Source organism: Mangifera indica, chromosome 9, assembly GCF_011075055.1.
Source record: "Mangifera indica cultivar Alphonso chromosome 9, CATAS_Mindica_2.1, whole genome shotgun sequence".
NCBI lineage: Eukaryota > Viridiplantae > Streptophyta > Magnoliopsida > Sapindales > Anacardiaceae > Mangifera > Mangifera indica.
Window position 1 is genome coordinate 14,227,488 of NC_058145.1, and position 141,273 is coordinate 14,368,760.

A 141,273-nucleotide genomic window follows, 5' to 3' on the forward strand; every position below is an offset into this window, starting at 1 on the left:
TTAAATTTGATAGTAATATTCCATAATAAAATAAAGGCCAAAGGACTATTTCTCACCCAAAGTATGTTTTTTTCTCAAGTTTCTCCCTCTTAATTTTGAAAATATCATTTATCTAGTCATTGACAGTTAAAATTAACTGAGTTCATTAGTAATATCATTTCCCTCCTTCATAAACCCTAAAAACTAACAATTTTCCCTTCAACCAAACTTTTCAAAAACAACATTTTCCCCTTTAGGGTTTCCAAACTTTTAGATTAAGTTTTTCGATGAAGAAGAGCTTATCCGATTATCTCTAGGCAACATACCCACCCTCCGACACATCCTCCTTCTGGCAACACTCCTTCCGACTTAGTGAGAGTCGTCTTCATTAGAGAACGAAGACGAGTCATCTTCGTTCTTCGATGAAGACGACCCCCACCAACTAGGAAGGAGTGTTACTGAAAGGAGGACATGCTGGAGGGTGGGTATATTGCCTGGAGATCACTGGAGAAGCTCTTCTTTGTCGGAAAACTTTATCTAAAAGTTTGGAAACCTTAGGAAGGGAAACACTATTTTTGAAAACTTGTGTTGAAAGAAAATTATTAATTTTTAGGGTTTATGGAGGAAAATGAATTCAAATTTAAATTTATTTTTAATATTATAAATAAAATAATGATTTTATTCTTGAAATTATTAATTTTAACTATTTATAAATAGGTAAATAGAATTTTTAAAATCAAATAATGAGAACTTAGAGAAAAAACATACTTTGGATAGGAAATGGTCTTTGGCCTAAAATAAATTTCAAAGCAGGGTGCCTATTCCATGGGCAATAATTTTATGTGTAGATGAGTCAAAACCGAATTGATCCATTTAGATGTAGTCATCTAATTTATGTGCAAGATAAACAACTGCAAAATAATAATATTTCTAGAAATAATTAAAAAAAAAAGATTAATAATATTCCTTCAATGGCTAGCTAAGTATAGCTATATTCTACACATTATTTTATATTTATTTAGTCTTCTAATATTATTTTATATATCAAATCAACTTTATATAGGTGAAGGGTCAACTCACGTACCAATAAAATAAGTGACTTGACCTTGCCTAAATAAAAAATGAAAGAATTTTTTAAAGATTCGAACATGGCCTATGACTGCATCGATAAAGCATTTTTTGAAATGATAATTAATATAATTTAAAAAACAAGGCAAAATGAGAACTATACCACTAAGAGAAAATTGATTTTAACTAAAAAATAATAAAAATATAAATATTCGATTATTATGAATATTATTGTTATAATTTTAATGATCAATTATTTATATTTTTATTAAAATTAAATAAATTTATATTTTTAAAAATAAATTTTTCAAAATTTTCACTAAAAACTTACAAATATATTATTATTATAGGTCTATGAAGTGTATAAAATATTATAATAACACCCTTATTAGATTAGACTATAAACGATAATATGTATTATTTTCATATTTTATTGATGAAATATTCGTTGTTATTATTATTTATAATAACATCTTTTGATATTAATATTAATGAGGAGATTTTTTCGGTTATTAATGCTTTTAAGGGAGAAAATTATAATGACAGACAATAATAAAATTTTGCTAGTGATTAAAACTTTTTTTAACTATCGTTTTTTCCTTTATTAAAAACTCTTTTTTTTTTTAAGTGTATAATACTCAAGTTTTAACCAATTATGCACCTTTCATCTCCCTAAGTATCCTTCTCTAAATCTTCTTTCCAAATATATTTCTAATGGTCAAATAATAAATAAAAATCAAGAAAATGAAATGGAAAAATTAAGATAAGGGATAAAGAATAGAAGGGCCTAGAAGCATTTTGGATTAGCTATCTTGGGAATTTTCTTTGTAATATATTGTTCCATGTAAGATCAAATTCTCCAATGAAGTGTCATTGTTTCGTAGACTGTATATTTATTTTTATATATAGTTGTTAACTATTTGCTTTCAGAAAGCAGTTTGGAATGAATATTTTCATCATCCTCTTAGTCACTCCATTTGTCTCGCTCAAGTATCTTTGTTTTTAATATGAATGAAAGATACCCAGCTGTGGAATCTTCTTTCACCCCTCAAAACTTTATGATATACATCAAATTCTCCTGATGGGATTATTTATAAGTTAATTGCTAGGAAAATGGGCACCAATGATTCATGGGATGAACACTTTGTGACTTGTGAGGCCTATTTTTTTGACATTTCAGCGGCTAATAAAACAACAAATCCTCTATCACTAATATCGTTTTATGCGGCTGAATTCATTCCCCCCGCCGTAATAACTGTTCATGCATTTTATGTGGTCAAAGTTGTAGTATTAAAGTCCACATATTCTGAAACTAATATCAATTCATTTGCAAATAGATTATTGAATATCAAAGAGTAAGGGAATTAGACAAACTTAATGCTGCATAGTTAGATGTAGAATCCATCTGAATTAGATAAATTATCATTATGGTGAACTAGTATTTTTTTTTTTCTATATACCCTCCATATAACGATATTTTGATGAATGATTTATTGTATGTGCATGAGTAAAAATAACCTAACCTTTTTTTATAGTAATTTATTAGGGTTTTTTATCATAAGTTTAATATATATTTATATCATCATAAGTAAAATGTATAGGGTATTCAACAAAGTTGATAATGCGCGATATGCCCACAAAACATAATTCATTATACTATACATTTACGTGGGTTTTATTAAATTAAAATAATACCAATATTTTCTTACCTTTGCGATATTTTCTAATTAGAAAAAAACCCTTTTTAAGTCCATTTATGGGCATGATCCTTGCGGCAACTAACAAGTCAATATCAATCTAGCCCATATCTTGTAGAACAAACCTCAAGCAAGATGTTTCTTCTTCCATGAACTACAAAACAAGAAACACCAATTTAGCCACCCTATGATCATGTGGAATTAAACAAATGTTTTTTATTGTTAGGGAATTATCTTTGAGATATTAATTAAAATATCACTTTTTTTTGTCTTTTATACATATATAATTATTTTTTTTTTTACTATACAAGTATAAACACTTTTTAATTTGATTTTACTTTAGAAAGAGAAGACTCTAAGATTTGGAATTGGCTGTAGGGGTTAGTCGGCTAATCACTCGGCCATAGTCGACTGACCAACCCCTTACTAACTTTCCTATCATCAAAATAGTTGAAAATTTTTATATTTTCATTTTATTTTATTTTATATATCAACCTTGACTGAATGAATAAGTAAGTTTTATATCTTAGTTAGGTAAGTTTATATTTGACTTGATGAATACAAAATTAAAAAATATTTTATATTTTACTTTATATATGTAAAATAATATATATATATAATAAAAAAATTATTTTGATTAATATCTCGCTATCTTCTCTAAAATCGATTATAACAATTGAAATGTAATAATTTTGATATCACATCAGGTTGACCATAATATCTATTGTGTCATTAATCATCGTTAAGTGTTGTTAACATAGTGGCTAATCACGAATCAAAAACAGAAGAGCCTATGATATAGAGAGGGTAGATGAGGTTTTTTATGTTTTTGAGTGGTATTGCTTTATAGGCAGACAAAGGGGCACCCGGGTTTCTCTTTGGTCTTTCCTCGGTTTGAGGCAAAGCTAGAAATCAACTTGGTTTTATGGCTCTCTTCTATCTCTCACTAGCTAGCAAAAATCTTTCTTGTAAATCTCCCAAAATCGCTTTGAAGTCATCAACATCGCGACCTTTTGGTTCAAAACTATGTATGAATGATGGACGTATTGGCATTTTCTTCATTTGTTTCCACATGCATTATTCTTAGTTATAATTTTATCATTATATAATATTTTTTATGGAAACGTTTAAATATAAAATCAAAATTTTGATTTATTTTTATTTAATTATTAAATAAAATTTTTCATTAAAAAAACATATATTTATTTATTTAATTACGGTGGATGGATGGATGGATTCTCTTTCAGGGTTTGTGTGATGATGGAGTTTTTGGCCGCCCAATCATGTTGGTCTCTTGAAAGTGATTCCTTTTCTTCCTCCTTAAGCCACATCTTTCACCCTCCCTATCAGGATTAATTACTTCATTTTTTGCCTTACCTAATTCCCAATCAATCTTGTTTTTAGAAAGCTATATTCCCTTTTTCCTTTGAGTTAAACTATGGTGAAATACTATCATATCAACTTCTCTGAGCTTTCTTTTTATTACATTCATTATCCTTACAAGTTCTTAAGCATTTCTTGATATATATAAACTAAAAAATAGCTTTCAAAAACTTCATAACAGATAACTTAGCTTTTATATCAAACAGTATATTCTATATTTTCAAAGATGTTATTTTCTATTTATTTAAATATACAATTATTTGATCTAAAAGTTATCAAAATTAGTTAAATATTATAATCTTTAGAAAGAAAATTTGGGTTTAAACTTCCGCCACAATTGTAAAACACTGATTTATGTTGTATGATGAGTTTGAACTTGGGTTTCCCCGTAACCATCTATATATATATATACATTACAAGCAATTGTTCCTAAAACTTACTTACTTTTAAGATAGGATTTAATCAATTAGTTGAATATGTTGTGGCAGAGGTAATTAAGGACACAATCTTCTCCACATTTGCTTTTTGGGTTTGATTTAAATTAATGCTAAACTTCCAAGATGATATACATCAAATTTCCAATGAATAGTGATAATTTATTTATTTAGCATTCACATTAAAATTTATTTTGCTTTTGTATGTGGGACAATTGATTTTCTCATAGCTTTTCTTATTAAAAGAGATATTTTTTGTTTTTTAAAGAAAAAAGGTAAATCCCCGTATGAGATTTGTTTTCTTACGTTAAGATAAGGTTGAATTAGAATCAATTTCATTCAAGTTTGAATATAAGTTAAATTCGAATGAATTTGAAATCAGTTCAGTTCAATCCAATTTAAGCATGAACTTAAGCCCAAGTTAAATATATTCAAGTTGGAGTTTGGGGGATGTTTGACTTATCAGACTCACGAACTTAAAAAAATTCAATACGAATTGATTAAAACGATCATATTTTGATTAATACATATCAAAATGATTTTATTTTAATTATTTTTTATTTAATTATAATACAAAATCGAGCTCAAAACTCAGCTCAATTTGATAATATAAACAAACTCGAGTTCGAATCCCTTTAAATGAATCAAATTTAAGTTTAAACAATTTAAATCAAACCCTACTATAAAAAGGATTCCCTGTTGTTGAAATTGTATTTCATGCATTTCTTTTTTAGGGTTGAACTTCATTTCAAAAGCCCAATAATATAAATTAGAATATTATTATCTAGGGTTGAGTATGACAATCTACCTAAGCGGTGAATTGAGTGGGGCTGTTAAAACAGAGTGTTGAGAAAAAAAACAGAGTGCTAGAGTAAAATTAATTGTATAATAAGTAAAGTTTATACTGACAAAGGTATTTTTTTTATGGTGGGTTATGGGGGGACCCAATGAACATGGTTCCACAGCCTCTTTTCCCTCTACAAATACCCGTCACATTCTCAACTAACATTGCCATCAACTCTTTCATCATCTAAATCCTCTCTAAGTCTCTTCACTTGCAACCAGCACCCAGCAGCACTGCTCTCTGTTGGATGCTGTTGCATTTCTTCAGGTATATATAAATTTTTATTCATAAATCATTCATCACATGCACCCCTTTGTCTCTTTCCCTTTTTGTAACTTGTTTTTTGTTCTATACTCCTTAATTGTTAATATATTTTTTTGTCTACTTTGTGCAGCTGATATATTTCTGTTCCATCTCTAGTTTTGGGAGATGTTTCGCTTATCTTCAACCTTGAAGATCGAGGAAGAAGCTATGGTGGCAAAGACTCAAGGTATTGGATCTATTCTTGGGTCTGATTCTGAAAAAAGTAAATCTTGTTCACTGAGAAGAACGCTTTCGGCTGATATGTCAAACAAGAAATGGCCTACACAACATGGGTTCTCAGCCATGAAAAAGATTGCTTCTTCTAAGGAGTTCTCAATCCCATCAGAAGGACAAGAGGAGAATAAAGAGGTTGATGAAAAGCCTGGCGAATTCGACATATGGAGTTCAATCATATTGCAAAAAGCTCAAGATGCCAACAAATCACTTCCTCCTCCTTATGTTCATCCTCTTGTGAAAAGATCAGCCAGTTCTTTGAGCGAAAAGAGCCTTCAAATTTGCACCGAGAGTCTTGGATCAGAAACCGGCTCTGATGGGTTCTCTTCTTACCCATCGTCGGAGACTGGTGACACCGACGACGACAAAGAGATGGACCAAGAAGAAGCTCTTCAACAAACGCAACCACAACAGCAGCAAGAGGAAGAGAGAATGACAGAGAGTATTTATGTTGAAGCAGAGATAGATACAGTTCCCAAATACAAATACCAAAAATCACCCCAACGATCATTTCCTCCTCCAATTTCTTCTCTTTCTTGTCACGATGGAGCATCCATTCGTATGCAGTCTCGTCGCGACAATGGTAGATTGGTTCTTGAAGCTGTTTCTGTTTCTTCCGCTAACAACTTCCGTGCTCAACGACATGATGGCCGCCTTGTGCTCACTTTTGTCAACGCCACTGAAATGGAAGATGAAGAAGAAGAGGAAGAGAAGTTTGAAGAAGAGGAGGAGGAGGAGGAGCATGAGGAGACAGAGGAAGAACTCAGAGGGGGAGAAATGGAGATTGAATTTGTGATGGACCGTGAAGCGCCAAAATTGTCAAACAAGATGCTTAATCTGCATAGGTTGACACTGGTGATGAATAATAAGCAAATGGGTCTGGCAAAAAGAAACCCACCCTGGCCGAACAAGTTCAATGAAGTGGTCAAATTTGATGAGGAGAACGACATGAAGCCATCAATTCTAGCACAATCACTGCCCTCGCGGGCAACGGTGGCTCGCCTGATCCCAAAACCAGCGGCGGCGGTAACAGTAGGGGCAGCTTCCGGAGCCACATTCAATGCTTATGAGTACTACTGGAAGCCCAAGCCCTTGGCTGGACCTGCGTTAGTTTCCAAACAAATGATGAATCAACAAATTCAGCAAAACGGCAAGATTATTGTCTCCAGGAATAAAAATTCAGTGGAAAATGAACAGCAACAAATTCTCCTCTGGAGTGGGAAAAAGGGAGATTATTTGGTTCCTTTGACAAAGGCCTGCAAGGAACCTAGAAGATCTCTTTTGTTCTGGGAACCTAACTGCATTGCAACTTCCTGAATCCAAGTCCAAATCCATATTTCTCTCTATTTTCCTCACGAGTCTGTATGAACAAATAAAACAACCAGGAAGGAATGCACTGTGATTTAGAAGATCGAAGAGAAAGAGAGATATCTTGACTTAACAGTGTTCTATATATGATAAATATAACATAATATTTATATATAATTTTCTTTGACTTCTTGTTTGATACTTTTCTCTTTTAAATTTTTACTTTTGCAAATGTTAGCCAATAGATTTTGGGTATGAGTCATGTCTGGCCTAACTTGTAAAATATTTGGGGGACATCGTGATCAAATCCTGATATGGGTTGTTCTCTGCTTACATTAGGGTTATGACTTCTGAGTATCTCAGATATTTCTCTCATATAATAATAGAAGTATAGAGATGTACGTAAAACTGGGATAACAGTTTATAATTAAATTATTTATTTTTATTCATAAATTACTTAATTAAATATCATTATATTAATAAATTTATATAATATTATTCATAATAAAATTATATTATATATTTTTAAATACAGGATGATATATATATAAAAATAATTATATAATTAGATATTTTAAAAAATATAAAATAATTTTAATTATAAAATAATATATTATATATATACTCATTTATATTATTTATATATTAAAAATATATATATATAAAATATTTTATGCCGTCTTGTTAACAATCATTCTTCCGTAGAAAAGATAGTATTGTATATTGAATTAAAAAAATATATATTGAATATACCAATAACAAGACTTCTTTTTTAAAAATTTGATTTACAATTTTATAGTACATAATTATAAATAAGATAATTAATTAAATTAATCACTTTTTATGAAATAAATCAAATAACCCACAACCTTATAATGATATGGATTTAACCAATTACTTAATCAAATATAACATTGTCTCTAAGCTTACCCTTTCAGTAAATCCATAAAACAATAAACCCTAATCCTATGGAAAAAAAAAAAACTCTTAGGGAGCGTTTGGTTTGGGTAATGTTTGATTACTAAAATAGAAAGATTACCTTAAAGATAGATTACTTATAAGATTACTGGGTATAAATGATTACTATGTTTGATAAAATTTGATAGGTATAAATAATTATTGTGTTTGGTTAAAGGTAATAAAAGATTACTAGTAAATTATTTTACTTAAATGCCCTTGAATATAATTATTTTTAAATATTTTTTATATTATTTGTCATATTAATTAAAAATAAATTTATTTTTATCTCAAAAAATTAATAAATAATAATTTTTCTATAATAAACTCAAGATTACCGCAGTAATCTTTAAATACCTAAGGTGAAGGTGGTAATCAGATTACCACCTATATTACCTGCCACGTCAGCATTAGTAATAGAAGATTACTGTAATCTTTTATTACTGACAAACCAAACAAGGAAATAAAAGATAGATTACCAAGGTAATAATAAATTCTCCCAACCAAACGCACCCTTAAAGTTATTTCAGTCCAACAAGCACATAATTGTTATGTGGAAGAGACGCTTGACAATGACTTCCCTCCAATAATTATGAAATTTTAAAATTTTTTTATTTGACTTAATTGGTGAATTGCGTCGAACTGACATGTGGATTGAATCCCAAGGTCTCAGTACGGCTAGCAAAAGAATCATGTTTCCTATCAGTCATGCCAATTTCAACGTAGCATGGCCCGATTTGATAGACATATTTGTTAAAAGATGTTTTTATATTTTTAGCCTAATATAAAGTTAAAATGGTTTGAAAAAATAATTGTCATAGCACAAATATGTGAACTTCGTTTGGTTAGTTTCTATTTTTCATTTGAATGAGTTCTCTTTTGCATTTTAGCATCTTAAAACCCAACCCAAGCCCCTTGGCTTGGTTTAGATTGGGTCAGGGGTTTTAGGTTAGGGCTACTTTGAATTTTATCAAACCATAAGGGGGTATTGAGAATTTCCAAAGTTGCCGCCGTTTGTTACTCAAAAGTGGCTAGGTCCCACAGATGATAGCTCATAGTTTTTCACTACATATATATATATATATATATATATATATATATATATATATCCCGGGAAACTGAAGGCGGTGGGGAGTTCAAATGCTTAATTAGGGTTTTCGTTAATTTGATCGAAAGTTTGATTCTTGAATAAGAAAGAAGGCGATGGGGAAGAATGAGAAGACGGGGCTTGGGAGAGCCCCAGGGAAGCAGCATAACCAAATGATTCAACAATCTAAAGAGAAGGGAAAGTACTACAGGAACCAGAATAAGAAGGTTCTGGAGTCCGTTACCGATATCAGCGATGTCGACGCCATCATTCAAAACAACGAGGAGGCACAGGCCTACCCTGTTCCTATTGAGCCTATCAATGTGTGAGTCTTTATTAATTATATATTTAATTCACAAGACTGCGATTAATTTGATATGAATGAATAAACTTATGAATTATGAATGTATCAGGGATGCGGGGTCTATTACTGGTAGAAGCGAGATGATGACGGCGGAGGAGAGAAAGGAAGAGGAGGCTTTACATGCCAGTAGTTTGCGAGTGCCACGTAGGCCTCCGTGGAATTCGGGAATGTCTGCAGAAGAGGTTGATGATAATGAAAGACAAGCTTTTTTGGTTCGGCGGCGAAGTCCTGCGAGGTTATCTATTTGCTAACTAGTTCTATATGTTAATTAATCTATGCTTTGTAGTTACCTACTTTATGTTTATTGGAATTGCATTTGCTTCAGGTTGGAGGAAAATGAGAAACTTGTTACTCCATTTGAGAAAAACCTTGATATATGGAGACAACTTTGGCGGGTGCTTGAGCGTAGTGATTTGGTAAAACTCAGTCATTTATCATTGCTTTATGTGAATATTTTATATTACCATTGCAAAGTGATTTCTTCTCTACTTTACATGTGCTGGAATGTTCTTGTTCTAGAGTTGAATGTTTGGGTATTGAAATATGGTAGTATCATTTTGGACTGAGTTTCTCCTATTGGGTTAGTGAAAAGATGTAAAGGAGACATTTTATGTCTATGGATGGAAAACTTCAGGTCAGCCCTTGATAGTTGTCATTGAAGGCTTTGACCAGATAGAGAGAAAATATGAAGGCTTATTTATAGTCTAGGGAAAGATAATAATTGAAAATCTTGTAACCATTCTAAATTTCTAATATATAAAATGTTCCACTCACCTGATTTTGTTTCTAAAAAATTACTGCCTTTCAAGATTAATGCCTTACTAATAATAAGGGGGATTAATTGTTTTTGGTTGATATTAATAGATTTTAGTCATTAGGACTTGTTAATCTGCTCCGATTTCAGAACAACTAGGTAAAGGTCCATTATATAACCAGTGGATCTGGTCTTTCAGTATAGTGTTGTGGTAACTATTCTGTATATAGTTCATTTAATTTTACTACATATGAGGGATAAGGATGATCACTTTTTAGGGTTGGTATCTGGGTGATCACTTGTATCTATGTAGTTATGATGCATTTTAGTTACGCATTTTTGTCTTAAATCTTTAAGTGCTCTTGAAGTTTCTTTGTTTGCTGCGTATCCTTATACACAAACTCATGAATTTTTTCTGTTATGCTGCCTGATTCATATTGTGATATTCTGATTACAGTTTGTCCTTTTCAGCTTGTGATGGTTGTTGACACAAGAGACCCGCTGTTTTACCACTGCCCTGATCTTGAGGTAATGCATACCTTCTTTTGTTAATCTAATATCACTATTTTAGGAGTAGCTTTAAGCATGCCCTTGAAATTTGTTCTCTTAGGCTTCATTTTTTCTCCAGTAAAATTGTCTTTATTGATCTCTCTCATCAAGCATATTTTCTGAAGTTAAGCCTGTAGAGGTGGCTTCCTGTATGTGCAGTGGCTTAGTTTTGTTATAAGGTAAGGTAAAAAAAATTTTGTTTTTGCTGAGTGACTAGTATTTTATTTTGGTTAAAAAGTGATTTCACTTTCATTGCACTGTGAATTATATACAATCAATTGAAGTAATGAGATTCAAACTACGTTATGGAGGTTGCATGCCTACTGTTACAGCAATGTGACTATTCAGGCTATGCAACATGTATAAAGTAATAGAACTGATCCATACTAGAACTTCTTTCAAAAGATTTGTATGTCTCAATCTCTCATTGAGTTGATAAACTCTCATCGTGCTGCTTCCACCAAATTTTATAGATTATGATTTCATTGATGGCTGGTCAATGTTATGATACCAATTATTTCCTTAAGTTTGTCCTTACTCAACTAGTTTTATATTCTCCAACCTGAGGCTGTATTTTATATAATTCAATTTCATTTATCATATAAATACATTAATTATGAAGATTAAACTGGACTCTATTATTTTGAGGATCATTATTTCCACATTTGCTCGAGGCCATACTTGCTTATGTTCATTCTCAAGTTATAACAAATTTCCCTTGGTTTTTTAATCTGACTAGGAAGTAATTAGTGTTATATTATTTTATTTGATTTAGGATTTGTTAACTTCCTTCTCCTATTTTTTTTAACCTGCTGTCCTACAACGAATCTTGAAACTTAAGGTCTCCTATGCTAGATCATAGAGAAATAGAGTAACTGTAGTTTTCTTCTCTTTTCTTCTTTCAAGTAGTTTGGTATTTTGGAACTTCTACACAACCTTGTAGATGTTGCATAGAACCCTATTGGAAAATTAAAGTAAATCTCCGGTTTTTCTTACAGTGGAGGGTTTGAATGAATGATGTAATTGATTTTTTTTCTTAAACAGCAGTACAATATTTACTGATATGATTTGACATTTATTTGTTGTAATGCAGGTATATGCACGAGAGATTGATGCATATAAGAGGACATTGCTTCTGGTGAACAAGGCAGACCTTTTACCATTTTCTGTAAGGTTAGTGTCACAACTTTAAACTCTAATGGTGCCATTCAATTCTCATATTTTGCAACCTGTTAAAGTTTTCATCACTTGGCTTTCTATTCAGGGAAAAGTAGGCAAAGTATTTTCAAGATCATGCAATACTCTATGTATTCTGGTCAGCTAAAGCTGCTTCTGCAGCTCTGGAGGGAAAAACACTCAGTTTCCCATGGAGGGCACAGGATACCAACCAAAAGGCGGATGACAGTACAAAAATATATGGTAGGGAAGAGCTTTTGGCCCATTTGCAGTCTGAAGCTGAAGAGATAGTCAAAATGAGAAGGAATTCAGGGTGCAGTAGTAGGGGAACATCTAATGCTTAATCTCTCAGTGGAAATTCAGCGACAAAGAATGCAGTTGTGGGATTTGTTGGGTATCCTAATGTTGGGAAAAGCTCAACAATCAATGCTTTGGTAGGCCAAAAACGGACAGGTGTCACTTCTACCCCTGGGAAAACAAAGCATTTCCAAACATTGATAATTTCTGATGAGCTGATCTTATGTGACTGCCCAGGATTGGTATTCCCTTCATTCTCAAGCTCAAGATATGATATGATTGCATAAGGGGTGCTGCCAATTGATCGGATGACTGAGCACAGAAAGGCTGTCCAGGTTGTGGCCAACCGAGTCCCAAGGCATTTAATTGAAAAAGTGTACAGAATAAATTTACCAAAGCCCAAGCCATATGAACCACAGTCTTGGCCTCCCCTGGCAGCAGAACTTTTGAGGACTTATTGTGCTTCTCGTGGGCGTGTTGCATCAAGTGGACCGCCCAATGAAACAAGGGCAGCTCGCCAAATATTGAAGGATATTCTTCATGGGAAGTTGCCCCACTATCAACTGCCTTCTGGAACATCTGGTGAGAAAAATGATATGCAAGATACTCAAGAATGCAGCTTGTCTGAGATACGGAGTTAGATGAATCTTATATTGAAGATTCTCAAGCAAATGACAGCGACAATGAAAGTGCACTTGTTCTTGAGCATTTTCTGGGAGATCTTAACTCATTTGACTTGGCAAATGGGATTGCCGCAAAGAAGGCTGTTGTTAAGAAGTCCAATGCATCCCATAAACACCACAACAAGCCTCAAAGGAAAAAAGATTGGTAATGGAGGGTTGGAAATGATATAAGATGGATTAAATAAGCTATTATATTACCTTGAATTTATGAATTTTCCCTTTGTTTTTCTCACCAGACGTTCCAGGAGGTGAATTTTATTGGTTGAGTTGTAGGCTACCGATTATCCAATATTATGAATTATGATTCTCATGAGTTCCAACTCTTTTTATTATTTTTATTATTATATTACATTGAATTTATTAATTTTCCCTTTGTTTTTCTCCTCAAATGTTTTTATTCCAAGTTTTTAAAATATCTGTCTGCAATATAAATCAATAAACAATGGGTTATTAAATATGTGATTATAATCCACAATTTGATTATTCATATAAGTTATCCTAAACATATCATAAATGATTATGTAGTCCAATGATCTAATAATATGGATTAAGTAAGCTATACTATAGTGGCACTAAATGAAACTTTCTGGCTCGTAAATTAAGAAGGCCAGCAGACTTATTCCCACCCAAGCTGTAGTGTAATTTTAAAAAGTATTCACTTGTCCTATTAGTGTTTGAGAAAAAATTGTTATTTAAAAATTTTATTCGAAGAAAGAATAATTTATATTTATTTTTTTATCTTATTTTAAAAAATTAATAATTTCTTTTGTAGTTTAATTTTAAACAGTTATTTTTTCACTCCAATTATATAAGATTTTTATAGTTTTATATTTTAGAGTTAACAATTGTTTTTGAAAGTTTAAAATATATTATACTTATACTCTAAAAATTTATTCTCTCCTTATAGTAATTGTTCTTTCTGGTGATTTATTCCGATGTATTGTCAATCTCACAATCAACATTTTTTCTCCCTTCTTAGTGGTTTTCGGTGTAAAAATCATAAAAAATTTGATCAAAATAATTAGATTTTATTACATGGATCTTTTCAATAGATTGGTTGGACAATGTCGCACGAACGTAGATTTGGAATAAAAAAATTTTTTTTTGGGAGAAAGTTGAAAGAGTTGGTTTTCGCTATAGTAGAGCTATTCAATATAATTTCTCGATGATCTTACTTTGGAATATAAATCTTTGTATATCGGTGATTATCATTTTTTCTGGTCCCATGGTAAAGAATTTTTTTAACTAACTTGAACTTGACATGATAGTTTTCCACTCACAAAAAATTTATAAAATTATGCTTTTTTTATTAAGGCCAAAGGACTATTTTCCACCTAAGATTTAGCTTAATTTTAAAAATATATTAATGATATTTCAAAATTTTAAACATTCATCTGTAAAATAAATTTCATTAGAATTTTTTGTTTAAGGTAAAGATAAAATTGTTATTTTACCAATAAATTTTAAAATTCTAAAAATGTATTCATTTTTTCTCTTAATTTGAAAAATTAACAATTTTTTTTGGGATTAAATTTTAAAAAATTTACTTTTTTTTTCCCTATTTCTAGGTTTTATTTCTGGTGGTTTAAGGAATTTGGCCACTGATCTTCTCCAATGAAGGATGACCTTTTGTCATCTTTTGTTGCGTTGTTTATATGAGGAAGGATGATGATTTGTTATCTTTCGTCACGTCTTATAGATCTAGATGATGTTTCGTCGATTTTCGTGGTGGTGGGTGGTTGTTCTTTGTGGTTGGATCTGGAAGGTGGGTGGAAAGCATTGGTTGTCACCTATAATGGTAATGGTCGGAGAAGGGAAACAAATCTTATGGGTGAAATATTAACTTTTCAAACTTTGGGTGAAAGTAAAGTTGTTAATTTTTAAAACATGAGGGGGAAAAATGATATTAACTTTTAGGGGCTTAAAGTTTAACGATAAAATAACAAATTTATCTTTATCTATACTTGAAAATTCTAACAGAAGTTAGTGTATATGTCGTGCATATATTTTTAAACACCCCCCCCCCCCCCCCCCCCCAAAAAAATATATTAATTTCTTAAGTTTTCTCCTGTTAACTTTAAAAATCTCATTTACCCATTCATGACCGTTTTAATTTGTTAATTTTAAGGACAAAGTCATCATTGTATATGTAATATTAAAAATAAACTTAAATTTGATTTCATTTCCCCCCTCCCTAAACCCTAACAACTAACAAATTTTTTCAAACTCAAGTTTTCAAAAATTGCATTTTTCCCATAGGGTTTTCAAACTTTCAGATCCAATTTGTTTGATGACGATCAACGATCTCCAGACATTGTCTCTTTCTCTTCGGTGCATCGTCTTTTCAATTGTGCTCCTTTCGACGTCGTGAGACACTTGGTCTCTTACGGTGTCAAAGGAGTACGATTGGAAGGAGGATGCGATAATGTTTGGAGATCATCAATAGTTATTGAAAAAATTGGATCTGAAAGTTTGGAAATCTTAAGGAGAAAATATAGTTTTTGAAAATTTTGGTTAGGAGAAAATTATTAGTTATTAGAGTTTGGGGGGGAAGGATGATATAACTAATAGATTCAATTATTTTTAATCTTTTATAGGTGGATATATGAGATTTTTAAAATTAATGAGAAAAACTTAAAAAATCAACATATTTTGGGTGGGAATAAGTCTTTTGGCCCTTTAAGGGGGCGTTTGGTTTGGGTAATGTTTGATTACTAAAATAGAAAGATTACCTTGAAGATAGATTACTTAGAAGATTACTGGGTATAAATGATTACTATGTTTGATAAAATTTGATAGGTATAAATAATTATTGTGTTTGGTTAAAGGTAATAAAAGATTACTAGTAAATTATTTTATTTAAATGCCCTTGAATATAATTATTTTTAAATATTTTTTATATTATTTGTCATATTAATTAAAAATAAATTTATTTTTATCTCAAAAAATTAATAAATAATAATTTTTCTATAATAAACTCAAGATTACCCCAGTAATCTTTAAATATCTAAGATAAAGGTGGTAATCAGATTACCACCTATATTACCTGTCACGTCAGCATTGGTAATAGAAGATTATTATAATATTTTATTACTGACAAACCAAATAAAGGAATAAAAGATAGATTACCAAGGTAATCTATCTTACTGCCAACCAAACGCACCCTAAGAATAGACTAAAACTTGATTGGACATAGCCCTTTGGCCTTTAATTAATTATGATAATTTCTTTGCATACATTATGGATGTGTCATACATGTACCAACAAATACGTATCTCTCACGTCACTTGTCCATGTGGCCTTGTCTACCATCACCCACCTTACATTTCACCATTTAAGCTACCTATTTATTTCTTAAAATAAGACTTCTAATTATGATAATTTGGTTGTGCGGTACATGGACTTTTAATGTTTTCAAAGGGAAAATTCATATGTCCCACCAATTTTTTCTCCAAAGATCCTTTCCCACCCTCAAGCTTTTAAAAGAACACTTTCCCACCTCTTTCTAGGTTTCGTTAGTAAAATTTATTATTTTTTCAGATAGACATATTAAAGATATCTTGTTACTTTCAATATTTATTAAAAATAAATAATACTTTATCTTTTAAATTTTATTAAATGTATTTTTATATATATGTTTATATTAATTTCAAGATTAATAATTATAAAAAAAAAAATCACCAACGGTAATTATTGTTGATGATAGTTAAAATGAGATTAAAATGGTACGATTTTATTTGAAAATAATTGAAATAATATAATTTTAGTTAGATTGCATGTCTTAAGGTGATTCTGATTAAATAAGATTTTAATTATTTTTTTAAAGATACAAATAAATATTTAAATTGATAAAGAAAAATATATTTAACTTGTAAGTAAATAATATTAATTTTATAATTTTTTATGTTTTAAAAATCAACGAAAATCCATATCTTAAACGGGGTTTCTTAAAAAAGATATTAATATTTTGTAATAATTTATTAATAAGACACCAATTTCGTAAAAATTATAATAAATAAATCTCAAACCCAAAGTAAAGCCAGCTCTCACCCCATATGTATTTGTCAGGCCGGATCGTCCTTTTCCCACGCGCTTCTCCACTGCACTCCCCCACGCTTAATAAAAACGTAAGTACACTATTTATTATCACTTCATTAAAATCAGTGTTATGATTTTATTATAAATTCATGTAATAAATGTAAAAAAATGTTGCTATCTTTGTAGTTAATGTTTCTTCATCAATTTCCTATCATTTAACTAAATTTCTGAAAAAAAATTCCTTAAATAATTTACCTGCATTTTGTATTGCCTTTTCCTAATTATTAAATATTTTAATCCTGAAAAATTAATTAATTTAACCTTTTTGAAATCATGTTGTACGATTTCAAATTATTTTCTTAAATATATTATATGAATATAGTAAAAATCCCATTTTATACTCGTTTTACTCTTATTTTTAACCTAAAAAAGTTAAATAAATATTGTTTATAAACATTTTTATGAGATAATTTATAAACACTGTTTATGAATAGATATGATTCTATTCACCAACGTTGTTCATAGTACTGTTTATAGGGTTGGTTGGTAGGTGTGGGGTGGACACGTAAGGAAGTTATCATTCATAAATATTGATTACAAGATTGGTTAATAAACGATAAATGGGTGGACACAATACTGTTCATAGATATTGTAAGGTTGATTGGTAAACTTAAGATATGCGAGTGAATATGGTATTGTTAATAAGTATTGTTCATAGACACACTTTAAATTATTGTTTTAAGGGTTAATGATGAAGGTAAAATGAATACGAAATTAGGGTGTTGATTGTATTCGTATAATACATAAAAATGGATTAAAATTGTTTAACGTTATTAAAAAATGTTAAATTTATTAATTTTTCCTTGATAATTAGGATATGAAAACTGCAAAATTTATTTTTCTATAAGGATAATTAAATTTATGAAAAAGATGTATTTGCTATAGGTTTTGAATAAGCCGTTTGTTTTTTAAAACAAAAAATTATAACAAATTATGTGAAAAATGCCTTTCAAGCAACGAGTTAAAATTATTTTTCATTGAATAAAATATTTAAAACCAAGATAAAATAAAAAATATTTAAAAAAAACATTTTCATCACTTTATATAGTTAAATCTTTCAACATACCCTTCCTAAAAATAAAAAAATAAAATCCAAAATTGCCTATTTGGATTGAACTGTGTTCACTAATTGAACCGCCTGAAAACAAGCAAAATAGCCTCAACTGGATATTACAACCACGCGACATACGCAGCGCGTGTTCCTCTCGTACTGTCCACCTTATTTCTTCTGGCAATGCCTAATATTCCTTACAAATAGGAACCGGTGATCACCGTTAATATCTGAAGTCACACCCGGTTTCCCAGGTTCTCTTTTTCCCCTTCTCAGCCGTCACTGACCCAGTCCGTACACAACATTTACCGGTTGCTCACGGTAATAAAATTAAAATTGAATAATTATTTACTCGGACATTTATTTATTTTATTCATTAAATATTTAATAATTAAGATAAATTAATTCAAAACACTGTTAATTTATGATGTTTTTTAATTTTCTCCTTGTATTTTTGTTAAGGCTTTGAAATCATATCCGTTCCGTTTTCTTTTCTTTTCTTTTCTATTCTTCGACTGTCTCCGCTTATAGAATTGAAATAGAAAGTGTGAGAAAATTTTGTTGACGAATAGAATGAACAAAACCTAAATCAACTTATTTTTATGTAATTTTTTTTTTTTTAAATTTCACGGAAATCAATCGAATTTGAGATTACAGGATCCGAGCTTAGGGTTTACGGTTTTCAATTGTGAATTTATTGGTTGAAACGGAATTTGAGAAGAAATGTTGATAAGAGATGTGGAATTGTGTTGATTCTAGCTCCGATCTCGAAGCTAGGGTTAAGGTCATTGGAGTAAAGCAATGGATGTGGATTCAAATATGGTGCCGGATGCCGATCACGATCCGTCCTTACAGAAGCAGAATACGGTGACGTCTCCGGCACCGATGGAGAGGGAGCAAATAGCCGAGCAGCCTCCTGGATCTCCGACTGCTTCGGCTGCGGCTCCACCGTCACAGCAACAGCAACAGCAGCAGAGTCCGGTGGTGGGGCCGAAGTGCGCTCCTACTTACTCGGCGGTGAATGCGATTATAGAGAAGAAGGAGGATGGGCCGGGCCCGAGGTGCGGCCACACGTTAACGGCCGTTACTGCAGTTGGAGAGGAGGGTACGCCTAATTATATTGGGCCTAGGCTGATATTGTTTGGTGGTGCGACCGCACTTGAGGGCAACTCTGTGGCTTCTGGAACACCTTCTTCTGCCGGAAGCGCTGGCATTAGTAGGTTTTCTTTATTCATTAATTATTTTTGTTGCATTACAAAGATACATGCTGCTTAAAATTTTAATTTTATGGGAGGTTAACTGACTTGAGGATTGAGAATATAAGAATTGTTGCTGGAAATTAGGTATCATGTTAAGTGCCGGCTTATGTTGTTGCCCTAGTAGTTTAGGATACATCTTTTACCAAGTAATGGGAGGTTCTGAGGTTAAATGAGAATCTCTTCTTTTACCAAAGCCAATATAAGCTTGGAAGCAATTTTTGTGGAATTAAGTAATGCCAGCTGCAACTTTTGGTTAATATGTGAGAAATCTTAATTTTGTTGAAGCCAAAATGGTTGAAACTGGATGACTAGGTTGTTTTGGTTTATAGGCTCTGCATAGTTTCTGAACAAGTTGTAGTCTGAGTGACACAAAAACAGCAGCTTTTTTATTCCTTTCAAATATGATCATTGTTTATCGCATGATTAAACTGAGTTTTTTTATGTAGATTTTTTCCAACTAAAATCCGCTGTGGTTTTGTTGTTTCACTTAATGTAATTGTCTGGGCAAAAGAAACGAAAATCAGCAATCTAAGTGGCATATCAAGTGTGCTTGGGTTGAAGGCAAAATAATTTAAGTTGTCGTATTTGCTTATATTCTTTTTATCATATACTGTTAATAAAAATCCATTTGTAAATGGATTGAAGGGTTCAAGTAATTTAAGTCTAATTTTTGTTAATTAGGTTACACTGGCATACTTACCAAGAAAAAGGGTTACTTTGGCATGATTTGGTTACATGGTATAATTGGACTATGATGCTTGGTTCTGTTTTTTCCTGACTAATTCGAGTTGTTTATTTTTTCTTCCGTTACTATTTGGGATGCTTTTGGCTGAACTCACTGTTTTTTTTTGGAATTTGAATCATAGTTTCTGAAGTCAGATCAAATGACACATGGTTGTGTCTTAATGTCTTTAGTTTCTTTAGATGATACCAAAAAAAAAAGGGAAATGATCTATGTGCCTATGTAACCTTTTTATACTGAATTTATATATCGATGTGCATGTTTTGGTGATAAAATGTCTTTCATTTATGTTGTGTGTATCCATAGATCTTGTTTTATAAAATGGTTTCTAAATAACTAAAACACAGAACCTGACTTGAATTTTGTGGTTTCATAATTCTTATTTCTAAAATGTGTTTTCTACTTTATTTTTATGTTTGTAAAACAAAAATTGAATTGCATAGTGTTATTAGATTTCTTTTAAATGATTTGGCGTTAGTGTTATTGCGGAAGTCTTTATAATCCTGATTATGAGTCAGGTTCTGTGTTTTAGTTATTCAGTTTTTGTTTGTGGTGCAAATGCTAGTATCTTGGACTGCTAGTGGTGTTGCATCTATTGTAGAAGAACTGGTTTAATAAGAATATACCATCTTCTTTCCACTACTTATCTACACTTAGAAATGGCATAAGCTGAAGAATAATTATGATTTATAATTCATCTCTTAAAATTTTCTTGAAACTAATATGTTTGACTTGAATTGCAGGACTAGCAGGTGCCACAGCTGATGTGCATTGCTATGATTTTTCAACAAATAAATGGTCTAGGTAAGTCTGGGAGGAAGGATTTATTATCCTGCTAGCCCATGGCTTTTTTTTTAAACTACCTGTATTTTTCTGCCCTGTGTTGATGTTTTTGTGTTCATTAAAGATTCATGCTTATAATAACTGTTATTTTTCAGGATCACTCCTTTTGGAGAACCACCCACGCCAAGGGCTGCACACGTGGCAACAGCTGTGGGGACTATGGTAGTTATTCAGGTAGAGTACATTGCATTTTCTGAGAAGCTTGCTGTTTCACCCTCCCTCCCCCCAACCCCACGCACACCAAATAAGAAAAAGACAAAACATTAAAATTTTTACTGGAATTGTCCATTTCAATGCAGGGTGGCATTGGTCCAGCTGGTTTGTCTGCTGAGGATCTCCATGTTCTTGACCTCACACAGCAACGGCCTCGATGGCATAGGTTAAACTTTTGAAGGATGTTCTTGCTTTTTTTTTAAAAATTTTTTTGGAAATTTATATTTATTAAAATGGATGTGAATGTTTTGTAGAGTTGTTGTTCAAGGCCCTGGACCTGGGCCACGCTATGGACATGTGATGGCATTAGTGGGTCAACGGTATCTCATGGCAATTGGTGGGAATGATGGTAAGTCACTTCACCGTCTAGTCTCTATGTCGTGTGTGCATTATGTTGACGTAAAAAAGAAAAAAGACAATAAATGGAGAAAAATGCATCATAATATTTGGTAGAAATTTTGGTTGTTTCGAGTTATAAATGTCTAAAATCATTGTGAATTATGAAAAATGTTTGCTCTTTGCTTTTCAGGAAAGCGACCTTTGGCTGATGTATGGGCCCTAGATACAGCTGCAAAGCCTTATGAATGGCGTAAGTTGGAACCTGAGGGCGAGGGTCCACCTCCATGCATGTAAATTTTTTCTCCTCTTGCATGAATGCTAAGTGATACCTTCACCAATCTTTCTTATTATTTACATATTGAATTCAAAGCATTCAGAGCAGTACGTTTTATTTATCAAATATGGACCATAACTGGCAGTTGCTTAAATGATTTATGTCATAAATTGTTTGGTTGCATTTGAGTGGTTTGGATTTTGTTTCTCGCTTAAACCTAGAACTGACCCAAGATATATTCAAGTTGTTTTCCTGTCTGATCTTTTATGTTGGAATAGGTATGCAACTGCAAGTGCTCGTTCTGATGGCCTTCTTCTGCTTTGTGGAGGGAGGGATGCCAGCAGTGTGGTGAGTATGCACAAACTTGCTTTTAGTTTTGATGTTCTTTCTCTGTAGACTTGCTTTCTACTTTTTGAGAATGTTATGACAAATTATTTCCTTCATGGTGGACATAAAACTTATTTTGGTATTTTCCACACCTTGTATTAGTTAAGGTTTTGTTTGGAAGATAATCTTTCTTTGAAGGTTTAGATTTGAGGATGGCTGGGGATATAAATTATATTTGCAAGACAATACTGGTAGTTATAAAATTTTAATTGAAAAAAACTGTGACTGTGTTGTAATTATGAGTAAAGACATGTTTAGCTTTTTGATAGCCAGCTGCTAGTGCCCGCTTATAATTTTGAACTTCCTTGTTTTACCCTCCTTGTATAGCTTTCTTTTTGCTGATGTTCAAACTTTTCAATGGTTCTTTATTTTCCTGGATGTGGGGCTGGGCGGTTACATTATTTGAGAGTTGATGTTTCAATGACGTAATGTGTATGTATTCCTTGGGTGTTGATTTTTGGGTTAAGGGAGCTGAAGGCTCTCATATTTTGATCTCATGTTAATTTTGGAAAGAGAAAATAGTTAAGTGAACATAGTTTCTTCTTTTGAATTTTCACATATATGAACAGTTTCAGTTGGTTTGGTTAGTTTTCTCATTGTGAATGTTGTCTCATATATATGAAAATTCAAGCTGTGTACAGTATGTAAGAATATTAGTTTCTCGTCATGCATTCTGGTTTTTTCCCCTATCATTAGTGTCTAATATAAAAAAGTTTGTTGCATTCCCTGCTTGTGTTCGCGCTTGTGTTTTCATAAGCTGATTGTGAAAATTCTTGTTTACATTTAATGCAACATTTATTCTGTTGTGTGATCCAAACTCTTGTATTTGCAGCCTTTGGCAAGTGCATATGGACTTGCTAAGCATAGAGATGGTCGTTGGGAATGGGCTATTGCTCCTGGTGTCTCACCATCTCCAAGATACCAACATGCAGCAGTGGGTTATCTTTTTCCCTTAATTTTCCTTAATTCTATGGCCTCTCTTCTTTTCTTTTATTTGTTTTGTGGCAAAAGGTCAATCAGTGAATACTTACCATGCTTCTAGGTCTTTGTTAATGCACGGCTTCATGTGTCTGGAGGGGCACTTGGTGGAGGACGCATGGTAGAAGATTCATCAAGTGTTGCAGGTATTTGAATTTGGTTTTTGGAATCTTTGACCTCTACTTTTTTGGTAAATTGTGATGCATGACCTTGTATTTCGTGGTTTGATGAGATCTTTTTACTTGTATATGTTGAACATGTGTTTCCAGAGATAGAAGGCATGTAAATGGTTGAGATAGTTCTATATGTCATTTATGACCTCTTTCTCTGTCACTTCTGATGCATATATGTTCATGTTAGAAATATTGTGCATATATACTGCATGTATATGCGTATATCTGTGTCAATTTAATGTTTTATTTATTATTTTCTGAAATTTTAAGTATATCGCTTTAGCTTCTTCTTGGTGTAGTTTGAGGCTAAAGGTTGTTACAATTTAGAATTTCGGGTTAAAGGGTCTGTTAAAAAATACCAGGTAACAGATGGATGAATGCATGGTTTGTGGCAGTTATGGTAAATTAAAACGTACCAGGTTGCAGGGCCTGCAATTGTAGTTTCTAATGTCTTAGGCTTTGTTAGGGTTCAATTATTGATGGTGTTAAGTGTTGAGTTTGTAAATATCTATTGTGGAATATGGGAAGAACGATGTCAAAGTGAAATATTGTGGAGGAATAAGAAAATCCAGTTCACATCTAGGCTGCTTAATTGTTGCACATGGTATTTATAGTTGAATGATACAATCCTTAATAGGTAAACACTATGGGAAGTTTCTCTTACTATTTGTTTTCATTTATTGAAGGAGTTTGCATACATATCTTCTAGATTTTGAATAATTGTACTTGAGTAGGACTTGGAAGATATTGTACTTGCAAAATACTTTGCAGTATATAATTAAGCTAGTTATTGATTGGTTTTCTTGGAAATTATAATTTGATGGTTCTAGATGTTCCTTTCTTTTTCCTTCCTGCTCTTTTTTTTCCCTCTGTGACAAATCCCCGAAATTTTTGTGACATTATACCTTACGTAGGTATTTCTAGTGTATTTCAACCCTTGGCTTCTTGGTTAGAAGCAAGGTTCTTATCAACTTGTTCTAACCTTTTGTGTCTTTTTTCTGGTAAGTATGTTGCAGCAATCATGTTTTTAGTTTGAGCAAAAGTAACAGATTATCTCATCGTCACTTGCCTTCTCTGAGAAGTTAAATCTTGTTTTTGTTTTTGTTTGTTTTATTGTTGCTGTTAGTGTAAGATGGATTTATCTTTTCTTTTAGGAAAGAAAAAAAAAAAATTTTTTTTAGTCTTTTTATCATTGTTAATCTTTTTTTTTCTTTTCTGGAAGTTTGAAATTGTTTTTGTTTGCAATCTATTGGTTATATTTCTACTGCTGTGTCAAAGTAAATGACTCTTTAATGTTTAAGAGGAAAAGAATCAGTCACAGCTGCGGATGCACATGACCAGAACTGTTTATTGTTATTGCTGATTTTTTTAAAATTTTTTTATCCTGGGTGTTTTTTATGCCAGGGGAATGTATATTCTGTCAGGAGCTGTGCATTTATAGAAATCTTACTGGTCCCTTGTGTTTTCCTTTCTATAGTCTTGGATACTGCAGCTGGAGTTTGGTGTGATACAAAATCTGTCGTTACTAGTCCTAGGACAGGCCGATACAGTGCTGATGCAGCCGGTGGAGATGCTGCAGTTGAGCTGACAAGGCGTTGCAGGCATGCTGCTGCTGCAGTTGGTGACTTGATATTTATTTATGGAGGTTTACGTGGGGGTAAGATATACATTTGACTTGATAATTTGCTGTCATTCTTTCCAATGTATCCTATATCTAATACAAACCTAGCATTACATCTGTCTTCATACTTTTGCCTGATAAGGGATCTTATATGTTTTTGCCAAAATTAGCAGCATATTCCACTGCACAATCTTGCACTGCCAATAGAAATTTTTTGGAGAAAATAGATGATACTGGTTTCTTTACCTGAATTAATTGGAGGCCTTTTTTATTTGACATATAACTAGCATTGACATAATATATCTTCAAGCTTTGTGTATTCTATGTTTGTGCTGAATTAGTTCAAGATGGGATGTGCCACCAGTTAAGAAATATGCACTTTCCAGAAATAGGATTCCCCAGTTGATGAAAAGTTATGTTGATTTCATTTCAAAGAATTCAGTTGGCATATGTTGATGGTGGCACCTATAAGAGGATTTGTTGATGGTATCTGTAAGAGGATTTCAAAAGATGCAGAATCAGATTGAAACTTTTATGGAACATATGTGGTGTTGAGAAAATAATCAATGAATTTTGTGAAATTTTTGGGGAACTTGGTAAAAGGGAAAAAGACTTGGCAGTGAATGACTACCTTATATTTGAAGAGAGATGATAAAAGCTTGATGTTGTCTTTGTAGCTTGCATGTTAGAATGTATCAACATGCCCCTTTAGTCACTGTTATTTTTCTCGATTTTTTATGTTTTAAAAATGTCAAGGCATGATCTTGCAAGCTGACAATTTATACTATGGCATCATAGTATTGATCTGTATGCTTATGTTTCAGGGGTGTTGCTTGATGACCTACTTGTTGCGGAAGATCTGGCAGCTGCCGAGACGACTTCTGCAGCTTCACATGCCGCTGCTGCTGCTGCATCAAATGTGCAAGCAGGGCGACTTGGAAGGTATGGATTTGCTGATGAAAGAGCAAGACAAGCAATGCCTGAAGCAGCTCCTGATGGTGCAGTTGTGCTGGGAAATCCAGTTGCTCCTCCTATTAATGGTGACATGTATACTGATATAAGCACTGAAAATGCCTTGCTCCAAGGTTCTAGGTGAGCTAGCTTTGGTGCATGTCATGATTGCTATGGTTGGGTCTCATTCAAAAGAGTCGCTTACGTTGAATTCTTGTGCAGGAGATTAAGCAAGGGTGTTGAGTCGTTAGTTCAAGCATCAGCTGCAGAAGCTGAGGCTATCAGTGCTACATTGGCTGCTGTCAAGGCACGGCAAGTTAATGGAGAAGTTGAATTACCAGACAGAGATCGTGGTGCAGAGGCTACCCCTAGTGGGAAACAGATGATTAAACCTGATTCTGTTGGGTCAAATAGCATTGCTCCAGCTGGAGTCCGGCTGCATCATAGAGCAGTAAGGACAAGATTTTGATGGCTGAGTCAAAAGTTATTGTGATCCTATATTAGCTTGAAGGTGCTTATTTCACGGCTTCAAGTCTGATGTGTTCTTTCACGCTGTATTAGGTTGTTGTCGCTGCAGAGACTGGTGGAGCATTAGGTGGTATGGTCCGACAGCTTTCTATTGACCAGTTTGAAAATGAGGGGAGGAGGGTCAGCTATGGGACCCCTGAAAGTGCAACGGCAGCGAGGAAGCTATTAGATCGCCAGATGTCCATCAATAGTGTCCCAAAGAAGGTAAAATTGATGAGTAAAGTTTGTGGATCCCACCCATGAAGCTTTACAACTTGGCAGTGAACCCCATCCAATTAGTCAATCACCATAGATAGAATTGATTGACTATTTTATTTTTAATTCTACTTAAATAAGAATGGAAAGGTAAAAAGGCTTTTTCACCATTAGAGTAACTAAACAACCATGCATACGCAGACACAGATTCGCAAATTTTGATGAGAGTTCACTTGTAATCTGTTATACCTATTATAGACATTAACATTTGTACTTCACCATGGTCTCTTTTCTAAACATTAATAACCCTGGGTATTTCCTCCTGAAGTGAATTAATGATTTGAATCACTAACCTCAGTCTACGAAACAACTAAAAATAAAGCTCTGAAGGGCCTTTCCTCCAGAAGTGATATAATGATTTGAATCCCCAACTCCAGTCTATGCAACAACTAAAAATCAATTTCTGAAGTTCACGTCTCTGAATTCTACTTGGTCTTAACTCTGGGTTATTAGTATTATTATTTATTTCCTTCTTTTTTGGAAGTTTATGTTACTTTTGGTGGCTTTTGGGGGCATTCATGGACGATAGTAGCATTCTGTGTATTGGTGACAATCTTTGTCATCCTTTTTAACTTTAGCTGTTGGGCTACAGAGTTTCCTGTTGTGTGAAATTTGCAAATTGTGCTGTGTGTAAAGTTTTAACATGTTTTGATGTATGGTCATGGGACCTACATAAAGATCATCATGTGTAAATATTCTTGCTCCAAAAATTTATTCCCATGTTATTTGCATAACACTTTTATAGGTATCAACCAACTTAGAATATCATTTATGATTTTAGATGATTTAAAAATGTTCCATGTTTTTTTTTTTTTGTGTGTTGCATGACCTTGTCATTTATGTTGGATTACAGTTGTGCAGTGTCACATTCATCTACCTTCAAATGTTGGGACAGAGTAGCTCTGGGCTTGCTCATGTCTCATATTTTTTATGTACTTTAGGTGAAAAGTTATATCTAAAATCCTCTATTGCACAAAAAATCCACTATTTTCAATGTTTTTGCATAAGGTGTGGGCATATGGAAGTTCCCTTCAGCCCTCATGAGGTAATCGACACATTTCCATGGTTCGTCTATGGGACAGCTTGTGTGTGAGTATTAATCTGTGGGGATGATCAGTGAATTTTTCAAGCCCATGTCTGTACTTTGTGTGTCGCATAGGTATTTGAGCAATTTGAAGTTTTCAATTAGTTTATGTTAGACCCACACTAATGATTGAAAAGCCCTCAAAAGGGGTAGTTTGAGTGGCAAAAGTGGGGATTACCCAAGTAAGAGAGCATGGGTTCAAAATCCATTGGTGACATATCAAAATTAAACTCTAGACTTAATTGATGCAGTGGTCGTTCGGTTGGTCATTGGACTAAAGGTTTCACCTACTTGTTATGATCAAACTCTTAACCAAAAAAAAAAAGATTGAAAAAATTAAAATTATTTTAAGCCTAGCTTGTGTGGATGTCAGATTGCTTCCTTAACTTTCGTTTTCATGACTTGTCATTGCCTATGTTGAGTCCCTGTCCTTAATTTTAGTTACTTATATAATAAATTATGCCTTTTTTCCTTTTATCCAGGTCATAGCACATCTTTTAAAGCCTCGAGGCTGGAAGCCCCCTGTCCGACGACAATTTTTCTTAGACTGCAATGAAATAGCAGATCTTTGTGATAGTGCTGAGCGAATATTTTCTAGTGAACCAAGTGTCTTACAACTTAAGGCTCCTATCAAAATATTTGGTGATCTGCATGGGCAGTTTGGAGACCTCATGCGCCTTTTTGATGAGTATGGTGCACCTTCAACAGCTGGTGACATTGCGTAAGCAATTTTATGATTTATTTTTCCTTCTTATTATGCACACTATGTGGTTCCAAATTTAAGTTGAATTTTTTTCTCAAAGTTTGATAATTCTTTTACTTAGTCGGACCTACGTAAACTGAGGATTCTGTTGTATTTACTAATATTGCAAAAGTCCTTTGAGGAACCTGTAGGGTACTTTTAACTTTGTATTACAATAAAAGTGCTGTTTAGTCATGACTGTTCAGTTTTTCTTTATTTTTGATAAGAATGATTATTTCTAAGTGTTTAGTTTGCTCTAATGTCAGACTTTGATTTTTGGATTGATAAACTATTGCCTTTGGAGTGATTACCCATGCTTGCGTTTTTGTGAACTGAAGTGACGTAGTAGTTATGAATGAACAATGGATTAACTTTGACTTACAAATGAATCGGCATTATGTGGTTGACGAGGTGGTTGTGTTTTCCTTAGTAAGGTTAATTTCAGGATTACAATGACTTGGTGGTGATGAAGGTGCATTTGTTAGTATGTAATAATGGTGGTTTTGGTGGTGGAAATGATAGTGGCAATGTTAATTGCAGGTGCTGATGTAGGTAACATCGATAATGACACCTAGTGTTGGCTTGGGCATGTAGATGGGAAAGTTGTGATGTGGTGTTTGAGAGTGGTCACAATTGCTTCTCTTCCATCAAATGTTAGTATAGTTACACAATTTGTGACAATATGTTAGGAGCTACGGTTTTTGGGGACACGTGTCCTAATTTTAGAGGGTAGGGTTTACTATATAAAGGGTAGTTAGGGTTGTAAAAGGGAGAAAGGAAGAAAATTAGGGTTCAGGTAGTTTTGGCTGCGGGTAGCCGTGTCGGAATTGTGAGGTCACGACTAATTGAATTGTCAGTTTATCCACTTATGGTAAATATTGAACCCTCTTTATCAATAAAATTCCTTCATTTTAGTTGCTTTTGGGTGAGTTTACTTTTTTGATTGATTGAATATTGGATTGGTTTCTAACATTTTGGTATCAAAGCGGTGAGATTTGGGGTTTCTGGTGCAATTTTGTCATGGAAGAATGCGAATTGCCACAGGAAAAGCTGAATCAATGGTGAAGTAGGTTTTGGATCTACCGGTGTTTGAAGCTCTTTTTTTAGTAGCTATGTTAAACTTCTATGGTATTGCAAACTTTTTTGAGGTAGTTTTAATGAACAGGTGGTCTGCTACCAAAGAAAAGAAAAATCCAATTTTCACGCCTTAAAGACAAGGTGATTCTCAAAGGGGCAAGTGATGTTAGGAGCTAGGGCTTTTGGGACACACATCCCAATTTTAGAGGGCAGGCTTTCGTACATTAAGGGTAGTTAGGGCTGTAAAACGAAGGAAGAAATTTAAGGTTTAGGCAGCTTTGGCTATGGGCAGTATTTTAGGCTGATTCGAGAGGTTTTGGCGCCTTGAATAACCAGAATTGGGAGGCTCCGACTCTTCGGATTGCTGGTTTATCCACGTATTGTAAATATTGAACCCCTTTTATCAATAAAATAGCCATTTCCTTCATTTCAGTTTCTGTTTGAGTGTGATTACTGTTGGTTAATTGGATATCAGCTGGGATCTTAAGACATTACAATTGAGGTTTAGAAGCTTGATGCTTTATTTGTATAAATCTATATAACTGTAAAAACAGGGGAAGTGAGATTCAAAACTTGTTCTTTTGTAAGTTACAATTTATTTGCCATTTGATTCTGATCAGATGGTCTCGTGATTTTTATAATTGTCTTTTTCCATTGTTGTGAGTTGAAATCACTAAGGAGTTGAAGTACAGCTTTATAATTTCATCTTTTTTGAGCCACTATTTAGTCTGTATAATGATCCTTATTTTAGATGGCTTGTGGTAGTTTTATTTTGTTCGTTTGCCAATGATACTGGTGCAATAGAGTACAGAGAAATTTATTTTTTCTTTATCCGTAATATTTGTTTTATTTTGTGAAGTTTTACCCATGTTTCTCGAGCAAACATTCTGCTGAAAGGTGTACATAAAGTTAATGTGCTTGGAAGCATGGCTTTGAGACTAATATATGAGCTTCTTAGAATTGGAGGTTTTTTATTTTTGTTTATTTTGGCAGGATAGGAGGCTTATTAATAATTAATATGTTATATCCGCCCTCCTCCATCCTTCCATTCTTCCACTTACGTATGCATGCATTCTATCGTACTCATTCTGTCTCTATCATTCTTTTATTTTGATTAAGTGGGTAGGTTTTGTCCCCTTACAAGCATAGATGGTTGGTTTATTTGCAGTTGCAAGATTACAGCTTTATGCATTGAAATACATACTGATTGCTACATTTTACATTCAACTTTAGCCTGGGAAATTCCATGACACTTAATTTCATAAAATAACTGCAGATACATTGATTATCTCTTCTTGGGAGATTATGTTGATCGTGGCCAGCACAGCCTTGAGACCATCACTCTACTGCTTGCTCTGAAGGTACCATTCGTTGGCTTTTCTGTTTTTCTGTATCATCAATCTTTCAAACTGAACTTTTTCTTGGAGATGGACTTATTATTGTATCATTATGTCAATTTTGCAGGTTGAATATCCCAACAATGTGCATCTAATTCGTGGGAACCATGAAGCTGCAGACATTAATGCCCTCTTTGGTTTCAGGATTGAGTGCATTGAGCGCATGGTATCTTAGTCTATGTTTCTGAAAGTGTCTGTTTTACTTCAGTGTTAACTGTTTTCTCTGGCAATCTAATACATTATCAAACAGGGTGAGAGAGATGGAATTTGGGCTTGGCATAGGATAAATCGTTTGTTCAATTGGCTTCCTTTGGCTGCTCTAATTGAAAAGAAAATAATCTGTATGCATGGTGGTATTGGTCGGTCAATAAATCATGTGGAACAGATTGAAAATCTTCAACGTCCAATTACCATGGAAGCTGGCTCAATTGTGCTTATGGATCTATTGTGGTCAGTGCATGTCTACACTGTTTCACTTTTATGCTTTCAATTATGTTCCGAGTTTTCAAGGACAGTGCAATATGTTTTTCCCTCAGGTCCGATCCGACTGAAAATGACAGTGTGGAAGGACTGAGACCAAATGCTAGGGGTCCAGGTTTAGTTACATTTGGGGTGAGTTTCTTTACATTTCTTCAATTTTTGTATTGGTATAATGTTTTTCACAAGTACTTCAATATTTACTCATAAGTTCAGGTGCTACGATATAATTTTGAAGGACTTTTTCGTGAAATATATGGCTGAAAATTTCAAACGTTTAATTGTCACAGATGCATTGAGATTGTAGAAATTAATTTCTTTTGATACATGTCATTCCCTGCACTGAGAATTCTTTTTATAGATGCACTAGAATTTGGAGATTTATCTATGAAATTTAGAATGTTTTAAAAGATACAGCCCCATGCCCAAAGCTATTTCCTCACTTTTCGGTGGTCTGAATTTGCTGATTGTAATTTCCAAATCCAGGATTTTAGTTTCAAGCTGCACAATCATCATTTAGCCTTGTAATTCACTCTGCCCTTGCGAACTACACCATGCCTTTGAAGGATTCAGTCTTAAATAAGCATTGAACACTCAGCAGTCAACCAAAGCAGTGGGGAATCCACTTATTCAATCTTTTACTATTCCTTTACTTCAATTGTAAACATAAATTTTTAGGGCCATTCATCCAATAGAATTTACTGGTTGGGTTACCCTTTAATCCTTTTTTTTTTTACAATGAAATCAAATTACTTATTCATTTCTTGAGCTTGCTGATCCTGAATGCAGATCTATCAGTTTAGATAGTGTCAAACCTGCATTGTGAGAATACAAGTCTTTTGTCCAAATCTTGATAGTTTTTTCATTCTATTGATAAAATTATGACATGAAACAGATTAGATCTGTGATTGCATCTGTGTGTATTTGAAGTCATATTATAACTAGGTTAAACAAACTCAATCATGCGTGAAACATGTTAAAATTAAAATTCTACTTATAGGCTGTTGTCCATGGTGTCAATTTGGTTAATGGTTTCTCGGAAATTTTGCACCTGATGTCTTTATTTTAGATTTGCGATTTGTGCTCATGTTAGAAAGCTTGCTTTGCAGCCTGATCGAGTTATGGAATTTTGCAATAACAATGATCTTCAATTGATTGTACGTGCACATGAATGTGTGATGGATGGCTTTGAGCGGTTTGCCCAAGGACATTTAATTACACTTTTCTCAGCTACCAATTACTGTGGTATGTAGCCTTTCTCTTTCCATGATTGGTACAGTTTCTGAGTACCACGGATGTTTAAGATTTTTCACTTTTATTGAATCTATAGGTACAGCAAATAATGCTGGGGCAATCTTAGTTTTGGGTAGAGATCTTGTGGTGGTTCCAAAACTCATTCATCCTCTACCACCAGCAATTTCATCCCCTGAAGCATCACCAGAACGCCATATAGAAGATACATGGATGCAGGTGCAACTAATTAAAAGAACCATCTGCACTGAATAGTGAGATCTTTCTTTGTGATTTTTGTATAACGTTCCCAGTGTTTACATTGTTTATTGATTTCTTGCAATTAGGAGCTTAATGCTAACAGACCTCCGACACCGACTCGAGGCCGTCCTCAAGTAGCAAACGATCGGGGCTCTCTTGCTTGGATATAGTAATCTGTCTTCACAATTGCTTTGTATTCTCTCATTTTAGGCTCATGCTAGCACCTGGAGTATCCGGTGTTCTGTATAGAGCATGGTGCCATATACAGGAAATCTCAAACGTGTAATCCATATTCTGAAGAAATTCGAGGGCTTTCTGAAATTTTGGTTTTGGCCACAATTAATAGGGCCTTGAGACGATGAAGATTACTTAAGAGGACCAGGTGACAGGCAGCAGGCAGGCTTACGTTGGTTAATACACAAGTTGCAGTTTGGACCGTCCACCGTTTGTGAATTGAGCGACAGACAGGTAGAAGTGAGTCATTGTTGTTTCTTCTATGGGCTGGTGGTAGTGCTGGGTATTTTTCTGATTAGTTTATATATTTTTTATTCCTCGTTTTAGGTCTAATATATATATTTTTTTCTCTATCAAGAGGGCTTGAGGCCCTTATATGTGATGGTGAGAGATATAGTGCTAAAGTCTTTGTGGGCATCCTTGTATCATAGAGGTGTTGCTTCCTGTAGTTGTCAATTAATGTAACGATTGTGTGAAGATATAAGCATTTTGGTCTGACAATAATTTTGAAGTTTTGCTTATAAAATGTGTCTTTTTTATTACGTGCGCTTTAATTTCATTTATTGTTCAACGCCCAACCTAATTGACATCACTGAATGAGCTAACCATTTAATGACTTTGAATCTGGAATTATGGTAGAGAACTGTTTTCCAGGTGCAGAAACTCCACGGGATATCCATTCTCAATGATCAAAGCTTCAACAATGACCTAATAACCTGTAATTCCACGGTACCTGGAAAGGTGCTAGATTTGACTGTTATTGCTGAAAAGTAAAATTTGTGATGAATGGGTCACTTTAACGGTGGTTTAGTTTGATGGTTAGAAGCCAATGTACGTTGTTATGGTATTAGTTTTTGTAATTATAATTTCATAGTGTAATAATATGAATGTTAAAAGTATTGTCTCGATGCTTCAATGTGACCATTTTATTATAGGATCAAAGGTAGCGTCACATGAGTAATAATATACCATAAATCTAGACAAATCCATTTGTTAAAGAAAATAGGTGATTATGTGCTCTTATTTCAGTAGGAGATGAGTTTTATATGTGAAAGACATTGAGGAGGTCTCAGGGAACGATTATAATTACCAAGAGGTTCTCATTCCATACTTTATACTAAAGGTTTTAACTTGTATAGTGTCATGAATTGACGTGTTGGTGACATCGGTGGTCATTTTATACAGTTTGTATAACTTGTTATTATAGAAGGAGTTTGAGCTTAGAACAATTGTTGTAGGTCTCTAGATTGTGATTAGGGTTTTAAAATCATTTTACCTTATTACATAGATAAATGGAACATAGTATAATACCCTTCTCCAAAAATACTGCTCTTCAGAAAGAAGTAATATTTTACTTGACTAATTAAGCATAAAACACATTGAACTATGCAAAAAATAAAACGCTTCATAAAACTACCAAAATGTCATTATAAAGACAACTAATAGAAGCATAAAAAAATATCTTAACATATAGTCACATAAAACCCAAATAAAAATATGAAAAAGTCACATAAATGCCCTCATGTTCATCCACTAGTTACTTGCCACCCCGCGATTCCTAATTCTACCTGTTACTTGCAAAAAGATTAAAGAAATGATTGAGTGATAATCACTTAGTAAATAAGAGAAATTATATCATACATATTATCTTTTATTCATTTCTATACAATAATTTATATTTCACCTAAATTTGGTCATTTGGAGTACACTTTCGGACTTTAAACTTTGATGACTTGGAATTCTTTATTTACCTTTTATACACACATCTATTGAATTGCAATTTACATAATTTGTACCCCATTACTGGTATGTGTAGAAAGAATCTCATGAGTGTCCTCTTGTAACAACCCCTGAGAAAACATATTGGTAAAAACTAATGGGGATTTTTCATGAACGTTCATTCATTCTTTCATTGTTACAAAATCATTCATCCTCTATGAATAGACTTTCATTCTTTACTTAGCATCAATGTCTTCATCCCTTCCTTCACTATCATTCATGTTCTTATTAGCATGCACGACCACTTATGTCCTTGAATGATTATTCACTTTTATGTCATGAATGACTCTTTTATCTCATATTCACGACTGTACCTAACCTTAGGGATATATTCATTTTTTCATTTATATGAATAATTGTGCATTTTTCCATATAAGTGATTATCACATCTTATTTTACGAGCACGAATGAACAATTAAACATATTCTTTATACGATCATTTACTTGTGTAATTAAACCCTAATTTACATCGATATATGACCCTTTTTACCCTTATAACAGTCATTCTTACATTTTTTAAACTAAAATTTAACAATAAATCAACCATATAATAGTACACAAGAACTCTAGAAAATAGATTGATTTTTCCACCTCGATTTAATTATATTTCTTGATTGATTTCATGTTTTTAGTGTGAGACTTCGTGAATGTATATGTGTGATAGCTCGAGTTGGAGTTAGAGATTGATAAAATTGAGGGTTTTTGTTGAAAGTTATGATAAAATATTGGAAATAATTAAGTTGGTTTGGCTTTACTGATTTAGAATTTGGCTTATTGGTTAATTTTGTGTGTGTGTGTATATATATATATATATCTTAAAAATTTTATTTTAATTAATTTCCATTAATTAGTGTGGTGAAGATTCCAAATAAATTGAACAATGCAGCCAGCCCAACGATATTGGAATTGTAATGTCCATCTACAGACAATATGTTACAAAGAAATGTAATTAATTTACATGCCCCCTTGTTAGCCTTGCATAATAGCTTCGATAACTTCACCATAACAAGCCGAAAGAAACACATTTCACAATGGCCCACTAAGAAATCAGAACACAACCGGCCAGGTTTAAATTTCTGCGTAATGAATGTTGCTGGCATTGCCGTCTCACCTTCTTATAAGTATTGTGAACTTTGCCATGCAAATCAAGGCAATTTAAGCGACAAGAAGACGAAGCTAACAATATTACTAAAATGTCATCATAAAAACAACTAAGAGAAGCATACAAAAAAGTCTAAACATATAATCACATAAAACCCAAATAAAAGCATGACAAATTAACATAAATGCCCTTATGCTTGTTCACTAGTTGGCTTGCTGTTTCGTGGTCGCTAATTCTACTTATTATTTGTGAAAGAAAAAAGAAAATAATTAAGTGATAATCACTTAGTAAATAAGAGAAATTATATCATATTATCTCTTATTCATTTCTATATAATAATCTATATTTCACCTGAATTTGGTCATATGGAGTATATCTTCGGACTTTAAACTTTGATGACATTACTTATAATCAATAAACTAGGAAACACTGTCAATCCCAGAATTTTGATGGCATTACAAGACGTAGAACTTGTCTTGCTCAATTAGAAAACACCTTTTTAAATTTGTACATTGTGATGACTTTTTATATATAATACATGTAAAAATTGTGGCAAAAGCATTTATCTTTTACAATATATTTTTTTAAAGACATTTTTTCTATGTCAATTAGACTAGATTGAAACAAAGATTAGGCAAGCCATATGAATAACATAACTAAATAGCCCCCTTTTTATACACAAATCTATTGAACTACAATTAACACAATTTGTACCCCACTACAAGTGTATGTTGGAAGAATTTTATAAACTCTCAGGAAAATATATCGGTAAAACCTAATGGGGATCATTCTCAAATGTTCATTCATTCTTTTACTGTTAAAAATTGTTCATCATTTATGAATCGACATTCATTCCTTACTCAACATCAATGTCTTCATATCTTCACAATCGTTTATGTCTTTGAATAGTCATTCACTTTTATATCATAAATGACTCTCTTATTTTATATTCATGATTGTACCTAATCTTAGAGGTATATTTACCTTTTTACTTACATAAATAATCATGCACTTCTATAGAAAGACGATCATCACGTCTTATTTAACGAGTCACGAATGATTACCTATGTCTTTTGTATAAACATTCATGTAAAATCGACATCTTTGTCTTAATTGATAAATAATCATGCATGCCCTTTGTACGATCATTCACTCGTATAACAAAACCCTAATTTATATTTATGTATGATTGTTTTTATCCATAGAATGACCATTCTTATGTGTCTGGAATGAAAATTTAACAATAAATCAACTGTATTATAGTGCACAAGACCTCTAGAAAAAAGACTGATCTTTCTACCTCGATTTAATGTAATTTTTAATTGATTTCATGATTTGGAATTAGACTTTGAGAAGGTATATATGAGAGTAGGAGTTACAGATTGATAAAATTTAGGGTTTTTGTTTAGAGTTCTGATAGAATGTTCAATATGAGGTAGATTAAATTATAAATAATTTAGTTTGGCTTTATTGATTTAGGATTAGGGTTGGTGGTTAATTTTGTATATATATCCCTTAAAAAATTTATATTAATTAATTTCCATTAATTTGTGTGGTGAAGATTCCAAGTAAATTGAACAATGCAGCCAGCCCAACAATAATGGAATTATAATGTCCATCTGTAGATAATTTGTTACATAACCCCTTGTTTGTCTGGTGAGGCTTGTATAATAGCATCGATAACTTCACCAAACACAACCGGCCAGTTTAAATGTCTGCTTAATGAATGTAGCTGGCATTGCCGTCTCACCTTCTTATAAATACTGTGAACTTTGCCATTTAAATCAAGGCAATTTAAGCTACAAGAAGATGAAGCTAACAATATTTGGAAAGCTGCTCCTTTTTTTCTTCCTGTTGGCATCTCTTAACTTGATTGAAGCCAGTGAAGTTGACAACCTTCAAAGGCTGATTAAGTCTAAAAGATGGAGAAACTCTTTCCGGGCAAATTCTCCAGTGACATCAAGTGTGAAACAAGAGTATAGTCCTGTCTATGTTGGGAGTCAGGATGGTTCAATGGAACTTGATAAGATTACGGCATTGCCTGGCCAACCTAATGGTATCAACCTTAACCAGTACGCAGGTTATGTGACTGTTGATCCTCAAGCCGGAAGAGCATTGTTCTACTATTTTGTTGAGTCTCCTCAAAATTCTTCAACCAATCCTTTGGTTTTGTGGCTCAATGGAGGTAATTATATCATAAGCATCATATTTAACATATTATATCCTTTGCAAAAAGGGGAAGATATACATAACACACGACGACATGATTTTTTTTGTTATTAAAACTTTTTAATTATAAAAAATAGGCTTTTAACAACTAATTTTTTTCTTATTTAAGTTTTGTTTAGTGAGTGTTATGTTAATATTTTACACATTTCTAAGACCAACAATGATGAACTTACAAATTTTTTATAAAAAATTTGAAAAATTTATTGTTAAAAATATAAATTTATTTAATTTTAATGTGAATATAAATAGTTGGATGTCACAATCATGAAAATAGTATTTATAACTATCGAATATGTACCTGTTCTTATTTTTTCTCTCTCTAATGTCAGTTTTTTTTTTTGTAGTGTATCTTAAAATTTTGCTATCTTCTGTAATGGAAATTAATCGAATCAAACTGTCTGATATTTTCAGGACCTGGATGTTCCTCACTTGGGATTGGGGCAATGACTGAATTAGGACCTTTCAGAGTTAACAGCAACGGCAACACACTGTTTCAAAACGGCTATGCATGGAACAATGGTGAGCCAATCTATCGTTCATTCATCATATATATTAACTTTTTCACTTTATTTGTCTTCAACAACCATGAGACTTATTTAGGGTTTCCAAAATACTGTCAGTGGCAAACGTAATCTTCCTGGAATCTCCAGCTGGGGTTGGCTTTTCATATTCAAATACTTCTTCAGACTACGACCACACAGGTGATAACACAACTGCAGCCGATGCCTTTACTTTTCTTGTAAACTGGCTGGAGAGGTTCCCTCAATATAAAACCAGGGATTTTTACATCACTGGGGAGAGCTACGCCGGTCACTACGTCCCTCAGCTTGCTGAAAATATTCTGTTCCATAATATGTTCTCAAACCAAAGTTCCCAACAAATAAATCTAAAAGGAATTGCGGTACGTATGGTTTTAATATTTATATTTGGTAAGACCTGATTGTTCGTGGTATTGGATTGTGTTCGTATTATAAGTCTTTAACTCCAACTCCATTTGAATTAGAATCTTAATTATAAAATTTTTTAACCCCAAACTAACATTTTAATGTTTAGATTAATTTAAGATAATCTAAATTGATATAAAATTATTTATTATTTTCAATCTTTTTTAACGTTTTAATTCGTTCATCAAATTACTCTAACCTATTGTTAATAAAATACATAATATAATATTTTGTTTTATTTATAAATGATTTAAAAATTACATAGTATGACTGTTAAAATATGCTAATAATCTTATTAATCATATTGCATTTTTAATACCAATAACAAAATAAATTATTTAAATAAAAATAATATGAGTAATTATATTTATATAAAAATATAATTATATGTAATTTATAAGGATTTCAATTGTTGTTGACATTTTTTTTTAATATTTTTTATAATTAATCTATGACAAATTATATTAAAGTAATATTTGTTTAAACATTTAAGTTAAGTTATTTTAAGTTACTTTTGTGTCAACTCCTAATTTAATTTCAAATCATGTTAAGTTAACTCGAAATAAATTTCTTGTAAAGCAAACTCAATCTCATCTGATATTTTTCATATTCTATTAAGTTAATATATCGTATTAAAAATAATTATTTCTATTTTTGGACACTTCAGGTCGTTAAGCGATCAATTGTGAATAACTTGTTGCATGGTGATAACTATTTCAGATTGGCAATGGAGTGATTAACGAGATTACAGATGAAATGGGGAGCGTTGATTATATCTGGACTCACGCTTTAATATCAGACGAATCATACAAAGGCATATACAAATATTGTGACTTCGTGAACCAAAATTTTTCGGGAAAGTGTGAGGACTTTTTGGATATGGCAGGAGAGGAGATAGGAGATATAGATGGCTACAACATTTATGCCCCACTTTGTGAAGTTACTATCCAGGACAACAACTCAACTGGTTCAGTAAGTTTATAAATTGCCTCAAATGCTACGCACATTTTCTTTTTATAGGAAAATATATTTGTTTAGAAAGACTAACCACTACTTTTCCGGGTTACATCAAGCAGTTGAAGGATTTTGATCCTTGCTCAGACCATTACGTGGAGTTTTACCTGAATATTCCAGAGGTTCAAGCCGCTCTTCATGCAAATCATACAAAATGGCAGGCTTGCAGGTATTCACGTACAAGGATTATGCCCATCAATTCAATATAGGCAATCAATTACTAAATATTTGTTAGATATCTTACTTAATGAGTCGTTCTTGATTATTTGCATAACAAAACAACGCATATAAATAAAAAATGATTAAATAATATAATTATTTATTTTTTCTCTTATTTTAAAATTCTTTAATCAAAGACTATAAGTTCAATTTATATAAATAAATTTGTATAATTTATATGTATACGTAATATTATTTTTAATTGTCAGACTAACCAAATATATACTATCGGTTTGTTGCTGTGCAGTGATGTAATTACCAATTGGGTCGACTCGCCCTCTACGGTCCTACCCGCCATCAAGGATCTCATGACTTTTGGTGTACGAGTGTGGATATACAGGCAAGTTACTCGTATAATAAAAGATGAATGAATGACTTGATTTATTTGAAAATTCATTTAATTATAGTAAAATACTTTTTATATGTAGGAGGAATTTAATTATAATTCTTTAAATAAAAATAGTGTAAATTAAATATTAATAGTGTAAAAATACTGTATTCAATATGAAAAATTAAAATTATTATACTTCTCGGTTACATGTCTTTATTAATAATTTGATGTTAATTTTGCAGTGGCGATGTAGACGCTGTTGTGCCAGTTACATCGACTAGGTATTCAATAGCGGCCCTCAACCTCACCGTCAAGACTCCTTGGTATCCATGGTACACCAATGGAGAGGTAATGCGAAAAAAATAAAAATTTATATATAAAATTAATATTTGTTTTAACATTTTTACCACCACAATAGAAGTATAAATAAATTTGTATAATTTATTTATATTTATAATATTATTCACATTTATAAGATGATATAATTCCGATGACAATTACAGGTGGGAGGATATGCAGAGGCATATGAAGGATTGACATTTGTGACAGTGAGAGGAGCTGGACATATGGTTCCAAGCTACCAACCAGGGCGAGCACTCACCATGATTTCATCATTCCTTCGAGGAGTTCTCCCTCCTTCAAAATGATTGAATCGTCCCCTCTTCCAAAGCCACAAGGATCAAATCAATGCTAATAAAAAAAATCAATAATATATATGCTTTTTGTAATAAATTTTTTTTACTTAAACTGGATCAGGTTGAACCGATCACATCAAATACGTGAAATCGTAAGTGTAATAACCAATCTCACAACCATTTTATCCGATCTTTAATTAAGAGAATAAAGTTTCCCTACTATCCAATTATAATATATATATTTCTAAGTTATAATATTATATTTTGGAATTGTCTTTGGTGTATTCTACATTTTGAAAGCACTCTGTGGTATGTATAACTTCATTTAATAGCAAGGGAAGCTAATTATAATTGTTACAGTCGCAGAAAACTGAACTTTGTTATACACATTTAATAACGGACACTGATGGTGGAAAAAGATACGAATGTAGAAGTTTAATCATATTATTTTTGAGAAGGACAAAATAGTGTTTTACAATTTATTTTAAGAGAAGATATTAAATTTAGGTTATTAATGGTATGAAATTATCATGGTCTACATGGGCATGAGTTATATTTCATTAATGAAAAGCTACCAATTGACCCCCAAAAAAAAAAAAAGTTATTTAATTAAAATAATCATTTTGGTAGGTTTATAATAATAATAAAATTACATGTTTATAAAATTAATACCATATAATATATTATTATATGATTAGATAACTTTAAAGTAAAAATAAAATAACGCTCAATTACATTATGACACATTTTTTATATATCTATTTTATATATTTAAAATATATATATGTAATATTGCTCTATAAAAAAAAATAAAATGACCTTCCACTTGGGATTCATTTAGTTCGGATTGCATTTGCAAGGGATTGAAAGAATTTTGATCAATCTTAGGCTACATTGGGCATTTTGGAATGAAATTCAATTTTTAGAGTTTTAAGTTAAATGTCCAAGAACATTTAATATATTAATATGAAAAATGATTGTTGAGTTATGCAAATTGGGAGTGCTCGAACTAGATTTTGAATAATTTAGATGCAAAAGAATGCGTGCTTTAAGGATGAGAATCGCCGTTTAATGTGAAAATAGAGTTTAGGAGAATGAGAAAGTGAACAATTGCACAAAGGTGATGAGGTCTTCAATAACCCTAGTTAATAAATACGGAAATAGGAAAAAACTATACAAGAATTATACAGATATGATATAATAAATAATAACAAATATGTTTATAAAAAAAATCATAAAATTTAGATACAAAAAAACTACGAAATGTATGTATAAAGATTTAATACGATACATTATCAATAATATGTTTTTTAAAATACGATAATATCAATTATAATTTTAATACTTTTCATAGATCTTCTGATTAACAATATAAATATAAAATATCTGATTGACTATTAAACCTAATATAACAAAATATAATTATCACAAAAAAATATAGGGAGAAGTTTGCGATTTTAATAACAAAAAATTGGATTTTTTTGTTTTACATCATTATAATATTGTAATAATTAATTGAAAATATAAGATATTTTTTTGTATTTTAAAAAAATCATAAAAATATAAAATATAAAAAAAAACAACAAAAATATGAATTTAATAAAAAAATATAAAATATGTTTTGAATTTAAAAATTCGAAATAACATATTTAAAATACAAATTTAACAAATATACAAATAACTCATATTTTTATTAACCATCTTTATAACTATTGTTCCTAGGAAATGAACGACTGTATGGCCGTATTGATATAGGATTAGCGTTGAAGCCTCGAAGGTTAATTTTGTATGCATTCCTTAAAATTTTTATTTTGATTATTTTACATTAATTAGTGTGGTGAAGATTCCAAGTAAATTGAACGATACAGCTAGCCCAACAATGTTGGAATTATATGGTCCAACTATCGACAATATGTTACAAAGAAATATCATTAATTTTCGCCCTTGTTTGACTTTGTGCAATGGCATCGACATGGTTAAGAAATTAGTCTATTAAGAAACATATTTCACAATAGTCTATTAAGAAATTAGAACACAATCGGCCTGGTTAAATTTCTGCGCAATGAATGTAGCTGACATTGCCGTCTCACCTCCTTATAAATAGTGAACTTACGCCATGCAGAATAAGGCAATTTCAGCAACAAGAAGATGAAGCTAACACTATTTGGAAAGCTGCTCCTTTGTTTCTGCCTGCTGGCATCTCTTAACCTGATTGAAGCCAGTCAAGTTGATAACCTTCGAAGGCTGATTAAGTCTAGAAGATGGAGAAACTCTTTTCGGGCAAATTCTCCTGAGAAACCAAGTGTGACACAAGAGTATAGTCCTGTTTATGTTGGGGGTCAGGATAGTTCAATGGAACTTGACAAGATTACTTCATTGCCTGGCCAACCTAATGGCATCAACTTTAACCAGTACTCAGGTTATGTGACTGTTGATCCTCAAGCCGGAAGAGCTTTGTTTTACTATTTTGTTGAGTCACCTCAAAATTCTTCAACCAATCCTTTGGTTTTGTGGCTCAATGGAGGTAATTATATCATAATCATCATATTTTAAATATTGTTTCCTCTCGTTTTATTTTCTCTTAGCTTCTGGAAGGGAAGCTGATAGAATCATACCACATCTTATATTTGCAGTCTAGGTTTTATTTTGCATACATAAAATAAAATAAATCAATTAATTAATCTTAATTCAAGGATTTATACATAGATTATAAACTAATGAATTAAAAATCTTTAAATTTATAAGAATACCTATAACACCATATAATCGGAGACCGTAGATTTTCCGAAATTATATATGTTTGAATGATTAGTCTTTTTCTCTGAAAACATCTATAAACGATAGCTTTCAATGAGAATATATAACAGGTTAACGGATCCTATCGAAAGTTTAATAAACCTTAAGATCCATATTAATATTATCTACCTATATTATAAACTTTAAATGTATTGAATTTAAGGTTTATTTTTATTAACTTCTGTGGAATATTAATTATCCAGTTTCAAAATCATTAATCGTCAGGAAATTTTCTATCATACAGGACCTGGATGTTCCTCACTTGGGATTGGGGCTATGACTGAATTAGGACCCTTCAGAGTTAACAGCAATGGCAAAACACTATTTCAAAACGGCTATGCATGGAACAATGGTGAGCAAATCTATCTTTCATTCATTCATATATATTTAACTTTTCACTTTATTTATCTTCGACAACCATGAGACTTATCTAAGGTTTCCAAAAAACTGTCAGTGGCAAACGTAATCTTCTTGGAATCTCCAGCTGGGGTTGGCTTTTCATATTCGAATACCTCTTCAGACTATGACCACACTGGTGATAACACTACTGCAGCCGACGCCTATACATTTCTTGTAAACTGGCTGGATAGGTTCCCTCAATATAAAACCAGGGATTTTTTCATCACTGGGGAAAGCTACGCCGGCCACTACGTTCCTCAGCTTGCTTACACGATTCTGCAACACAATATGAACTCAAACCAAACCATAAATCTAAAAGGAATTGCTGTATGTTTGGTTTTAATATTTCTATTTGGTCACTTCTAGTCCTTAAATCGATCATTTGTGAATAACTTGTTGAATCGCGACAACTATTTCAGATTGGCAATGGAGTTATTAACTATATTACAGATGAAAAGGGGGGTTTTGATTATGTATGGACTCACGCTTTAATCTCAGACGAATCATACAAAGGCATATACAAATATTGTGACTTAGAGAGCGGAAACTTTTCAGATAAATGTGAGGATTATTTGGATATGGCATGGACTGAGATGGGTGATATAGATGATTACAATATTTATGCCCCTCTTTGCTGGGATGTCCAAATTTACACTGCCCAAGACAACAATTCAATTGGTTCAGTAAGTTTTATAAATTACCTTATATGCTATGCACATATTCATTTTACATGAAAACATATTTGTTTAGAAAGAAATTAAAACGCTAACCTCTACTTTTCTCAAGCAGGTGAAGAATTTTGATCCCTGCTCAGACTTTTATGTGGAGTCTTACCTGAATATTCCAGAGGTTCAAAACGCTCTTCATGCAAACCATACAAAATGGCAGGGTTGCAGGTACTCACTTAAAAGAATTTTTCACGTCAATTCAACATAAGCAATCCGTTAGTAAATATCTGTTAGATCTAAGTTAAGGAATCGTTCTTGATTATTTGCAACACTAACCATATTTATACTATGGCTTTATCACTGTGCAGTGATGTAATTAGCGGATGGGTCGATTCGCCCCTTACTGTTCTACCAATCATCCAGAATATCATAGCCAGCGGTGTACGAGTGTGGATATACAGGCAAGTACAAGTAATAAACTGAATAAATCAAATACATATGAAGCACAAGATGAATGAAGCCAGTTAAAATAAAAAGATAACTGAACGACTTAATTAATATGGTTCAAATTTTCCTTCACGATTCTTGGTTTACATCTTAATTTGTTAATAATTTGATGTTATAAATGCAGTGGCGACGTAGACTCTGTTGTGCCAGTTACATCGACTAGGTATTCGATAGCGGTTCTCAACCTTAATGTCACGACTCCTTGGTATGCATGGTACACCAATGGGGAGGTAATATAAAAAAAGTGTCTACATATATATATATATAGAAAATCAATATTTGTTTTAACATTTTTACCATCACAATGGAAGTAGTTTGAATTTAGAGTTAAGGGTTTAAGGTTTACAGTAACATATATATGATGAAATTATGATGATAATTACAGGTGGGAGGATATGCGGAGGCATATGACGGATTAACATTTGTGACAGTGAGAGGAGCTGGACATATGGTTCCAAGCTACCAACCAGAGCGCGCACTCACCATGTTTTCATCATTCCTTCGAGGAGTTCTCCCTCCTTCAAAATGATTGAATCATCCCCTCTTTCTAAGTTGCAAGAGTGAAGTCTATGCTAATAAAAATTTCAACTAAAATAAAATTCAATAACATATCTCTTTTTTTTTTTTGTACCAAGGAAACTTTATTTGAATCGAACTGTCTTTTTAACGTTAAATCGATTATACCAAGTATGTGAAACCATGGATCTAATAATCGATTCTGTAATCACTGCATTCAATAACATTTTGGTTTGTACCTTTTTTAAATATCAATCTATATATGATATGATATCATATCTTTTAGATTTATTTCTCTTTAATCTTTAATTTAAAAAATAAAATTTCACTACTGAATTTATTTTAAGAGAAGATATGAAATTCAGGTTATTAATGAAAAATATGAAATTATGATGGTCTACATGAGCATGAGTTATATTTCATTAAGGAAAAGTTCAACCAATTGCAAAGAAAAACTACCAATTGAAAAAAAAGAAAAAAAACAAGTTATTTAATTAAAATAAACGTTTTGGTAGGCTTATAAGAAAATAAAAATGACCTTCCTTCTTGGGATTCATTGTTCGGATTGCATTTGCAAGGGATTGAAAGAATTTTGATCAATCCTAGGCCACATGGGCATTTTAGAATGAAATTCAAATATTAGAGTTTTTAAGTCTAATGTCAAATAACATTTAGTATATTACTCTAACATTTTAATTGGGGTGTAACATCAAAAGGTATGTTTTGAGAGTATTTTGGTTATTTAATTTTTATATGCAATGGTTTAAGTTGTAAAAATTATATAAAGTATTCAATTAAGGGGTGGAATGATCATTCATAAAAATGTAACACCTATTCCAGAATTAGAGTATCATTCAAAGGGATGAAATATTATCTATGAAGTCGAGATTAGCTATTTTGATAAAACATTTGTTCTAGTCAGAGGAACGTCCATTCCAAAGTATAAGTTATCAGATAAACGTGATTTCAAAATAGAATGACACATGATTTAAGTGAGATAATTACTTGAAGTACCTATTCCTAAGTATAGAATGCCCAATCCAGATGATTATTTTTGAAATTCTATATAAAAGAGTCACATTTTTTAGTGGAAGGTTTACGTTGTCATCCATTTTCAGATCAAAGAGAGTGAAAGTGTGATGTTGTTCAATTCTAAAGGCTCTAAAAATTAAATATTTTATATTTATTACGGAAAAAAGGTAAATAGAATCCCTCATTTTAGTTTATTTATGAAAGTATGATTTAAAAGATATACAAATAAATGTTATATGGTTTTGGAATTTTGAAACATGTAATTGATGAATGTTTCATATCTGATAATTGAAAATTTGGCTTGGATATTGAAGGTAAATATGAGACTATGTATAAGTTAGGAATTAGAATCTATGATCTTGAGAATGCCAAATCATGTGTTACAAAATCCATAAAATGGCATGCAAGTATTATGATGGGCTGATTAAATGACCTATAGGTAAATTAATATGAAGAGTGATTCTTGAGTTCACAAATTGGGAGTGCTTGAACTAGCTATGGAATATCCCAGACGCAAAAGAATGTATGTTGTAAGGATGAGAATAGTCATTTTATGTGAAAATAAAATTCAGAAGAATGAGGAAGTGAATGGTCGTTCGAAGATCGATGATGGACACCTATTTTATAATATTGTTTATAGAAAATAAACGAGTATTAATGAGTAGTGAATAATTATTATAAAGGAAAAAACACTCGTTCTGTTATAAAACAATGAACAGTTATTCTAAGTTCATGAACAACTATTCTACAAGTTATTTTGTAAGTTTATAGAACTTTAATGAGCTTTAAACTGTGTGAACTAAGACATAAGTTATAAGAAATAGTCTTTAGTTGTGTGAACTAAGACACATATTATGAGAATGAGTAATATATTGTGTGATCTATGACTCAAGTTATGAATATCTATACCATATGTTACGTGATATATAGCAAACCATACATTGTGTGATCTATGATGAAAATTATAGACAAGTATGTCATATACTGTGTGATCCATGACATGAGATATCAAATAAAAAACCATATATTATATGACCTTTGACTTAAGAAGATAAAAAGTGAAAACGTAAGCATGAAAACATAACTTAGCCAACTATGGGCTTACTTGTGCGCATTAACACATATTCTCGTCTTAGAGTGAGCATAAAGTATATATGAGGCATGATTTTATAGTTGTATACAAAGGATTTGCTTCCACGATGACACTTTACATAAACACATTTTCTCATGAATTGTTTTCACTATGGCTATTGTAAAGGGTACCTGTGAGATGTTTTATACATCAACTAATTATATAGTGATATATTATTATTGATATCTAATTTGTTACTTATTTTATATACATATAATTTTATTATTTATATTTATTTTAATTAATCTATGGTTATTTTTTTCTTTTGAATGTTAACGTAAGAGCATAAAAGTAATTAAACTCATTATTTTAGTATTTAAACTCCAAAAACCAAAATTTGAACGTAATTTATTAATAGAGCCTGAGAGAAGGAGTAAAAATGTTATTTTTGAAGTTTAAGGGTGCACCTATTACTTAGGCAAAAAAAGGGTGGGAGATGTGTTCAGCCTATATGCTTAAGGCAACTAGGCAAGTGGAAGAATACAATAATGAAATGGGGAGTTCGGTGGATTTTCGATAGTCGTGGGTGTCACTTTAATTTGTAGAAAGCTATGGCCAGTTTCTTTTCTTGTAGATAGCATTTTTTATTTTACTATCCAAACTAAATAGTATTTTTTATTCCAACGATCTTGAAAATCAAGTTTAAGCGAAGGGCAAAGCAAATGGAAAAACCAACACCTGACGGAGAAGAAGCCAGCGGCAGCTCCAACTGGAGTGAGGCTGTGGAAGACCTGGTCGCAATAGGAGACACAGAAGCCGCCATTTCTCTCCTCGAAACCACCGTTTCGAAACTTGAAAACCAAGAATCGGCCAACGAGTCAATCAATATTCAGTTAGCTTCTGCTCTTGCTAACTTGGCCAATCTCTATTCCTCTAAAGGTTTCTCTCTTAAATCCGATCAGCTTGTCTCCCGTGCTTTTCAAATTCGGTAAGCCGTTCTTTTTTTAAAACCTTTTTAGCTATCTGTTGTCCGGATTGTTGAAATTTATGTTTTTTTTTTTTTTAAATTCCTTCAGTGATGCAAAAATTGTAAAAAAGGACTTAAAGGAGTCTTGGGAGGAGTCTGCTCATAATAGGCCTCCAAATGATGGTAGTTTTTACCTTCATTTTTATTCGCTTGAACTAATAAATCGTACATTTGGAATTAACTCGGATGCTTTTTTTAGGAAATTTTGAGAAATCAGCAGAAGAAAATTTGCCTCAAGATGAGTCTGCAGAAGATGGTGAGTTTCATTCCATATTGTTTCAGTTTTTGTTTGAATAAATTGCTTGCCTTGTTATTTAATTGGGAACTACATCGGGTTATTGATATTGATTTTGTTTAGTTGGTCATGGCTTTATAGTTTTTATAATATGGAGTTGTTTGGAATTAATATGAAGATGATTATGAATTAGAATGTGGTGTAAATAACTACAGATTGGGAAGCTATTGCTGATCGTGCACCAAATGAATTACTCTCCTCCCAATTCTTACCTGAAGTATCAAATCTTTCATTGGAAGATACGAAAGTTCAAGCCCCTAAACGTCGTGGAAGGGGAACATTCTCATATAAAAAGAATGAACTTTATAGTGATCAACAACATCATAAAACATTTGTTGAAGACACAGAGGATGAAGGTGTGAGCCTTACTTCTGAAAGGAATCCAGATTTAAAACATTGTAAGTCATGTTTTTCCATGGTTTAATTCAATTGATTGTGCTTGTTAATACGTGTTTATATTCCTAACATCTAGTCATGGTCATTTTGGATCTCGGTGTGGGATGCTAACGGTATATAAGATTGATATGTTATCTATATTCATATGAGCTGAAGCTTTATGCAATTTCTCTTTCACAAGACAATGAATTAATTTCAGGAGATTTATCATCTAATTTTTCTCAATTTCTTTAATAAGTTTTGGAAAATGCTCTTTTCATAGTTGCTATGATCAGGAGTTTCAAATACTGGATGAATGAATCTTCAGATATTTTTTATATAATTCATAAATTATAAATATGTTTTAAAAACTTGGAGATAATATTGCAGCAGAAATCCTGAAAGAACTTTCATACTAGTATCTTGAGGATAATTTTTTATCAATCCAAGAGTAAATAGTTATTAATGTTAAATGACCTATCTTGTGAGTGTTTCAACTATTTTATCTTTTGTATATAAATGGTATTATAATCTATGGTGCCAGACTATTAGGAAAATATAATGCTTAGAAATATAGAGTTTTTGATATTGAAATGTGCCTATGATCAGTAGCATTTGATTTTCCTTATTGTCTCTTATTTAGCTTTGGTGTCACAGCTTCTTTTTCTTTGCTTTTGAGCTATAGGTATCCTTGAAAATTTCCACCTTGTCTTTGGAAATCTCTTTTAAGGCTTAAGTAGTGTGCATATCGTCATTTAGGCAGTTGCCTTTTTTCTCCTTTCAACCGAGGATAGATTTTCCCTTGTGTGATTTTTGCTAAAGGGGGGAGTGGCTTCATTATATATGGTTTTTTTCTATATCCTTTGCATCCCATGGGCATACCATGTAATAATATTCTCTTCCAAAAATTTTGTGGGGGCATTGCGCCAACTAACATCATGATCTGATTCAGGCATACTTTCCCAGATATTGTATAGGTTGTAAACATCTGTGCCTTGTTTGGTATGCAGAATTGGTTTTCATTGAGCTATGAATTTGATTATAAATAGTACTGTCTCATATTTGGTAAAATGTGATTAAATTAGCTAATAGTATTGCAAATAAAAACTGTTTTGTTTGATGTTTTTATCAGTTAAAATTTCTGTGGTTTATCCAATAAATTTAAGAATATTCATTTGCTTATTTTTCTTCATTAACAAAAAGGTAAGGCAAATTACTTCTATTTTTCTTATATCATTTTGTAGCCAAACATGTCCTACAATACAATCTCGTTTACCCAAAAATAGGAATATACCATATATAGTACAAATATATTCAATCTCATATCTAATCAAATCCTGCATACCAAACAGGATTGATAGAGATAACAAATCCCATTTACATGGGACTGTATGGTGGTAAACAAGAGGATATATATTATAGCTCCATACAATGCTCAATTTCATGAATAATCCCATCAACTAATCTTCAAGACTGGAGTAACTGATGCTCTACTGTTAATGTGGAATTTGGATAATGCTTTCTTTTTTACTAATCTAAAGATGGTTTATTTTGATTTCAGCCAAATATGGTACTCGCCATGTTCTTGTTCTGGCTGACTTTTCACCTAGTATCAGGACAACAGATCTAGAAAAGCTTTTGGAGGAATTCAGAGACCACGGATTTGTTATTCGCTGGGTCAATGATACAGTTGCTCTTGCAGTGTTTCGTACACCATCAGTAGGTAATTAAATTTTAACTGGCTCCTTTAGTTTTTTTAATCTCTGGCTAGCTTTGGTAGAAAGAATTAATAAGCAAATGTTTTGTTTTTTGGATTTGCTTTGACTTTCAGAGGACCGCATTGCAGTCTGTTTCTTTAATTTAGAGAACCAGAGGCTTAGTATTAAGAATTTAGTTAAATTTTGGATGCCTGATGCTGTCACTTTTATTTCAGAAAATGTCAGAGATGACAAATGTATGGTTTGAAGGTACTAGATTTTTAAAAGTATAACAATTGTGCCATGTGATTATAGCATTTTCATTAAGGATTGATGCTCTTCCAATAATATCCTTCTTTTTCAAGTGTGTATAAATTTTCTTTGAGATTAATCAGCTGAGGCATCTAATTCTTTTTCTGACTTCAAATAGGATGACGAGAATATTGAGAGTGACTGGTCTTATAATTGTGATTTTTCTTGTCTGCAGCAATGTCTTGTGATTCATGCAACAGTAAATTTTTTTGTTGTACTGGTGTGCTAGTGCCTTGCTTACATACAATCCTTTTTATTTACTTTTGCAAGAGTTGTGATTTATAGTTGCATCATTGTTGTTTATTGTAAGGTTTTATGTTCTGTTCAAATTGGAAGCGTAGCCCATTAATAATCTGAATGCTGCAGCACTTGAGGCAAGGAATCACATTAAATGTCCATTTACTGTACGTATACTTGATGAGGATGACATCCTTTTGGGCTCAATTTCAACTAAAGGTAAATTTTATAGGCTTCTTCTGTCTTCTGAATTCTTGAAACTCAGGTACAAGCTTTGTTTGGAGTATAGACCTGAATAAACTGTCAATTCTTCCACCAAATGTGACACAACTCATATGAAAAATGGTAGTATTAAGATAAGCTACATGGATATCAAATATAGCTAGGTTCCCTGTTGATGTGATATAACTATTAAATTTTAAGTGAAGCACTTACGGAGTGTAAGAAACTATACAGAATATTGTTCCCACTAAACATATTTTGTATATCCACTTAAAGTGCCATAGCTTTAAATTGAACAAATTGATTTTTTTTTCATCATTGCTTGTTCAACCATTTTGTCATTATTTCTAACGAATATTATTTCACTAAGTGGAAACTATTGGGATTTAGCAGTCGATCTTTATGTGGCACTAGATTTCTTGAGTCATTTCTTTTCTTTTGCAGTCTACTGGTCTTCCGACTTAGGCCATTGGTCTTCTATTAAAATCTTGTTTGAGGCATTGCTGTACTATAATTTTTCCCAATTCAGTTTGTTATTCACTGTTCATACCCTTATATTCATGGTAAATAAAATGCAAATCTATCAGCCTCTACTGGTAGTCTAAACTGCACCACCATTATCTTCAATTTAGGCTTCTACTTATTCCTCTTTGCTCAACTTCATTGGCCTGAAATAGAGTTTTCATATGTTTTGACTTTTACTTTGCTCAACTCTATATAAAGCTGGATGACCCTTCTATATGATGGTATCAAAAACATAATGTCCATATCCATTCGTCTGACACTTACACAAGTCTGAAGCTCGGGGCCCTTCCTCTAGAATTTGTTCATTTCCAAATTTCTGCTACTGGTGCTCTATATACATAAGCATCTAGCTTCCGTAAAGTCAGTGACCAAAAATTGTATATTTGCATTTTCTTAGGACTCTGGATTTGGACCAAGATGTCAACTCACTTGCTTCGTTTCCTGAGTGATTAGAAAAGTTTGGCCATTCCCTTGATTCCGAAATAATAATTTTTACAAACTATACCGTATATGTGATTTTCAGGTGCCCCCAAAGTTGTGGCTGCTTTTGGGTTTTTGGTCCATAAATCTTGTAAGCTGAGGCATATCCCTCCTCTTGAGAAAATAGTTGGCTGTATTCAAGCTTTTCTGATGTCTCTTTACAGAACAGTAGTAGTACCGTCTGCCACCACAATTAAATAAAATTATGATTTATATATTTGCATTCATGTAATTAATTTATTACTTATTTCTTGTTAGCAAAATCAATTGAATGAACTATACACCCTAAAAGAAAAGGTCTCTTGTTTTATTTGTTTCAAAATTTATCAATCTTGTATTGTTCATTTTCAGATCTGGAACCTCCTCGTCAAAGGCCTCAAACATCAGCAAGAACCGCCCAGAGGTTAATTGCTCAGGGAATGGGATTGAAGTTGCCTTCCAGTTTTGGGTCTAGAGAACTGAAAAGCCAGGAAGAAGCCAGACATAATCGAATACAGATGAGGCAAAAATTGAGAGATGATGCCTGGGGTCCTGATGAAGTAAACTAGGTTTTATATTCCATTGCATACTATACTTATATTTTTTTACTGATTCTTCACTGATCCACAAGTTTTCCTCTAGTATGAAAGAGCGAATCTTGAAAGAGTGGGAAACTTTTGTTATATGATGGTAGGCTCTGTAAACTGCAATGGTGATGCCGCTGCAGTTTCTGTTGCTAGCTGTAATTAACATCTATATGGTGGTTCATAAATATTGCAAAACTTGTGAAAGCTGCGGTCTATGCTACAGTGTTGTTTTAGTAGTGTAATTTGCTACATAAATAATTTCACCTAGTGTAATTAACATTTACATGGTGGCAATCCTCAAATGCATCATCTTAACCTTCGATTCATTTACAAAAAAAGTTTCTAATGTTTTCCAAATATCGGTAGCAGTAACATGAAGAAATGGATGCTCGGCCATTATTCTTCATCTGCAAGAATTGTTTGCCACTTATGCAAGGAGAGAGAGACATGAGGTGTCCAAGTCCTTATTCAAGGGCAAAACACATGTCTTATATACCAACGTTTAATGTGAATTTAATACAAGAAGTACATCAAAGTACATGTCTTATATATTTTATAATCTATGATACAATTGAATTTATTAGAAATAATGAATTGTGCGAATTTATTACCTAGGATTTAACCACATAATTGTCTCTTTTTTTAAAGTAATTATATGTCTACGAATCCGAAATTCTAGTAGCCATCGTTAGGGAGGGATTCTCATTTCCTGAAATCGCTGGAGTCGGCTCGTTAACAGTAACGCAAACATAAGGACAATCAACCTTTGCCGGAGGTTTTACATCGTCTTGTTGTCGTATCTGTGATTTTTCCGGTGACAAAGTGGCATCAATACTTTTAAAATTAGCCATTGATGCTAGCTCGTAAACAGACTGAGCTATTTTTTCTGTGCAAGCAACCACATCAATTAGTAATGAAGCCACAGTGGCCACTGGTACGGCTGCTGCGAGGTCAGTGTCGCCCCATACATTTGACTTGAATAAAGAGCTTAGGCTTTTGGCAGCGGACTTTGAGTTTTTGAGGTGGATACTAGTAGCTGCGGAGGGTTGACCCATTGTTTTGATTGCCAATGCCAGTTCCTTCAGTGCCTTGCCAGATTCCAAGCTCATTTCTCTGTATACTTCTTCAATTTTATGTCTCATTTCTGATGATGTCTGCAATAAACTAACAATATGACAGGACTGTAGAGAATTTCCTGACGTGAGGTAACTGTAAGGTAATTTTATAGTTCAATAATAGATAAAATTAAATAACCAACAAAAATAAATCTAAAATACTTCGTATTAGAGTTTTTGGTTATTAAAGTTTTAATGGGATACTTTAATAATTTTTTCTTAACTAGATCAATACTTTAGTGTTAAAAGAATTTTTTTATTGAAAATCGTTACAAGAGAGATTTTGGGAATTGAAAATGAGTTTCAAGTAATTTTTAAAGGTTCGACGAATTCAGAAGCATGACTTATGCAAATCTTTTTACTTCCCTAACTTGGATTTTGTATTTAGATTAAATTTATATATTTAGTTTAGATTGATCAAAATTTAGTTTGACGAGTACGAGTCAAGACTGTGAAATGCATGTATTTTTTCTGAGATACAGAAGGTAAAATAGTACTTGAATTTCAGTGTTGAGGTAGCCATTTAGAGCATCAATTCGATAGGCACACTGGCGGGTGAGAGTTCCGATTTTGAGGTACAGATTCCATGGATGGCGAAACTGAAACTGACCATGTCCCGGTTCCCATTTCGCATGGTTAGCCTGCCAATGATAAGAAAAACGGACTCTTTAGACTATTAGAGAAAGACACGGGGAGAAAGCATTTTACTTACCAGTGATTCTTCAGTACTCTTTGAAGTGAGAACACTTTTATATTGCTGCAAAAATGACCTGTCATCTTCAGTCTCTCCTTCCTTTGGTGTTTTAAAGAATTCATTTCCAAATTCTGAGAAAGCACCTTTTTATTATAAAAAAGAAAGATTATGTATATAATGTTTGCAGTGTGTCAAGTGTATTATACCTTGTAGGAAATTTCCAAGTTTTTCTATGTTGGCAGCAATGAGATTGTGGAGGTCTAGGCCGGCCCAGACAGGGCAAATTAAAATGCAGATGATGACACAGACAGAGCCACCTATCAGGACGGTCGAAAGCCTCCTGCTTGCTATCTTTATTATATCATCGTCTCGAAAGCCCGATGCTGATATCATCGAGAATGTCAATATAAATATTACCAGCGCATAGTCATATTTCGCCTTGATCTTGGGGAAGAACCGTATAAATGTTGATGCTGCGGCTGAAGACAAAGAAGCCATTAGAAGTAGTTATGCTTTAGGTATATATGTTTGATGTTTTATGTACCTTGCAGGAAGACAAAGAAGCCAAGCATTATAGGCTCGGCTATTTCTCCAGATAAACAAGCTATTTGATGAGCTACAACGCTTAGTGCCCCACCAATTAATGTTGCAAATCCCCTGTTCAGACCTTTTCCAAGAGTGGCTCCTGAAAATTATGTGTGGAAAAAAACTGAGTCTAGTTGCTTTTGTCTTCTTATTTTTAACTTGTAAAGAGATGAAAAAATCTGAAACTTACCCACAGAGTATTCAAATACAAAAACCACAGTCATTAAAGCCCAGGCTGCAGAGACGCCAAAATCATTATACAGTGGGAGTAAGTAGAAAAGCAGTGAGACAACGTTGAGTGCAAGTCCTACTTTAAGTGAATGAGCAACTCTTCTTGGGTCATCTTTCCCCAGCTTTATTATCTGGCTAGCAAGTTCAGCCACCTTGGGCTTCAATTTCTCCGGCAAGCTTTTCAACGGCAGCCAAGCACGAGCAAAAAACCCTGTTTTCTCAAGGCTTGTAGACTCCATTTCCAACGCCTAGATTAGAGGCAAATTTGCATGAACTGTGAACTAGACCTTGAAAGAGGAAGAAAAGAGAGAAATAATGGATGGCAGGTGATGCTTTTCGTGGTGCTATACCGACCTCTTTATATAGGAAGAAAGCGCATCTTATGGGGGTCTCCATGGAGTTGGTCGAGTAGCAAAATGGGCTCACACAGGTTCAAATTCCTTCCTGACAGTATTTCATTCACTGTAGACAGAATTCTACCTAATTTGTTCGATTAGTTTCGTACCTTAATAAACATTCCGATTCGGATGAGATTCCTCACTAAAAATAAAATCCCATAAAAAACTTTGAATCATTAAAAAATTATAATTTCAAATGTGTCATTGTGGTAGAGTTCTATTCTAAGTTCCGAACAAGAACAAAGTAAATTTCGTAACTGAGACACTGACTGGGTTGAATGAAAGCGCAACGTAGAGAACTCTTCACCTTTAAACTTCGTGGAAATATGTACCTGCAGATTTTAATATTATGACAAATGCACCTACTTAGACTTAATCAGAATAACATATAATAAACAAACCAATGGCGAAGCCAAGAAGTCTAATAAGAGAGGAAAATGTTAAATAAAAAAACTAATAAAAATTTTGGCAAAATGATATTATATTATGAAGTCAAAATTTATTGACAATAGTTAAATCCAGTATATATTACAATTATTTTTTTTTAATGTTTTCATGTTTTAAAAGTGCTGTATGGCGATTTCCTTTTCCGTACTACGAAATATGACAATTATAATTTAGCAATACAAAACTAAAACAAGGGATGGAAAAAATATTAAAGAAATGGCGATAACAGTGAAAAAAATGGAAGTTTTGCGCACCAAACTTGACGGTGATGGTTTGTGATGCAGGGGATAGTAGAATTAATGGACATTCTACAAGATAGGAACAGAAGTTCTAAATCATAATGAAGTCATTCCTGAGATTGGAACCGACGTTCAAATCATCGTAAAGGTCATTTTCTGTTAGAGTGGGTTGATCATAGGTCGTGTTTAGGATGTTTAATCAATAGTTATAACACAAAAAACTAAACAAGATTGTTTCTTATTATTGAGTAAAATGATTGGTATATAAATGTATAAATTAAATTTTAACATAAATCAATTGATTTTATATAATATGAATTTTAATCTTTACATTTATAAACACAATATATAGTTTCAATATGGTACCAAAGGACGGGTCAAACGATAGGTTTAACAGTCTAAGTATTATTGGATACAAGTGACAACACACCTAACCAAAAACTAGTTGAGCCAAAAAGCAGGTCTAACACCCTAGATAGTTATACTTAAGCGAGAGTGTTAGAGACTCAAATAAAAAAAAGAATCACACATCTAATAAACTTGAGTAAAATGAGTGATATATAAGTGCGTAGATTGGACCTTAACACAAGCTAATTGGTTTTGTATAATATGAGTTTCAATCTTTACACTTGTAAGTGTAATATATATTTCTGACACCTATTAGAATGGGTCGATCATAGGTCGTGTTTAAGTTATTTCTATCAAAATGGGCCAATGCACAAATAATTGAAAGACACATAAATCTATACAATATCGTTCAATTATTTTGATCAAATTTTGAGTGATTTTCATGTCAGAAAATTATCAGGGAGGTAGACGCACAAAAGGTCAATCGATAGTTGAAACTAATTAGTCATCAAAAAATGTGACTGGAAAAAATCAACCCTAGAGGAAAAAATACAAATTTTTAAATTTTGGATAAAAAATTATTAGTTTTTTAAACTAAAAGAAAAAATAAGAAAAAATTTTAATTTTAAAAAAATATTTTATTAAATAATAATTTTACCTTTAATTTTAATAAAAAAACTTTAATTAAATAGATAAATTTTTAAAATCTTATAAATAAAAGTTTAAAAATATACCAAACCACGTGGGAATAATTTTTCGGCATTTTCGAAATAGAAGTCACTTGAGTGACATTATTTCAATTTATATTATAGTATAGAATAAGAATTACAAAACAAAGACATTTATGTATATGTAAATAGTAAAATAATAAAATATTATTTTTAATTTTAATTATTTAATTATATAATAATATTTAATTATTTATATATAAAATTATACACTTGACACTATTTAATTCTTAACACCAAACCGAATAGCCTATCAAATTATGATTTAACCGGGGCTTATTTAAATTAAAAGAATTATAGGCCTAACAAAAACTATGTTTAAACCCAAGACGAATTGGCCCAACTAAACTTAAAAGAAATTGGGTTAATGCCAACATTTATATGCTTGAAATTGTTACATGGGCTAGTGCCTAATGTCTCCAAAAAAGTTATACATACATAATGATAAATAATAAACAAACAACAATTGCCCATATTCAACCATGCACGCGATTCTACATTCCCAAGGGAAACATTTCAATTCCATTGAATTTGACATGCCATAAATGCAACCAATTACTTCAGCAGTTATAATAATGCAACCATAATTTTAAATGGATGCCCTTGATAGGGGTTGAATCTCCTATGTGTTCCTATTATGACTTAAAGTTATTGATTTCATCATGTTTTGAATATTTCAGGAGAGCAATTTTAGCTCTTGATTAGTTTGTGCGGGAATGGTTTAGTTTTTCTTTAATGCATCTTTCAACTCCATTATGTGCATCTTATGACTGGAATATATCTAACAAACAGCAATATACTCACAAAACCAACAATGATACACACTTACACTTAAGCATGCCATTATGTTTGCCCAAATCCCTATCACATCCACCAACATTGGGTTGTGACAACTCACCTCCACTCAAAAATGGTGCATACACTTTCAGACGAAGATGACGCATCTTTATCTTAGATGAAAGCTATTCGTCTTTGTCTTTGACGAAAATAGCCAAAGATTGAAGGGAGAGTGATAGGGAGGGAGAGAGAAGACGACCGATGATTGGAGACTACGAATGGTCATCAGAGAGAAGAGGGAAAAAACTCTAGGGGGAAATGATCATTTTTCAAATTTTGGGTGAAGAGAAAATTGTAAGATTTTTAAATCTGAAAAGAAAAATGTGATAAACTTTAATTTTTTAAATATTTTTAGTAAATAACGATTTTATCTCTAATCTTAACTGAGATTTTTAATAGAAATTGACCAACAAGTGGATGTTTGAGTTTTTAAAAATTGACAAATGAGACTTTAAAATTACATCAAACCTTGGGTGTGAACAAGTCTTTTGGCCAATTGTAAAAACGGGTTATTCCTGCCACCAATCCTTTTTCTTGAGAAAAAAAAGGCAATTATTAGAATTTTCTACTAAAGAGTTTGATTAGTAATAGTCTAATTTTAGCAAAGAGAACTTCTTTTAGTGAGATAATTTAATTTGAAAAGCTTTCCTTGACAACTTTTCAAATTCCTTTAAAGAATCAATTTGTAATAGTTAGTATTAACCTAATCCTTCCTGAAAGTAAATGACCAAACAATTCTGGTACTATTATGCATGGTGGATTTTTCCACCCCCGCATTTTTTACTTTGGCTAAAAGAGATGGGAAGACATTAAATGTCTTAGAAACTTAGCTTGGAAAAAACTATTTTTACTGGCTGGAGGGGCGGCAATTCTCCTATAAATACCCCCCCTCTCTTCATGTAATACACACACATTTCTTGCTTTTTCTTGATTCTTTCTTACTTCTACCGTGGCTTTACCTTAATAAAATCATAACTTTTTTTTGGCAATTCAATCATTTTCCCATTTATTTCATTATATTTATAACAGGTACTACGTTAAGAACTAATTTATTATTTTATAAGCAATAGCCATAGGAACATGTACCAAGTGATAAGTTAGATAATGGAGTAGGAACTTCGAATAATTAAAAATAAAAAATGTTGTAAGGATAATTTATTATTTATTATTTTTAAGTGATAAATTAAAAATAAAAAATGTTATAAGGATAATTTATGTTGTGGATGGAAAATGAAAGACGTGGTGTTATAGAAATTTCTATATTTAAGTTTTTAAACAAAACAAATAAATAGATTTAGTAAGTTGGATTTCATGGAATTAGCAAAAATAAATCATTAATCACATAAACTCAATATTATTATGGGTTTAATAAATAAATCAATTGATATATACTTTAGGTATAAAATGATGATTCTTTTGTAAGTGTTTTATTATTATATAAAAAATAAATATTAATAATTTTACATATATTATTGCATTCACATGAAACCAATATTCTTTTTATTCACAAATTAAAAAAAAAAAACTCAATCATAATTTATATGGGTAAATCACGGGTCTACCCCATACCCGTAAGGTTGTGCATGAGTTTTCATATTATTTATCCGTATAACTCAATTTATTTTTAATTTGCACCTATTTTATTCACATCCACATTGCATAATTTGTTTATGGGTGTCTCGTTCATTTGTTAGACCTAACTTTAATTTAGGTGCCATATCTATAAATTTCTAGTTTAAAAAATACACCATTAAACACAATTTTTTTTAAAAAAATTGGTATTATTGTATTATAATTATCATTAATCTTGGATATCGAAGTTATTAATATATCTTAGATAATTAAAAAAAAAGGTCAAAGTACTTATCCTCACCCAATGATTATTGCATTCTCAAATTAATACCTTTTAAATATTAAAAATTTAAACATTTATTAAGAGTTTTTAAAATTAACAAAATTAGTTAAATTTTAAAATTAAAATACTCTCAATTTTTTTATAAATTTAAAAATTAATAATTTATTTATAATTAAATTTTAAAAGGTTACTTTTTTTAAAAAAAAATTTCTTTTTTTTCTCTTTTATAACATCGTCTTCCTTCAGCTGCTCTCTTCTTCCCCTTTTCCAACGTCATCCCCTCACAAAGTCTGACAAAGACATTTAATCTTTATATTTGAATCACCTTTGATGGGAGGGTGGGACTTGATGCACGTGAAATGTTCGTGGATGGGCAGATACGTCAGGTTTTGTTGGTATTTAATCGTGCGCTTTTGTTAAATGAAGAAGACGACTATGATAATAGTCCAAGGAAACGGCGGGTTTCATTGAAGAATCTATCGGTTGAAGAAGGAAGAGAAGAAGGTGCACCACCGCCGTCGTATTCGGAGGAGGATGAACTGGATGCAATACTGGAGAAAACCTACTGTGTTTGGTCACCGAAAAGAAACACAGTTGCAACATCACCTGATAGAAGCAATTCAACAGGTTCAACATCGTTGTTTGGAGGGTGGTTTAAGTTTCCTCGTTTGCTCGGAAGAAGCAACAGTGACAGTGGTCACAAAGATTCCTTCCTCTTTTCATTAAAAAAAAGACCAATGCAAATTCCAAAACTCTGAAACAACAGGGCACAAAAGAAGCTGAGGTCAAAGGTTGTGATGATGTCTTGGTTCGGAGGTGGCGTCAGGAAAGAGGAGAGAGAAAGAGATAATATTAAAAAAGAGAGAAAAAAAAGAAATCCTAAAAAAAAAATATTTTAAAATTTAATTCTAAAAAGAATTATTAATTTTTTAAATTTATAAAAAATAAATAATATTAAATCATTCAATTAATTTTAATAATTTATAAATAAATATTTAAATTAATTTTAATAATTTATAAATAAATATTTAAAATTTTAATATATAACTGACATTTATATAAAAATACAATAAATTTTGAATGGGAATAAATCATTGGCCTTAAAAAAAAAAATCCATTAAACGGGCTGTGGCCACAGGAGCTGCCTAAAATAAGTCTATCTAAATGTGTATTATTGTATCGAGGAAACCCCACAAAGTGTTTGATTAGTTGCCGCATTGACCAACGGCTAACAGGGACCCACTTAAAAGCTAAAACCAAACCAAATTGACTGGACGGTTGGCTCTCCTAGGCGACAAATCTTGTAGGGACCTCTTACTTGAACGTCCTCAAAATCCGACACGTCTTGGAAGTCATTACAGTTGTGAGACCCAAATGACGAACATTTGACGATTGTACATGTGCCAAGGTCACGTGACCCACCACGAGTTGGTGCAACAGTCCATCAATTTATGCCTGTGGGGCTCATATTTGTTGCCTTAATAATTTATTATTAGTGCTTCTAATTACGTGGCCGTTTCAGGATCATTCGTCTCTAAACATGAGATAAGGTGTAGTTTTCAATGTATTTTTAGTATAATTCTTCTTCTAATGTTTAATTATGATATGTACATGAGAAGAGTTGAAATGTCCATGATCACTGAAAATAGACTTTCCTCTGTATTTGCCGACAATAAAACTCTGATACAAATGGACCTATTTACGCAAGTGAATTTTTTAAATTAATTTGAACAAATCTAAATAAAAGCAAAGAACAAAGAAATTTGGAAAAAAATATGAAAAAATATTACTTATTTAACACTATTTGAATAATGAAGATTAGAGATGACAAAAATGAAGGATAGAAAGGGGATCTCAATTTTTATCTCTATTCTTGTTTTTATAGATAATATCAATCTTTGTTTCAGTTTGTTTTTTTTACGAGAATGAAAAAGATTTTTTGTCCCTTCCTTGCGAAATAAAATCCACTCCTTGTCTTTGTTTTTGTGGAGAAAAATTTTTTTCTCGTACCTTTTAAAGACAATATAAATATATTAAATAATAAAATTAATTCAAATCAAAATTAATCTACTATTTTAAATGTCACAAATATTATATATTAATCATTTTAATATGCACAACAAAAATATAGATAAATTTAAAAAACAAAAATACTCTAAAACTATAAGAATATGATAGTATTTTAAGTAATGATATTAATATAAATAGGTGAGAATGGGAATAGGGATGAGGGTAGGTGCCTAATTGTAGAGATTTTTTTCGCCTCTATTCCCTTTTTTTTAAGAATCTTCTCTCCATTAAAATTGGAAAAGTTCAAAGACTCTAAAATCAGACCAAAATTATCATCGTTAACAAAAATATATTGAATATAATTTATGGTGTTTATGCAACAAAATACCTCATAATTTTTTTGCACATGAAACAAAATTTTAACTTATATACGACATTAAGGCTTTAAATTAACAATTATGCGTCCAATCTTTATGTATTCTTGTTGGTAATTAGTACTGCTTGATAAAATCCAATAAAAAAGGTTCTAACTATGGCTGCTGTAACCACAAATGTCGTCAAAAATAAACTTGGAAATATAAGAAGAATTAGTTTGGCAGACCTATAATGAATTGGATATATATAGATATAAAGTCTGTTATGTGGAAAAGTTTTGACATAACCAACAAATAAAAAATGTCATCCACGCCAGAGAAAATATTTCTAGGTAGGAAAAAAATTAGCTACAACAATTTTAAATGAAAACAAAAGAAAAAGAAATGATAAAGTGGAGTTCGTTTTTCTTTTTAAAATGTTAACAAGTTGGCATATGAAAAATGTGATATATCTATTAATCGTACGCACTTTTTTCAACTGGGAAATGCAAATGGGGCATTACTAGAAAGAATGAATGGAAAGAGAAGACGTTATGGAGAGTCGAAGTGATTCATAGCGTGATGAGTGGGTGACCATTAGATGTGATAAAATAAAGAGGGAGGAGGGAATAATTAAGTGGGCATGGATATTGATGGGTTATTCTAGTAAGAGAGGATATAGTTTGTGGGGAGAGGGGGGCCTATTTGTTGAAGATAAAAGCCAAATTAAACCATGCTTGCGTGTTTTATGGGGCTTTCGGTGAGAAATATGACCTTTGTATTGACCCACGTTTTCTAGCTAATGAATGAGTATGGACAAGTAGCCCCCCGACGGATGGTTCAGGTGATAGAGGAATGTGACTTCAAAGTAAAAGTTTAGGTTTAATTTCTTTTTAGTGGTATATCAAGACTATAATCTTATAGATTTGATTATACGATTGTGAAATCGATCACTAGAGTTAAAATTTTACTTATTTGTATAGTTGATTCAATTCTGAATAAATAATTTAATTCGAGTATATTCATCTTTTAGTAAAAAAAAAAGTATACACAAGTAACTAACTTCCTCATGAACCAATCCATTGCCATTCTTTATTAGTTTGTTTTAAGTCACTTATCATACCTCAGTCGCCATTTCATGACTGGGTTACAAATAAAGAAGAATATATGTTTTTCCCCCTTCTTTACCAAGCAAGCATATACTTTCCAATTTACCCTACTAATCTGTATCTTACGTCGGAGCCATGAAGGTTTAGCAGAATGGTCACTAGCTTCTACAAGGTCTAGGGTTTGTGCTCTCTAATCATGGATGTTTGCATAGTTAGTGAAGTCATGTTTAATAAATTTCCAATTATAACAGATCCAATTTGACAAGAATTTTAATTTTGCCCCTAGAGTGATAGCTTAAGTAATAAAGTATATGAAATCTCTAAAAGAAAGGTTTGTATTCAAGATTCGATAACGTTATATTAAGATTAAATTTTTAAAATATTTAATATAATGATTGTAAAACCAATCATCGTATAAAATGGAAGGAAGGAAAATGTAAGTAATTCTGCATATCAAGAATTAATCCAATATCTTATACTCAATAAAAGAGTGTAGGCTGTGGTTCCCTCAACAGAAAGGTGCTTTCACTTTCGCAAATGAATTAAAATGAATGAAGAAAAACTAATCGTGCTTGAAGAAAATTCTCTATGACATGATTATTCAAACAGAAATGGAATAGGGCAAAGCCTAGCCTGCATCAATTCCAATACAGAGGCATAGTATAAATCAAAGAAATGCATGGCATGACAAGCACAAATAGAGATAAGGTACTCGATGTGTCATCTTCATCTTGACGGATGTGCAAAAGCAAGCGATGCGGTCGATAACACAACATTGATGGGCCCGCAATTGCTCAAAGATTAATTGACTTTAGGCACTTTTGTGGACCAGTTAACCATGATATTTTAGCCACCATGCAAAAGTAAGTTATTGCATTGGTTGGATAAGGGATTCAATCACATCCATTACAGTGACATTTCAAAGATAGACACTCTCTCGCCAGTATAAAAAAAGATAGGCCGAGAGACTTACTTCCACCTAAAAGTATTGTGAAATTATGAAGCCTTTTCCTCTAATTTTTTTAAAACTCATATTTATTTATAATAAATTTTTATTAAAAATTTCAATTAAAATTAAAATAAAATTATTATTTAATAAAAAATTAAACTTTTATTAATTTTCTCCCCAATTTGGGAATCTTACAATTCTCCTTCTTCTCAAAATTTTCTTTCAAAATTTAAAAAACGATAATTTTTTCTCTAAGATTTTTTCTCTTTCTTTTCGACTACCAATTTCTTTTGGGTTATTAGTCGGCCTTTCGTCCATCTTTTTCCTTGGCTAGTTGCCTTCTTTTTCTATCTTTCATCAAAGACAATGGTCTTCATCTCCAATGAAGACAAAATCAGAGTAAGGAAAGGTCAATTGATGGGGGAAAACACTAAGTCACCGAAGGAGAAAAAATCTAAGAAGAAATAGCCATTTTTTAAATTTTAAAGAAAATTTTGGGGGGGAAATAGTAAGATTTTCAATTTGAGAGGGAAAATGTGATAAAAATTTAGTTTTTAAATTTTTTTGTTAAATAATAGTTTTAACCCTAATTCTAATTGATATTTTTAACAAAAATTTATTTATAAATAAGTGTTTAAATTTTAAAAAATTAGAGGATAAAACTTTTAGATTTCCCTATACCTAGAGTGGAAATAAGTCTTTTGGCCAAAAAGATGAAGAAAGCCATTGATAGCTATTACCTTAATCAATACTAATTTCTTTAAAAGCAGCTTCTTATAAGCAAAAGACGAGAAACCCTAACGCCTTGTAAAGATGAATAAAGCCATTTTTAGGTACTATTTCTCAACCCTTTTTAACCTGCGTCCAGTATTTATTGGTTGACACTTTATGTATTGTTTGAAAATCATTTTGCTTAGGTAAATTCGTATTTGCAGTGACACCATGATTAGTTCAAATAACATTATCTTTGCTCTAATAGAAAAGTAATTATGTATGTAAAATTTTGACATTTCTATCATGCGTGCTTGCCCCAACTAGTTTAACCTTTATTTTAGGCCTTTGGATGGTTAGTAATTTATTGCTAATTAATCTAAAATATGTTTCATTCTTACAGGTTTTAATTTCTCTTTCTTGATGATAATCTCGTTGCCAAGCATATTTCAGAACATACACACTAGCTGACAGAGAACACATCTCAAGTCTTTGTAAATTATAAACATCTATTAAAATCAAAATTGCAAAAAAAGAAAAAGAAAAAGGAAATTGTACCTCATCTTACCATAGCTATTAGGTTTTCGAAAGAGCAGAACCAATATATCTTTACAGGTGGATGAACATATGTGTATATATATTTAAATTATAAAGTATATTTTTTCTAGCCTTTACAAAATGGTATCACCTAGAGTACTGAATACCACAAATACAAAATTTGCATGACTATTTTTATATAATATTTTTATGATTTTAGCTATAAATTATTTATACTAGTTAAAATTAAATAAATTTATATTGTTAAAAAATTTTAACGACAAAAATTGTCACCTATCATTATAATTTTTTTGTTAAAAGTATTAACGATATAAATAAAAACACTTCCCCTTGTTGTTATTATTATTTATACTGGTTAAAATTCACCATTATAATGTTTCTTGTCTTTTAATGTTCTTAATGTGAACCCTAATAACACAAATTAAGACATTCCTAAATTATATCATTAATAGCATTTAATTATATGTAATAGGAATTCTATTGGAAGTGAGTGTGACAGTTCAATTTAATTAATTTGTCTAAACTTTTTCCAAAGTACAAAAGAGTCCTGCCACCCCATCATTGGCATCTATCTAGCATTAGGAGTTCCATATATAAATTAATCAATAGAGAAGTTTGGTATCTTTGAGCCCTTCAGTCAATTTTCCTTGATTCCTTTTTTCCAGTAGTGGGTTGATAAGATAGCTGTTGTAATTAACAGACGATAAAATAATTATTATTATAAAAGTAATTAAATAAATGAAAATACGTGAAAGCACACATTTGTCATCTCAGTTTTAACTTTAAAACCCCCACTTATATCTATCTCCCTTATTCAAATTGAAATTTTCCACCGTTTACTTTTCCTTAACATTAACTTGTTCCTCAATTTTTACGTATATCAAAGGCTTTGTGCCTTCTGAAGGTTGTCTACAAAGTCTGGCGTGGGCAGTTATTAGGGCAAACCAAATTCTATGGAAGGAGGACTTGGTCGATTCTTTGATTCAAATCATGTTATTAGGGCAAGCTTAGATTATGAAGGGTCAAGAGTTGCATAGGAATATTTATTTGTATAGCCCTACGTTTCTAACTAATTCAACATAGAAAGGTGGGGCTATATAATTTAATAATTTATTAATAGTTAAATGTCCCAATTTTTCTTTTTTCTTTTTTTCTATAAAATTAGATTTTTACAAGACAAAATTCCAACCCATTATCTTACATTATAGGAATAGAAAATTGTATCAGCTATTCACTTTCTTGCAGACAGTATCTTAAGAATAATATAAACTTATCATGATAAAAGAATAATTTTCATTCAATAAAATATTATATTCATTTGGCATCGGGTTGGTTTATGTCCTCTTAAGACTCTCGTAGTTGATACCTTAATTTGCTGCAGATTGATATAATCCCTCAATCATAGCAAAGTTCAAGCCTCTCAAGTTTAACTTAAAATTATTGGTAGGTTACAGTGTTGAGTTTTCACGATAAAATAAAAAACTATAAAAGCGAACCAATTAAAAGACTAAAAAATAAATAAATAAATAAATAAGGTGTGTTTACAACCACCCGACAAATTTAGTGGGTTTATTAGGATTATACATAATTTGGTACAAATAAATTAGATCAAATTATTTAAAATTATAGTTTAATTTGATTTAGATTAATAAACTTTTTAAAAACAATTTTCAAACCGAACTAATTCGTAAATCATACATTTTTAAAATACATATATATATATATATATATATATAAAATTATATTTAATAAAAAATTTTAATAAAAAATTATATATACAACTTATCCTTTTATATTTATTTTGTCATTTTTTTAATATATATTGTGTATATATTTTACATATTTATATTATATTCTAGAAAACTATAATTAAATTAATTTTATTAAATAATATATATTTAAAAATAAATAATTTTAAAAAATTCAAACAATAACTTAAATCAAATCAAATCATATTTTTTTAATTTAATTTAAAAATAATTTTAAATCCTATTAAACTAAAGTGTGCACCCCCTATTAATCATCTATAGATACTCACAAGCTACACTCATTTTATCCGGACCTATTCTATCATAGATTTATCCAGTCCAGCTGCTCTTTTACCATGTCTAATCACCATGATAAATGATTGCATAGTAAATTTTAAGTGACGATATTTCATCTAAGAAACAACTTTTTGGATTATGATATTTTTTGCGTCTGAAGTGCTTCATCTTCCAACTCTGGCATGGAAGTTCCAACCACGTAAATTAAAATAAATAAAATTAATAAGATAATAAACAATGATTATAAGAAAACAAAATAATGAGACAAAAAAAAGTAGATGCAAGAAAGAGATTTTTATATAAAGTAGTAAAACCCAAGGGGCCTTCTCCAGCCTATCTCTTCTTCCTCTTTATTATTAAGCCTTTGGTGGAAGTAGACGTCTCCTCCTTTGTTATCAGCTGTCCCACTGATCCACTGCAGCTTAATCTTTTTTTTTTTTAAACATCTTCTTTGCTATTTTATTATTTTATAAATGGTTCCTTATCAAAAGTGCCTGCGTCAAATCATTTAAAAAGGAAGCTCAATTCACTGGATTTTTCTAGTTTTTTATCCATCATGGATCCCAGGCACCTAACCACAGTATGTACAGTGTGCAGAAAGATTTCCCTTTATATAAAAATACAATTTATTGTTCTTAGCGATTAATTATTTTCTTTTCTACTGTGTGTGTGTATATATATATATGGAAGAACCTCCCACTTTTTTTTTAACTAGTCAAATCTTAGATCTAATATCTCATCTCATAATTCTAGTATTAGGTAAATAAAAATATAATTTTAATATAGATTCCGTGAATCTTATACCCAAAACCTCTTTCTAACAATCTCAAACTAACACAACTCAAGCTATCATTAGGGTTATAGATTATCGTTTTCATTTTGAAAGAATGGTAGAATCGATTTTGACTAGATCAATGGACAGTTTCGATAGACACATGCCTGCAATATTTTAACTATGACTGGACTCTTATACATGGTACTCTTTTTTCCCACCCTCCTTTTCATTTCCCTTTTCTATTTATATCTATGTATATGTATTCCACCTTTCTCAATGTTTCATACTTTTTTCTCCAGGTTAATGATGATATATATTAAGCATCCATATGGGCTGCTACTAACAGCAATTAAGAATTGATGTTGAATTGATACATGTGAAGAGAGAATTTTTATGCTTATCCCAGTCTGACAGATTCAGATTTTCAGTTTCCGTATGATTAAAGCAAAGATTTGGCTATCGAATCAATGGCAGCGTACTTTCATTGTAGCTCAGAAATCCAAGCTCCTGATGGGATGCAAACCCTCTGTCTTCTGAACCAAAACTACGCCCCCTACTCTGACACAACAATACTCCTCAGCCCCGCCGATAACGCGCTAAACCCCTCAAACGTATCCCACGCGCCGCCATCCAATCTTCCCCTTGTCGGTGTACCACTCCCTTCACCACTGCCCCACATCTCTGAGGATATCAACAACCGTTCATCTTTCTATGGCATCTTCTCCGGTGTACACCCAGACTTATGGGCTTCGATCGAACAAAATTCAGCCACTAACCACTCACAGATTGTCACCTTGGCGGCACGGGGCGATGGTGGTCAGATGGAGTTGCGGCGGAGGGCATCTGAGAATTCTCCTTCATCGGTTTCTGTTGTTTCAAATGGGATTTCAAGTATGGCGAGTGTTGTTTCGGGCTCTAAGTACATGAAGGCTGCACAGGAGCTTCTTGATGAAGTTGTTAATGTTGGGAAGATGATGTCTGAATCAACCCAAGGGAGAAAAGAGAAGATGGAGTTGATTAAAGAAACAACGGTTCTAAACGGAGAAGGGTCATCAAACGGCGGTGATGAAAGTAGTAGTGTCAAGATTGCAGCCGAGTTAACAACAGCACAAAGACAAGAGCTTCAAATAAAGAAGGGAAAACTTGTTAGCATGCTTGATGAGGTAATCGCAATATATAATCTATATAACTAGATTTGATCTGTTGATCAATTCTTAAAATCATTAATGGTTAATCCGGTGAAATGGGAATTTTCTTTGAGAAAAAGTAAATTTTCCTTAAAATAATACATTTTGATTGAGAGGAAGAAAAGGATTTCTCATTCTGCCGCATAATTATTTTCCTATTACTATCCACGACAATAATTCAAGATAAAAAATCGTATCATTTTCTCCCTAATTTCATACGGTATGTTCCTATTTTCATACCAATATTCTCCCCTGATCAAATAAAATATGAGTTGTAAATTATATTAATTTTTTTGTGTTTCTATCTTTCTTATATCAGCTCACTTGTATATAAAGCTGACATATACAGGTAAATTGTAATTAGTGAAATACAAATTCTTTATCTTATTTCTTAAGATTTGTTAACTATTAATATATGAATCAGTTGAGCTATTAATTACAATCTACTTTTACCCAAAATATATCTAGAAACATTAGGCAAAGCTAAGAATTATTTGCTTATGGGACCCTTTGGTGTCAATTATCTTTACTTCCTAAGTGCTTGGAATTGTCAGATTAACCTTGATAATTTATATTAAATGTGAAAAATATGAAGGTTGAGCGAAGATACAGGCAGTACCACCACCAAATGCAACTGGTGGTGTCCTTATTCGAGCAGACGGCGGGTTTTGGCTCAGCAAAATCTTATACTTCTCTGGCTTTGCGCACAATCTCAAAGCAATTCCGGTGTCTTAAAGATGCAATTTCTGGGCAAATGAAGGTCACAAGCAAGAAATTAGGTGAAGACGTTTTGTTAGGAGCAACGTTTAAGAGCTGCAGACTCAAATACGTTGATCATCAGATTCGACAACAACGAGCTCTACAACAGTTGGGAGTGATGCAACATAATGCTTGGAGACCTCAGAGGGGCTTGCCTGAACGCGCCGTTTCAGTTCTTCGTGCTTGGCTCTTTGAACACTTCCTTCACCCGTAAGGCCTCTCACCATTACATTATCATATACATAAATGCGAGACCCTCCTTTAGTTCTGCTCTATATTTACTTTCTTTGCAATATATATGTCATTTTTGGTGTTATAGGTATCCTAAGGATTCAGATAAACTCATTCTCGCGAAGCAAACAGGACTTACCAGGAGCCAGGTGTGCACATGCAATAGTTTATGTTATGGTTGGATTCAAATCGAATTAAGTTTGAGTTTCTCTAAACTAGAGCTCAGCTCGACTTAAAGGAAGTTAAACTCGAGCTCACTAAGCTCAGTTTGGTGTTGTTTGATCTCGACTCATTTGAGGGGAACCAAACTCAATTTGAGTGTTAGCTCGTGCTAAGTAAAAGTTACTAGAATAACATCATTTTGATACGTATTGATCAAAATAACGTTATTTTAGTTTAATCGTATCAAAATTTTTCAACCTTATAAGTTTGATGAGTTTCATACCCTAAACTCAAGCTCAAAAATATATAACTCTCAAACTTGAGTTCACTTAAACCAAAGTCATTTCATATTCATTTGAATTGAACATTTTTTCAAGTTCGAATAAGTTCCATTCGAATTAAACCCTAGTTTACACATTGTTTTCCAGTGCACTCATTTTATGTTTTTGTTTTTGTTTTTTTTTCATTTGTTAACTCAATCTCTGAACACACTAATGAATATACAATTATAAAATATGAAATGCAGGTGTCTAACTGGTTTATAAATGCTCGAGTTCGCCTCTGGAAGCCAATGGTTGAAGAAATGTACTTGGAGGAGACGAAGGAACAAGAACAAAATGATTTTGAGGAGTATGCAAGCAGACCCAATAACCAGGAGTCATTTAAACTGGAGCAAATGAAAGCGTTTCAAGATAAAGAGGGAAAATCAACAAACCAAAATGCTTCTCCGACTAAACTTTCGAATTCAACGATATCGATGTCCCCCATGGGAGGAACTCTTCACGCAAAAACTGGATTTAATCTCATTGGATTATCTGACCTTGAAGATGTTGTTCAAAGAAATGCAAAGAAACCAAGGAGTAGTGCTCATGAAATAGATAAGTTCGGTGGTGAAAGGCTGAGCAAAGATGGGTACTCGTTAATAACAAGCACTGCCAACCATGGCGGTGGATTTGGAAGTTATACAATGGGTGAGATGCAAAGGTTTAATCCCGATGATCAACTGGCTCCTACATTTCATGGAAACGGTGTTTCTCTCACTCTTGGCCTTCCCCATGGTGAAAACCTATCTGTGTCTGGAAACCGACAAAGTTTACTCTCCAGCCAGACCATTCAGTTGGGAAGAGGGCTCGAACTAGGAACAAGCCCACAACCTTCTCATTCCGGTGCCGGTTTTGAAAACATTGATATTCAAAACAGAAAGAGGTTTGCTGCCCAATTGCTGCCAGATTTTGTGACCTAAAGACTTCCATGAACAGCGTCAACTTTCGACTCTATTTTATAGCAAACATCTTCTTTATGTTGTTTAACTCTGCATGGCAACTATATTTAAGTTAAATCTCTAGTATATGGGCAAAAAAAAAAAAAAAAACCGAGATTTGGAGGATTAGTATTCTCAAATTCTAAAAATTTGTAGACTGCAGGGGGGCAGGCAGGAGCATAGGGGAAGGATGATTTGAGAGTTAAGAAAGACAAATAGTAGTTTAGGTTTTTACTTAAGTATTTACGTATATATAATTTAGTGGGCAAGTTTCATTATGAGGTTGGGTATTGTATTTGTTAATGACGTCTGGCGGACTAGATCGCTCGAAGCATCCTAGAAATATTAAATTTCTGCTAAGTACGTATACGCGTATATATTTAGTAGAAGGTCAATTTTGAGTAATTTTACGGCGATAAACAAATTTACAAATTTATTTATACAATTTGATATAATAATATTTGGTTGGATAGTTTTGAAATGAGAAGAAAATAATTACATCACCCAATTACAAGTTATCACTTTATTTTTACAGATAATTTAATAAAATTTATTTATACATATAGTTTTATTTTATATGTATCTGTATACTTTTACTACAGAGTAGCTAAGTGAAAAAAATTTCTTTGACATATATGACAGATGATCAATTGAATCATAGAATCGAAATTTATTGGGTTAGAAAGGCTTATTTTACATTAATTTGAGAATTGGATAATGATGCAAGAAGCGCTAATAGTATCAACATTGCCATCTTAACATTCTTTCAATTTTGAGTTTTGGTCCACAAGACGAACACAACAGTTGACCTTTTAAAATTAAACTTAAGGTCTTGCTCTTTGTTCAAATACAATTTTGATTAATTATTTAAATAATTGAGACCAATTAAGAAACAAATTGAAGACCATTTTGAGCATTACTTTAATTTCTTCTAGAATCATACTCCAATTCATGCTTAAATTCCATGTGTCTAAGTGCTGTCTTTGATTTTTCTAACCAAAAAAGAGCCGTCATCTCAAACTAGAAACCTTATAACAAGAACAAAGATAATTTGGGAAAAATGACATAGTTCCATTATGGGCTAAAGAATTTTAGATGTTTTTAAATTTCTGGCTTTGGACTTTCATTTTAAATATTTTTTCCATTATTATTATATGTTTCTAAGTGTTTCTAAGACTATTTAATGAATTGTTTAGTTTCAAAAAGATTATTTAGTTTTGATTAGTGATTATTGACTATAGAGATTATTATTTTGCAACAAAGTTAAACCCCCGAGTCATTGCAATCATTTAGTATATGAATCTTAATACAATTTGGTGGTGGTTTATCCTCTTAATGTTTCTTATGATTGTTTAGTTATATTTTGCTATTGTTTTAATATCATTTGGTATCATAGTATAAACTCATGATTAATAGTTAAACAATTGAATTGTAGTCATGATAGATAAGATCATGGCAATCACGGTTGCACTCTTATAGAAGAGTTGTCACCAACAAGATCTACGAGATGTGGAGATTGACAATCTAAGAAGGTAAATTCAATATCTTTAAAGACCACTTTAGTTAGTAAAAATATAACATTGATAATGTTGAAAATGCAATGAAAAACCTTAATCCTTTAGTGGGTGTCAATTGGCGAATTGGGGGATTAGGTAGAGGAACCAACCATATTCTCGTGATATTGACATGAATATTAAAATCTAGAGTTTGATGATAAAACCCATCCTCATTAATTTATTGATTGGTTCAATACAATTAAATGGGTTTTCAAAATAAAAGAGTTTTTGGAGAACCTAAAGGCAAAAAATGCGTCAATTTGGTGGCATCATGTTAAGAAACAATGGTTTTGGGAAGGGAAACAGAAGATTGTTATAATTGGGAGAAGATGAAGAATTTATTATGTTTAAAGTTTCTTCTCAAACACTATAAGCATAAAATTTTTATTAAATATCACAATATTAAACAAAATGTTTGTCAGTAGAGGAGTTTACTATTAATCAATTTGATCGATTGAAAATGAGATGTGATGTGGCCGAAGAGGATGAACAAACAATTGCTAAATGCATTATTGGTCTTCAAAATGAAATTTAAGATTTTGTACAATTGTAAAAATGTTGGACTTATGATGATGTTTGTCGGCTTGGCATGATATGAAGGAGGAAAGGTACTTAGGTAGAAGTAGTGGTGGTTCTTGGATTTTTAGACCTTTTTTCAAGGAAGGAGTCTTTGGGAGAGTGAGAGGTTCTACGCCATTCAAAACAACATATTCTTTTACACTGAAAAGACTCTTCATGGTATTTAACAAATCAATAAAATAATTTGGATGAACCTTACCATCAAACTTTGTATTCTCAATCTCCATGCCAATGTCTTGAGAATACAGTTGGTTTCTCTGTCTATCCCTCAAATTTTATACTTGTTGATTGGTAATTGCAAAAAGATTAGTATATTCTCCCTCCTCTTCAATGGTTTTGCTGTCATATTTCTCCTCAACGATGTCTAAAATATATATTCTTATCTTAAGAGTGACCTCATTTTGATTTGTAAAATTTAGAACGCTCCTTCTTAACTTGTGGATCATCCATTCCACTATTCCTCCGTCACAGACAATCACCATCAAGTTTGTTATACAAAACTTTTTATTTCTTTTCACTATTCTCGCCGTTTCATCAAATATTTTTTCCTTTCGCTATGCATTAATTTTGTACTATTAAAATTATAACTGATATATTTCGTAGTACTGACAAGGAAATCTTTATACATCACTTTCAAAACAGGAAAACACGTAAAAAATACTTGTAATATATACTGAATTTGACTATTGTCAATATATTTTGCCTTTATATTATTTCCTTTCTTATTAGAATTCTTGGCTTCGCCATTGATTTTTTTTATTGTATGTTATTCTGATTACATTATGTTGGTGCATTTGTCATTTCTTGTAATCTGCGGGTTGACTAATATTCCCACGAAGTTTAAAGAGGAAAAATTCTCTACGTTGCCCTTTAATTCAACCCATTTAATTAGTGTCTCAACTATGAAATTTACTTTGTTCTTGTCCGGTACATAGAATAGGACTCTACCACAATAACACATTTGAAATTATAATTTTTTAATGATGCAAAGTTCCACATAAATGCTCTTTCCTTCTATATAAAGAGTTCAGTGGCAAAGCATCATGTGCCATCCACCATTTCTCTCTTTTCTTACTCTTTCGAGGTCTATTTCGCAGTACATGCAAATTTGCCTCGAATTTTGGCGATGGAAATGGAGCCTACAAGCCTTGAAAAAGCAGGGTTTTGTGCTGGTGCTTGGCTGCTTTTGAAAGGCTTGCCAGAGAAATTGAAGCACAAGGTGGCTGAACTTGCTAGCAAGGCAATAAAGCTGGGGAAAGATGACCCAAGAAGAGTAGTCCATTCACTTAAAGTGGGACTTGCACTCAACGTTGTCTCCTTGCTTTACTACTTACGCCCACTATATAATGATTTTGGTGTCTCTGCAACATGGGCTATAATGACTGTGGTTTTTGTATTTGAATACTCTGTGGGTAAGTTTGTAGATTTTTTCATATTTCGTTTATATATATAACCATAACAAACCCAATTAAGAATTTTGAATTAAATGAATTGACTGTTCTTTTTGACACATAATTTTCAGGAGCCACTCTTGGAAAAGGTCTGAACAGGGGATTTGCAACATTCATTGGTGGGGCACTAAGCGTTGGAGCTCATCAAATAGCTTGTTTATCTGGAGAAAAAGCCGAGCCTATAATGCTTGGCCTCTTTGTCTTCCTGCAAGGTACTTAAACTTCAAATATATAAACCTAAAGAATAACTACGACTTCTAATGGCTTCTTTTTCTTCAGCCGCAGCATCAACCTTTTTACGGTTCTTCCCCAAGATCAAGGCAAGATATGACTATGCGCTGCTGATATTTATATTGACATTCTCGATGATATCTGTATCGGGCTTTCGAGATGATGAAATAATAGACTTAGCGCGCAGGAGGCTGTTAACCATCCTGATAGGTGGCTTTGTCTGTGTCATCATCTGCATTTTAATTTGCCCCGTGTGGGCTGGCCAAGACCTCCACAATCTCATTGCTACCAACATTGACAAACTTGGAAATTTCCTGGAAGGTATATCTTACTTGACACCCTACAAACATTGTAAATAAAGTGAATTACATTTTTACACCAAAAGTTTAGATTTAAAACACTTTTTCACCCCTAAAAAATAAGATTTTAAATATTTAAATTAATAAAAACCCTCTTATTTCTCTTTTCTTTTACTTTCACAATTTTTTTCTCTATTCTTATAGACAAAAATGTCTTTGTTGTATAATTATACATCAGAGAGTATACTATAATTTAAAAAAAAAAAAAATTTCAGGGGGCTATTACAAATTTGAAAAAAGTTTGGCAATTTTTTGAAAATTTTTTATATATCAGTTTATCCCTAATAACTTTAAAAATGATAATTACACCCTTAAAGAATTGAACATAATATAATAAAAAAATTTAAGAGTTAAATTATTATTTTTAAAATGTTTAAATCCGCTAAAAAATATTTTTTTCAATTAATAAATAATAAAACTATTATTTTACTTTTTTATTATCAGTTTTTTTTTTTTAGAAGATTTTCAGTTCGGAGTCAAAAAATATTTTTTTTTTTTGAAGATTTTGAGTTCGGAGTCAAAAAATGTTATTTCCATCCACTAATGGTGAACAAGTGTGGACCTAATCTTGGAACAAAAAAATGTTATTTACTCTTATATAATCATTCGCTTTTATATTAAAAATATATCGAAGTAAAGGACTACACCTTGAACCGCACTTGGAAAGATGGCGGCATTGACACAAAGGAAAATTATATCACTTTATATGGCTGAGATTAGAGAGCAACATGTTCCAATTGTTTTCTACTTTTTGTGTCCATCGAAACTTAAAGCAAGCTGCTTTCTCAGGATTTGGAAATGAATACTTTAATAAGGAAGGAGAGACTGAAGATGACAAGTCATTTTTGCAGCAATATAAAAGTGTTCTCACTTCAAAAAGTACTGAAGAATCCCTAGTAAGTAAAATGCATTCTTCCTGTGTCTTTCTATAGTAGTCTAAAGAATCCATTTTTCTTATTATTGGCAGACTAATTCTGCAAAATGGGAACCGGGACATGGCCAGTTTCAGTTTCGCCATCCATGGAATCTGTACCTCAAAATCGGAACTCTCACCCGCCAGTGTGCCTACCGAATTGATGCTCTAAATGGCTACCTCAACGCCGAAATTCAAGTACTATTTTAACTTCTGTCTCTCACAAAACATACATGGATTTCACATTCTTAACTAGTCCTTGTCAAACTTTAATTTTGATAGATTGGAACCACCCATAACATATAGAATAGCGAATTATGAATTTAATCTAAACACAAAATCGAAATCACAGAGATAAAAAAAACTTGTGTGAAGCATGCATATTAATCCATCATGTCTTTGTTAATAATCTGAAAATTGTAGGCATGTAATGATCAATTTTTTGAAACCTCCCCTATAAGAGTTTTCAATGTAAAAAATTATAATAATATTGTTTTGGAGAAATGATCTAATCAATTTATAAAAAATTGTTGAACTCTCTCGTCTCTAACAATCCAAAAGTTTAAGAGTGTATTAAATTAATCTTTATCTATCACTGTAAAGTAGTATTGTCTATTAAATTATCCTATTTTATTAAACAGTCACAAAATTTTCTAAGAGTCCTGTCGTCCTGTTGGTTTATTGCAGACATCATCAGAAATGAGATATAAGATTGAAGAAGTATACAGAGAAATGAGCTTGGAATCTGGCAAGGCGCTAAAGGAATTGGCATTGGCCATCAAAACAATGAGTCAACCCTCCGCAGCTACTAAAACCCACATCGAAAACTCGAAGTCTGCGGCCAAAAGCCTAAATTCTTTATTCAAGTCGAATATATGGGGCGACACCGACCTCCAAGCAGCGGTGCCCGTGGCCGCTGTGGCTTCATTACTAATTGACGTGGTTGCCTGCACAGAAAAAATAGCTCAGTCTGTTTATGAGCTAGCATCAATGGCCAACTTTAAAAGTATTGAGGTTACTTTGTCACCGGAAAAATCACAGATACGACAACAAGACAATGCAAAATCTCTGGCAAAGGTTGATGATTGTCCTTATGTTTGCGTTACTGTTAACGAGCCGACTCCAGCGATTTCAGGAAATGGGTATCCCTCTCTAACGATGCCTACTAGAATTTCGGAGTCGTAGACATATAATTACTTCAAAAAAAAAAAACAACAATAATGTGATTATATCTGAACTTAGATATTTTAAAGTTTGGATTGTTAAATAATATTTATGATTTGATTCTTGAATTATAGATGATTTGTCTATTGCATTTTATACATATTTTTTTTCAATTGACTGTTAGTCTATAATCAAGTGTAATCCATTTATTTCATTTTCATAGATTTAGGAACAACTTGGCTTTCCCCGTGAACCAATTAAGTAAATTCATGGGCAACCAGGAAAGGAACATTGGACTAGACTCTTAAGTGGATACTAAGATCAATGGAATCAAAAAGGTAGGAATAGTTTATATGAGTACAGCACATGTCTAACCACTATAAGGATAGTCTGTCCAAGTCTGTATATATTTTATAATAAAACTATGAGTATTTATTTTAAAGTACACAAATAGATATATCATATAATTGGATAATTTTGAATTAATGACAAGAATATCTAATCATATGGTAATTCACCATTTATATATCTAATTATATAAAAACAAAAAAATTTGTGTATATAACATTATTCTATATTATGTTGTTGAGAAAGAAAGTGGGGTATATAATAAGTAGGCTCAAGAACTAGGCTTAAATTCTGTCTATTTACTGTAAAGTTCAAATGTAAAAGGCATTCGTCATGTTTTATAAAGAATCGATGCTAACCATCCATCAGTTGGATATATTATTTGCTATATTCTCTTATCACTAATTACTATAATTATACTATATTGAAGATTTATAGCACATATAAATTTACTTTGAAACCAATGGCCCCGATCAGTTTTCATTAAAACTTCGTCTTTCAAAAGGAATAAACCAGGTATATCCAAAGTTCATATGCTTATTTGCGCTGATATCTTGGGAAGAAGCAAATTAAAAGTATCAACAAGGTTCAGACAGCCAAACTAGAGATTTAAATTTACTCCGTGCAGGATCTTAGTGGCAGTGGGCAGGTACATATTCATGACCATCAATATAGGGAATTAATTTTTGATTGTTTGGAGTTAAAAGTCTTGGACACAATCATAATTCGAATACGATCCGATGATATAAACGGTTAGATTTAATTATATCTCCTCTTATATATTCTGATCAGTAAATCAATCCCGCTCAAATTTCTGATAGCATCCAATTAATTCTATGGTGAGTCTCTTTTTTAGGTCACTTGCTTTAAGGCCTAAACCAAAGCCGACTTGCACTTTTTCACTAATGCTACAGGTTTACATCTTCTTTAAAGTTCTCTCATCAATTTGTACAGGAAGTCTCAACAGGTGATGATTACGTCGGACTATGAACAGAGAGCAGTCGAAAATGTTTTCAAGCTACTCCTTCTAGCTCAATGTGTCAGTCACAATCAGTACTTGTAGAGAGAATTTAAGGCTGAAACAAGTGGTTTAGTCGATCTGATCTCTCTTTTTACGAACAAATGTACAACTTTTCTGTGCTATAAGTGGGTTCAGATTTCACACCCACCACACAAAATGAACAACATCAAGTCTTCAACAGAAAGAAAAAGCATGTCAAAGGAAAACACAAAGGTGGGATTTGAGTTGTTTTCCACTAGAATTTTTGGCCATTTGCCAATAGAGAAAGAAATATAACTTGTGTGCTATAAAGGATGGAGAACATGCAGAGATTTTTGAATGATTTGTTAGTGCTAATATCTCTTTAATACATCACTACTCTTATCACAGTTCTACCTACAGATTTAGCTTTTGACTTCATATGCTTTATTTTCTGCACTTGAACCTTGTACTTTTTCCTTCTTTCAAAAATGCATTATTAGTGGAATTTGATTGTGTGTTTGAATAAACAAGAAAGTTTGAAGTTAGTTTTAGAACTCTTTACTTTACAACAAGAAAGTCCTAAGAAATGTAAAAGACAGTCATATGAAGGAAAACACTAAGAACCTAATTCAAAGAAACTGGAAATTCTTTCATTTTGAAACTAATATCAACATTTAACTAATAAAACACGCAACGGACAAAAAATCCTCTTTTCTCAAGACAAAACAACATACTCTCCCTCTAATTGCACAAACAAATAATCAATTTTACATCCTTCAGTTAATCATCAACCAGAAATTGTTTGAACTACTTCTTGAAATCCTTAAACTACTCAATTATAAGAACCAGAACAAGTCCCTTGAATCATTATTCTTAACGGATACCTCTTGTTTATCGTCTGCAATCAATGCTAGTTTTTCCATGATGCGCAAGTTATTCCTCAACATCTCAAACTTGGGAGCTGACAAGGATTTAGTTAACACATCAACAGTCTAATTCTCAGTAGAGACATTTTGGATAGACAATCACCATGATCAATGAAGTAGTAATTATGTCAATATTGTGTGATTTTTTTTCAGGAGATGTGAGAAAAAAGTCATTGTTGTGAAATCTATCACATAAGACTAAGTTGAAATGTCATTACTTTGTAATTTGTGGCGTAAGGTTAAGTTAAAGATGCTATTATGGTGTGACATGTAGCATAAAATTAACGAAACATGCTATTATTGTGAGATATACTATTGTGTAATTTGTAGCACAAGTTTATAAGCCATGTTATCTTTGTCTTAGGAACCTAAATGTGAAAGTATGCAAGTTGTCAGCATGATAACACTTGTGAGATATATTCATTCACATGCTCAATATGAGGGCATATGTAAACTAGTATCAATCTAACGATTCATGTATTTTGTATGCATAGAAAGAAGGATTACGCAAGTTTATTTCTTCGGTGGCCAGTGAATGTCTCATGCACACTTTCGTAGTAAGAAATACCTTCAAATAATTTTAGATGTTCATAATAGTTGTGTACATGAAAAAGAGACTGAGAGTTGATTTCCTCGTATAGGAAGGGTTTCTACACATTTGTAACCTACTTTGACTGACAAAAGTAAAGTAAATGAAGTGAAACATTGAGATAAAAAAAAATAGTCATGCTTTCACAAGCAATGAAGTATAAGTTGTAAAGTATTTGTTATCATGGGAAGGAATAAGGGAGGAATTTTGATGACTTTAGTTGTGTATAAAAATATAGGAGTTAATATATTAAGGAACAGTAAAAAAATTAAAATCATGAGTTGTGTTCAAATTAGGGTACCATGTCATTGTTTTGAAGTGAGAGATGAGTGAGAAAGCATGCATTCTCAAATTTTTAATTAATTATTTATTTATTAACTAACATCTTGCACCCCATAATTTTATAGAATTTTCATTAGCCTAAAATGTAATTCAAAAATTATAATTTAATCCTTATCTACATTAACAAGGGCAAAAACTGCAAATCATCCCTTCAACAACATCCCCTTACCTATAATAAATATTTTTTTACTTCAATATTTGACAAAATTTCAAGAACAATAACGAGTGATGTTAACAAGTTATTCATAAATGAATGATCTATAGAATCACCCATATAAACAAATAAAAACTTCTAGACCATTTTTCTAAAAACACATTAATCTACCACAATTCAATTCAACGAAATTATAATATATGTATATATTTGATAACATTTTTTATCTGTGAGATAGAGTCGGTGAGACTGGGACTACAGACAAAATACCGACAGATCATGTACGAGAATAAAATTATATTTAATTTAGTGGGTAGGAGTAAAAACCTCTAAAAATATGATTTATTTAATTAATTATCCTTGGTTTAAATCTACGGGAACCACCGTATCTTGATTCTAGACCGAACCTTAGTGTCAAAACAATCAAGTGTACCCGACAATTTTACTATGAGAATCTAGGGGATCCACCGCATTTAGATTCTAGATCCAACGGTAGTGTCGACACAATTAGTTCCCCCTCAAACATAGCTACCCTTTACTGGAAGGCGCTCAGTCTTGTGGGCGTAACGTTACCAGCAAATTTTCTGGTTATTTGCAGTACCATTACTGTGGGTGACATCCGTTACCCCTGAAATCTACCCCAACAATGGCTGCCTCAGCTAATTGCATAGATGTATTTTGGCACGATGGAATGATGAGCCACGACACTGGAAAAGGCGTATTCGACACTGGAATGGACCCTGGTTTTCTTGACGTTTTAGAAAAACACCCGGAGAACTCGGACAGAGTCAAGAACATGTTGTCTATTCTCCAAAGAGGACCCATATCTCCTTTCATCTCTTGGCACTCTGGACGACCTGCTCTCTCCTCTGAATTGCTTTCTTTTCACACCCAGGGTTCCTCTTTTGCTCAATTTTCAATGTTTTTTTTTTTAAATGGGATTTACGAAGTGTAATTAATTGGCCCTGAGTAATTGTCTTGTTTTTGAAGGCTATATTAAACCATCAATAACAAATTGAAGGGTCATGTTTAATTTCTTTAGGAAAAAGTTGCAAATTTGTGATACTTTAATGGGGTAGGAATTAACAATTGGAAGCATTTCCCCGTTTTTTCAACTTCTACATTATTCTTTGTGAAAATTTATTCCTATACAATGAAGGATGATGTACTATGGTGTAACTGTCCTTTTTTTTTTTTTTCAGAATACATAGATGAACTAATTGAGGCAGATAAAGCTGGTGGGAAGGCGGTCTGTACTGGAACTTTCCTGAACCCTGGCTCATGGGATGCTGCCCTTCTTGCTGCAGGTACTACGTTATCAGCAATGAAGCATATCCTTGATGGGCATGGAAAAATTGCTTATGCATTGGTGAGGCCTCCCGGCCATCATGCTCAGCCTACTCAAGCTGATGGATACTGCTTTCTCAATAATGCTGGTTTAGCAGTACAGTTGGCTTTAGATTCTGGGTGTGCAAAAGTGGTTGTTATAGACATTGATGTTCATTATGGAAATGGGACGGCTGAGGGGTTTTATCAATCTAATGAAGTTCTTACAATCTCCCTTCATATGAATCATGGCTCTTGGGGTCCTTCTCATCCACAGAATGGATCTATTGATGAGCTTGGTGAAGGTGAAGGGTTTGGCTATAATTTAAATATACCTCTACCGAATGGGACAGGGGACAGGGGATATGCATATGCCATGACCGAGTTAGTTGTCCCAGCTATTCAGAAGTTTGAGCCTGATATGCTAGTTTTGGTTGTTGGCCAGGATTCAAGTGCTGTAAGTTCTTTGTTCATCATATAAACTTTTGACTTTATTATTATTATTTTATTTCTAGTTTATTATTGTAGATCTATCCCTTGAAATGACTTGAAGAATGATACATGGAGGTCAATAATGACAAACTTTTGAAAGGGAATCTGAAATAATAAAGCAGCAGCATGTCACAAAAGAAAAAAAAAAGATTTTTTATAACATACTGGGGAGTATTGAAGAACTGCCAAACTTACTAAATTACATTTGCATAGCCTCCTTGTTTGTTAATGAAATGGCTGCGATGCACCCAAACAAAATCTTTTTTCTACCTGTTTATCCATAAAATTTGCAAGAGTCGTGATTGAAAATCGGAGTTTTCCTCTGTCTTTTTCCTTCTTTATTTATTTGTTTTTTTTTTCTCTATCTTTGAAAGCTGAATGGAATGCAAGTGTTAAATATCATTAGATAAGTGCGATTAACAATCAAAGGAGACTAAGTGTTGGGTTTTCATGAATAGATGGTTTTTGAATATTACAATCTAGGTAGAATTGAAGCCATGTACACATATTGTAATTTAACCATGCTCTGGTACTTGCCGGATGTTCTCCGGTTTATATGCAATTCATTTAAATTTGCATAAAAACATATCTGTCTCATTGAATAAATGTGTGATGGCAATAATTGTAATAATTTCAATACGGGATATCTGAAGTAATTGTGCTCAGGTAAGTTAGACCTAAGTATTATGCAACAATTTAACAAAATATTGACATATATAATTAAACATATATTTATTTACTAATGCATTCAATAATTGTTTAATTAATGCATCCAGACAGGCTGGGCATCAAATTTGTTATAACATCTGTTAATAGAAATGCTTAGAAGTATATGATAGAGTTCCATATGAATAATGAATGCGTCTATGCGAAATTTCTATTTAAAATAATTCAATGAATTCTTTGAATTCTATGATCTGATGTTGCAAATGTTTAATTATGATCCATGCTCAAATTAGTCATTCTTTCAGAAGGGAGAATTGTCATTATTTAATATTCCAAACAAATAAAGTCTTCCAGTTAAAATTTGTTACTTTTAAGGCCTTTCAAGAAATCAGCATAGCTAAGTGATTATAAATTAATGATAAAGAATTAGGTTTGGTATTAAACTAAAAATTTATTTTTTCTCCCCCGAAAAGCTGAGAAACAAATAATACTCTACTGCAAATGCTGTGGAATAGCTTTCATTTAACAATAAAAAATATATATATATAACCCCTTAATATATCTTATAATCTACTTGAAATGTCTTAATATGATTACTAGCTGGAAAATATAATCCAAGAAATGCAATTAGCTTTCCTTTTGATAGATACTATACATCTTGTTATATATTGATTACAAATGTACCTTTAGTGTTGATCAAAGTTGTAATTTCTTAAAGAGTAATGCTCCTTTTGCTGTAGTTTGATCCAAATGGAAGGCAATGCTTGACAATGGATGGTTATAGAGAGATTGGAAAGATAGTTCATAACCTAGCAACTAGGCACAGTGGTGGTCGGCTCCTTATTGTGCAAGAAGGTGGATATCATGTTACTTACTCAGCCTATTGTCTTCATGCAACACTTGAAGGTGTGCTTGACCTTCCACTTCCTCTGTTGCCTGATCCCATTGCATATTACCCTGAGGATGAAGCTTTTTCTGTAAAAGTTATCGAATCCATTAAACAGTACCAAAAAGATGTCATACCATTTTTGAAGGGAACTTGATTGGAGGAAATTTCTGCAGCTCATTGGAAGTTTGTAATTTTCTATTGATGAATAGGTTAATACTTCTTACAATAGACAATTGATTTAAAATTGATAGGGAATGTTACTTTACTGCTTTGTTTTCTTGTTTTTGCGGAAGTTGCTAGAAAAGCTTATTTATGGAAGTTGATGTTGGACAAATTTGCTAAGAGATCTTGAATCATAAATTCTTGTAGAAATCTTACTTTATTTTCTTTTCTGACTGAGTTACCTTTAGGAATCTTATTTTATTTAGTTTACTGTTGTTAGTAAGATTACTGCCATACACAGAAATCATTTTTCTTTTTATGATTTGTTTTCCACATGCATTTGGGGCTTTGAGATTAGTATTGAGGAGGGTGTTGCAGATGAAAAAAACAGGCCTTTAGTCTTTTTTCTCTTATATTTTAAAAAAAAATGGTGGATTTTTACACATAACATTTTATAATATTGGTTCTACAACAATTCAAGTTAGAATCTTGCCAGAGCTTTAAAAGGTTCAAACAGTCAAATATATAAGACCAGTTGACATGGCAATATTTCTTTAATGCTTCTGTTTTCAAGTTGTAGGTATGGTTCTTTGTAAAATTCTTGGCATTCTTCACCTTGTATATTTATGCAATATTATTCCCATGCTAGTGATACTGCCACTTATCAACTGAAAGACACTACTGGAAAGGCAATAATATTTTAGATAATGATCTATACATCAAGCTAAATTTGTGTCAAAAAGTTCAATCATTTTGTTAATATGATCTTTTGAGTTGTGACAGAAAATTACCTGAAATCGTCCAATTAGATACTTGGTATAGGTTCAACTGAAAGTAGTTACATTCATCATCACATATACTTAATATATGATAGGAATTGATATATATGACTTTAAAAACCAAGCAACCTTGTAGGTGTTAGGTTATCTGTTGATCTAAATGAGCACAGAAGTTCATGTCATTCTTGTTCAAAGAGTTTTTACAAATGGTTTTTGTTGTTAGGTTCTAAGGAGAAAACTTTAAACTGGTATTATTAATCCTATGGTTTGTTTAGGGCTATAGGATATCTTCATCATCTCAATTAAGAAATTTTTGGATAGTTGCAACCCACTTTAGCCTGTTTCCACCAGGATGGAAGATGGTTATAGAAGCTTTCTCTTTCTGCATTTGGAGCAGTGTGAAGTAGTGATTGAAAGTTCTAAATTTAGGTACCAATTACTGGAAAGATGATCAACTGTTCATATCTCATTCCTGGAATTGTGCCATTCCTTAAAAGGTTAGCATTATTGTTCATTCTTGTAATAATGATGTATTACTAAGTCTAGTATGGTCCTTTGAGAAAGGTATATTTTGACATGGTCAAAAGATAGGACAGAGAAAAAGGTGCATGCTTGTATGCTTTTGATAATGTTTAAGGGTTTATATTTTCTTCATTTCATCTTTTTCCATCAGTTTGCATTATTTATTGTTATGATAGTTAATGGATGATGTAGAGGCCGATGCTTGAATGATTTCTTCTTTTCACCAGCCATCAGAAATTAGAATGTCAGTCAATATGCAATCTCCTAACAAATTCTCTCTGTTTACTGCAATGAAGGTTATTCATGTATGAATGTTCAACATAAAAGTTTAGATTCTTTGTTGCTAATAAAAATGCCTGTCATGCGGAAGTAGAACACATTAAGTTCAGACTTCTTAGTAATTAACACTATTATGTTGTGCACTTATTTTAAGTACATACCTCATTTTGTGTTTCCGGGGTATTATTATGGCTTCTTTTAGCTGGAATTGCCTTGCATGTGCTGTAAAGTTGTGAAAAATAATGAATTGAACTTTATTTTCTTGCTCAAAATCATGGCATATGTAATATCCAGCTTGCAGGAAAAGTGCAGCCAGTGACAATGTTTCTGTCAAAGCAGACTGAGGATTTGAGGGAAGAAAGTATAGGATTATGCTAAATTCAGTATAACAAAGTGTCACTTGGGTGCAGCCAGTTGTCGATTCTTTTCCCGTATCATTTGACATGTGTTCGACATTGGCTTTAGAAGCACATCATGTAGTTTCTTGAGAATGTGATTAGGAATAATTGCATAATTTTCTTGAGGTTGTTATGTGATTGTGTTGGTGAAGAAGGCATAAAATTCAGTTAAGACTGTCCCAATTTTAATTAGTATTTAATGAAGTTAATGGTGGAATAGTTAGTTAGTTCACTGTTAGTGGTTCCAGAATACTGAAGGCAGATGCCCACAAATCTCGGGTGTCATTATCCTCCGTAAAATTGAAGCAGTAGACACTTTTCTGCAGATGGTCCTCAACTGTGCAGATAAATTAAAAGGTTTTGTTGTAAAAAAATCAATGCTGTCATAATGTTGCAGCCAAAAGGGGGTGCATTGATTGGCCCTCTTCATGCTCTTGTGCTTTTCAAAATGGACCTCCTTCAGCCTTAAGCCATTTGAACTTGTCTGAAGAGATGTTGAGCTTAGATGGATACCCGGTCTGATCTAGATTCAGCTTAATTAATTCTTGAACCCAAATTCTATTCTTTGGGACTTGTCATGCAAACTATTCTAAGATATAAGATTAGATTCAAATCGAATCAAACCCAAATAAGGTGAAGCTTGTTTTTAGGTGAACTCGACTCATTTTTGGTTTGAGTTCACTGAGTATGTAGAAACATCACTTCACATTTGCCTTGCTTCATGGTTTAAGAGTTTATGATCAATTCGCACCTGATTTGGATTCGTGTGGACAGGTTGGACTTAGCTCAAGTTTGCACGAGATGTTCGGCTTGACTCCTATAAATGACGTTGTTTCTTTTAATTTTTTTTAATAATGCGAGTCGTGCTCGACTCGTGAGTCGAACATGGTTTTTGTTCGAATTCGTTTTCTTTACTATTCCTCAACTTGTATTTAGGTCCGTGTTTGATTTTCTCATGTTCGCATTTGAGTTTGTTTGAGCAAAACTTATTTTAAATTTGCATAAACTCATTTCAAACTTAGCCTAACCGAGAGACAATGGGTGGCAAATGTTGTGTGCTAAAATTTTATAAATACTATTATAAACCTCAAAAGTTGATTAGGATTTTGTTGGAAATATATATTCATCCACTAAGTCGAATTGAACATTTGTTTAAACAAAAAGGGAGCCAAATGTTTCCTTCGGCATCAATTTTTAACTGCAAACGCCTCCTATGCATTTCCCACGATCAAGCAAGCTTATTGGTATAAGCAAGTAAGACTATTTAAGAAAGGTACTCATAGGAGACAAATTGTGTACAATTAAAAATTCCAGGGATATAAAAAACAATAAGTTATACAGGAGGCACTTATCACTTATTTAGGGGGGTTAAAATGTAATTTTAAATGAATGAGGGGCCTAAAGGAAACCAAAGCAAAGTCTGAGGCTGCCCAAAAAAGCCGAATTTAGAGGGACTAAATTGATTATTTTCTATGTGAATTTTAAAGAAGTTCCGCTCCTGCTTTTCTATCAAAAAGAAAATTAAAGTATGGGTTATATGCAAATGTTGAGCCTGAAACTTTTGAAAATGATTTTGTCGTCTGTTTCTCGTAGACATTGCTTCAATTAATTTTCTTAATTTTGATTTAATTTTAGATTTACGGTAAAACCCTTCTTGACCAAATTTACATAATGAAACCAATAAAGCAATTAGTTATAGAGACAACAATCGGGCACATTCTCAACTCAACTTGACATGTGGATAGGAATTCAGCATCGAATCATGACTCTTCACATGTTATCCATTCACGTGGAAAAATAAAGAGTTTCTAAAGTTTTAATCGCACTCCAAAAATTTAGAGATTGATATCAATAAAATGATAAGTTACATAAACAACAATCAAACACAAACTTAACACTTAGACATATAGATAGACATATCTTATCTAAAGATAATAACTTACTAGAATATATTCTTTTCGTATCTCTGTCGAAATAAGAAAATGATAATTTCTTATCAAATTATGATCAAATAATCATCCTATATTAATATGAAACATAATAGAAAAATAATTTTAAATTTAAATTTGAATATAACAAATAAGTGTAACCTTAGCTCGTTTTCCTATATATATAAATGATTGACTTTGAACTCTTACTAGAGATCCTTAAAGCGAGGTCTTTAAAACATTTCTTTCGTAAACATTATTAATACTCTGTTGGAATATTTTCTTAAAATTTTATAAAATAATCGTGAATAAAAACTCTTAAACAACGAGTCAAACCGTGTTATTATCTCTCTTTTTTGAACTCATTCAAATAATCATATTTATCCATCGTTATTCTATTCATTATTTTTTTTAACAGACGCAAAATTATTCTATAATTCTAATAACTATTATTGTCTCTTTTGTGCCAAACTCGAAGCTCTCCGTATCAACAATATAATTTCATAGACTTGATCGATTAGGAATTTGTTTAGAATTTTTAGTAACATGCAATTGTTAAGTTATTAAATTAAAGAATTTGAATAACTAAAATTGAATTAAATTTATATTATTTTCAGTTGTAATGAATCTTGAAAGTGTTAGATCCAACGGCCTAACTTCTGTTCAATTTTCGAAAAATGTCAATTTTAGTTAAAATTTTGTTAATTCTAACTAGACTCTTCTCAAATCTCTAAATTAACCTTAAATAGTATGAAAATTACTAAATTTCCCAAGTTCTTTTTTTATTTATTTTTTGACCTTAATAGGTACTTTAAATAATAAAATATAAAGTTTCCTATATAAAAGAGTATAAGTTTAAATTTTTTTTGATAATATATCAAAATCAAACTCTTAATTTATTTGGTTCAGTACTTATGAGGTCAATCATTAAATTTGAGATTTATCTTATTTGATATAATTGATTCGATTCTGAAAATAGTGATCTAATTTGAAAAAGATTCCTCGTTTCCAGTAATTTCCCCAAGTTTTAAGGCATATTTCCCTAAATTTGCATTTAAATGATATTAATGAAAATATATCATTGCACGAATAAATGATTTTTACGTAGCATAGGTAGCCCAACATTTAGAATCAATCCTTATCCAAGAACATCTGCCAACTCAATAAACAATTCATGGGGATACCGTGCTTCTTCCTTAACTCTCACATCACTTTTTGTATGCTGTGATAGAAGACAGTTGCAGAGAAGAATTTAATGAAAATGAGTACTGCAGTTCAATAAAAACTGAGATAGGGGATTTCAAACATTAACAAAAAAATTCAAGTCTTTCTCAGTAATATTTTAAGATTAAATTTATAATTTAACTGATGTAAGCTAAATCCAAAAAATTTACTGTAATTAATTTGGCCGTAAATAAATATTCAAAGGTTAATGTTAATTTGAAAAACAATAGAATGTGAATCGACAGACTAAGAATAATTGCTTCCAAAACCGAAATTAGCGGTGCTTTTCTTCTACTAGAAGCCACCATCAGCATATCAGTACCCAGATTTACTAGAGGGACCGCCCTCTGACTTTATCTGATTCATCAATCAACTTTGAATCCATCCGAGCCAAAATGCCACTTGTCACCCTCCCTGTTTCCCCACCATGTCTCTGTAACTCTCTGGTGCTGCCACAAAAGTCAAGCCCAATACTGTCAATTATCAATCCACTTTAACCCACAAAATCAGAGAATAATTAATGATTAAATTGATAAATAATTTAAAGTAACAAGTGATCTGTGACTGTTAGAGAAAGGCAAGTTTAGGCAACAGCAACCCTTCTTTTTAGTTGTTTGTGTGAGATCATATCGTATAAGAAACGGATAATAAAAGTATTTGATAATCTCACTTCACCTGTCTTCTTCCCAAACTGCTGAAACTTAAATCTTATCTGGCTTTTATGTATTTTTGTTGTTACTTAGTGAGATCCATGTGGGTTTAGTTGAGATTTGCCATGGGGTGGTATACAAGCCTCTACATTGTTCTTGTTTTGTGTTTTGCTGATGTGGGTTGTAGTATTACTGATCCCAATGACTTCAAAATTCTGAATGATTTCCAGAATGGTTTGGATAATCCAGAGCTCTTGAAGTGGCCGGCTGAAGGGGATGATCCTTGTGGCCCTCCTCCATGGCCACATGTGTTTTGTTCTGATGGTAGAGTTACTCAAATTCAAGTCCAAAATCTAGGTCTCAAAGGCCCTCTGCCTCAAAACTTCAACCAGCTCTCAAAACTCTACAATATAGGCCTCCAACGAAACAAGTTTAATGGTAAATTGCCCACCTTTAGTGGCTTGTCAGAACTGGAGTTTGCTTACTTAAATTTCAATGAATTTGATACAATTCCATCTGATTTTTTTGATGGACTTAGCAGTCTACGTGTCTTGGCTTTGGATTATAATCCTTTGAACAAGAGCACTGGTTGGTCTATTCCTGATAGTTTGGCAAATTCAGTTCAGTTAACAAATCTTTCTTTCGTACAGTGCAATTTGGTTGGGCCAGTGCCTGAATTTTTAGGCACATTGCCATCTCTAGTGGCCCTGAAATTGTCTTACAATAGCTTATCTGGTGAAATTCCGGCGAGTTTTGGTCAGTCTTTGATGCAGATTTTGTGGTTGAATGATCAAGCTGATGGTGGCATGACTGGTTCAATTGATGTTGTTGCCAACATGATTTCTTTGGAACAGCTATGGCTTCATGGAAACCAGTTCAGGGGGACTATTCCGGAGGATATTGGAGCTTTAACTTCGTTGAAAGATCTAAATCTGAATAGGAACCAACTTGTTGGGTTTATTCCCGGGAGCTTGGCCAATATGAAACTGGATAACTTGGTGTTGAACAATAATCTGCTTAATGGTCCAATACCAAAGTTTAAGGCTGGTAATGTTTCTTACGATTCTAATTCCTTTTGTCAATCTGAGCCTGGGGTGGTATGTGCCCCAGATGTGAATGCATTGTTGGATTTTCTCGCTAGTATGAATTACCCTATAAATCTTGTTTCTCAGTGGTCAGGTAATGATCCATGTGAAGGGCCATGGTTGGGGTTGACTTGCAATCCTAATTCGAAGGTTTCTATTATTAATTTGCCTAGACATAATCTTAGTGGTACTCTTAGTCCTTCTATTGCAAATTTAGATTCACTGATGGAAATTAGGCTTGGAAGGAACAGAATAAATGGTTCCATTCCTAAGAATTTCACAGAATTGAAATCTTTGAGGGTCTTGGATTTAAGTGATAACAATGTAGGACCTCCATTGCCTGAATTTCATGACAGCGTGAAGCTTGTGATTGAGGGAAATCCTCTTTTGGTCGGTACTAGCAACCATAGTAATGCGCCCAAGAGTGCACCTTTCCCTGTTAGTAGCCCACCCCCCAAGAGTGCACAATCTCCATCAGCCGAAACCACACCTGATAACACTCCACCATCCCCAGCTACACACTCAAGCTTCAACTCATCTAGTTCTTCTATCTATGTACATTCACAACCTCAAAGTTCCAATAGATTGAAGCTGCTAATTGTGGCTGGAATAGCAGCCATTGTGATTCTGGTTGTAATGGTGATTTTTGTGTCTATATATTGCTATAAGAAGAAGAAGGGTTTGGAGGCTTCTACTTCCATTGTGGTTCACCCTAGAGACCCATCTGACCCTGAAAATTTGGTTAAGATTGCAGTTTCAAGTAGCACCATGGGAAGTTTATCCACCCAAACTGCAACTAGTTCTGGAAGTACTAACAGTGGTGTAACTGAGAACTCACATGTGATTGAATCTGGGAATCTGGTCATTTCTGTTCAAGTTCTCCGCAAGTTGACCAAGAATTTTGCGCAAGAAAATGAGGTTGGTCGTGGTGGATTTGGAACTGTTTATAAGGGTGAATTGGAAGATGGAACAAAAATAGCAGTCAAGAGAATGGAGGCCGGGGTGATGACCAGTAAAGCTGTTGACGAATTTCAGGCTGAAATAGGTGTTCTTTCTAAGGTTCGCCACCGTCATTTGGTATCTCTTCTGGGTTATTCAATTGAAGGCAGTGAGAGGCTTCTAGTCTATGAGTACCTGCCTCATGGTGCTCTAAGCAGACATCTATTCCATTGGAAGGACCTGAAATTGGAGCCTTTGTCATGGATGAGGAGGCTTACCATTGCGCTGGATGTTGCTAGAGGAATGGAGTATCTTCATAATCTTGCCCGCCAGACATTCATACACCGAGATCTCAAATCTTCTAACATTCTCTTGGACGATGACTTCCGGGCAAAAGTTTCAGATTTTGGCTTGGTGAAACTTGCTCCAGATGGCGAGAAGTCTGTGGCGACTAGGCTTGCTGGGACATTTGGTTACCTTGCACCTGAATACGCAGGTAAGATCTCTTCCTCCAAAGCCCTTGTTTATGTTCCAAATAATGGATTGTTTTCCTTTTGGTTATAATCTTGCCTTGTGAATTTCCCAAATTTTTCTTTGGTTGTGACAAAAATGGCATGTGACAGGTTGTGGCTTGGCTAGTCCTGTTTTGTTGTTTAGATAAATTGGTTCTTAGAATTTTAGATGACTCTGATTGTTCCTATTTTCTTTGAATTCATTTCACAATCTTAATCTGTTCAACCTGTATAGCCTACTGAATCAGATTAATTGGTTTCAGTGATGGGGAAGATTACAACAAAGGTAGATGTGTTCAGCTACGGAGTTGTGTTGATGGAACTTTTGACAGGGTTGACAGCACTTGATGAGGAACGCTCAGAGGAAAGCCGATACTTGGCAGAGTGGTTCTTGCGAATGAAATCAAGCAAAGAGAAACTTATGGCTGCCATTGATCCAGCTCTGGAAGCAAATGATGAAACCTTCGAGAGCATTGCCATCATGGCCGAACTGGCTGGACATTGCACTGCAAGGGAGCCATACCATCGGCCTGACATGGGCCATGCAGTCAATGTACTTGCCCCACTGGTTGAGAAGTGGAAACCAACTGTTGATGAATCAGATTGTTACTCTGGAATTGATTACAGTCTTCCACTTCCCCAGATGTTGAAGGTTTGGCAGGAAGCTGAAACCCAAGAAATCAGCTATAACAGTCTGGAGGACAGCAAAGGAAGCATACCAGCAAGGCCTGCTGGGTTTGCTGACTCCTTCACTTCTTCGGATGGCCGATGATCAAAGGTAAGTCTAGAATGGCGAATGAAGCAGGCATTCGACAAACTATTTGCTTACCTTATTCATGTCAATAGATTTGTTTTATGCTTTGCGGTTGTTCTGTCAAGTGTTTCATATAGGTTATTAAATTCAACAGGAGATGTCAATTTCACATTTTGTGTAGTGTACTATTCTTTATGTGGTCTGTTCTTCATTGCCCTATAAGAATGAATGTCATTTATAATTGCTTTCATTGACTTCATATTATTGATTCTCTGGTTTGATTGTTTCCAAAACCAAATCTTTTCTTCATTTATAATTGCTTCCAAGAGATGACTAAACCGATGGGTGGCTTCTTGACTAACTCTTTGCTCCTCCTGTGAATGTGATTACTAAATAGTAGCATCTAGCAAGGTTTGAGATTTGCTGGAGCTCCATGATGTCATTATGAATCCAAGTGATCTTGCAGGTCACCCATTCCATCTAATGCGACTATTAAAGGTGTCTTGAAGCCTTTAGGTAAAGGTGAATGATGCACCATTGAGGAGAAAAGAAATTTTCCAATTCCAATGTTTGGCTCATCCTTTTGGATGCTAAGATGTCTAAGGGCTTATTTGAGACCATGTAGTAAAATACTCACTAAGTTGTTATCTGATACCTTCTCGAAAAAGGCTCATCAAACATTCAAATCATTAGGTAAATTTGGTCTTTAAGCTTTGGTACCTCGAGTTGACTAGCTTGTCAAATACAGTTTCAAGCCATCACGTGATAGAATTGAATTAATGGTATCTACTCAATGTGAGTTATCATTTGCATGTCAAGAGTTATGTGAGTTTTCTGCTACTCGTCGAGACTTGGCTCATGACATGCGTTTTTATTTGTATATCACATGTTGGAACCTTGACAGGATGCAACATGTCTATGGCATGCACGCCAAGAAAGATTTTGGGTCCTCCTTTTGGAAACACCCTATTATTGTTTTTTTGGTGAAGATAAGAGGTACTCTTACAAGAAGCTTGTGCCGTCGTTATCAGTTTACCAAATGGAAGGGGACTTGAGCCCTTAATGGTGCAACGGGGGAAATTTTGCACATTTGTTGGATTCAGGTGTCGTTGATATTGCTACAACATTCAGTAGCATTATCCAACAGTGCATTCATATCAGGTGTCACTGGTCAAACCTAAATTATTGTGCTTGACATAAGCAAGGCAACGTCTTCCCTTACACTATCAACCATATTTTGAAAAATGAACTCCCCAGCCTTGACAGCAACTCACCCCCAACCCTTTCTTCCACACAAAAGCCCTTTTACCTCTCCTAATCAAACTTGTCTCCCAACAAAAACACAACAAAGCTCCCAACAAACCAACAAGAATAACACAGACCCCACAGTCCAATGGACCTCCTCCATATCGCGCCACTGCCGGAACGGCCACTTACACCAAGCTGTTTCGGAATTCTCTCGCATGAAACTATCTGGGGTCAACCCCAATCACATCACTTTCGTCACCCTTATTTCAAATTGCGCTGATTTTCCATCAGAATCTTCGTCTTTTGGTTCTATGATACATGGACTTGTTTGCAAACTGGGCTTGGATAAAAATAATGTGAAAGTCGGAACGGCACTTGTGGAAATGTATGCGAAATTCGGTAGAATGGATTTGGCTAAGGCGGTTTTCGATGCAGTGAAGATGAAGAATTCTTTTTCTTGGAATACGATGATAGATGGTTATATGAGGAATGGAGATATGCACTCTGCAGTTAAAGTGTTTGATGAAAGTCCCGTGAGAGACATAGTATCATGGACTGCGATGGTTAATGGGTTTGTTAAGGGAGGTTATGTTGAGGAAGCATTAGAATGCTTTCGAGAAATGCAGATATCTGGGGTGGAGCTGGATTATGTAGCCATTATCGCTGTACTTACCGCCTGTGCTGACATTGGCACGCTTGGTTTAGGCTTGTGGGTGCATCGTTTTGTTCTAAAGCAAGACTTTAAGGACAATATCAGGGTGAATAATTCGTTGATTGATGTGTATTCTAGATGTGGGTGTATTGAATTTGCTCGTCAAGTTTTTCAGGGGATGCAGAAGCGAACGTTGGTGTCTTGGAACTCCATCATTGTGGGATTAGCTGTTAACGGATTTGCAGAGGAAGCTTTAGAGTATTTCAATTTGATGCAGAAAGAAGGATTCAATCCTGATGGAGTCAGTTTCACTGGAGCACTAACTGCGTGTAGCCATGCTGGTTTAATTGATAAAGGACTCCAGTATTTTGATGTTATGCATAAAGCCTATAGAATCTCTCCCCGGATTGAGCATTACGGATGCTTGGTAGATCTTTACAGTCGAGCAGGGAGACTGGAGGATGCATTGAAAGTCATAGAAAACATGCCCATGAAGCCAAACGGAGTTGTTTTGAGCTCATTGCTGGCTGCATGTAGCAGTCTAGGAGATATTACCTTAGCTGAGAGGTCGATCAAGTACCTCGTTGACTTGGACCCCGGTGTTGATTCCAATTATGTGCTCCTTGCTAATATGTATGCGGCAATTGGGAGATGGGATGGTGCAAGCAAGATTAGGAGGACAATGAAAAGTCTTGGTATACAGAAGAAGCCAGGGATTAGTTCAGTTGAGATTGGGAGTAGCTTCTATGAATTTGTGGCTGGTGATAAGTCCCATGTAGAAACAGAACATATTTATGCGATGCTGGATCTTCTTTCTTTCGATTTAAGATTGCTTGGCTATGTTCCAGAAACTGTGACTAGTGACCTATATGAAAATGATTAAACTTGGTAGAGATTGAGGTTAGACTTCAGCTTCAGCCTTTGAAGGATTTGTACTCGTTAGTCATATTTCAGTAGAATTTTATCTCATCAAAGATTGTGGATTATATTAAAACAAATTAAATTTCCCAAAAATGCCAATATTTGTAAGGGGTGTATACAGTTTGGTTTAATGTGATTTAAAAATTTTTTCAAATCAAACTAAAAAAACAATTTAAAAAAATTTTAAATCAAATTAAACCAATTATTTTAAATTAAACTAAACTAAAAAAATATAGTTTGTTTCGGTTTAAATTACGGTTTGAATCTATTAAAAATTATTCGCTTTCAAATATTTCATATTTTATATAAGATATAAAATAAACATATAAAATAAATATGAAATATGTATATAATAAACATATAAAAATAATATAATATATATAAAAAATAAATGATATATCTAATTATTTATTAAAATTTTTTGTTAGATACGATTTTTTATATATATGCACTTAAAAAATACGTTTACAATTTAATTCAATTTGAAAATTAGTTAAATTGTAATTCAAACAATAAATTATTTTCTTAAAATTCATGAACTTAAATTAAACTAAATCATAATTTTTAAATAATTTACTCTAATTTTATAATTTGAATCAAATTATTTACATCCCAAATATTTGCTCCCAAAAAGACACTTTTTACATTTAAATTATGAAAATGTCAACGAATTTGCCAAAAACAAATAAAGAAGGAATATCATCACACCTACATAGCCAATTGTGTCCTCGTAACATTGGTCAGCGTTGAAACTAGAGCTCTAATGTCTCTATGTCCAACCGCCTCGAATTTTTTGTTCCACTCTCTGAGCAACCTCCACTTTCCCATGAATTCTAGAAGCCCCCAACAACGACCGCCACAAGGCCTCATCCGCCGCAACATCCATCCCCATTATTAACTTCTCAGCTTCCTCCACTAGCCCCGCCCTCCCCAACATATCCACCATACAAGTGTAATGCTCTAACATTGCCCTCACCCCAAACCTTCCCTCCTCAATCATCTTCCAATACTCCTTCCCCTTCTCCACTTTCCCTCCATGGCTACACACCGTCAGCACCGTCACAAACGTCACTCCATCCGGCACCATTCCTTCACTTATCATTCTTTCAAATAACTCAAACACTTTTTCAAATTTCCCATGCATCCCAAACCCCGCCATCATCGCCGACCACGATATCTCATTTCTCTCAGGACTTTGATCGAATACCTTATATGCACTGCCTACATCACCGCACTTTGAGTACATGTTTATCAATGCATTTGAATTTGCTAAATTCATGAGATACCCATTGACGATAACAACTCCATGGACTTGTTTACCAAGTTTTAAAGCTAATAATCCGGCGCAGGATTTGAGGACGGAAGGGAAGGTGAAAGCGTCGAATGGTTTTCGAGCGAGGACCATTTGGCGAAAAAAGGAGAGGGAAAGAGAGAATTGTTGGAGAGAAGCGTAGGCGCGGATGAGAGAGTTGAAGAGGAAAGTGGGCTGATGGTTAGTGAGAGAGAAGAGGAGATTGGCTTCTTGCATTTGGTGGCAGGAAGCGTAGGAGGAGACAAGTTTGTTGCGAATGAACCTATGGGAGCAAATGCCATTGGTGATGATTTGAGCGTGGATTTGTTTGAGTTTGTCAAGTTGCTTTGTGGAGTAGATGCGGTCTAAGAGGCGGGCAAATAATGGTACGAGGTTATGTGGGGTGGACATTACCACAATATTTTCCCACCAATCAATCAATGAATTTACATACTTATAATTCTGTAAACTTAGGTGTTAACACTTTTTGAACGCACGAGATATTATTATATAACTTAATAATTTTAATAAAAGATAACACCTAAGTATAAAATAATGTTTAATTAAATAATATTATATATATATATATTTAATTATGTAGTAAAAAAATTATATACATAAAATTATTTATAACAAAAAATCCCATTATGATTTAAAAAGAAAAAGATCAAAAGACTTATTTTTATCCAAGTTTTAATTTATTATCAAAACGATATTTATTAACTTTTAAAAATCTAAATACACATATATCATTCAACTATGTTAAAATTTTCTTTTAATTATAAGGGTTAAAATGTCATTTATGATGTAATATTAAAAAAATAAAATTTTATCTCATTTTCTTACTTTGATTTTGAAAATAAATAATTTTTTTCATATCTTAGTTTTAAAATTTTACTTTATTTTTATAACTTATAAAAAATGTTAACAAAGATGAGTAAGAGATGGATATTTAGATTGTCGAAAGTTAGTAGATATCACTTTAGTAATAGATTAAACCTCAGGTGAGAATAAATCTTTTGACATTTAAAAAATAATAAACTATATTATAATTTTTTGTATATAAATAAGTATTTAGATTATTGAAAATTAGTGAATATCACTTTAATAATGGATTAAACCTTAGGTGAGAATAAAACTTTTGATATTTAAAAAATAATAAAACTATATATACACATTTTTAATATACAAATAGATACATAGAAAATAGATCATGGGATGATTTAGAATAAAGTATACAAATACATCATATGTATACTCATTATACAGTATTTATTGGATAGATAACTCCGGATAAATCAAGATTTTAGAAATATAACAAAAACTCGAACCTCAAACTTCTCCTTAAAAATTTTAATACTTTATCAGTTTTATTTACCCATTATATATATTTATATATTCAAAAAGTATTTCCACTTTTTATAATAAATCCCTCTCACAATTACCACAATTGTTCACTGTGTTTCTTCCATCCTCTCTCACCCCCTTCCTTCCTTTTTCTTTGTATATTAATGGTAATATTCGACAAACGGGATTGAAAATTGTTCCATGTTTCTACCCATTCGTTTCCGGCAAGTTGATGGTACCAGTGATTCATGGCAGTTTCTTCTTCCCAATTCTGCTGCTTCTTTTCTATGGGAAGATCTTGGTAGACGACATTTACTGGAACTTGTAGTTGATGGAACTGATATATCAAAATATTCCCTTATTTTTAATAACATTCCACATTATTTATAACAAACAAACAAATTTTCCAATCTAATTAAAAACATTGACATTTTAAACAAGGAAAACTTCAACAAGACATTATCATAGTAATGGTACAGCAACCAGGAAAACAAAGATATAAGTTTACAAGTAAAGAAACGTTCATCAATACATTATAATCAAAGGATAACGTTGTCAAAACTAACTGCATTTATTCTTCGAACTTGGAATACCAGAATCTAACCCCCGATCCTTCCTCGTTTTAGTCACAAACAAATCTTTGGACTTGATCTTACCCGGAATACAGCCGCTGATCGTCACAAATGGAAATTGTGCCACTGCTTCTTTCCTCCCCAGTGAAACAATTGCGATTGCAGATCCAGGCTGATATGTTGCCAGTTTGCTTTCTTTTTGTCCATCCATCAATAGATTAATGTTCTTAGCAGTCACTAAAGCGTGCTTTTGAGCCAAATACCCTTGTTTAGCCTCCTGCAATAAGGTTCACGAGAATGATTACAGATAAGATTTTCTATAATCAACGCGCTGTTTCACTTCTAAAATTGTTCAATATGTCCTCTCCTACATTAGTGTCAGATTTGAGGAAAATAATACAACTATCCTACTGCCTTAAAACAAAAGGTATTGATTTGTGCCCATATGAGTTAGATTTGAGGAAAATAATACAACTAATAAACTTTAGCTCAGCTCAAAATAACACAGGTTAGGACTTACGGGAATATCGGTAATATCTCCGATTGCGAATATGTTCTTGTGCCCCTTGACTAGTAAATTTTCATCAACCATCAACCTTCCACGATTATCCAATTTATCCTTCAATATAGACTCCCTAAGCCATGCTGAGCCTAGTGGTATTCCTATGCACAGGAAATGGCAATCTGCTTGAATAGTTTCTCCTGCTGATGTTGCATATGTGCCTTCATCTGAAACATTGCGCAGATCGACCGATTGTCCCAATTTTACTTCCACTCTATGTGCCTTCAGCCAATTTAGTGCCTTATCAGCAGCTTTTGGTCCAATAAACTCCAGCAACCTTGAACCCTTATGCACTAGAGTAAGCTTTTTATCCGGGAAATCAACAGCTATTTCTCCAGCAAGCTCCACACCAGAGGGACCTCCTCCAACAATCAAAATTGACTTGGCAGATTTAATCTTTTGATTCTCTGCCATCGCAAAGAAATCAGAGTTAACTTTAGCAGAAGGAATATTATAGTAGTATATGGCACAACAAATTCTCACAGAACAAAATTATAAGTTCTTTCGAACATTTTTTATTGAAAAGAAAACCATAGTTTTGACTTGCCTAAAGCTGAATTCTAACACAATGGCAATACCTTTTTGGTAGTGATTAAGTCTCTCAGTCCTTGTTTGGGGGACAGGCTCCACATGGCCAGTGGCAACGACAAGATAATCGTAGGGAACAACATGATCATCAGCAGTGACAACTTCATTTTCAGTGACATTGGTTGCAGAAGATGTGAGAATACGTCCATTGACAAGGTAATCTCTATGGTTAATGACTGTTCTCTCTCCAAATGATGGCTCCACCGTTGTCCTCAAATTTGCCCATGTTATCTCAAAATACTCTTTCCTGTTTCAAATTTAATTTTACTTTTAGAGTTGAAGATCATAGCAACACAATATAAAAATGATCGATAATAGCATTCTCCTTAATAATATATTATATAATTATATTATATTGAAAACACTTACACATATACATTATAATATATAATGTTATAAAAAAAGTTTGACATCGATGTCAACCCTTTTTTATACCAATTTCCTTTTTAGTTTATATAAGGGTGGGCTCACCCTAAATCTTTGCTAAATTTTATTGCAGAAGCATGAGAGAATATTGTAGAAGAATCTTGTAGAGAATACATTGACTTGCAATGATTGATATAAAAAAAAGAAAATTGATATAAAAAAAAGGTTGGCGTGTTAGCAAGGATTTAGGGTGAGCCCACCCTTATATAAACTAAAAAAGAAATTGGTATAAAAAATGGTTGACGTCGACGTCAACCCTTTTTTTATACCATCATATATTATAATATACATGTGTAAGTGTTTTCAATTCCTATAGGTACAAGTGTTTTCAATATAGTATAATTATATAATATATTATTATATTATATTATATATTATATTATATTATTATATAATATTATATATTATAATATATAATAGTATAAAATAAGGGTTGGCGTTGGCGTTAACGTTGACGCCAACCCTTATAACCTAGTTAACTTTTATGTTAATGATTTTTTTTTTCAGTTAAATGTCAAGTTTTTTTTTTTCAGTTAAAACTTTAAACATCAATTTTTTATTTTTTATTTTCAGTTAAATCATATTAAATGATCTTCTTCGATCGTCATTTTTTCTAGAGTATAAAGTGGATGTGGTTGAGTTATTGTAGGTTGCTCTTTTTTTTTTAATCCTTATTTTGAAAAATTCTTAATTTGAAGAATTTATTTTTTTTCTTCTTGCTTTTGTTTTTGAATATGAGAAAGAAGAGAGAGGATCTCTCTGCATGATTCCTTTATCACTTGAAAGATAAGGAAGAAGAGAGAAAAAGTTATAGAGAAAAAGAGAAAGAATCTCTATATAAAATATTAAAGAGGGATATTTTGGAGAAGTTGATTACTGTTGTGGTATATTTGTTTAAGTTTTAGAATTAGTGATATTTATGTATACACGGATTAAAATAAGGGTAAAAATTTCAATTTCCCTTACTTCTTTAGCTAACTACTGGATTTACCAAACACACTTCAGTTCAATGTGAAAAAGGAAGCATAAAGAGATTATAAGATAATCCTGGTACTACACTTAATGGTGAAAAACAAATGACTTGTAGTTGATAGAAGAATAGAATCGATCATGGCAGAAGTTAATAAATCAAAGCAGACTCTTACCTCACTGTTGGATATTTGGGTGTGGTACTATAGTTGGATCATGAACATAACTGATTGCACAAACATAAATGACCTAGTAGCCATAATAACTATTGCAAGAACTGAGAATCTATAGTACTATATAGTACACACTCTCTCTCTCTCTAACTGTATGCAGTCTGTCCTCTACCATTGGCAGACCTAGACATGGTAGGGAAACTGGGCCGGCTGCAGGCCATACCCCTTATTTTGGCATGGCCCACAACTGTTCAGAAATTAAAAATTTTTGAAGTTTTTGAAAAAAAAAGAGGGCAGTACTACCCATTGGTTTTTTTAATTTATTATTATTTTTATTTCCTATAAATACTGTATCCTTAATTCACAATCTCACATGACAATCCACTCAACTCTCTCATCTCAATCTTTTATATCAATTCTCAAGTTTCAACTCTCTCAATCAAATTTCGACTTTCCAAGTTAATTTGTTTTTCATATTTTTCAATATTTTATCAATTATTACCTTTATTTCATTCATATCAAAAGAGATCCGAGACTAAATGAGTTTAATCATTTTAATTATTTTAAAACAGTATTAGATACAAATTCAAAGAACTCATCATATTCTAAACAAAAAAGGTGATCAAACAATTAATACGAATTCATTATTATAAACTCAAATATAAAAAAAAATACTAAGTGTAAACACTGTAAAAAAAGACACTATAGAAACAAGTAAAAATAAAATCAGACATTTTATTCTCATATATCATTTATAAAGATGTCTTAGTTTGAAAAATTAAAATAAAATAACAAACAAAATAAAAGAGGAAAGTGATCAATCACACTTCCCTCTTTTACTTTATCTATCATTTCACCTAGATATTTTGATTTCTCTCTTACTTAGTTTTACAAGATCTCTGTTACAGTGTTTATACTTTATACTTTATACTTTTCTTCTCATTTAAGCCTACAAAAGTGAATATTTGACCACCTTTTTTATTTACAATACGATGAATTTGATAGAGAATGAGATGTTGAAGATGACTAAATTAGTATGATAGATTGATATCGACACTTGCAAATTTTATGATTTAGTTTTTTTTTTTTTTTTATAATCAATTTCCAGCAAAACAAAATCAGTATCTACTTGTTTTACTATAAAATATTTGCATGTTTTACCCCTGTAAAGCACTTAATCTGCTTACATGGTAGAAAGTTATCCTAAAAAGTGGAATCATTTCATTAATAGACAGATATCTTGTTAACCTCTCAATTAATCAGTAATACTTTTCTTTTAATCTTATAATTGAAATTTCAAATAATTTCATGAAACTAACTCAATCAGCTAACATTTCAAATCCCAAAGAAACAACGGAAATTGAATTGATTTTTCCAGTTTAAGAAATGGGTACCATTTCATCATTCAAAGAACTTAAAAGACGGGATTCACTCATAAACAGAACAATGAGAAACTAAAAAGCATCAAAAAGAGGGGAAAAAAAAAAAAACTCACGGGTCAATGAGGGTAACATCAGCAGAGTATTGAAGAGTCTTAGCAACAAGGGAACCAGCCATGCCTCCACCAAGAACCACCACTCTCTTTTTACTTTCTCCGCAATTCGCCATGTCTTCTCACCAACTCAACTTCTCAAACTATCAAGGAAAAACCCACGATATTATTGCGATGTAGATTTTAGTGCAAAAGACCCACCCAAGATTTATAGCTGGAATAGCTAGCGTTGAAGGTCAAGAAACGAATATGAAAACAATATATATATATATATATATACAAAAAAATTTGACACGCTCCGCCATGTTATTTGGCTGTCTGTCAAATATTCGGTTTTCGCCCATTCTTTACATGATTGCTGTTTTAAATGTCGTAAGATGATTCCAGTGCCATAGCCTTTGATTAAATAAAACAAAATCACTATTCAACTGGGCCTTCTCTTCTTTTAATCTGCCGCGTACGCTTCAGTGTGAATTATGTCTTTCTCCTTTTAAATCCTTGGCTTCCTACTTTCTAGAAGAGTTACGCAGACCCCGCGAGGTAAGGTTAAATGACCAATATCTTCTTAAGGTTTTTAAAATTACAAATTCCCCTTCTGTTAATTACTTGTTAAATAAGAAGTTACGCAATACCATACGTATTTATTTTGAATATATAAATAGATATATATTTATATATGTCATTATATAATTGAATATTATTTTATCTTTAATTCAAAATTATTCAATCATATAATAACATATATCACGAATGTATTTATTTATATATTCGAACGGGGAATGTATAGTTTTATTATAAGAAGTTAATATATATTTACTACCTTGTCCTCTTATTATTTATTTGTGCTATTTTAAATAGGCTAGAAGACTATTTTCCACCCAAGGCTTGATTATATAATAAATCTATTTTCATTAGTGAATTTCATTGAATGAACAGATAAAACGAGCATTTTAAATAGATTTTTCTATTTTCTCTTATTTTTTTATTTTTCCTTTTTCCTCCTTAATCTTTTTATTTCTTTTCCCCTCATATTTTTTCTATTTTCCCTTTTAAAAAGTTGGTGGGTAAACAATAATTTTTTAAAATATTAGAATTGTTTAAAAAATTTAAGGGGTTTTCAAAACTGAAAAAGAAATTGGGATATTTTTAAAATTTTAATATATGTCTTGATAATTTAAAAAATAACAATCCCACTTCTAAAGAATTTACCAAAATATAAAATGTTAAATTTAGTTAAAATTTGATATTTTTTAAGAGTCTTAATAATAAATTATAAAACTAGTAAAAATATATTGATGATTTTATATTAATATTAAATATTAATGATAATTTTATAATTTTAATAAAATAGATAAACAATCATTTAAAAAAATAACAAATTTAATATAGGGGTGCGAATTTAATTTTTTTAAATTTTAAGGATGAGCAATACTTTTATCAAACCTTGGGTGGGAAACAGTTATTTGTCATTTTTAAATGCTTCAAAAGAAGCCTTCGTTGGTAATTACAATTAGGGTAAAAATATTATTAACTCTTTCTAGAAGCACAAAGGGTAATATAGTAATTTTTCATTCCACTAGGGTCTCACCAGCTAAAACTTATCTGTAGCATTTTCAAAAGATAGCATAAAAAATTCATTGCTATGATGTCTTCCATCGGATTCGACAACATTGCGGTTGGGTCGAGAATTGTTTATATAAAGAAAGATTACTTAAATTCAAGTTGGATTAATTTAATATAAGATTGCGAATCTTTTGATTTGAAGTCACGTAAGCTTTTCCAAAACCATTAATTCGTTCATACATATCTAAAAGCGGTTTCACATTTTTGCCCCTGACCTTGACGTTTTAGGATACTAGGTTATCATTGATGGAAAATTATTAATTTTTATCATTATTGTCTCTTTATTGTCTAATTAAGTTATGGCTTTCTATTGGCCCCATGCGGTTGGTCTGGTGAAGGATTGCCACCTGGTAGATCGATCCGACAAAAACCTACGGCTCGGGGTATGACTCAAAGACTCTAGGGTTGTGTCTCTATAAATTTTTAATAGGTTGATATGTGTATTTTTGCATATCAACTTAATAAATTATAAATTTTTTTGTTATTTTTAATTGGCCAAAGGACTTATTCTTGATCAGGGTTTAATCCATTTATGAATATATACTTATAAAATTTTAAAAATTTAAATACTCACTCATTATATAATTTTTGTTAGAGTTGATTATTAGTTGTAAAGGCAAAAATATCATTTTATCGGTACTATTAAAAAAATATAATTTTATTTCATTTTTTCTTCCCAAGTTTTAAAAACTTATAATTTTACTATAGTTTCAATTTTTCTAGTTTTGAAAAATGATTTTCCCCCCTCATCCTTAGGGTTTATTTTCCTCATTTTCGACCACCATCTTTATCTTTGGCAACTCTCTCTTCCCACCCTAAACCTTTGGCAATGCTCCCTCTTCCTCTGACAAATCAATGCATCTTTGACAACGTGTCTTTCTCTTCCACTATCACAGTTGTATTTTTGAAAACGTGTTTTATCTTTGGTTGATCTTCAACACATATACAATCTTTCTCTATGAATCAACGTGTCTTTGTCTCTTCAGATTCGTCGTGTCAAAGCCTTCTTCAAAGAGATTCGACAATGAAATCTATCTCTGAAGACAGAGATGCGTTGATTTAGACAATGAAGCCCACAAAGCCAGATTTGTCAGATTGGGCCAAATTATCGGAGAGAAGAACATGGTGGGAAGGCTGACAGCTAGAGAAGAAGATAGTGAAAAGGCCAGCTGATGGCAGGAAAGGATTCTTGTTGCCGAAGTTTGAAGAAAAATCCCCAGAGAAAAAGGTAAATTTTTCAAATTTTTGAGTGAGAAAAAATTGTTAATTTTTCAAACTAAATAGGGAAAATAATAAAAACTTTTAGGATTTAAAAGTTTAGTGATAAAATAACGATTTCACCTTTTATAACTAAGAGTTTTGATTAAATTTAATAACCTATAAAAGAACGTTTAGATTTTTAAAATCTCATAGGATATATATTTGACTCCTCTGTTAAGGATTAAAACCAAATAACTGAAACCTAATTTCAGGTAAGAGAAAGATTTTGATGAAGTCCCCGAGTAGCTAATTGAGTACAATTAAAGATTAAACCTCCATGCATACAATCTTTAATCTTTGAAAATCTAGTAAAATATTGATGTCTAAAAACTTTAACCTAAATAATGAATAAAATTAGCACTAAGTAAAGCGTAAAAAGAAATCAAGGCTTAGGCATGCCATTTTTAACTTAAATTCCTGAATTAAATTTTCATTTCTTTGTTTGTATTAGCCCAAAAATTCAAATAAATCTATAAAGGTTTAGGGTTTAGAAGAAGGCAAAAGAACTTATTCATATCCAAAGATTACTCTTTTTTCAAATTTTCGTCCATTATCTTTTAAAAATCTAAATATCTACTCATTAGCTATTAAAATTAACCAAATATATTAGTTTTAAAATTTCATTTCATTTTCTTTCAAAACCCGAAAAACTAACCATTTATTTCATAGGTTAAATTTTAAAAAATAATATTTTCTTTTATAAGGTTTATTTTTTAATCTCTGACGGTTTTTCCCTCTCCATACTTTCTCTCCCTTCAATGGTCTCTTCTCTATCTCTTCCTCCGATTGTTCATCCAAATCGAGAAGACAAATATGAAACTTTTCATCTTCCTAATAGAAGATAGGGAAGACACTATAAATTATAAATTGATATTAATTTTTTCTTTTTTGGAGAAGTTTTCACTTTTAAATCGTAAAACTACAACATCTCTAGTTCTATCCAAATTTTCTGTCAATTTTAATTGTAAAGGGATATTAAATATTTATTAAAAAATCTTTCTTCTTCCATTCTCTTCTTTCTTTTCCCATTTTTATTCTCTACCTTCTCTTTTTTCTTCAAAATCTTGCTAAGTTGACATAAAAACAAGTCAACCACAATAAACAAGAACATTTTGTGAAAAGGAACAGGCAATTCTTCTGATATCCGAAATTCTTTAGATTGCAAATTTTCCGTAAATTATTAATATACTATATTGATCGAGCAGCCTAGTATATCTTAATGGATAAAAGGGAAGTATTCAAAGAAAGGCATGTACAAGATTTTCCATGGAATTATGAAGTCTCATAAGAGTTGACTAATCTAAACTTTGAGCTCCACACCTTATGCCCAATTGGAATTCAATAAGTTCACATGAATTGTTTGGACAGCGTCATTGTCTAGACAAAGAGATCTCCACTCCGAGAGACACCAAGCCATTGCTTTCTTTCTCTATCCATCAATAATGCCAAGAAATTACGTTCAATGGAAAAATCGTAGAAAGGTGGCCATAGAGAAATCGCACTTGATGGAGAAGAATCGTGTCACCATCTTGCCATAGAAGGATTTTGAGCTAACGACAACTTGATCTTGGGCAAAGAGATGGTTTGAGGTCTCCGAAAAAGGGGCAATAAAGGGATAGAATTTTGGGGGTGAAATAAAAGTTTTAAAAAGTTTTGAGAGTAACCACAGGGAAAACTTAGAAAATTATGAAACCTTATAATTGAAGAAAAAAAGTTATTTTTTAAAATTAAAATATATGAGATAAGGGAAATTTTATTAGTTTCTAAAAAAGAAATAAAATTTTAATATTTTGATATTATTATTAAAATGATATTTTTATTCTTAATTTTAACTAAAAATTTTAATAAAAATCAATTCATAAATAAATTTTTAAACTTTTGAAAATGAGATGGAATGAATTTGAAATTAAACTATACCTTATAGTAATGTAAAAAGAAGAGAGAATATTTGTTTGGTACTGATGTTTGCACATGCGTCACCAAGCAGCATTATTTAATGCATTAAATCTTAGATTATAAATCTACTTCAAACCATGAAAACTTTAGTTTACGATACGGGCATTTTGGAAATTTCAAGCTGCTGAAAAGTCAGATCAACGGTTCTCTCATTTTAACTTTAATTTATAATAAATATTTGAATAGTAGTAATGTAATGATGTATGTATTTTACCTTTGGAAAATCTTTGAAAGGCTTTACACATTTATAGTGCAATACTTCTTTTGGAGGGTGTAATCTCATCTTGTCAAACCAATAAATCAAACCAATAAATCAAACCAGTTGTTGATGTCCTCCGTCATTCTCCGTTTTCACATTTAGGTACTCATAGATGGCAATGGGTGCATTGTCAAATGGTAAAGGCAATGGTAACAAATGGGCTTTATAGCCAAAATCTTGTAAAAGATGTTTAAGAATATTTTATTATTAAAATTAAAAAATTATTGAGTATAAATTATTATTATATTTAATAAAATTTGATAAAAATATATAGATATAAATAATTATTATATTTGATTAGAGATAATAAAAAAATATTATTTTATTATTTTATTTAAACATCTTTATATATAGTTATTTTAAAATATTTTTTATGTTATTATTATACTAATTGAAAATAAAATTATTTTTACCCTAAAAAATTAATAAATAAGAATATAATTATAATTAAATCAAAATTATCTTAATAATTTATATTATCTATCACATCATTATTAGTAATAGAAGATTATCGAAATCTTTTATTACTTATAAACCGAACAAAATGATAAAAGTAATAAAAGTTAGATTACTAGAATAATTTTTATTTTTTCTCGGTTAATCTATCTCTTACAATGACAATGTTGAAATTCAAGTGGGACCGCATCGGTCCCCTAGTGTTACGGGTGAAGGCAGCATGTCAAGGAACAAAGTTCTAGTTTATGTAAGTAATTTTAACTTTAATATAAGAGTATAAAAATAACTTAACTTATTACATTAATACAAAATCTTTAAAAATTAATTATAAATATAAATAGAACTTCCTTCTTTTCAATGTTTTAATCCAAAATTTAAGGAAATTTATTAATGAAAAGTGGGAAAATATAATTTTTTTTTAATTTAAAGTGGGAACCTGTTATTCAGCCTTTGAAAAAAGGAGAGAAATAGTGTCTCCCTATTTTATTTATCTAATAATATGTGCAATTGGTAAGAGCACTGTTTTCCACTAGAAAGTGGTTGAATTGTTCCAAGTCCAATGATATTCAGCTTGCGAAAATTATTTACCTGATGTGCCAGATAGCTACCCGCATTATCTCCGGCAATGAGTCAAAGTTTTATTTGATAATACCATAACAAAGGGAGTGAGAGAGACCTCTAGAGAAAAAGGAATTGAGTTGAAGTTGGTTCGGTTTCAAATAAAAAAATGGTTAGAGACAGAAAAAGAAGTAAACAACATTAAGAATAAGAGTTTGGGATTGAGCGATATATCAGTGATACGAGAGTTTTCAAATGAGCTATTAAGATTAACACTCTAGAGAGAGAGATTGAATTTAACATTGAACTAACATTAGGTTCAACATCAATTTTGAAAATATGCTTTTCTGAAAATCGACCATTTTCTCATGAAAATAAGTGTGTATATGACTGGCTATTTTTCAACCCAAATTGGTACCATCCATCATTTGTTGAAATGAAAGACCCCGCCAATGGCAAATCAATAAGGTCAACTTACCTTGAGTCCACCAATTTGTGTAACATATGTCTCTTATATATGTGTTTTTTTGTTCTAATTAGATAAATCTATATTAATTGTACGTTACCTGTTTACATGTTTTAATTGAAATTTTTATGTTTTATTTTGTCTTCGTATTAGATAACCTTGCCGAAATTTTTATCAAACACAAGTTGGCTACTATCAAAAGCTATTTCTTTTAAATTTTGAAGCCCCAAATTTAAATTAAAAGATGTTTAACCGAATGATAACAAAATTGTTAATATTAATATATATTTTACTATATTTGTAAATATTTTTAAACATATATCTTAAAATTAGTATTATGTTTAAATTTATGAATATTTACACGTTTTTCACGTGTCTGTTTCTCATACTTCAAAGAAAAGTCATCTCAATCTATCCATGTCCATATATGATATGTCCACGTCTCCACGTCTTTTTATACGTGCTATCTGGGACAATAAAGAGGAGTCAATAGTGTACCATTGGTGTGCCTTCCTCTAATACTGAAGTCATGCAACCTACGTGATTGCCATGTGGCTACCATATGGATTTTAGCTCACGGCTCATTTTGGGATTTTATCCCTTTTTGGGCAGGCCTAAAGATTTGTTCTCGTGTAAGTAATAAACACTTATTTATAAATTAATTTTTATAAAAAATTGTAATTAAAATTAAAAATAAAATTATTATTTTAATAATATTATTAAAAAATATATAATTTATTATATTTTTTTCAAATTAAAAAAAAACTAATAAATTCGTTTTTTTTAAGTTTTCCAATTTTGATAAATTATATTTTTATTTCAAAACCTAAGATTTGTTTTCTTCGCCTCTAACTACCATCTCCAACTCAATAACCTCCTCTATCTACTCTAAATCATCATCACTGCAGATTGTACCCTTAAATCGTTATCCAGGCAATTTTGGCTCTTGGACCAGCTCTCGGCTCAAGACCATGTTAGGCATGGATTGGGCTAACATTTCGGCCTACTTTGGACTTCTTGTTGGGCCCTAGCCTAAGTGGGAACTTAATTATCACATGATTATGGTTTGGATGTAACCTTTCGGCCGTACATTCAATTTTGTTCAAAATTCATCTGATTGAAAATATATTAAAAATATATAATAAAAGAACAAATGTGCACTACGCCATCATTCTTGGACGATCTCTTTTGATTCCACTGTACACACAGCCATTTTTCAATCAATCGAAAGCGAAAAAGAAGATTAAAAAATAAAACAAAGAAAGAAAAAAAAAACCCAAATCATATTTCAAACTTCCATTAACAATATTCTATGATTTTTTTTTTTGTTAAATTTAAAACATAAGTTGGGATCATATATACCTACTGAATTCTTGAACAGGTTTAAATATTTACATTTTCCTAACAAATATCCTATTCATGCAATAGTCCACGTGGATTCTTTACGAGGATCGGTTCTTGCAAGCGATTTACTTTGTATTTCCCTCCCTATCTTATTAGTTTATTAATCAAATAAATAATCTGAATTGATTACATTACAAAAACAAGATAGATAGAATCCACTTTAATAATAGTTATAATAATAAAATTATGTGTATTTATTTTTTAAAATATAATTAATATATATATAGATAATATATTATTATATGATCGAATGATTTTAAATTAAAAATAAATAATACTCAATCATATGATAATGAATTATTTATATATTCAAATTATATATAAAAAATATGTATATATATGATATTACTCATAATTATACGGTGTTGTTAATGTGTATAGCTAGCCATGTGCCTTTGTATTCCCAATTGTCGCAATAACTTGAGGCTCGAAGCAAAGGACCACCACGTTTCCTAATATTCAAGCTAAAATGATCACTTACCCGTTGTAGGCTAACATGCTCTACCATCCATGTGCCCACTTGCTTCGTGCAAAGCTTAGCTTGTTTGTCTTCAGATTCAATTCCCAATTAACAAGGTGTATCATACTATGTATTTCTCAGCCTTTCATATTTGTAGTAAGATTCAGGTGTCATACAATTATAATAAAATAATAATATTATAAGTAATATATCAAAATTATATTTTTAATTAATTTAATTTAATAATTAAAAAATGGGTTAAAAATTTATTTTCTCAAATTTGTTCAAAAAAATATCTAATTTAAATAAGATTTCTTGTGAATATAATTATTTTTATTATAATGCTAATTTATGAAGACATTAAATAACGAAACCAAATGGTGGTGCATTATTAATGGAGTGGTATTATCTGCTGCTGCTGGTTGTACAACACTCTAATCATTGTTTTGAATTGTCAACTTATGAATAATTATGATCTGTCTATTGTTCATTGTTTAGTTAACATCATAATTTATTACATCAGAATTGCGTTGATCGAATATGGTAGGTATGCTTCATCATCTGATAAAATTATTTAACATATGGATATTTTTATTTTCCTGCCAACATAATATGTAAATTTAATTTAACTTGAATTCTTGGTGGTTGAATTTTGAAAATCTTACTGTCTTGTGAGAGACAAAGCAGTAGAGCTGAAGTAAACTCTGGAGCATAGCTGGTTTTGTCGGCGTAGACTGAAGCGTATCTGTAACTAACCATATAATTTCATAATCCTCACTTAAAAAAACTACTCTCGTCTACGCTCTCAATGGGAAAAACAGGTTAAAGAGAAAGAGTGAAGAGTGAAGTGACTGAAACGATAAAAGGCAAGGAAAAAAGGAAACAAAGAAATGAAAAGCATTGGATCGCATCAGAATTGAAAGACGAGAATCGAAAATGTTTCATTGACTGAAGAATTAAATAATTTGATGATCCATGATCGAAACGGTGGCGTTTTCTACGCATTGGAAAGTTTCACTTTAAGATCCGGTGATTATCGCATGAGAAAAATAAAGTTTACTGTAGCAATGGAGTCTCGAATGGATCAGTACGAGATAATGGAGCAGATCGGTCGTGGCGCGTTTGGTGCGGCAATTCTTGTGAATCATAAGGCCGAGAAGAAGAAGTGAGTGGTGTAAGAAATGTGTTTCGTTTTGAAATGTGTATAGTGTTTTAAGGTTTTTTGTTGTATTGGATCTTTGATCGATTTCAGGTATGTATTGAAGAAGATTCGGTTGGCGAGACAAACGGATCGTTGCAGGAGATCGGCACATCAAGAGGTAGGTGCAATGTAGGCAGTGATCTATTAATTTGTTTTTGTATTTGTTATGTTTATTTATATTCGTCTGTTATGGATTGTTGATTGAAATGTAGATGGCTCTTATTGCGCGAATTCAACACCCTTACATTGTTGAGTTTAAGGAAGCCTGGGTTGAGAAAGTAAGTCAATAGTGTTGCTTTTCCTTCTGTTTTCATTTTGAGCTGAATTATAAAATGAAAAGATTTATGTATGTGCAATCGTAGGGTTGTTATGTTTGCATTGTCACTGGATACTGTGAAGGGGGAGACATGTGAGTGACAAACTAATATTAAAAACGTGTTTTCTTTCAAGTTCTTTTGATTGTTTTGTTTTATGCAATGTGTTCATGTTCTTCTTGAATAATCCTGTAACAGGGCTGAGTTGATGAAAAAATCAAATGGAGTCTATTTCCCTGAAGAGGTACTTTAATTTTTTATTGGGCATATAAATTTAAGTACTGTTTTTTTTCCTGGTTGAACTTAAGGTTCACATCATGTTTGTGAACATTGCGCAGAAACTATGCAAGTGGTTTACACAACTACTGTTGGCAGTCGAATACCTGCATTCTAATTTTGTTCTTCATCGTGACCTAAAAGTATGTGTATGAATAATTAGATTTTTGGTTTAGCTTTTATCTGCATTTTCATTCAAAGATTTTAAGGTCTGATATATATAGTTCCCTGTCCCCACAGTGTTCCAACATCTTTCTTACCAAAGATCAAGATGTCCGACTTGGTGAGTCTTCTTTTATATTCATTACGTGAAGACTGGGTCCTTCACTTGATATGGTTGTTTTGTTAGCATACTGAGTGTGTTCTTTTTTTATTTTCATTTAAGGGGATTTTGGACTTGCCAAGACTTTGAAGGCAGATGACTTGGCATCTTCCGTATGTGCATCTCTCTCTCTTTGTAATTTTCATTGCCTTTAGAAAGTTGGAGTTCAATCATGTTTTCTCTTCCAAGTTATTTTTTTCTTTAGGGAATGATAATTTCATATATTAATTAGATGTATCCAGTAATGGGCATGAGAAACTTCCAGTTTTATACTATTTGATTCATCCATGAACAATGAAACAAGTTTATTACAAATAAGTTAGTAACTTGCAGAACTTGTTGCAAGCTGAACAACTAATATATGAATTCCTGTGCTATATTAATGGATCTTATTTTTTATGCAGGTGGTTGGAACTCCCAATTACATGTGTCCTGAACTCCTTGCTGATATTCCTTATGGTTTCAAATCTGATATTTGGTCTCTGGGTATGTATTTCTAGAGTTTCTTTGTACTTTGTGATTTTGTTCTATGGCTAAAGTTATTCTTTGTTGATCAGGGTGCTGCATGTATGAGATGGCTGCTCATCGCCCTGCTTTCAAAGCTTTTGTAAGATTTCTCTTGGTTCTTTCAATTGATAGCCATATATCCTTGTCTTCACAGTTTGTTAATGATATGAAAGTACTCTTATCATGTTAGAAACTAATTAGATAAGTACTCAGTAGATTTTTATGCTTGTATTTAGCTTACCTCTAATGTTGAGTGGTGTATTGATATGCTCTTTGCAAAGGCTCTCTGTTTTTAGGCTGCCTTTTTAAAGCTGTTATTGATCATATAAATAATTCTACTCAATTAACCTGGTCTATATTTAACTTCTCTGTTCAGGATATGGCAGGGTTGATAAGCAAGATAAACCGTTCATCAATTGGCCCTTTACCCTCATGCTATTCACCATCACTGTAAGATTTCATGTGCTGGCATGAAGTGTATCATTCTTGCATGTATACATAATACATGAAATATTCATGGGATTTATTAATATTGTAAATGTTTTACCATTGTTGTTGTTGGGCATTAAATTTTGTGAGATAGAGTGGTGATGGTAGTATTAAGGGTCATTTTGCATGTGTGCTTGCAACTGTGTGTTAGATTTTATTTTTCGTTGGGTGGGGAGGGGAGAGATTATTATTATTTTTGGCAAAAGACTCCTGAAAAGTGCTATTGGCCTCTCCTACCCTAAAATGGAGCCCAAATGGTGAGATTCTTCCTCACGTTTATATATCTACATTCAACTTAATCCCCAACCAAACTCAGTAATCCTGCCCTATTACACATTGGTCCAACAACAACCTCCCCCTCAACCAAGCAGGCCAACCGAGGAGTAAGGTTAATGAAACCTCCTCTTCATCTAAGCTTCCTGAACCAGATCAACTAGAGAGTAAAAAACAACCTCCCTTTCTAGGCTTTTAGGTTACTAGGTTGGAACTTTTAAATGACCTATACTATAGTGGATTTGGATGGAACTGTTCCAAATGTTGGGATTTGATACCACTTGTTGGGCCTTGAAAAGTGCTATTGGCCTCTTCCACCCCAAAACTAGTAAAGGGTTAAGACTTTCCTTCACACTTATGTACCCAGAGCCAGCTTAGTTCTCAACTAACGTGGGATGCTCAACAATAAATATGTTGATTGATTTTTACAGGAAAACTCTTATCAAAGGTATGTTGAGAAAGAACCCTGAGCATCGGCCAAGTGTAAGCATTCTCAAACACACTGTGTCAACTTTAGATAAGCTGGACTTCATCTGAATAGTTTAAATTTAAACTTTGGTCAGGCATCAGAAATTTTAAGCCACCCATACCTGCAGTGTTATGTTGATCAATGCCATCCATCTTTCAGTCCTGCAGCAACTTCCTCCCCAGAGAAGCCTATTTCAACTGCACGTGAATCCAGGAAGAATGTGGCTGAAAGCCAGAATAGTAATAGTTCAAGTAGTGATAAAGATAGTCTTCTTTCAAGTGGTAGAAACACTGTAACAATGGTGTCCAATAGTGAAAGTAAAGGCACTGACACAGATTTAATTTCCATTGATGATGATGGCTCTGAGCAGCCCCCACCAAGTGAAGAAGAACAGGGCTCTGATGTTTGCATTGTCAAGATGGAAGATAGAAGGGTGATGAAACCCTCTCTTGGTGAGCAGGGATCCAATGTTGAATCTAAGCAGCCAAAAACCATTAAAAGTATAATGATGGCTTTGAAAGAAGGCAAAGCTAGAGAAAATGGTTCCCCAATGAGAGGCAATCGTGTAAAGGCTGTAGGTGTGCCAACCCAAAGAAGTAACACAGAGGCTTCAACCAAACTCCTGAAACCCAGTGCTGTTGCTCCTTGTTTGAAGTCGAATACAGATACACCAGCTGGCGCACAAGCAAAATTAGGGTTTGATTCTGCAAAATGGTTGCCAGGTTCAAATCCTTTAAAGCATCAGGTATGTCATTAGGTTGTGTATCCTTATTATTTCTAATTTGTTTTGATACGTTTACTGATTTCCCCCATGATTCATCTCTACAGTTTCCTGTTATTGATTCCCCTCCCAAGACAAAACCTAGACATGAAGGGGTTCCTCCTCCTGGTCCAATGAAACATGTTGAAGATGGACTCCCTGCCAAGTTGAGACAAAGAACTCCTCCTCCCAATACTGCTAGACGAACTTCTTTTCCTGGAAGGATGAGGCAAGTTGGAATTGACTTGCCAAATTCAGTGAGCAACACCTTGAAACAGGCTCCAACTGTGATGAATCAGGAGCCTGAGAGTATTCCTCATCAAGTGCCCAATGATTGCTTAAGTCATGTTTGTAGGGAGACCTCAATGGAGTCCAAGAAGGCTGTTGTTGGACCTTCCAAAGCAATGCAAACTGATAGCAGCAATTCTGTCTCGTCATCAGTGTCAATTCATGCAGTTGAGCTTTGTGATGATGCCACAACTCCTTTTATTGACATGGCAGAACAGACAGACACTGATCAAGTTACAATAACCCACTCAGATGTCTTAGAATCACATCCAGCAAGCTGCTTACCTACTTCTTTGCTATCTAAGATCCCTGGAAATATGTCTGGGCAAAACCACGGATATGATCATAAAACTGTTACATGTCTGGATGAAATCTCGGGGGCTGTCTCAGATCTTCGGAATAGAGTTACTGATGGGCAAGTGAACTCAAATGCAGCTATTCAGAGTTCTGAGGAAATATTTGATTGTAAAGGGGAAACACCTTTAAGCAGGCATTGTAGTATGGATGACACACCTCTAAGCAGGCCTACAACTATTGATATTACCCCTATTATCAGGCCAAATTCTATTGATAATGCCACTATAAGCAGGCCTACCAATATTAACCCTATAATTAGGCCTGAAACTATTGATTATACCCCTGTAAGGAGGCCTAGTACTAGTGATGATGCTACTGTAAGCAAGCCCAGTAGTAGGCCTGATGTACTGCTCCAATCAAATCCAAAATCTGCATCTAATAATGGTGATGACAAATTTAGTCCGAGGGAACTTCAATCTTCAGTAGCAGAGATTACTGCTTCTGTCCCACCACCTATTTCTCCTAGTCAAAATAGTTTGCAGCCGGATAAAGGAACAATTTTGCAAAGTCCAGCTATTGAAAAGCCAGCTTCTGCGCAACGTTCTCCTGCCTTTGAAGATGTTATACATGTTATAAGGCACAGCAGTTTCCGGGTTGGGAGTGAGCAGCAGCTGATGGAAATTGTGGAGATGGGGGTTCAAAATGTGGATGTTGGGAAGCTCAAAAGTGTGGTGAGGGATGAACTGGAAATGAGGAATATAACCTCCCCGGTGGCCCATAAATCATCAAGTAGCTCTGATGCCTTGAGTTTGAAATCAGATTTTTCGGATCATTTAAGTACCAAGGAAATGGATGTAAGAATTCCCACTTCCGTACCAATATCTAATTCTTCTGAGCAAACAAAACCATACTCCCCCACAATAGAAGAAGAAACACCAGCAAAGGAGATCTTAGATGTTAAGTCTTTCAGGCAGAGGGCAGAGGCACTTGAAGGGCTTTTAGAACTATCAGCGGAGTTGCTGCAGCAAAATAGATTGGAAGAGCTTGCAGTTGTTCTGAAGCCTTTCGGTCGAGACAAGGTCTCCCCAAGGGAGACAGCTATCTGGTTAGCAAAAAGTCTTAAAGGAATGATGATTGAGGAATGTGGACGAAGTTCATGAAACATCATGTCTGGCGGCAGGCTCATTTTTATTTTTAGTTAATTGATATCACGATAGTAATTCTTAGTTTTTAGACATGCTTTTGCATATTCAAGTTCCTTCTGAATTTGAATGGAACAATCAAATCTGTTCTTTCTCCTCTTCTCATTTTGTAATTCTTTTAGTGCATTCTGTTGTACATAGTGACAATACCGGTTACATGATCATATCTTTGAGCCAAATGTATTAAGATGATGTCGCATGTGGTGTATGCAAGTTTCAGTGGAATTATTAACAAAGTGTCCCTGTGTTTCTTCCTGGCTGATTTAAACTAGATTAATCTCTGGAGAAATAAAGATAGATTGCATAGTGAAGCTGGAATTTACCTTCATTTTAAGAGTTAGTGAAAGGCAAATATAGTGTCTTAGACATTTCATCCTGGAGCTTAAGCAGTTAGCATTTGCTGCTTGAGTTTTGTTCATGTTAATTTGTGTGGCTCTTTCTCAGCGACGGAAAGGTTTGTGAAAACTATTTAAAAGGGGGATCTTCTTTGATAATAGTTGAAGACAGTGAACATAGCAATTATCTCTGCATCTTAAAGTTGGGAGAGTAGATAACTTGCTACTTGATCAAAATTTGAAACGTGCAATTTTTTTTTCCCTCTTTGTGGATATTGATTGCTGTGGCCATTATTATTATTATTATTTTCCTAACTTCGGCATAGTTAAGTTAAACGGTTAAAAGCACAATTTTCTTTAAAGAAAAAAAAGAGATTGGGCGTTATGTTTATAAAACCGACAAAGGCCAAGGACTTTGAGATGATTCATAAGCGCGTGTTCCTTTGCATGTTCTTTGACATGAATGTGAACAAAATAAAATTATTTCAAAATATAAGATTTATATATAAGTTATAAAATACGGAAGGCTAAAAGACTTATTTTTACCCTATAATAAAACTCAAAGTCTTATCCTCTAACTTTTTAAAATTTAAATACCCATCAATAAAACAATTTATGTTAAAAATTTCAGTTAAAATTAAGGATAAAACTATCTTTTAATAAAAAATTTAAAAATAAAACTTTTGTCACATCTTTCTCTTTCAAATGAAAATCTCACAATTTTTCTTTCAAAATTTCCTTTAAAGTTTAAAAAGTGACAATTTATTTCTTATGATTTTTTCCAACGATAATTTGTTGTCTCTAACTATTTGTCATCCTCTCTCCTACTTTATCTTTCTCTCCTCCCTCTTTTTTTTGGTTACAGGTCGATGAAAATTGTTTGAAAATCTAGATGATTTTTGTCTGGATGACAATGTCTAGACAAAGAGTTACTTATTGACGCTTCGTCTGGATGACGACATTGTCATCTAGATAAATCAATCCAGACGATGTTGTGGCTTAGGAAGAAAAGGTCAAACTTTTCTCTACGAATTAGAGTTAAAAGAGTTGTCATCAGTGGCAGAAGTGGGGAGAAAGAAAACTTTAAGTCTTGAGGGAGGGGGGAGAGAAATGCTATTTTTCAACGTTTAAAAATTTAATAAGTAGGAATAAAGTTGTTAGTTTTTAAAACTTAGAAAGGAAATATAATAAATTTTATGTTTTTGAAGTTTTTTTTTTTGTTAAATAATAATTTTATCTTTAATTTTAACTATATTTTTTTAACAGAATTTTGTTCATAAATACATGTTTTCATTTTTAAAAGTTAAAAATGATTATTTTGGGTTTTCGCTATACCTGGGGCTGGGGTGGGACCAAGTCTTTTGGCCAATATGCAATTAAAAGTTTAACATTACAAGAATCCTTGACATGTAAAAACTTTTAAATGCATCAATTTTCTCAAATTTTTCTGTATTAAAATAATTAAGTTTTTGATTTAAACATTTTTGAATGGCGGTTTTTAATACTTAATTGACTAATATATTTTAATTTGTTAGGAACCTTAAAGCTAACACTCATTTTGTGTAAAGTCTTGGATAACATTATTTATTTTTATTGTATTTTTAAGAAAAATAAAACGATTTTTTAACTTTCAATAATAAACATTTAAATTTTAAAGTGATTACTATTTTTTAAAAAGTAAAATAGTCTTAAAATAACGCTTTATTATTTGATTATCCATATCGAATCAGAACAGTATTAGTCTTCTTTAATCAACATAAAATTATTCATAACCACAATTATTAAAAACTAAATTTCTATGCATTTCAATCTGTTAGTGATTTTATTCTTCTCAATGAAGATTCGACAGACGAACAGTCTGAAAATGGTACCCTTCTACCAGAAGCGCTTATTTTTTATTATTCCATTTGCCAGGCTTGATGGCACACAGAATATGAATTCTGTCTGTAATTGGGTAGTCACGAATACGTTATTTGGCTTCATTCCCAACGTCATACAAGTTGAAAAGCTTGTCAACTGAAGATGTCTTGCCTTTTTTGGGCGTGCATGATGCAAAAGCCTCACTTAAACGCGGAAACGGCGGCACTTCCCAAAAACAAACAAAACCTAAAAGCCGAAGGAGTTTGCCCAGCACACACTGCAAAATCGCCTTTAGTTCATGCATGCCTTTCCTTCATGTCATGCTATACTCGTAAATATGTGAGACCATTCCATTAGCATGCAAATCCATATAAATAAATAATAAATAAAAATTTATATACAATAATAATATATTATAATATTATTAAATATTATTTTATTAATAATTTAAAATTATTTAATTATATAATAACATAACATTATTTATTATTTATATTAATAATACATGTAATTTTATTTATGCATATCAATTTGTGTTTAAGTGGATTTATTTATATATGTCAAATTGTTTTAATATAATAATAAATCTCTGAGATAATCTAATTTGTTCATTTTTGGTAACCTCTTTAAAAAAAAAAAAACTCGAAAATCTAATTTGTTCATTTATGGAAACCTCTTTAAACGAAAAATCCAAGGCGAATCAAGAAGTCACTTCCTGACTCCTTTAAGTGCTTACTTCGCCGATGACGTTCTCTCTCAACTCTTCACCAAACTGCCCTTCAGCAAAATGGCCACCGGCTACCCTCCTCCCAACCAAACTGGCAACCCTGATCCTCCTCCTAAGACCGCCTGCTCTTACCCTTCCGCACCGCCGCCCTCCCAGCCCTACGCCGACAATTCTTATTACCAAGACGAAACTCCTTTTTACAGCCGCCCCGCCTTTCTCCGCCCCTTTCTCATCACATTGGCCGTCGTCACTATTATCATCTGTTCCATCGTGCTCATCCTCTGGCTCATCGTCCGTCCACGTCCGCCCGTTTTCTATCTCACCGCTCTCTCGGTCTCCAACTTCTCTATGAGCAAATCTCAACTCACTGCCAACTGGAACGCGCGCCTGCAAGCATATAACCTAAACAAGAAAATGAGCGTCTACTACTACAACGTCGTTTCGGCGATTAGCTACAACTCCGTGACCTTGTCAGTAACGCAAATGCCGCCATTCTTTCAAGTCATCCGCAGTCAGAAGAAATTGACCGCCAAGTTAACGGTGGTTGGTTCGTACATTGGGGAGAAAGCGATGAATGTTATAAAGCGGGAGAGGAGCCGTGGGTCGGTGAGGTTTGATTTGAGGTTGGAGGCTTTTGCTAGTTTCAAATACGGCAGCTGGAGGATGAAGGTGAAGCGGGCCAAGATTTTGTGTGATAATGTGGCCGTCAGTCTTTCGTGGTATAGCGATTCGGGGAACTTAATGGGTGGTGCCAAGAAATGTAGGGTTCATATTTAGGTTTTTAGCCTTATTTTTTGTTGAAATTTTTTCCCTTTTTAAGATGATTTAATATAATATAATCCATGCTCTTGTTTATTGTTGCAATTCCATTGAGAATATTTTTGGTTTTTCCTATCTATTAATTTAAAATTATTTAACGCCAATACAAAAGACTCAATGGATGTCAGTAAGTCTCATCCTCGTGACCATGCGGACATCATCCATTCTTGTCCAGTTGAAACCTTTGGTGGGCTATCAATTTTCCATTTTCTTAAACCTTTCATCATCCATAATCAAATTGCGAAAGGGAAGAATTTTAGGAGTGAGTGGGAAATAGTCATTTAGCCTAGAATTAATTCTATAGTAGAATGGGTTGTTGAATATTCACTGAATTGTTCCTCTATGCAGGTTAAATTATTTAAAAAAAAAAAACAATATTTTAATCGAATACCCTCAAGCGGAGTTGGTGGGTATTTTCGTAAATAATGAATTTATGTTGGAATTATTGCAATTATTTTATTTCAATGGTATCTATTGTGAGGCCTTGATTTACCTTAGCCTTTTTCTTCAATTCTTCTGGTGATCATCTTCCATCTTAACCTCATCCGAGAGCATTTACGGTATGTTTCATTCTTCTCCTCTTTGGGTCTTAAACTTTTGCTTCTGTTGCTTCAGTGCCATAATTTCTGTTGTTTTTGTGTAATTTTGCCTGATGAAATGGTTTTTGAGGTTATCTTCGTCATTACAACAATCGGATTGCTTTTGCTTACATATTACCGTGTTTGAATTTAAAGCTCTTTCTTCTTAGTTAACGAATTCTTGGAATTCAATCGGTAATTGTGGGCGTTTTCCGGACTCAAAAAGTGCAACTAAGCTATTTATTAATTCTGGAATTGGAGTTTGAAACTAATACTTTCTTGTAATCTTATTTAACAATGGTGTTATTGAGTGAACATGATGGCATTCTGTTTGACTTGTGTTTGGGCTTGAAGAGATATAATTCAGCAAGCATGTAAATACAACAGCAGACTTAGAATTTTAAGTAACTAGGATCAGATTCTGTGATAAGAGTAATGTTATGCGAACTCACTTTTGTATACACAAATGAGTATATACATGATGTGTCCTCTTGTGATTGGGTGTTACTTTATTATTAATTCAAAATCATCCAATCATATAATAACACAAATGGGTATACCCAAAAGTGGATACACATAGTTTTACTGCTGTGATAAATATGCATTGAATATTCTTCTTCAACACATCTTCAAAATTAATGACAGTTAAATCATTTTTCTAATTTTTTTTCAGGCACTGGTGATGTTAGGTGTAACACCAAAAACAAGAGAGTAGTATTTGATTGTGATTTTTAGAATAAGAAAATTGATTAGTAAGATTTTAGTTTTATTACAGGTGTGAATGTAGTAGATGATTTTTTGAAATTTGTATCAAAAGTTTGCCACTGGTTTGATGTTCATCTATTTATATACATCATATTAGGCATCTCTAGGAATGTTTATTCAATTTGTTTCACTTGAAAAGTCAAAGTTTGTAATTCTTTAGAGTATTTTTCAAGTTGTGTTTGAGACCTAAAAGTTTTTGTTCAACATGATGTCATTTTACAAAACCATTTTTGACAAGTTTAACTTTTCAAGAACTTATGATTTTCAGAGTAGTGGTTTTATGAGTGTTTACTAGCAAATTGTCAATTTTCTTGCCCTGCAATTTAAGGGAAAATAGTTATGATAACAGATGTTAATCCAAAAAATCATCTAGCTAGATTGATAAACCATAAAACAAAAGTTATGTGAAGCCCTCGTTAACTTTGAGATTTTCTAAAAGTATTGTGGTTCAAAATACGTGTTTACTGGTAATTTAAAGTTTGATTTAGGCCTTGCCTTTAGATACTGGTAATGCTGAATGTTATGTAAGATAAAGGTGATGATACTTATGGCCTCCTAGAGATTTATGTTGGATATGAAAATACCTATGCAAAGTTTATTTTTGATGTTAAGAGTAAAGAACGAAAGCCTATATCACACACATGAGATCACAAGGAGATAAGTAGACTGGATCTTTTTTAAAATCACAACAGACAAATATGTTTTCTGTAAAGCACTTTCATAAAACGTGCTGTATGTATATGATTTCATAAATTAATGTATGTTCTTATGACGATATTGATGTGATATGACTGATCAATCAATATGCTCTTGTGGCCTTGCTTTTGGAGCTTATTTAAGAGAAAGGTATGTGGAATTGATTCTTATATATGTGTGTGTGTGTATGTGTGTTGCATAAGGCAGCTTTATTCAAGAAGGATGAGCACTTGATTGTGACTCGAGGTTCATTCCTGAAACCCATGATCTAATGAGTTAATGGTTTTTAGCGGTGGACATATAGATTAATTTCTCATAAATAATTGGTATATTAAATGTTTTTCTCTCTTTAGGTTTTTTTTTTCAATTATTATTTTCTTCCCGGAAAGTTATGATGTTAAGTCTAAAAATGCAATTAATTGCTTCCACTGTTAGTTGAACTTGTAGGTGTTCGAAGTTCTCCTTCAGTATTTTAATTCTGCATGGAAAATTAGTATTTTTAGTACCACCTATATGTTGTTTATTATGAAAAAGGTTGGTTTTTTTTTTTGTATTTTTATTTTTATTTTAGAAGAATCTCTGTGCTAATTATTTCATACTGTCTTTTGCGCAGTCTAATAATTATTATTCTTTTTTGAGAAATAATAATTTCTGACGCAGTCTTAACCAAATTTCATTGAGGAAGTTTGAAACTCTACTCCATTATGCAGTGGTTTGGTTTTTATTGATATCCTAAATCTCTATGCAGACCATAGTCAAGTTCCTACACAGAAATTTGAATCCCTGTGGTTACTGAGTTGGTTAGTGCCATTTAAGTGATGCTCATTTTGGCAAAAGATTAGCTAGTAGCCCCTTATATATGTTGAGAGACTCTGCACATCTGTGCATGTTTCACAATTCAACAAATTCCTGTTAATACAAAATTGTTTTTAGTCATGCTTTTCATTAGTAAATGAGAGTGATTTTTGGAGGATGCCACAATAAGATAAATCATTGGGTGGAAATAAAGTCTCTTCATCAAATAGGAATGTGATCTTCTGTAGCTTTTATTGTTTCTGAACTGATCGGAAGATGTTTTAGCTCACTGCTTCTGTTTTTGAAACTTGCCAGGTGACATGGGAAACAAACCGGTGTCTGTGAAGCAAGAAAGGGAAGAAATTTTCTTGAAAATTGTTCCTCCAGTGGACCGTGCTTATGTTCGATGGCTTACCCGTGATGTCAAGAGGATTCATGGATTCACCCCCAAAAAACCTTGTGCAGTGAAGCCACCTGATCATTATATAGAGTGCATGCGGTTAAATGGATGGTTGGAGGTGAACTTGGACGACCCTGATCTAGCCCATTTGTTCAAGTAGATAACACATAATTTATGACTTCTGTAAGGAAAGTGATTGGAAATGGGAGAGATGGAGTGACAGATTCTCATGCTGACTACATTAAAAGATGTCGATCATAACGTGTAGATGATACAGGCTGGTTATGGTCATAGTATATGTGTAAAATGATACGGGTTGGTTATGATCACAGTTTGTGATCACAATTTACTTATGTATTAAAATTAATTATGAATGTGATAGCATTTATGCAAAGTTCAAAGGCTTAATAAATTATGGTAAATTTCATAACCCAATTATCGATTATCTTTTATTTTAAAAGTTAATAAATAAAATTTTAAAGATATAAATATAAGAGTTTAAATTTTTATCAGTTTATTGATATTAATATTATATTTAAACTGAACAGTGATATCAAACTCGATAATAATCAAATTGAACCTGATTCAATACAAACCCAGCCGTATAAAACTTAAGAGTGACTTGATTTGTTTGCAACTCAAATATGAATATGAATGCTACATATTATATCACCATTTAAGTTAGATAAAGGCAACCTATTAAGACCTTTCTCACCTAATTATAGAATAATGGGCTTGTTACCCAAATTTCAATGACCTGTCGCAAAGACCTACACAACTTTTTGTTTTATTATCCATGTTCGGTTGTCGACAAAGATTAGTGTTATTAAAATGGAATTTAAAGTCAGACGAGACGAATGTGTTTTAGGTTAATTAATTTTAATTAATTACAAATAAAATCAAGTTAGAATAAATCCGAACAAAGCGGTGAAAAGTTAGGCGTTTTAGTTGGTGGAGTCATGCCCGCCAAATAATCGCCACTTTATTCTCCTTCTCAAAAGGCGCCAATCGCCGATTCTTTTAATTCATCACCTCCCTTCTACGTCCTCCATTATTGAAAATTGGATAAAAAATCTCATCTTTTCTATTTTGCATAAATTAATTATTTTTTAATTTACCATTATATCCTTATTAATAATTTGTTCTCTTTAAATAGGTTTTAAAAAAGAAAAAATAAATTTTAAATGTTAAAATAATTAAGGGGACAATTTGATAATTTACATATATGTATATATATTCTCGCCTCCTTTAGAAATATTTATTAAATATATATATTTTTTATGAGAGACCAGCTGGTTTTATCACAATCACATATATGCTTGGTGAGTGAGTGGGAGTCTCAATAAATATAAATGGACAAAAAATAAAAATAATTTATTTATGAATTAATTAATTATGAGCGCTTCCCTCCACATCTACATCCGAACCAAATTCCCTCCTTTCTCAACTCTTTCCCTCGTTTTCTACTCACTCTCTCTCCCGCTTTTTTTATTTTCTCTCTTCCCAAACGCCAGATCCCCCTTCTGTTTCCTTCTTCAATCCAATTATTTTCACTTCATTACACGTCCGATTTCACTACACCGAATATTTCTTTCAATTTCCCAAACCCTTGCTTTAAAATTACCCAAATAATTCAATCTCCATTTGGCTTCTGTTTTCCATGTCCAATTCACAGACGCATAACTTCTCTACACAGCCCAACGACACTTTCATGCAGCAGTCGTTTAAGCGCCAGCTCCCATGTTCTTCTATGAAGCCGCCGTTTTCAGTTCCCGCTGATTATCATCGCTTTGCCGCCGACCCTCGCCCACCCGATCAAGAATCCGAGGGCATCGTAGTTAAATCTCCAGTAAGCTTATCTTTTTAACTGGTTTTTTGGCTTGAATTTTACTCTTTTTTTTTTGTTAATGTAAATTTTGGTTAATTTTGTTACTCTAACTTCTGAGGTTGTGTTTTTTCTAGTATAATTGTGATTTACTGTTTCTGATGGGTGAATTTCATGTGGATCTGCTTGTCTGAGTTTTAGAATGTGGGTTTTGTGTGACCAGTGATGAGAATTATTTTTTGGGGCTTAGATTTGTTGAAGGCTGCCCGTTCAATGTTTTCATGTGAGTGTGATTTTGTGTTTTCTTAATCTGAATTTTTCTGGTTGGTGGTTTTATAAGGTCTTTGGCCACTGTAATCAATTACAAATGCTCCTTGTTATAATGGAGAAGATTTCTGAGTTTTAGGATCTGCTTGTTTGTTTGTGCTGCCTTTTTCTTGTACCAAAATGGAGCTTCTCTAAATCTCTCAACTATTTAACCTTTGTAGGCGAACATCACGTTCCCTTTTGTTAGTTAGAATTGAAACCTTTGACGGTTTACAGCTTAAATTTCTGGTGATTAAGATTAAAAAAAAAAAATCATCTTTTTGTTGCTGAAGTTGCTTGTTAAATAGTGCTTGCTCAATGAAAGAGGCTATTATCCAGTGTTTCTTTCATTTGATTGTCCTGTGACTTGGAAAGCAAATTAAAGGACTCTTATATCTTTTATTGAAGCCATGATTTTCCTTCTTTATTTGATCCTTTATACTCCTAAATTTATTTGCACGTTTTGCTTATTGTGATTTGAAAATGTTTATTAGCTATTAAAGCGGAAGAGTGGCCCTGCTGATAATGAAGTTGATTCAAGTGAGCGGACATCTGGTCTTGGATACACTGAAATAGTTACTAGCCCTCTCCAGACACCTGTATCAGGAAAAGGGGGAAAGGTGCCAAAAACATCAAGGCTTGCAAAGAATAGTAAATCCGGACCACAAACTTCAACTTCAAATCTGGGTAAGCATTACTATTTTTAGTTTTAGCGAGTCACAAATATGTAATTCTAGGACCTCTCTCTCACATATACTGACTGAATGGTATATATCAAAAGGAATTAATTGGTAGGTGCAATTACAGTTAGCTTTATTTGCATAAATAGTCAACTCTTGAGCAGGTTATATGGAAATAAAAGTTGATGTAATCGATGAAAATTATTGTCACAGCGTCACCTGGCAACAATCTCACACCAACTGGTCCCTGCCGATATGACAGCTCCCTGGGTAATTTTTTATTCTTTTGCATTTCTTTTCCTCTTTACTCTTTACTATATCAATGAATAAATGGTGGTTATTTTTCAAAATTTCTTCATGCCTAGCTTTTGATCTAGAGCAAGTACATTATTAAGAGTGAAACAATGTCCTTTAATTCAGGGCTCTTGACAAAGAAGTTCATAAATTTGATCAAGCATGCTGAGGATGGTATTCTTGATCTAAATAAAGCCGCTGACACTTTAGAGGTAACAAAAACTTCTTATCTTCATCCAATTCTATATCATTTTTTCAATTACTAGAAGGTTGTCTTTTGCCACAGGTGCAAAAGAGGCGGATATATGACATAACAAATGTCCTGGAAGGTATTGGCCTTATAGAAAAGAAACTCAAGAACAGAATTCAGTGGAAGTATGTATTTATATCTTGAATTTTGCACACTTTGTCATTTTTTATTGTTTAATGGTTTTGCTTCTGATCTGCATTGACTTGTGCTTTCATTAATGCCAGGGGCGTCGATGTCTCAAGGCCAGGGGAGGCTGATGAAAATGCTTCAAGTTTACAGGTGAGTGAAAAACTTCATCTTGACTTGAACTCTCTCTGATGTCTTAGTTTATGTCTGATAACTGCATTCAGCACTAAAACTGAATCAGCTCTTCATCATTTTAACTGGTTTTAATATGAACTGACCATAAATACATTCTATTTAAAATTCATTTGATCTGACTTATTATCAACTCTTCATCATTTTAACCGGTTTTAGATGATTAGTTTTCATAATAAAAATCAGAAGACTTAATAGACATTACTAGTTTTTCTTCACTTAGAAACTTTTTCTAATTTATCCAGTAGCACTTCAGCATTTCAAATTTCATCGATCTCTTGTAAAATAAAGTGATGTGGAAACATAAACTTGATAGTGTCTCTTGTGCTAACTAGTCAGGTTAGGAAACAAGAACTTGGCCCATATGCCATATGGCAATCTATTTTCTGTAGGAGGCTCTGTTTTCTTTGCCATCACCTTGATCTGCCCTTAAGGCCACCCTTTGAACTTACCATTTTCTGTTTACTGTTGGATAGTGAAAGATGAACAGAATTCTATCTAGGTTTTTTACATTTAACCTCAAGTAGTTAGTATAAGGCTTACGTGAGTTGCATTAGATTGATTTTTTCCCAGCATGCATGTAATTTTGAAAATTTTGAAATATACACCATTTTATGGTTCATTAGCCAAACATATAGTACCAAATATTGCTGGAAATTACAGGATTTGGCTTAATCAAATTTTTTCTCCTCCTGCAGGCTGACGTTGAAAGCCTTGCCGTTGAGGAACGCAGATTAGATGATCAAATAAGGTTCTGTAGTTGTGCCAGAGATATTGCTTCTCTATTACATTGTTTTTTAAGCAACCTTTTGGCATATGCTTACATTTCCAAATTGTTGCAGAGAAATGCAAGAAAGATTAAGAGACCTTAGTGAAGATGAAAATAATCAAAAGTAAATATCTTCTCTGATTCATGTCATATCATAATTTATAATTGTCAGGTATTTTAATTAATAGACCATTGAATTAGCTTGCATATGATCTCAGGTGGCTTTTTGTCACAGAAGATGATATCAAGAACTTACCCTGCTTCCAGGTTAGTCTTTTTCTTTTGTGTTTCTGTTGATGATTTAGACTGGTTGTATGTTCACTATATTCCTGAGACCGTGTCTCCACATTGTTAAATGAGTAAATAGTTGTTATTACTTATTGTAGAATGAAACCTTGATAGCAATTAAAGCTCCCCATGGCACCACTCTGGAAGTCCCTGATCCTGATGAGGTAAACCCAAAAATTATGCAAATCCCTAGAAAAAGTTCACTTGTTTGTTTGTAGATGTGTATTCCTCATCACGGCCTTTCTTTTCTGTACCAGGCTGTTGACTATCCCCAGAGAAGATACAGAATAGTTCTCAGAAGCACAATGGGTCCTATAGATGTCTACCTTGTTAGGTACCACTAGTTTCTTATGGTTAATTTACCATTAACCTCTTTTTGCATATCCTGATGCCTCTCTCTTTCTGCCACCTCTGTTATTCTAGTCAATTTGAAGAGAAATTTGAGGAGATACATGGTGCTTTGGCAACTCCAAACTTGCCATCAAGTTCAGGCTTTATTGAGAACCCTGTATTGACGACGATGACAACTGAGAGCAGAGGGAAGGAGATTGAAATACAGGGACAAGATGCTCACAGAGAGTGCGCTGATGTTAATGCCTCACATGATTTTGTGAGTGGTATTATGAAGATTGTTCCTTCAGAAATAGATGTAAGTTTTTTATCTTCTTTTGGTTGAATTATCATTGAATATCATTTGTTCAGTGGAAAAAAAAAAATTCTTTAGAGCACAAGGATGAGAACTTTGTTTCTTCCAGATGTCTGAAACATGTGTTGCTTGGTTTTCTATGTGAAGAATGAGAGGGTGATTTTTGTTGATGGAAAATAATGTAGTTAAATGCCAAAGGCTTTATTCAAGTAGTTGATAGAGTGACTGAGTGGGGCGTTGGGCTGGTCCAGATTCAAATATCTCAGACAAGAAGAAAAACAGATAAAGATTTTCTCACTTTTGAAACAAGAGCTTTCTTTAACAAATAGTTGATGAAACTGTGTTGGAAAATTTCAGTTTTTTAAGGTCTGTCATGTGGAAATGAGTTGCACTTATTGCAATATTGATTGTTTTCCATTTTCTTTCAGAGTGATGCAGATTACTGGCTTTTATCGGATACTGGAGTTAGCATCACAGACATATGGCGGACTGAACGTATCCTTTCTGATTAGACATTTCAATCTTTATTTCTTATTTTCTCTTTGATGCTTATAATGAGTTCAACCAAGATTTCCCTGATTCTCAACAAATAGCTGCTGTTGAATGGAACGAATTTGGTAATCTTCATGATGATTATACCATGGCTACTGTTAGCACGCCACGCGCCCAAACTCCACCATCCAACCCAACAGAGGTGTCATCTACTGCTAAACTCGAAAGGTGAAACGGATATGTGAATATATCAGAAGTACATGTAAGTGGAAATGCTTTTACCTAGCAGTTTGCCAGAGTTGGTGACTCAAGGCTTTAGGAGTTGCCTGATGTTGCTTGAACTCTGAGGCTGTAAGGAAAAGGAAGGAGGTGTCGGGGGTCTTCTACGGCTGAGTGATATTAATGATCCAATGTGATGTTGTAGTAAGTAAAGTTGGAATGTTTTCGTACAAGCCCTTGTAAATTATTGCATTCCTTTGGTTTGTTGTAAGCACATCTGATTAGCCTTACTGGCAGGCATTATTGGTTAGAATTATGCAGTATCAAGTAATGGAAAAACTTAATCTGATCATGACTAAAATAAATGATCAGAAACTATTATTTTGTTTTCACTATATCTTGGAAATTTTGATTAACTGAAAATGTCATAGTATCTGCTGCCAATGTGATGGATAGAGACTTTCAGGGAGTTTGGTTTGACAATCTATTTTTTATTATCATTATTATTTTTTCAGTTTATCATATAATAAAAGAAATTATTAATTTTTTATTATCATTAATGATGTGTTAAAAAATATAAAAGGTAACAAAATTATCATTATGTTGGATATTAAAATATTATTAAATCAATTTTAATTTAGTTATAATTTTTTTAAAATAAAAATATCTTTATTTTAAATAAATATAATAATTAATATAAAAATATTTTAAAATAATAATAATAAAAATATTTAAGTGAAATAATATTTTAATATTTTTATTATAATTTTTTTTATAATTTATAATTATACTAATATTTTATTTTTAATAATAAAAAATTATTCAAACCAAATTGCATGAGTGTTTTACTGTGTCGGAAATCTTACCACTTAACTTCAAAAGGATTCCCCAAAAGTTAAGGATAAAGTATGAACAAAAGATGTGTAATACATATTAAGGATGGTAGGATCTAAGCAAGTTATTGATCCTTTTCAACTTTTGGGAGTGAGAGCTGCCGTTGGAGAAACCTTATTGGAGATGCAGCCTTGCGTGCTGCATATGCCAGAGAAAAGGTTCCCACTTTTTGCCCGGTTGCGTCAGCTGATATTCCCACAGACAACATGAATTTTCTCTCCCCAACTTACCAAATCAAAGTGAATTTTGCACATTCTTAAATGGTTTTTGACCTTTTGTAGCAAAGCTTGAACGTCAATTCCTGCAGCAATTAAAACATAGCAGAGTGAGAAGGAAATCAAAGAGAGCAATGGAGGTGGCCAAGTATACTCCTCCATATTTGGCTAGCAGTTCTTTGGCTTGGTCCCCCCTTTGATTTCTTTACCTTTCCTTCCTCCTTGGAGCTGAATATCTTCAGAAATCCATTATAAAATATATATATACATATACTTCAAGGCAGTTAAGTTTTACAAACCAAAAGAGACAACACACAACTCAGTCTGCAGAAACGCATTACTCCATTCCACCCTCTCTTTCGTTAGTCTTTCTTATGTTTAATTGGTGAATGTAAAATGGTATACAAAATTAACTGAACTTTGTCTTTTTTGACCTTTTAATATAGCAATAGAAAACAACATCAATAGCATAAGGAATGATTCAATCACCATGAAACCTCTATTGTATTTCCATAAATAACAATCTTCATGTTATAGATAACCAGCTTCAAGGCCATACCTTTTAGTAACTTCCTCGGCAGAAGTAGAAGCAGAAGAGGAAGGTGGTTGTTGTAATTCTTGTGCTTTCTGTTGGATGGCTCTCATATTGAAGGTTTTGAAGATGGGTTTAGAAGATTGAAGGGAAGAAGTAGAGGGGCAGAGTTTGAAATTGGTTTTGTTGAAGGTGAGAGACGGGGTTGGCAGGGTTGTTGCTACTTTTATGAAACCAAATACTACTTAAAAAAATTCAAAAGTTAAACTCGATTTTTAATCAGATTTGGCTAAATCAATAGTATAACTAATTTTTTATATTAATTAGATCAAATTTAAAATTAATTTTTGATTTAACCAATTTAACTGACTAAATTATCCTGTACAATTTGGTTTTCAAATCATTGTGAGAGACACAGAAGAGGACTCATCTCAATTATGATAAAACCCAGTTTACCCTCACGATTTCCTAAGTCCAATTAGTATTGGACAAGGGACGAATTTAAAATAATTTATATAATTAAATGAGTTTAAATATGATAATTTATTTTATTTTATTTTAAAACAAACTAATTATATTAATAAAAGTAAAAATAATATTTCCCATTTTGTAACAAAATGGAAATAGTTATGGTTAAGTTAAATTCAAGTCAAACTTGATTTAATTTAAATAAAGATAAGTTTAAACTCGTTTTAAAAGAGTTTGAGTTTGACTTATTTAAAAAAAAGTCAAACTTAAACTCAATGGGAGATCTTAGTTTAACTCATTATTAAAATAATATCGTTTTAATTTATATTACTTAAAATGATATTGTTTTATATCAAATTTTTAAATTTACAAGCTTATCGAATTGAATACTTTAAAACTTGAATTTTAAAATATTAAACTTTTAAATTTAAACTCGTTTGTGTTAAATTTATTTCAAATTTATTTAAATCAAATTTAAACTTAAATTCATACCAACTTAGTTTGAATCTATCCTTTTATTATAAACTTATTCTCCCTTCTCAAAATTTGTGGTTAAGGAAGAGGGCCAAGTTGAGCTCAAAAAGGCCTTTACCCACTACTGCCTTTCCGTTCGTCTAAATTAACAAATTACAATTATGTGTTGAAATTATTTAAAAACCACCCTTGTATTTTCAGTAACTAAAACATTTATGCCAAATGTTAAAACTGAAATATTAATAATAAAAAAATAATTATAATTACATAGAAGAAATGACAAAAGTTTCATCATATATCGTAAACTTTGGCCAATGAAGTGGTGGGTTGGGTGAGAGAAGGGATGAAAATGAATCTACGGGGAAATAACAAGGCTTCGTGTTGATATAAATTGAATATCTAAAAAGATTTTTAAAATTTTGTTAATTTTAGGATAATTTAATAATTTAAAAAAGTGAAATAGTTAAAGATTATATAATAATTTAATTTTTTGATATTGCATTAGAATATTTTTTATTGACGGAATTAGATTTTGGGTAAAATAATTTGATTTATGTCATTATCTATTGGCTAAACCTTAGTGGGAGAATGTAGATTACTCTTTGAAAAAAAAAAAAAAGAAATTGACCAAAATGAAAGAAATCCAAGAATCCAAGGATCAATGGAAGTCCTGTGGTGATTAAGATGAATTTATGATATCTACCTTCTTTAACATTAATTTTGTTCAATTAAAAAAATAAATTATAAAGCCTAGACATATGATTTCTCTTTATACAATCAAAGATTTGATTGGATAATTTTAAAATTAAAAAAATAAATAATCATATCACAAATTATCATTTTAATTTATACAGATAAATCTATAAAATTTGTTTGTATGTATAATTTTATTAAAACAAAATTTCTAATTGAATTGAGGAATCATCACGGGGACAATGTTTTACTAAAAACATCTATGGGTGCAATTAATTTTTTTTTTAACTGAAAGTAAATGGATTTTTACAAGAATGAAAAATACCATATTATACAAAATTCTTTATTTTTTTTTTGAATAAAGGTTTCTTTTATTTATTTCAATAAGAATTTAAAAATTTAAAGTCAAACAATAAACTTGTTGACTTTGTAATCCATTATCATGAACATACAAACATTTTGAATTTCAAATATATATATATAATTTTAAATTAATATATAGATAAGATATTTCACCAAAACCCAGACCTTAAAATCCGCCATTAAAAAAAAAAAAAAAAAAAATTCCCCCTCAACAACATGAGAGAAAATGGCTCTTACCCATAAACGCCTTCTCATTCAAATCTCCCAAAAGCTTCCACCTTTTATTGAGAACGACTCTTACCAAATTAAACACTTTATCTATCAAACAAATCTATCCAAAATTTGAAACCTTTCCAACAAATAAATCTCAGTTTTCTTTTCTTTCTTTCAGTTTTCTTCCTCCGATGTCTACAAACAACAAGAAAAGTCTCCTTAAATCTATGTTCACAGCCAATGCAGGCTGTGGATGTGGCAACATGAAACCCTCAGATGTGTATGACCCAAAACCACGACCCAAGAAAACCCTAATTTCCCATAATATTATAAACCCTAGTTCTTCTTCAAGTTCTTGTGAGAAAAACAATGGTAAATCATCGTCAACATTAATGGACAGCGAAGACTTCTCTTCCACTTCATTCTCCTTCAACGCTGAGACCTCCACTTGTACGGAAGACTCAGAGATTGAAATGGATCCAACAAAGCCCTCTCAGCTCCCCAGTCCGTGCCCTAAGATGGTCGACAGCATTGCAGTGGTGAAGGAATCAAAAGACCCGTATCAGGATTTTCGGCAGTCGATGTTGCTGATGATTATGGAAAAAGAAATCTACAATAAAGATGACCTTCAACAGCTTCTCAAATGCTTCTTGCGGCTAAATTCTCCTTGCCACCATGATGTTATCGTTCGAGCTTTCACAGAGATCTGGAATGCCAAGAATGTGGATCATTCACAAAGCTAGTTTGATGGTAGCTAGCACATGTGTGGTAGCATGTGAGAACTGATTTCACACGTGGGAAATGGATTAGAGGGGGAAATGAGATCTTTGAGTTGTATAATAATGGTGGAGGCAAGGGTTTTCAATTTTATTTAATACTAATGTGAGATGTCGATATATATTATTTGTCTTATATTTATGCTGTGTCAGTTAATATCCAAAAAGGTCATTTACAAGTTACTGTGCACATTTAATTTAAGTGGTTGGGTGCATTTATTAAAAACTATGGGCATTCATATTATAACTTTTTGAATCTAAGCCAAAATTCATCTAAATTCAAATTCATTTAAACTCCTCTCAAAATTCTTTGAATTCGGTTTGAATTCAAATAACATTGTTTTGATGTTAGTTAAAACAATATCATTGATCTCATTTCAGACTCGTTTGAGTTAAATTTATTTTTAACCTTGAATAAACACAATTCGAATCCAGTTTTATTAACTTTTCATTGCATTGTTAATTTGATAAGCGGTGGCAGATTGTGTGTACTTATGGTTTACACTAAAACTGAAAGATGAAAGGAGTTGCAACTAATAGATTGCAGCAGGAATAGAAAATATTGTTGATGGCACTCTGATTGTTGTTAACAGAAAAACTTGAGGAGTTATATTTTGTCCTAACATCCGTCTTTAAAGAAAACTACATAAAATTTTAAAATCTCTTACACTGAGTTGCATTTAACTGCTACTAGCTTCTTCTCTTGTTGTTTTGTTGTACTTGGCCTGTCTTAAACCAGCGTCAGCATCCATCAACAACGTAACGAACAAATGTTATTCATATATAATCATGCGATTGAATAATATTTTATCTTTAATTCAAAGTTATTGAATCATTTGATGACACGTATTAAGTGTATATCTATTTATATATACTCAAAATAAATATATATAATTTTATCGTAAAGATAATACCCAAAAACTAAAACAAAACAACTCCTTTTAACTTTGTTATTAACAACAAAATTTCTTCATCAGTCTAACAATCAGAATTAAACAATCAACAACAAAACTTCTTCACAACAAAATATCTTCATCAGCCAAACAACAACGAACAATTGTAGCAACAGACAATTGCAAAGTTCTTCATCAGTCAAGCAAAATTTCTGCATTAGCCAAATAACAACAAACTGCTACAAAACTTCTTCAACCAATGCCACATAATTGCAAACTACTATTTTCAACCGGTGCCAGACAACAACATCTATCTAGTAACAAAAAACTACAACATTCAAGCACATCACTATCAACAATATCAAATAACAGCAACAGTGCTACTTCCAACATCTTCTGCATCAATCAACACCTAACAACATTCATAACACTACTGCATTGAATTAGTAGCAACAGCTTTCAAATTTCGCAAAATTGTTTGGAAGAGAGGAAAATATGGATGATGAGAAGTTCTCAAGAGCGCAAACAAATATTTTTTTCGTGCAAGCATCAAACCTGGCTATAGTTAAGGCTTTAGTGAGGATATGTACCTTTTGAAACTCTAAGGAGGCTTTTGGTTTGAAGACTATTTTATTATCAAAATTGAAAGAATATTTTAAAGATAAATTACATTGAAGATTATTGGATATAAATTATTATTATGTTTGATAAAATTGATAAATATAAATAATTATTGTGTTTGATTAGAGGTAATAAAAAAATATTAGAATATTATTTTACTTAAATTCCCTTGGATATAATTATTCTAAAATATTTTTTTATATTTTTTGTTATATTAATTAAAAATGAGATTTTTTTATTCTAAAAAAAATTAATAAATAAAAATATAGTTATAATAAAAATCAAGATTATCTTGACAATTTTTTTAATACCTAAGGTGACGATGATAATCAGATTATATTTTATCTTACATGTCACATTATCATTGATAATAAAAAATTATCAGAAATTTTTATTACTTATAAACCAAATGAGTATTATAGTAATAAAGAATAGATTTCTAAAACAATATTTATTTTTCTCAGTTCATACACCCTAAGGGTACATATTAATTATAAAATTTGATCTCGAATATGAGGAGCACTGAATTCAGTATACTTTATCTTGTATGAAATACAAGACAGACAGGCAAGAGAAATGACATTTTGGTTATAATATTAATAGTTAGGACATAAGGTAAAATTATAAGCCAAGTTTCAGAAAATAAACTCTTGAATCCAAATATATCCCTGGCATTTGTGTTAATACCTATATATTCAACTTCAATAGATGGATAGACTATACGCTCAACCTTTTAGAGACTTATTGGATCAAATTTGCTTTCGAGATAAATACTATACAGATGGGGATCTTTATCTTACAAAACTGCTTGGCCCAATAGAATCAAGCAGCGGTTCAGTACAAAAGATATCTCACTTGAAAAATTGGTCTAGAGGATAATGTGTCTTTGACG

At 32.4% G+C, this 141,273-nt stretch overlaps 19 protein-coding genes, 1 long non-coding RNA gene and 1 pseudogene across 24 annotated transcripts; 18 read left to right on the forward strand and 3 right to left on the reverse strand.

Annotated features, from left to right (window-relative positions):
* Positions 1-5,571: 5,571 nt before the first annotated feature.
* LOC123225377 (protein FAF-like, chloroplastic) lies at positions 5,572-7,449 on the forward strand. The gene is made up of 2 exons (XM_044649315.1): positions 5,572-5,672; positions 5,800-7,449. Exon 2 carries the CDS (start codon positions 5,835-5,837, stop codon positions 7,257-7,259), a length of 1,425 nt encoding a protein of 474 aa, XP_044505250.1. The 5' UTR covers positions 5,572-5,672; positions 5,800-5,834; the 3' UTR covers positions 7,260-7,449.
* A 1,867-nt stretch (positions 7,450-9,316) lies between these two features.
* On the forward strand, positions 9,317-13,430 carry LOC123224938 (annotated as a pseudogene).
* A 5,277-nt stretch (positions 13,431-18,707) lies between these two features.
* On the forward strand, positions 18,708-33,869 carry LOC123225523 (serine/threonine-protein phosphatase BSL3-like). Its single transcript, XM_044649521.1, has 21 exons — positions 18,708-19,482; positions 21,011-21,071; positions 21,206-21,284; positions 21,410-21,489; positions 21,578-21,672; positions 21,853-21,952; positions 22,215-22,284; positions 23,156-23,257; positions 23,366-23,447; positions 24,952-25,131; positions 25,920-26,187; positions 26,269-26,497; positions 26,608-26,778; positions 28,396-28,634; positions 31,009-31,093; positions 31,197-31,295; positions 31,380-31,579; positions 31,666-31,741; positions 32,716-32,851; positions 32,937-33,076; positions 33,184-33,869. Exons 1-21 carry the CDS (start codon positions 19,068-19,070, stop codon positions 33,265-33,267), a joined length of 2,991 nt encoding a protein of 996 aa, XP_044505456.1. The 5' UTR covers positions 18,708-19,067; the 3' UTR covers positions 33,268-33,869.
* LOC123225524 lies at positions 28,641-30,159 on the forward strand. Its single transcript, XR_006504146.1, has 2 exons — positions 28,641-29,721; positions 29,821-30,159. It is a non-coding gene; the product is annotated as an uncharacterized LOC123225524 (long non-coding RNA).
* A 4,982-nt stretch (positions 33,870-38,851) lies between the features above and the next one.
* LOC123226303 (serine carboxypeptidase 1-like) lies at positions 38,852-41,614 on the forward strand. The gene is made up of 7 exons (XM_044650817.1): positions 38,852-38,960; positions 39,062-39,342; positions 40,106-40,357; positions 40,462-40,568; positions 40,866-40,958; positions 41,192-41,297; positions 41,453-41,614. Exons 1-7 carry the CDS (start codon positions 38,885-38,887, stop codon positions 41,594-41,596), a joined length of 1,059 nt encoding a protein of 352 aa, XP_044506752.1. The 5' UTR covers positions 38,852-38,884; the 3' UTR covers positions 41,597-41,614.
* A 2,295-nt stretch (positions 41,615-43,909) lies between these two features.
* LOC123226390 (serine carboxypeptidase 1-like) lies at positions 43,910-46,483 on the forward strand. The gene is made up of 8 exons (XM_044650902.1): positions 43,910-44,108; positions 44,625-44,732; positions 44,835-45,106; positions 45,199-45,462; positions 45,566-45,675; positions 45,816-45,908; positions 46,079-46,184; positions 46,340-46,483. The coding sequence occupies exons 1-8, from the start codon at positions 43,937-43,939 to the stop codon at positions 46,481-46,483; spliced, it is 1,269 nt and encodes a 422-aa protein (XP_044506837.1). The 5' UTR covers positions 43,910-43,936.
* Positions 46,484-49,234: 2,751 nt separating this feature from the next.
* Positions 49,235-54,512, forward strand: LOC123224747 (coiled-coil domain-containing protein R3HCC1L). The gene is made up of 7 exons (XM_044648449.1): positions 49,235-49,562; positions 49,651-49,724; positions 49,801-49,857; positions 50,052-50,294; positions 51,833-51,994; positions 52,647-52,736; positions 54,096-54,512. Exons 1-7 carry the CDS (start codon positions 49,297-49,299, stop codon positions 54,290-54,292), a joined length of 1,089 nt encoding a protein of 362 aa, XP_044504384.1. The 5' UTR covers positions 49,235-49,296; the 3' UTR covers positions 54,293-54,512.
* A 416-nt stretch (positions 54,513-54,928) lies between these two features.
* LOC123226304 (aluminum-activated malate transporter 2-like) lies at positions 54,929-57,174 on the reverse strand. The gene is made up of 6 exons (XM_044650818.1): positions 56,895-57,174; positions 56,664-56,804; positions 56,326-56,598; positions 56,138-56,250; positions 55,923-56,066; positions 54,929-55,464 (listed from the first exon to the last, which is right to left on the reverse strand). Exons 1-6 carry the CDS (start codon positions 57,172-57,174, stop codon positions 54,970-54,972), a joined length of 1,446 nt encoding a protein of 481 aa, XP_044506753.1. The 3' UTR covers positions 54,929-54,969.
* Positions 57,175-62,146: 4,972 nt separating this feature from the next.
* Positions 62,147-62,545, forward strand: LOC123226305. The gene has a single exon (XM_044650820.1). It carries the CDS (start codon positions 62,147-62,149, stop codon positions 62,543-62,545), a length of 399 nt encoding a protein of 132 aa, XP_044506755.1.
* A 7,683-nt stretch (positions 62,546-70,228) lies between these two features.
* Positions 70,229-74,175, forward strand: LOC123226186 (BEL1-like homeodomain protein 1). The gene is made up of 5 exons (XM_044650703.1): positions 70,229-70,498; positions 70,597-71,460; positions 72,080-72,453; positions 72,563-72,623; positions 73,163-74,175. Exons 2-5 carry the CDS (start codon positions 70,765-70,767, stop codon positions 73,877-73,879), a joined length of 1,848 nt encoding a protein of 615 aa, XP_044506638.1. The 5' UTR covers positions 70,229-70,498; positions 70,597-70,764; the 3' UTR covers positions 73,880-74,175.
* A 2,983-nt stretch (positions 74,176-77,158) lies between these two features.
* LOC123226306 (aluminum-activated malate transporter 2-like) lies at positions 77,159-80,171 on the forward strand. The gene is made up of 6 exons (XM_044650821.1): positions 77,159-77,444; positions 77,555-77,695; positions 77,763-78,035; positions 78,863-78,969; positions 79,041-79,184; positions 79,674-80,171. Exons 1-6 carry the CDS (start codon positions 77,159-77,161, stop codon positions 80,169-80,171), a joined length of 1,449 nt encoding a protein of 482 aa, XP_044506756.1.
* A 3,713-nt stretch (positions 80,172-83,884) lies between these two features.
* LOC123225533 (histone deacetylase 8-like) lies at positions 83,885-87,246 on the forward strand. The gene is made up of 3 exons (XM_044649534.1): positions 83,885-84,387; positions 84,694-85,274; positions 86,716-87,246. The coding sequence occupies exons 1-3, from the start codon at positions 84,138-84,140 to the stop codon at positions 87,016-87,018; spliced, it is 1,134 nt and encodes a 377-aa protein (XP_044505469.1). The 5' UTR covers positions 83,885-84,137; the 3' UTR covers positions 87,019-87,246.
* A 5,472-nt stretch (positions 87,247-92,718) lies between these two features.
* On the forward strand, positions 92,719-96,346 carry LOC123225531 (receptor-like kinase TMK3). The gene is made up of 2 exons (XM_044649532.1): positions 92,719-95,326; positions 95,606-96,346. The coding sequence occupies exons 1-2, from the start codon at positions 92,932-92,934 to the stop codon at positions 96,112-96,114; spliced, it is 2,904 nt and encodes a 967-aa protein (XP_044505467.1). The 5' UTR covers positions 92,719-92,931; the 3' UTR covers positions 96,115-96,346.
* A 137-nt stretch (positions 96,347-96,483) lies between these two features.
* Positions 96,484-99,018, forward strand: LOC123225532 (pentatricopeptide repeat-containing protein At1g05750, chloroplastic-like). The gene has a single exon (XM_044649533.1). It carries the CDS (start codon positions 97,341-97,343, stop codon positions 98,877-98,879), a length of 1,539 nt encoding a protein of 512 aa, XP_044505468.1. The 5' UTR covers positions 96,484-97,340; the 3' UTR covers positions 98,880-99,018.
* A 460-nt stretch (positions 99,019-99,478) lies between these two features.
* LOC123226097 (pentatricopeptide repeat-containing protein At4g20770-like) lies at positions 99,479-100,655 on the reverse strand. The gene has a single exon (XM_044650574.1). It carries the CDS (start codon positions 100,617-100,619, stop codon positions 99,687-99,689), a length of 933 nt encoding a protein of 310 aa, XP_044506509.1. The 5' UTR covers positions 100,620-100,655; the 3' UTR covers positions 99,479-99,686.
* Positions 100,656-101,967: 1,312 nt separating this feature from the next.
* Positions 101,968-106,733, reverse strand: LOC123224894 (apoptosis-inducing factor homolog B-like). Of its 2 annotated transcripts, XM_044648647.1 has the most exons (5): positions 106,620-106,733; positions 106,341-106,481; positions 103,268-103,524; positions 102,648-103,096; positions 101,968-102,404 (listed from the first exon to the last, which is right to left on the reverse strand). In XM_044648647.1, exons 2-5 carry the CDS (start codon positions 106,451-106,453, stop codon positions 102,117-102,119), a joined length of 1,107 nt encoding a protein of 368 aa, XP_044504582.1. In that variant the 5' UTR covers positions 106,454-106,481; positions 106,620-106,733; the 3' UTR covers positions 101,968-102,116. The 2 variants fall into 2 exon arrangements, with proteins under 2 accessions (XP_044504582.1, XP_044504581.1); XM_044648646.1 differs by lacking the exon at positions 106,620-106,733 and having other exon boundaries at positions 106,341-106,612.
* An 8,692-nt stretch (positions 106,734-115,425) lies between these two features.
* On the forward strand, positions 115,426-121,360 carry LOC123224794 (serine/threonine-protein kinase Nek5-like). 2 transcript variants are annotated; one of them, XM_044648512.1, is made up of 14 exons: positions 115,426-115,944; positions 116,032-116,098; positions 116,193-116,258; positions 116,343-116,389; positions 116,493-116,538; positions 116,633-116,713; positions 116,811-116,853; positions 116,956-117,005; positions 117,297-117,378; positions 117,450-117,499; positions 117,776-117,849; positions 118,593-118,644; positions 118,725-119,375; positions 119,459-121,360. In XM_044648512.1, the coding sequence occupies exons 1-14, from the start codon at positions 115,748-115,750 to the stop codon at positions 121,133-121,135; spliced, it is 3,183 nt and encodes a 1,060-aa protein (XP_044504447.1). In that variant the 5' UTR covers positions 115,426-115,747; the 3' UTR covers positions 121,136-121,360. The 2 variants fall into 2 exon arrangements, with proteins under 2 accessions (XP_044504447.1, XP_044504448.1); XM_044648513.1 differs by lacking the exon at positions 116,343-116,389 and having other exon boundaries at positions 115,428-115,944; positions 116,956-117,027.
* Positions 121,361-124,159: 2,799 nt separating this feature from the next.
* On the forward strand, positions 124,160-124,876 carry LOC123226307 (NDR1/HIN1-like protein 26). Its single transcript, XM_044650822.1, has one exon. It carries the CDS (start codon positions 124,160-124,162, stop codon positions 124,874-124,876), a length of 717 nt encoding a protein of 238 aa, XP_044506757.1.
* Positions 124,877-125,347: 471 nt separating this feature from the next.
* On the forward strand, positions 125,348-128,546 carry LOC123225025. 3 transcript variants are annotated; one of them, XM_044648869.1, is made up of 3 exons: positions 125,348-125,478; positions 128,068-128,343; positions 128,424-128,546. In XM_044648869.1, exon 2 carries the CDS (start codon positions 128,073-128,075, stop codon positions 128,310-128,312), a length of 240 nt encoding a protein of 79 aa, XP_044504804.1. In that variant the 5' UTR covers positions 125,348-125,478; positions 128,068-128,072; the 3' UTR covers positions 128,313-128,343; positions 128,424-128,546. The 3 variants fall into 3 exon arrangements, with proteins under 3 accessions (XP_044504804.1, XP_044504802.1, XP_044504805.1); XM_044648867.1 differs by having other exon boundaries at positions 128,068-128,546; XM_044648870.1 differs by lacking the exon at positions 125,348-125,478 and adding an exon at positions 127,700-127,757 and having other exon boundaries at positions 128,068-128,546.
* Positions 128,547-129,542: 996 nt separating this feature from the next.
* LOC123224836 (transcription factor E2FB-like) lies at positions 129,543-134,631 on the forward strand. The gene is made up of 14 exons (XM_044648560.1): positions 129,543-130,001; positions 130,778-130,970; positions 131,177-131,233; positions 131,384-131,469; positions 131,544-131,632; positions 131,732-131,786; positions 132,524-132,576; positions 132,668-132,718; positions 132,813-132,861; positions 132,981-133,046; positions 133,140-133,216; positions 133,306-133,531; positions 133,957-134,023; positions 134,122-134,631. The coding sequence occupies exons 1-14, from the start codon at positions 129,813-129,815 to the stop codon at positions 134,250-134,252; spliced, it is 1,389 nt and encodes a 462-aa protein (XP_044504495.1). The 5' UTR covers positions 129,543-129,812; the 3' UTR covers positions 134,253-134,631.
* A 3,435-nt stretch (positions 134,632-138,066) lies between these two features.
* LOC123226449 (transcription repressor OFP8-like) lies at positions 138,067-139,043 on the forward strand. The gene has a single exon (XM_044650968.1). It carries the CDS (start codon positions 138,283-138,285, stop codon positions 138,832-138,834), a length of 552 nt encoding a protein of 183 aa, XP_044506903.1. The 5' UTR covers positions 138,067-138,282; the 3' UTR covers positions 138,835-139,043.
* The last annotated feature ends 2,230 nt before the right edge of the window (positions 139,044-141,273 follow it).

Excerpts from the sequence above, each read along its gene's own strand:
- LOC123224747 (XM_044648449.1), top strand. The coding sequence starts at position 49,297 with ATGGAAAAACCAACACCTGACGGAGAAGAAGCCAGCGGCAGCTCCAAC. Across the intron at positions 49,563-49,650 it reads TCCCGTGCTTTTCAAATTCG|TGATGCAAAAATTGTAAAAA; the intron begins GTAAGCCGTTCT and ends AAATTCCTTCAG. Across the intron at positions 49,858-50,051 it reads AGATGAGTCTGCAGAAGATG|ATTGGGAAGCTATTGCTGAT; the intron begins GTGAGTTTCATT and ends AAATAACTACAG.
- LOC123225523 (XM_044649521.1), top strand. The coding sequence starts at position 19,068 with ATGGATGTGGATTCAAATATGGTGCCGGATGCCGATCACGATCCGTCC. Across the intron at positions 21,072-21,205 it reads TCAACAAATAAATGGTCTAG|GATCACTCCTTTTGGAGAAC; the intron begins GTAAGTCTGGGA and ends GTTATTTTTCAG. Across the intron at positions 26,498-26,607 it reads TCCGGCTGCATCATAGAGCA|GTTGTTGTCGCTGCAGAGAC; the intron begins GTAAGGACAAGA and ends ACGCTGTATTAG.
- LOC123226306 (XM_044650821.1), top strand. The coding sequence starts at position 77,159 with ATGGAAATGGAGCCTACAAGCCTTGAAAAAGCAGGGTTTTGTGCTGGT. Across the intron at positions 77,445-77,554 it reads TGTATTTGAATACTCTGTGG|GAGCCACTCTTGGAAAAGGT; the intron begins GTAAGTTTGTAG and ends CATAATTTTCAG. Across the intron at positions 78,036-78,862 it reads ACTTGGAAATTTCCTGGAAG|GATTTGGAAATGAATACTTT; the intron begins GTATATCTTACT and ends CTGCTTTCTCAG.
- LOC123226186 (XM_044650703.1), top strand. The coding sequence starts at position 70,765 with ATGGCAGCGTACTTTCATTGTAGCTCAGAAATCCAAGCTCCTGATGGG. Across the intron at positions 71,461-72,079 it reads TTGTTAGCATGCTTGATGAG|GTTGAGCGAAGATACAGGCA; the intron begins GTAATCGCAATA and ends AAAAATATGAAG. Across the intron at positions 72,454-72,562 it reads TTTGAACACTTCCTTCACCC|GTATCCTAAGGATTCAGATA; the intron begins GTAAGGCCTCTC and ends TTGGTGTTATAG.
- LOC123224894 (XM_044648647.1), bottom strand. The coding sequence starts at position 106,453 with ATGGCGAATTGCGGAGAAAGTAAAAAGAGAGTGGTGGTTCTTGGTGGA. Across the intron at positions 103,525-106,340 it reads GATGTTACCCTCATTGACCC|GAAAGAGTATTTTGAGATAA; the intron begins GTGAGTTTTTTT and ends AATTTGAAACAG. Across the intron at positions 102,405-102,647 it reads GAGATATTACCGATATTCCC|GAGGCTAAACAAGGGTATTT; the intron begins GTAAGTCCTAAC and ends ACCTTATTGCAG.
- LOC123224794 (XM_044648512.1), top strand. The coding sequence starts at position 115,748 with ATGATCCATGATCGAAACGGTGGCGTTTTCTACGCATTGGAAAGTTTC. Across the intron at positions 116,099-116,192 it reads GGAGATCGGCACATCAAGAG|ATGGCTCTTATTGCGCGAAT; the intron begins GTAGGTGCAATG and ends ATTGAAATGTAG. Across the intron at positions 117,006-117,296 it reads CAGATGACTTGGCATCTTCC|GTGGTTGGAACTCCCAATTA; the intron begins GTATGTGCATCT and ends TTTTTTATGCAG.
- LOC123226390 (XM_044650902.1), top strand. The coding sequence starts at position 43,937 with ATGGAACTTGACAAGATTACTTCATTGCCTGGCCAACCTAATGGCATC. Across the intron at positions 45,909-46,078 it reads GTACGAGTGTGGATATACAG|TGGCGACGTAGACTCTGTTG; the intron begins GCAAGTACAAGT and ends TTATAAATGCAG. Across the intron at positions 46,185-46,339 it reads CATGGTACACCAATGGGGAG|GTGGGAGGATATGCGGAGGC; the intron begins GTAATATAAAAA and ends TGATAATTACAG.
- LOC123225532 (XM_044649533.1), top strand. The coding sequence starts at position 97,341 with ATGAACTCCCCAGCCTTGACAGCAACTCACCCCCAACCCTTTCTTCCA.
- LOC123226307 (XM_044650822.1), top strand. The coding sequence starts at position 124,160 with ATGGCCACCGGCTACCCTCCTCCCAACCAAACTGGCAACCCTGATCCT.
- LOC123226303 (XM_044650817.1), top strand. The coding sequence starts at position 38,885 with ATGACTGAATTAGGACCTTTCAGAGTTAACAGCAACGGCAACACACTG. Across the intron at positions 39,343-40,105 it reads TAAATCTAAAAGGAATTGCG|ATTGGCAATGGAGTGATTAA; the intron begins GTACGTATGGTT and ends TAACTATTTCAG. Across the intron at positions 40,569-40,865 it reads ACAAAATGGCAGGCTTGCAG|TGATGTAATTACCAATTGGG; the intron begins GTATTCACGTAC and ends GTTGCTGTGCAG.
- LOC123225533 (XM_044649534.1), top strand. The coding sequence starts at position 84,138 with ATGGCTGCCTCAGCTAATTGCATAGATGTATTTTGGCACGATGGAATG. Across the intron at positions 84,388-84,693 it reads GCTTTCTTTTCACACCCAGG|AATACATAGATGAACTAATT; the intron begins GTTCCTCTTTTG and ends TTTTTTTTTCAG. Across the intron at positions 85,275-86,715 it reads TTGGCCAGGATTCAAGTGCT|TTTGATCCAAATGGAAGGCA; the intron begins GTAAGTTCTTTG and ends CTTTTGCTGTAG.
- LOC123226449 (XM_044650968.1), top strand. The coding sequence starts at position 138,283 with ATGTCTACAAACAACAAGAAAAGTCTCCTTAAATCTATGTTCACAGCC.
- LOC123224836 (XM_044648560.1), top strand. The coding sequence starts at position 129,813 with ATGTCCAATTCACAGACGCATAACTTCTCTACACAGCCCAACGACACT. Across the intron at positions 130,971-131,176 it reads AACTTCAACTTCAAATCTGG|CGTCACCTGGCAACAATCTC; the intron begins GTAAGCATTACT and ends TTATTGTCACAG. Across the intron at positions 131,787-132,523 it reads AAAATGCTTCAAGTTTACAG|GCTGACGTTGAAAGCCTTGC; the intron begins GTGAGTGAAAAA and ends CTCCTCCTGCAG.
- LOC123225377 (XM_044649315.1), top strand. The coding sequence starts at position 5,835 with ATGTTTCGCTTATCTTCAACCTTGAAGATCGAGGAAGAAGCTATGGTG.
- LOC123225531 (XM_044649532.1), top strand. The coding sequence starts at position 92,932 with ATGGGGTGGTATACAAGCCTCTACATTGTTCTTGTTTTGTGTTTTGCT. Across the intron at positions 95,327-95,605 it reads CCTTGCACCTGAATACGCAG|TGATGGGGAAGATTACAACA; the intron begins GTAAGATCTCTT and ends AATTGGTTTCAG.
- LOC123226304 (XM_044650818.1), bottom strand. The coding sequence starts at position 57,174 with ATGGAGTCTACAAGCCTTGAGAAAACAGGGTTTTTTGCTCGTGCTTGG. Across the intron at positions 56,805-56,894 it reads TGTATTTGAATACTCTGTGG|GAGCCACTCTTGGAAAAGGT; the intron begins GTAAGTTTCAGA and ends CATAATTTTCAG. Across the intron at positions 56,067-56,137 it reads AGAGTACTGAAGAATCACTG|GCTAACCATGCGAAATGGGA; the intron begins GTAAGTAAAATG and ends TATCATTGGCAG.
- LOC123226097 (XM_044650574.1), bottom strand. The coding sequence starts at position 100,619 with ATGTCCACCCCACATAACCTCGTACCATTATTTGCCCGCCTCTTAGAC.
- LOC123226305 (XM_044650820.1), top strand. The coding sequence starts at position 62,147 with ATGTTCGTGGATGGGCAGATACGTCAGGTTTTGTTGGTATTTAATCGT.
- LOC123225025 (XM_044648867.1), top strand. The coding sequence starts at position 128,073 with ATGGGAAACAAACCGGTGTCTGTGAAGCAAGAAAGGGAAGAAATTTTC.